This window comes from Mus musculus, chromosome 8 (genome assembly GCF_000001635.26).
Source record: "Mus musculus strain C57BL/6J chromosome 8, GRCm38.p6 C57BL/6J".
In the NCBI taxonomy this organism is placed as follows: domain Eukaryota; kingdom Metazoa; phylum Chordata; class Mammalia; order Rodentia; family Muridae; genus Mus; species Mus musculus.
Genome location: NC_000074.6, coordinates 4,131,938 through 4,252,765, shown reverse-complemented (window position 1 = coordinate 4,252,765; position 120,828 = coordinate 4,131,938). Strand labels below are relative to the sequence as shown.

Below are 120,828 nucleotides of genomic sequence, written 5' to 3'. Positions count from 1 at the left end.
AGACCAAGCTGGCCTCAAACTCACAAACTCGTCCTCCTGAATGCTCCGTTTAAAGGCACGCTCCTCCACACTTCTTCACCAACCAATCTTCCTTCACCAACCTTTAATGCTCATTTCTAACACAGACATGGTGGCTCACAACCAACTGCAGTGTACACCCATATGGTTTACATACACATACATAAGGGCAAAAGGCATAAATCGAAACAGATCAACCCAAGCTTGCCACTATTCCCAGCATTTGGGAGGCTGAGACAGGAAGGCCGCTGAGTTTACAGGCTAGCCTGGGCTCCAATGAAAACCTGCCTTGCAAGAAAAATAAGTCTGGGTTATGGGGGCAGACAGCCCTAGACACTTCTGAGGGGATATAGTATTGCCAAGCCTGTTTCCTCGTTGGTGGATTAAACCCGGAAGTTCCTTTATTGCTGTATTAGTCAGGGTTCTCTAGAGTCACAGAATGTCTCTCTATTGAGGGAATTTATTGTGATGACTTACAGTCTGCAGCCTGACTAACCCAACAATGGGCAGCTGTGAATGGAAGTCCAAGAATCTAGAAGTGACTCAGTCCCCACGAGGCTAGTTGTTTCAGCTAGTCTTCTGTAGAAGTAGGCTCCAACAGATGTGCTGGCAATTAAGTGCAAGCAGGTGAAGAAGAGTGAGTCTTCCTTCCTCCAATGTCCTTATGTAGGTCTCCAGCAGAAGGTGTGGCCCAGATTAAAGGTGTGTACCACCAAGCCTGGATCTGGGACCTGCTTTGTCCCCAGCTGACCTTGAACTCAGAGATCCCCTTGCCTTCGTCTCCTGGGATTAAAGGTGTGTACTACCTTACGTGGGCCTTTGCTTTTCATGGCCACTATGCCTCAAGATCTCCATGCTAAAATCCAGGTCAGAAACTTGTGTCTTCCAGCCTCAAGATCTGGATCACAGGTGAGCCCTTTAATTCTGGATTGTAGTTCATTCCAGATATAGTCAAGTTGGCAACCAGGAATAGCCATTACATTTGCTTAACACAAGGATGAGACTCGAGTTTGAGGAGGTTGGTTGAGGGACATGGAAGTAAAGAACAAAGAAGGTCCAACTTGGGAGAGAACGAAGGAGGGAGGAAAGGAAGACTCTATTTAAACGTAAGCCGGCTGGGTTGTGTGTGCTTTTCTGTTTCAGGCAAATGGCCCATGTCTCTCCCTGGCTGTATGTGTTCATGGGGGTTGGAGTCCCACCCCTCCATTCTAAGTCTTTCCAAGCCACAAATCTCCCCACATCTGGACCCAAGGTACAGCCTGGAGCCTCCCCTCGTGCACTCCACCCCTGCCCATGTTTGGGAGCATATTGACTCCACCAGAAGTTAGCAGGTCACCAATTTATTTTGAACAGGGGAGTGAGGACAGGGAGAGGGGAGAGAAGACACGCAGGAGGCCTTCTGAACGGTAAACCACGGCTGAGTGGATCTCAGGACCTCACTGGGTGGTGCCATCTCTGGGGGAGAGGGGGTGACAGAGGCTCAGGTCACATTCTCCCAACAAGCTTTGGCTTCCTTCACCAATCTATGTATTGGGGTGTGTGAAACTAAAACTGTATAAATCCCTCTTACATATCTGTTCAAGTCCTAAAGACCCCGTTCTTCACTGCTCGGGACCCCATCTCCCAAATTCCATTTGCAGCTCCACCTTTGACAAGTTACTTAGCCTCATAAAAGCATTCTTCTTCTATCTATCTGAATGTTGTTCAAAAGAAGATTAAATGAATGCACAAAGTACTTGGAGTCCCATGAGTAAACTCTAAGAACGATCCTTACCACCATGCCCTTCTCATAGCTCTTGCTTCAGACCTTCACACCCAGTACTTACCTGCCTACTGGGGGTCTCTGGAGCTGGGGGCCGCTGAGAGAAGCTCTAGGAGGCGGGCCTGGGGGTGGGGGTGCTGAAAGAAGAAGCTAGCTAGAATAGGAGTTGCCTGTGCCCTGCGCCAGATTAAGCGCGCCCCCTGGTGGGAGCTGCTACAAGTGTACCAGCCCTAAGGGCCAGATCCTGGAGGCAGGTTCAGGGATATGGGCTCACGGGGTTGGGGGTGGGGCAGGTAGACTACTAGACTGTCTGAACGTGTGGAAATAGGTGTGGGGTTCTGGCGGAGCAGAAGTCAGTACCTGAGTGTGCGCAGACGAGACCAAGCCCAGCGGCCAGCGCAGCACCCAGCACGAAGGCCGCCAACACCAATGCCACCACCGGTGCAGGCTCCAGTGCTGCAGGGGCTGGAGCGGGTGGCTCCGGGTGTACCGACCTGCCTGGGAGACTCTTGGATGGCCCTATGGGGACACGCGCAAGGCTGAGACTAGGCCTTGGACCAAGCTGTCCTTCCCATCCCGGTCCCAGGGCCGTTTGTGAGCTTACTAGGGGACGGACGAGGTATTGTGACCACGATGGGCTGTGTCAGCATGTGCAGGTGGGGGCTGTCGGTACCAAGGCTCAAGCTGCTGCCCGCACATGCCTCATCCTGAGGCAGACACTGGGTTGCAAGGGAAGAAACCAGACTTCAGTGCCTTGGTGGTTCTGGGTCTGGTCTCCCAGGGCTCCTATGATGGGCTTAAGCTTCCAGCTTTCCACTAGAGCTAGGAGGTTACCACGGGACTCCTGGGCGTAACCATAACCATAAACCTAAACCTAAAAACGGTTTCAGCCCTAGAACACCCCATATGTCAACCTCTAGGTCTCAAGTGAGGCCTGCAAATCAAATGTGCAGAAGTTTAGATAGATCGCAGTGTTTTCTTGAATCCAGCCTTCCAGCCCTAAAAGGACTCCAGATCCCACCCAAGGATCTTAGAGCACAGGCTGTACATTTCTAGTCTACTTACCGGGAATCCTTCTGCAGAGCCCCATGAGGGATATCTCTATACCCAGTACCCATTGTGAGAGGGACCCAGACCATAAAGCACTTTGCTTCCTAAGGTCCCTCAGCTGCCAGAAATGCCTTTGCCTAGCTAGAGAATATTCCGCAGGTGCCGAGATTACTGTTTCTGTTAGCGCACCCGCAATGGTGCTGGTGGGGTCAAAGGCACTGGTGTCAGGCGGACAGCTCGGCGGTGGTGACTGCTGCGACGGCGGCAACGGCTGATCTGGCAGTGCAAGAACTGTACTGAGGCATTGAATACCGGACGCAGGCGAAAGCTGAAGCGTGAGACGCTAGCAGCATCCGGGCGTGGAGGTGGTGAGAAGCTGACAGAGTCGTCGGCGGGGCAGCCCCCACGTAGAAGCACCAGGGCAGGCCCCAGGGTCGGGCGTGAAGAAGGTGTTACTGAGCATCGGTGAAGGGCTAGGCCCCATCTCGGTGAAGGACGGGCCAGGGCCGCCTGCAGGATCAAGGCGCCATCAAGGTCGACCAGTCCCCATCTATCCCTCTTCCCAGCCACCCTCGTCGTTTAAGGCGCCCGCACCTGCACAAACACATGGCTGTCCGCCGGAACCTCCAGTGGCCCTGCGCGGCGAGGGAACGCGTCCTCTGCATCTGATAACTCCAGACTGAAAAGGGGTCTGCGCAGCCAGGGGCCAGGCGCCCCAGGTAACAGAGGTGCTGAAACAGAGCACATAGCAAGGGCGCAATTCCCTCTAGGGAGCCCTTGTCTCGCTTTGAAAAGGGATGCATTACAGGTGGTCTCTTTACCCATGCTCAGCCGCATGCCAAATTCTTTCCAAGTTACAACCATGTACCGCTTAGTGGCATCAGGGCCTAGTAGAAGCTGAAGCCAGCACAAAGCTGTGCTCTTTCATTTTCTGACCTTTTGTGCCATTTGCAGAGTAGGCAAGGGGATGTGGGGGACACACGGAGTTAATGCCCTCCTGTGGTGGTGGTCAGCAGAGATGAAGTCAGGATTCTCTGCTTTGCCCAGGTTGCTAAAGCCTTAGAGTCTAAAAGATCCAGTATGAGCTACTGGCCACTAAGGAGAAGTAGGTTACTGGCATCTGTTGCAGTCAGGAGGGTGCCCACCCGTATCCCTCCAGAGGGCAGAGGCTCAGTACAGACAGGCAACAGGACTGGGAATTTCTGTTCAACAGATCTCTAAGTCCCCAAACAGAGGAGAGAGAGCACCAAGAGGTAAGGGTGGATGGTCTCTTTTGTGTTTACCCAGGCTTGCACTTACACACACACACAGCCTATACAAGCAAATGACTGCTTTCAAGCAGCAGTTAGCTGGGGGTTTATCACGAATGATTTGCACACTTGACCCTATATCCACAGCCCTTACCATCACTTGGTTGAGAAATTTAAGGCAACTGGCAGAGGGGCTAGTCTGGGAAAAGAAAAAGGGATGGCACCCCTCCCCCTCCCCACACCACCACACACATCCAGGTGCAAAACGCAGTTGAGAAGGGACAATGGGCAAGTGGGACACAATGCCCCCACCCCGTGGCAGCCTCTACGTACCACGTGGTGTACCGTGCTTACTGGAGGTCCCAGGGAGCAGGGCCAGGAGCAGGAGCGCAGTGCCCACCATGGCGGCCTGTCCAGGTTCGAGTGCTCCAGACCGGCAGCGAGCACCTGGCTGGGCTGTACCCAGCCCTCTAGGTGTGGGTAGGTAGCCCTGGCCTTGGTGAGGCTGCCACCCTGGGAAGCAGGGAGCGGGGGCGGAGGATGGAGGGGCTGACATCTGAGCACATGCTCAAGGCCAGCCATGGATAAGGGCTTTCTTGATGTACTGAAATTTCTACAAGGGGGGCCCCTCACAAAGCTGCCTGATGCCTTCGGTCACTCCAAACACCTCCCACCCAGCTCCCGGCCCGGCTAGTTTCCCATGAATGTCATCCCTAACCACACTAAAAGCCCTCCTCCCAGGCCCTTCCCATATCTCTGTACACTCTACCAGGCTTAGGACACCAGACTCGGAAGAAAAGGGAAGGGTTTTATTCTCAAGCGTCTAAGGATTTACAAACAAGGGTATTTTGTTTTAAAAAGGGAAGAGGGCAACACTGGTGGCCTGAGGAGGAGGTCAGAGGGTGGGACCAGGCCACTCCAGGTCCCTACCTGCCCGAGACCCACTCTGCCTGGGCCTGAGGGATGGCTGGTGACAGAGGGAAGGACTTGGGAGAAGGTGGGGAAGTGGGAGACTCCTCCAGACTCCCACTTAACATTAGAGGGCAGTAGACAAAGACAACACAGACAGACAGACAGACAGACAACACACAGAAAATAAAGTTAAATAAAAATAAAACCATCAGGCCCAGTCTTGGGCCTGTGCTGGCCCTGGGACCAGCCATGTGACCTAAGTACACACAAAGGCTAGCCATGCTGCGGCCAGCCTCAGAATGGTAAGGGTGGGGCCGGGCTTGCTACTCTCTCCCTACTTCATTCCGCCTCCCCAACACAGGAGATAAGGAGAGAGGGTGCCCTACCCTACCCGGGCATAGAAGATGACTTCTATTACGATTTAAGCATGCGGCATTGTGAGAATAGGATGAAGAGGCGTCAACAGGACAGTTAAGAGCCACAGTGTCACCTAAGCCTACGTATGGTTGCATCAGCTACTTCCAGCAAGGTTTCTCAACTTTGGTGCTGGGATTTGTGGTTGTAAATTTTTTTGTTTTGTTATATTGTTCTCTTGTCCACTTGAACTGCATGCATCACCAACAAAAAGGAAACATACCCCACTCTGTCCTCGAAACTGCAGGACAATGGGACAGGCACCTGGCCCAGTCCAGGCCACAGGTTGGGTTGGAGCTGGTCAGCTCTAGGTGAGCTAAAGCATGCTCAGGGGCATGTTGGGAGTAAGTCGCGTCGCATCCCAATACTCTGGCCTCCCCTGCATTCACGCCTGTCCGTCTCGTCCCTGATTCACATGCTCGGACCTCCACATCTACTCCCTTCACTCCTAATCCCTGACTTCTCGGGACCCCTCCTGCCCCTTGGCAGGATTCCCTCCTGTCACTGTTCCCAACAGTCCCTCCCTGCTACCTGCTACTCTCTACTGCATCCCTCATACACCTTCCCTGAAGGCCATCGTGTGGCTGAGGCCCCTGGTCTCCCTCTGTGCCACCTGAGCTCTTCTACTCAACCCCAAACTGTCAGCAGCTCCCAGTCCCATGTGAGGGTCCCCCATGGAGCCTGGCCTCTCCTAGGCCAGAAATGACAAGGAGCAGCAAGCAGTCCAACCCCCAATGCCTGAGGCAATGGAGGAGAGGGGGCCACCACAAGCAGCTAAACATTACTTTGGTAAAATTTTCTGAAGGTACCGACCCCATGAGGACACCCCCCCCCCAACACACCCCCACCAAGTACAATAAAATACAATAAACTCCAAAAGGACCCCCTGAGATCAAAGAGAGACAGACAGACACAGAGACAGCAACCATTTGGCTGCAGTCACAATGCCCACAAAGCCATCCTAGGACAAAGACTTAAGGAAGCCTAGATGAACCTGGGGCTTCCTTCCACTGAGGGTAGAGTGGCGGCACCCAGGCTTCAGAGGCTGGGAGGGAGACAGGGGAACCAGAAAGGGACAGTGGTAGAGAGGGAGGGGACAGAAGGAAAGACGTAGAGCAAGCATGTGTGCGAGAGAAGGTGGAGGGGACAGACACTGGGAGTTTGGGGGGATGGGGACAAGGGGCTTTCTCTCTGCCCCTGGGGGTTACCCCAGCCCAGAGGTTATGATTGAATAAATAGCGAGTCTGCTCATGGCCTGCTGTCTTCCGTTCACAGTGTCTGTCGGGGTGGGATGGGGCTCACACTGCTGGCTGACCCCAGAGTGGGAGGGATTAGGAACCAGCATGCCCTTTTGTCCACAGCTGGTAGGCAGGGAGTCAGAGCTGGATGGGAACCCCCTACTTTCTGTCCTCAGTCCTTGGCAGTCGTCCAGGTCCCAGGTCCCCTGATGGGCAGCTGGGTTGGCCAGGTTGGGGGGGGGGTCGGTGGCCGTGGCCCGGGGCCCCTGCGGGGCTGGCCGCTGCCATGAGGCTACCTGAAGAAGGGCAGATGGTGCTGACTCAGGACTCCACTAGTCCTTGGGGACTCGGTCTTCGCCATGACATCCTTAAACCAGGACGCGACATCCACCTCGAGTATCTCATAGTGCTTGATGAAGCTGTGTTCCTGTAGGCCCAAGAGTTTGCTTATTATGAGGAGTCAGTCCTCCTGGTCTTGCAACTGAGACCCGGAGGACTTCACACGTGGTGGGGGTTGGGGGAGAGGTACTCACAAGTAGCTTATTATACTTTGGTCTCTTCCTGTGATCTTTAGTAAGGCTGGACAAAGAGCAGGGAGAAAAGAGAAATGAGAGTCAGAAAAATGAAGCCCGACTGTGCCTGGATGCCCATCTATGCTCAGGCCCTCCCTCTCCAGTAAGCCAGAAGCAGCTGCTCACAGCCAGGCTCCACCAGGCTGGGGATCCACAAACTCTCCTGGCCCAATATAGTATTAGGTAAAGACCCAGCTGGGGAGCTGGAACCACGCGCAATGTGAGGGTCACATCAGAGAAAGTTAAGACTCAAGTGTGATATTCCTACACAACCTCCATTGCAAAGCCACAGGGTCGCCATGCCAGACACCCACAGGGCCAGCGGTTCCCCACAGGTCCAAACAAACCCAAAAAGTGACTCCCAGGGCTCCAGCTTTAACTCCTGTCTACAGCCACAAGCCATGGGTGTACCTGTAGCTGTGCCCATCTCATCCCGTCCCCTTTTCCCAGCCTCCACCCTCCCCAGTAGCATGAGGACACCAGACATTCCAGAACATCCCGGAGTAGAGAGGTAGGAGCCAGGACAGGCAGCATGGGAGTGCTCACCAGTCTTTGACAAATGACTGGAAGTCCCCTGAGAAGCCCATGTGACCAGGCAGGAGTGGGGGCTCTTCCTGTAGGACTTTGGTGAGGACCTCAAAGTCCGTCTTGCAGTTCTTATAGGGGAACTGTCCTGTTGCCAGCTCCACCTGGGAGGGTGACAGGCATTGCTGAAACAGCAGGTAAGAGATCCCTGCCTTCCCACCAAGCCCTAGAACAGCAGCCCCAACTAACCAGTGAGATGCCCAGGCTCCACACATCAGCTCGGATGTCATAGTCAGGCTTGGTGGGATCTGGAGGGTCGATGCGCTCGGGCTGCCAGGTGAGAGAGAAGGAGGATATACCCTGAAGGTAGGGCCAGCCCACCCAGTCCCCTGGTCAAACCCAGCAGGGCCCTACTCACAGCCATATAGGCAGCACAGCCAGCACTCCGTGTTTTGGCTTTGGAGTCAACAAGGCGGCCACTGATGCCAAAGTCACAGAGCTTGATCTGGCCCCGCTCATCTAGCAGGATGTTGGAGGGTTTGACATCGCGATGGATGACGCCATGCTTCTCCTTCAGATAGTACAGTGCTTTCACAATCTGTAGGACATACACATTTGGGCACCTGTCATGGAAGACAGAATCCAGGGACACCCACCTAGCCATACAAGCCCAGATTTAGCTGCTCACCGCCACAGTCATCTTGCCCAGGATTCGCTCTGGAATGGGGCCCTGCATTCGTTTCTTCAGCTTCTCTGCACATGTGCCCATGAGCTCCATGGCAATAAAGACGTCTGTCTGTAGAAGGAGGGTGGTACCTGGGGCTTGGGACAGCCATGCTTTCTTCCCCACCCTAGCCACACTATGGTACTTGGAGACATGTAGGACCTTATAGGGGCAGAGGGTAACCTGAGACTTTCCCAGAAGGGGCTTGGTCCCTCAGGCAGGGTGCTCACGTTGGTGATGAAGGTGCCAAAGCACTGAACGATGTAAGGGCAGTCATGGCTCTTGAGTACTACATCCAGGTCCATCAAAATGCGCTTATTCTCTTCCTTGTTCCCAGAGCGCCGCATTTGCTGCAAGGAGGGACAGCCAAGGGGCGAGCTTCAAGTATTGAGCAGGCTGCAAGGTCACAAGGTGCATCCTGGCACTGGGGTGTGGAAGGCTTACCTTAACAGCAATGATGTGGCCTGTCTTCCGGAACCGCATCTTCCACACCTGACCACAGGTACCACTGCCCATCTCACCCAAGTTCTCCAAGTCATTGATTTCTGCCTGATAACGCTGGGAAAAGAGCAAGACAGCTGGAGGGTCCTCAGGGCCTCTGCTCTGTCACCCACCACCTCCAGGTTGCCCGGGTCCTGCCTGACACATCCCCCAGGGTGCCGAGCTATGGGGAGGTAGTACCTGGCCCCCGATAGTCAGGTACCCTGTCTGCTTCATGATCTCCTGCAGCTTCTGGTCAATCTCGATGCTGATAGGACAGAAAATGGAAGATGGTAAGGAGGGCCCCCACAAATGTCACCCGCCTCCCTCGGACCAGCAGGAGGGCCCAATGCTGGCCCTGCTCCACCAGCTTACCTCTCCATACTGCGCGGTGTGAACAAGGTTGATGGGAGCCCCAGCATGTGGCGGGGCCGGGTGGGGGGTGTAGGGTGCTGTGGGGAGCTCTCTGAGGATGGTGAGCGGCTGCCCCCATCGTTGGCCAGTGGGAGTTGCAGGGCTGGGGAATTAAAAACCAGGGGCATGAAAGGAGTTAGCATCTAGCTGGCCACCAAGGACTCGGCGTTCTCATCTTCCCCTTCCTGGTATCCCTTCGGCCAAGCTGGAACAGTCCCCTGCTCTGCTGGCTAGGGCCTTCTTCCCCACCCCCTGGGCATCTTCAGGGTCCTTCCTCCTGCCCCTCTGACCTGAAAGGAGATGGGGTGGCCTGGTGGGAGAGGGGTAGTCCCACAGGCTGAGGGCTTATCCTCAAGTACATACTGCAGAGAAGTGAGGGGTCTCTGCCAGGGAGCTTCCCTGGCAGAGCTCTCTGTTCCCTCTCAGTGCCAGGAAGCAGCCCAGGGCCGCAGTGCTCACATGGGGAATGTGTGAGGACAGAATGCCCATCAAGAACCTGGCCTGGCCACCAACACTACACTGTGGATGACAAGAGCCAAGAGCTATGGAACTCTGGTTTCAGGCTGTCTTGCCCTAGATTAGACTCCTAGGCCAGGGAGGGCCACCTTCTGTCCAGCTGTCTCATCTGTGCACCTCCCAGCCAGGCCTGCAGAGCTGGGGTCAAGGGATCGGGAACAGAACCCCAGGGTAAGCTTGATTTCTTGTGAAGAGAGATCGATGGTGATCTAATTGGCAAAGCTCTTCCAGGGGCTAGCTGGGCTGGCCAGGGGGGAAATGCTGGGCCAGGGAGGGGAGCTTGGTACTTCCCAATGGCCTGCATGCGGACAGCTCGGGCATGCTACAGGCAGATAGCAGGCAGGCAGCAGGCACCCCAGGACGGGCGGGTAGTGTTAGGGTGAGGGATGACAGGAGAAAGACAGACAGGAGGAGCCAAGACTTGGGACCCAGCTGCCCAGAGGAGGTGCTGCAGAGACAGCCAGAGAGGATATGAGACATTAAGAGGACATTCCTTGAAGAGCTAGGGGGTCTCTCTGGCCTAGAGGCAGGGGCCGTGAGCCCCCTTGTACATGGAAGCATCTGCTCTCCATGAACCTCTCATACTTCAAGGGTCCCAAGGCTCCCGGAGGCTAGCTCAGCTCAGGACAGCAACAAGCACCCTTCAAGCATCACTTCGCAGAAGGCCTGGAGCCTGCCACTTTCTAACACACCTCTCCACCCTTATCTTTACTACCGTCTCTTCCCACAGTCCCTCTAATGGCGTTTAGTAACTTGGGCCCAGCAATTAATGGTCAGAGACAAATGGGCTTTTACTGCAGATATCCAGGTCTTTTCTAGTTCTGGTAGTTGGGGCCCAACTGTATCCAGACTCACTAGGAACTGTCCACAGCTCACGTCCATGAGTACATGTGTGATCCTTCTTTGTCTGGCAACTCAGCTCTCTGGAGTGACCACACCTCTAACCTCTGTACTCCCTGCCAGTCCCCTGACCCACACAGACCATCAAGCCCTCTTGGGTTGCTCCAGATCCAGGGAAAAGGCTGCTGGCCCCACTCTCTGAAGCATGGATTTGGTGGAAAAGGGGGGAGAGAGAGAGACAGACAGACAGACAGACAAAAGCCCTGAGAACAGAAGTTAGAGGGGTTTAGAGCCACACGGCAGGCCTAGAAAGTAGATTAAGTATAAGTCAGTGAAGGAAAACAAAGTGAGAATGATTGAATGAATGAGAGAAAGCAAGACAGACCATGGAGACATGTACCCACTTATGGGATCCATATGTGTGCAGGCTACCAGCCCAACATACATACACTCATGTGCAAAAAGACAAACATGTACATACAGCACACATACACGCATCCATGTATACACACAAGCTGGGACACACTAGCACCAATAGTGAGCTCTTCTCATTTCTATCAACACAGGTGCTCTCTTACACACACAGGACATTACACACCTAGGAACTAGCACAGCTGATCTACCTAGCATTGGAGACCTTAGGTTGGAGGAAGGGGTGGAGGGGGGAGGTCTTGTTTCCCCTAACCTCTTGGTATACTTTTGTTCAAACCCTGTATCCTCCATAGGCTTTCCCTGAGAGACCCCTCTGCAGAGACCCTACTAGACTATTCTGCTGGATCAGACACATGCTTCGTGACCACTAATGGATCCCGTCCATCCTGCATCCTCAGCCCCACAGGATAGGAGCTTGATCTGTTTTACTTACTGCTAGGTTCCTGGTTCTGAAAGGAGACACAGTACACAAATAATGACACTCATTCACTTCATAGTTGAGACAGATTAAATAAGAGCAGTGCACCTATCTCTACCTACTTTATTTATACACACACACACATCATTGTGTGCCCACTTAGCAGACTCCTGCTCATTAAGGGAGCTCATTTCATCTTCTAGGATTCCAGATTGAGCCAGAGAAGAAATGAGAAGACTAATGGACACAGAGAAAGTATAGCCAGGCTCACATTTCTGTAGTTAAGGGAGAGTGAAAATGAAGACACAGAACTCTCTTTCCTTCTCTCTCTCCCTAAGTTATACACACACACAAATACACCCACACACCCACATACAGCATAGGGTAGGGATGGCATTCTGCAGCTGGGGCAGCGGTTAGGTCAATGTGCAGATATGCAAGCAGCAATGATAAAAAGGCTGGTACCTGCTCGCTGGGACGGGGCAGGAGCAGGGCTTAGAGTGATCACAATAACTGGATGGGGAAAGGAAGAAAAGAGAAAAAAAAAAACACCACAATAAATCACAACAGAAACAACCGATTTGTCCAACAGAAAAGAAATCAAATCATAATGAAGAGGAGGGGGAGGCACAAGGCACCAAACTGCAGAGATGGGTAGAAACCAACAGAGATGGGATGATGGCAGGAAGGTGTGGAGCTGACAGAGACAGACACCTGCAGGGGACTCCTTGGGGCCTGCCAGCCACTAGCCTTACCAGGTCTTACTCTGCTCTAGGGACAGGCAGCTCTTATGGCACCTAGAACCCTATTCCCAACCCTGTCTCATCCACAGGGCCGTGGAGGGATGGCCCTGGAATCCAGCAGGGGCCCAACCTCTGGTCCCAGGCAGAATCAGTGAAATGCATCCCCACCTCTGGGTATCTCCAGTTCCTGGAAGAAACTCCCAGGAAGGAAACGTGGAAGACTTTGTCCAGAAGGGGTAGGGATGGAGGGAATCCTGAATGCCTCTTCAGGAAGATGATCAAGCTGTGAAGGTCAGTCAGGCCAGGTGGCCAGGTAGTGAACAGAATTTTCACCTACAGGAGGCTGCCTTTCCCCTCTTACCATAGTGACCACACAGACAACTATAGTATGTATACTCCAAAGATTACATCACAGAGGATATAAAGAAGACATTCTGCTGAATCAAGAGGGACAGAGGAAGGGTTGGACAGAGAGGGGAGAAAAAAAGCCAGATTCTTTCAGCAAAGACAACTTGGGACAGGGGTATCTGGGATACAACAAGGATGCTAACTGTGGTCATGGTGGACAAGCTGGATGTGTGTCTAGAAAGGAAGAGGAAGCACTTTTGGTACAGGACCGTATGTCAGGAGGCAGGCCCAAAGACAGTAGGCTCAGAAAGGAGGTGCGTTTCTACTCGATGGGACTACACTGGTTACAGGTGTCTGTAGTAGTAGCAGTCACTTGAGCCCTGTAGACAAAGGCTGCCAGGCTGAGAGATGGCTATGTGTTTCCTGAGGGCTAGACAGCAATAGTGAAAAGTAGTTGGTCATTAGAGATATGAGGTGCCCCTGTATGTAGGAGGCAGTGAGCTGGGTCCAGTGACAAGGTCCTTCCAAGCTTAGAAGGAGCCATCTGATATGACCAAAGAAGTCAAATAGAAGCCTCCAATCAAAACGGATGTAGATGAGGACTTAGTGACCTACATGGGCAGATAGGCATGCACGTGTGTGGACTGTCTGCTAGGGGAGGGGACCTCTTGACAGTCACTGACTCGGCAGGAGTGGAACCACTGAATCAGAAGAGATATAACTGTTTGCAGAGTTAAAAGACTTGGTTGTAGTCACAGCGGCGTAGCTTCGAGTCTGAAAGCCTGCAAGGTGCAGGTGACAAGGCTCCGGAAGCCGACCACAGGGTGAGGGACTAAGCTCTCAGGTACCAACGGTGTGAACTTCGGGACCGCGGTACGTGGGCGGAGAGAGTCGCCCTGGAGACTGCCCACCCGACTTCCAGGTCACCGTGACCCTCTCCCTGCAAGCCGACAGCACAGAGAGTGGAGGGGAGGAGAGCTAGCGCCCCGGAAGCGGGGGCAGGATCTGCCCGGTGGGCGGGGCCTCCCAGTGCGCGCCCCGCCCCGCCCGCCCCTCCCCCACGAGGCCGTGCTTACTGGGCCTGGGCCGCTGTGGGCTGATATCCAAGTTGAGGTCGATCCTCCTGCGGGCCTCACGGTTCTCCTGCTTCAGCTTGGCTTCCAGGCGGGACAGCTTCTGCTCCAGGGAGGACGCCGCCATCTTCCCCGCCGCCGCTGCCGCCGCTCACCGCCAGGCCACCCGTCAGTCCGGGGTAGACAAACACCGCACTGCGCCTGCGCTCGGATGACCCCGCCGAGCCGCCGTCCTGCCTAGACCACCCCAGCGCGTGCCCGCCCTGCCTCGCGTGCATAACGCCGCGCGTGCGCACTGGGTTCCAGTAGGAAGCTGATGCCACCTAGAGCCCGAGGCGGGCCTCATGCATTGTCATGGCCTATCGCTGCCTTCCGCAGTGCGCATGCGTGAAGTTTCAGGCGATTAAGCGCTGTTGGAAATCACTTAAAAAAAAAAAAGAAAAAAAGAGAGAAAGCGAAGTCCGGTCAACCGCACGCCTGCGTGCAGAAGCGGGAGACCGGCCAAGCTCGCGCCTTTACTGCACACGCTTACGGCTGTTCCCAGATTATTCTTCACTTCGTGTGCATCTCTAGGGCGCTCTGGTGCCCGCGCCCTCACGGAACAACCTTCCTCGTCTAGGACGGTCTTTCATGAGGACCTGTTATGCTTAATTGCGGCCTGAACTCTCGCTGTTAGCATGGAGCCGCCTCCTCACCGTAATTAGGTGCCCATGGTAATCCCTTTCCATTTCAGCCAGTCCCAGCACAGTGAGAGTAGCCCTGACAAGTGGAGAGGGAATCCAGAGTTGGTGATTCCTGAGCTCGGTGTCAGAATCAAGGTTAAGGCCAGACTTTCTGCCCCATTCCTATCCTTTCGCCCGGAGAATCCGGACTTGAAACCAATGTTATCTGAAGACAGTCCCTGGGGTTAGATGCCTCTGCCCTGCTAGCCCCATCCCCACCCTGCATTAAGTTCTTCCAAGAGTGCTAGGATAAAGTTTGTGTGTAAATTCGGGTCGTTGAATGTGCAGGGACATTCAGCAAGAGACCAAACCCAGGAGGTCAGGCTGCGCACAACTCCGGAAGCAACAGTGAACACTTTGGGATGGGCCTTGGCCTTTAAAGGCTTCTTAGAACTCCTTTGGTAATGACCTATGGGTGGAGCAGAGAGAAGCTTAGAGTTAAAAGGATAAAAGAGGAGAGGAAAATTGGATTGGTTTTGTTTTGTTTTGTTTTGTTTTCGCAACAAGGTTTCACTGTGTAGTTCTAGCTGCCCTGTAACTCTGTAGACCCGGCTGGCCTGGAACTCAAGAAATCCACCTGCCTCTGCCTTCTGGAGTGTTGGGACTGAAGATAGGCATCACCACCATCCAACTGTTTTAGAGGGTGGGGTGAGGTAGATTCTTTAGGAAAAAAAAAAAAAAAAAACCTAGGCAGAAAACTACCCAATTTCTCTTGATTCTACTTCACCTCGTTGAAGTAACTTGGATATCCTTCCTCCCAGGACAGACAGCCTGATTTGATAGACAGGTGTCATCATTTGGCCCCAGTTATAGGCAGCTTAGACAATCATACTGTACAAGGAGGTGGAAATTACCGTTCTCGTTTATTAAGCACCCAGTGGTATATGCTCCCCTGCACAGGAAACATTCAAAAGAAAATCCCTGAATGAACTGGGAAAAAAGGTAGCCTTCACCAGCACTGGACTCAGGTGGGAATGTGTGACAGGAGACTCGGCTTACAGTTTCTTCTTTATGTTCCATGAGCATTGTCCTGAGAAAACACTGCTTAACTTGATGGGACTCCCTACGGCTCGAGAAAAGGGGCTCCATAGCTGACATGTCAGTATTCCATTCTTAGTTGTTTTGAGATGAGCTATGCTCCGTCTCCCAGGCTACCTCCAACCTTTCACGCCTCCTCCCTCCACCTCCAGAGTACTATACAGGCATCTCTACATTACATAGGTTCCACCACTCCTAGATTATGAAATGCTGAGGACGGGACCCAGGGCTGCCTGCATGTCAAGCAAGCACTCTCACAACTGAGCTTCAGTGCCAGCCCAGTCTTTATGTCAATATTTCCATTATGTGGTCTCAGGACCACCTGAATCAGAATTACCTGGCATTCTTACTTAGTAGCAGATTCCTGGCCCCACCCAATTTTTTTTTTTTTTTTTTTTGACAGGGTTTCTCTGTGTAGCCCTGGCTGTCCTGGAACTCACTTTGTAGACCAGGCTGGCCTCGAACTCAGAAATCCACCTGCCTCTGCCTCCTGAGTGCTGGAATTAAAGGCGTGTGCCACCATGCTCAGCTACCCATCCAAATTCTGAGTCAGTATAATTTCAGGGGTGGGGTGGGAAGCATGTAAGGGTTTTGTTTTCTTCCGGGCCTCTCAGCTGATTTTATTACATAGCTAAATGTGAGAGCCATTGTTCTAAGTACCCATCCCTGTCACAAAGGGCTTATAAAATCAGGACTTGCATGAAAGTTGGGATATGGAACTTTGGAACTGGACCCTGTATCCTCTCCTTAGGAGAGAACCCTAAGTATATGCTGATCCTTGTTGGGAAAGGTTGGAAATCCCACTCCCATATAGGAAACTAATTAAGCCAGAATGTTCAGAGGAAGGGCAAGCCAGCCAGCCAAAGACACAGGTGTGGTTTTGGTTGAAGAACCTAAGACTGGTTAATCCTTCCCTAAGGGGTTACACCTCAAATCTACCGCCTCCTGTTTCTCCTCCAGAAAAACCAGTCCCAGGATCTTGTCTGAGCTGCACAAAACCGACATGTCCTGCCTTCCTTCCACTCCTGCTGGACCTCTCTCCCTTGGAATACAATGTTGGGCAGAAACATGTAAAGGCCTCTGTGTCAGCCTGCCCCTTCCCCCACCAGGCTTCATTCCTCCTCCATCTTTTCCCGAACTTCTGCAGGCAGTCCCTCATAAAGGGTGTCCTCCACCAGCAGCCCCGACTTCTTCAGCCCCTTGCAGTCACCAAGTTCTTCTGGCAGTGTCTCCAACCTGTTACCCTTGAGCTCCAGACGGCTGAGGGCCTGGAGGGCAGCCACGTCAGGTGAGAGCTGAGTTAGGTGGTTGTAGCCCAAGAGTAACGTCCGCAGCTTGTGGCAGAAGAACAATTCATCGGGCAGACTCTCGAGTGCGTTGTAGGAGAGGGCTAGATGCTGGAGGCTCTGGAGAAGGCCCAACTCAGGTGGCAGGGAACGAAGCCCGTTGTGGGATAAATCCAGCAGGCGGAGGCCAAAGCACTGGCCCAGCTGGGTGGGCAGAGTCTCCAGCTTGTTGTGACTGAGGTAGAGCTGCTCCAGGCTCCGGAGCTTTCTCACATGCTCGGGCACATAGGCAATCTGGTTGTGCCACAGCCTGAGAGTGACCAGCTTCCGACAGTGCTGGAAGCTGAGGATCTCCTCGATAGACCGAAGGTGGTTGTCCTTAAGGTCAAGTTCCTGCAGAGCCCCCAGGCTGAAGATTGCATGGGGGATACGTTCCAGCCCACAGGCCACCAGCTCCAGCTCCCGTAACACTGCCAGCTTCTTGAGGCTGTTTAGGGCAAGCAAACGAGCCCCATCATTGTGCAGGCTGAGTCGCTGAAGGTGCCCGGCCACATCAGTCACACTGGCTGGCACCTTCCCTGCATTGCTACGTAGAGACAGTACCTTGAGCTGTTTAAGCTCCCGGAGGCTCTCCAGGGTGGCACCCCGAGCCATTTCTGGGGGAAAGAGTCCTTCCAGGTGCAGTTCTTCTAAGCCTCGAAGCCCAAACACCCAGAGGGGTACCTCTCGGAGCTCCTCGAATTTAACACAGATCACCTTCAGGCGATCTCGCAGGAAGATCTGTGATGAAAAGGGCAGCCTGGCTGGTGAGTGAAGCAAGCTGAGCTCCTGAAGGTTCACAAGCTGGGAGAGCCCAGGGGGAAAGGAGATGTCACAGATGGCCTCCAGCCTGAGTGCCTCCACCTCGCTGAGCTCAAAGACGGTGTCAGGTAGTCCAGGGAGCATGCAGAGGCTCAGCTCCAGCCGGCCACGCATGTTACGCTGCAGCTTCTGCCTCAGCTTCTCAGGTGTCCACTCATGGTTGAGGTTGAGTTGCTTAAGGCGGCTCTCACTGACTTCAGAGAGGAAGACTGCAAAGCGTTTGGAATAGAGGGAGTCGTACTGGTCAATGAGGTGGAGCATGAAGGCAAAGTCATTCTTAACATCCGGGATATCGTTCATCCCTGTCTCCTCACGCACAGAACGGAAGGAGTACTCTTTTAGGGGCCTATGGAAGAGCCAGTAGAGTGTATACAGGCAGGTGATGCCATAGACACACACAAAGGAAATATAGCAGAAGGCCAGCTTAGAAAAGAGGTGGGCCTTGGTGTGGTTGCAGCAGAAACTGGCATACCCCGTGATCTCTGATGTCTCCACCCTACAGGCCACCAGAAAGCTGATCTTCTCCACATAGATCAGGTTGTAAACCAGGATGGCAAAAAACTTACACACTTTGAGCACTGTCTGCCGGATGTACATGGAATAGAGGATGTCACCCTCTTCCACGTGCACTCGGAACTTTTTGACCTTCTCGAATAGGGCCTTCGCTTGCTCGCCCTCCTTCTTATCCAGCAGAGTAACAACTGGAGGCTCAGACACCACCTTTTCGGGCTCAATGAGCACTTTCTCCTTCTCACCTTCACCCACCTTCCCCGACCCTGCCCCTGTGGTGGTTACCGTGGTCACCATGGCCCGTCCAGAAGCTGGGCCCTTGTGATTTTCTCCAGACACCTCGGACAAGGCCCGAGTGGTCCATGGAGAATCAAAGCACTTGCCCAGGATGGAGATGAAGTGTTCTATTTTGGAGCTGGTACCAGGGAATTTGAACCAAAAGCTGGTACAGACCATAAAGATGAGAGTATGGATAACCACCAAGTAGGGGAAGTATTTGGCATACCAGTGGAGGGCAGTCTCATAGCAGAGCTGGTTGATAAAGCTATACTGCTGGAGGTCTAGGTTGTTTTTGAGGCCACTGAGCTCTCGGAGACCCCCCATCTGCTCAGAGATTCCTTGAGGCAAAAGCTGCTGGCATGGAGCCCCCGATATGTTCTCACGAGATTCGTGGCTAGGCAAGCAGATGATCTTGTCCTGTGTCACCTGGGGATAGGGAGAGAGTGAAAGACAGTGAGGGGACTAGGGAACTGTACGGGAGAGAAGCAGGATGAGGTGGGAGACCCTGATCCTAGACAGTTGTAAGCTGTTTGAGTGTGGAAGAGCTGTTAAACTATAGCATCAATCTTAATCTGAAAAGAAGTTCTAGGGGAGCTGAGCATGTGTGGTGGTGCACGTGGCGCACGCCGTTAATCCCAGTACTTGGGAGGCAGGGCCAGGTGGGTTTCTGAGTTCAAGTCCAGCTTGGTCTACAGAGTGAGTTCTAGGACAGCCAGGGCTACACAGAGAAACCCTGTCTCAAGAAACAACAACAATAACAACAACAAAAACCACCAAATAAACAAATTAAAAAAATTAAGTTATATCTATAACAAAATTCTATAAGAAAAAAAGTTTAGCCTGGTGATGCTAGCCTATAGTCCTAGTTACTTAGGAGCCTGAGGCAGGAGAATCAGCCTCTGCCTGGGCTACAAAGTAGGTATAAGTTCAGCCTAGACAACTTCAATAGACACTAGTGAAAGGGAGGGAATGGACAGGATTTAGCTCAGAGGTAGAGCCCCTGCCTAGAATCCCCCAGAGGGGCTAGGGTGTTGCTCAGTGGTAGAGCCCCTACCTAGAATCCCCCCGTGAGGGGCTAGCAGTTTGGCCCTGCAGTAGAATCCTGTTTAACACTGGAAGCCACAAAAAAGGAAAAAGTAAATGTGTATGGAAACACTCTAATATTATTTTAGACTTTGACCACTGCTTGTGGGGATGGAGGAGAGAAGGTAGGGGACTAGACTTGGTCTGTGTGGAGGCTTTGGCACTGCCTTCCTCTTGTCTGTTTCTCTTATTTTATTGATGATTTTTATTGAACCTGGGACCTCATGTAAGCTGGACAAGTACTCTAATACTGATACTTTTTCTTCTTTCCTATGTTATTTATTTTATTTTAGAGATGGTCTCACTGTATAGGCCAATTGACCTGGAACCCAGGATCCTGATTCATTTTCTCTATATCCTGGGAACGCAGGTGTGCACTGCCACACCTGGCCTTAATTTTAACTTTGAGTCTTGCTAAGATGCCTAGGCTTCAGATTTGTGATCCTCAGGCCTCTGTCTACAGAGCACTCACCACCATGCCCAGGCTCTTTCTCCCTCTTCTTAGGAGACTTGGGAGGCTTCAGGACTTCAAGCAAAAGGCCTACTCCTTTAGAGATCTGCTCTTTTACCTAGAGAGCCCAGCTGAACACATTTCCCTGTCTCATCATCATGGAGGGGTCTTACCCATATGCATAGCACAGTTGAAGACCCCCCTACCCCAGGCATGAGCATTGTCATGTTAAGACCACGTCCCTTTATGGTCCTGCCCTTCACCTGGAACGCAGCCATGGTGAGGCCCAGTTCCTTCATGACTGAAGGGGCTAGAGATTGGTTAAGAATACTTGTTGCTTTTGCAGAGGACCCAGGTTTGGTTCTGAGCACCCACATGGTGGTTTACAAGCATCTATAGTTCCAGGAAAGCTAACCTTTCTTTCTGACCTCCACAGGTGCCAAGCATACATGTACCTTGCATGTACACATACATACATGCAGGTCAACACTCATACACATAAAAGAAAAAGTTTGTGTGGGTTTTTTTTTTTTTTTTTTTTTGATTTTTCGAGACAGGGTTTCTCTGTGTAGCTCTGGCTGTCCTGGAACTCACTCTGTAGATCAGGCTGGCCTCGAACTCAGAAATCCACCTGCCTCTGCCTCCCAAGTGCTGGGATTAAAGGCGTGTGCCACCACGCCCGGCCAAAATGTGTGTTTTTAAAAAGACACTCATGAGGAGAGTTGCCAAGATGTGTCACACCTTCACATCCCCAGCCTCACCCCTAACCTGGAAAGAGCAGCTCAAGGCCCCAGTCATTAGCATGGTCAGGAATATGGCCACAATGAGAGCCAGATCCCGTGTACCCCCTCCCCTGTCTGCTCTTTCACCTACAGAGTTTATTGCCATAACATGGCCCTGCCTTGCCACATCCCACTCATTGTCAAGAAGGTGTGTCCTAAAACTCTAGTCATAGGAACTGCCAATGTGTGTGGCCCTGCCCGGGTTTGTTTTGTTCCTCACCTGGAGGGTGCACCCGAATACCCCGATCATGAGCATAGCCACGGTGAGGTACTCAGCCAGAACATCCCACCAGGGTTTGAGCACCTTGAATGCAGGCTGCTGCTCTGTGAACTGCTTGAACTCCGCCACTGGGATCATCCTGCCTATGGGAGTCAGAAGACAAGAGGGGTTGAGACACCAAACAGTGAGAGCAAGGGTGTGCCTGGTGGAAACCCCGAGAGGCCAGACATAGCTCAGAAGCCTACGCACTCTCAGCCTGGCCAGAACTTTCTAGAATCTATGCATCGTTGTATGTTCCCTTCCCCTCTTAGCCGGGGTCTTGTTGCTTCCTTCGGAACTCACCTCTTTCCCAGTCTCACAGCGTTTCCCCTCCTCCAAAGCACAGGTTTATCTTTCACTGCCTGCCCTCTTCAGAACTCTGTGAGAGTAAAAAAACTACAGGGCAGCTGTCCTCCAGTCTCCTCCTTTGGCTGCCCACCTCTGAAGGAGGAAGCCTGTGACATTCGTTCTGGTACTCCTTTATTCTAGCTGGGTTCTCACCTCCACCTTGCCACCAGGGTATCCCCAGGCTCAAGACTTCCGGGGTGTGCCCCCCTACAGGGGTGCTCTGGGCACCACCTCCATTCTCTAACCGGAAAAGCCGGCTAGGGAGAAGCAAGCTGGAGCGTGGCTGTGCTCTAGTTAAGGGCCTCAGGGGTTAGGGAGTGGCCAGGCTGAAGGCTACTGAGCCCTGGAGGCATGTGCCAAGACACCTGACTGTTCAGATAGGGACTAGAGCCTAGAATCTGAAGTGGAAATAAGAAATCTGCCCCCCACCCCCACCCCCGGGGAAGAGTTTTGGCATGTGTGGAAGCATGAGAATCACTAAACTGGAAAACTCTCAGGGTGACACCTATGACTGGAGCCTGGCACAGGGCTGCCAGCCCACTCTGTCTATCTCTGGTTTCCTTTTCTACTAAGGTATCATTATCACAAAGGCCAGACCCAAGTCACACGGGGGTGTAGAATGTGAGCTAAGACAGGACTCCCAGGAAGTCAGCTACTTGCTTAGGGCAGAGAAGGAAGCAAAGAGTGAAGGTCTCTTGGACAGCCCACCCCTGTCAGCATCCAAGCTTTGTGCGCGCACACACACACCAAGGTGTGGATATGGAAGAGTAGGGGGTTCTGTAGAAAAGGGAGCAGGCATTACGTCTTCCTATATAGAAAATATGACACTGAGGTCCCAAGTTCATCCTGAACCAGGTACATGTAAGGAGACGACCAGAGAACAAGGTCCTTTACATATGCTCACCAAACACTCTCTTAAAAGTCTCAGGCTGTGGAGTAGCTCAATTGGTAGGGCACTTTTCTGGCATGTACAATTCTCTGAATCCAGTCTCTAGCACCACATAACTAGGCATACTGACACATGCCTGCAAATCTTAGCACTTGGGGATTTCAGGTAGGAGGATCAGAGTTCAAAGTTATCCTCAGCTACATAGGAGACTCAAAGCCAGCCTGGGTTACATGAAACCACATTTCAAAAAGAAATTTTGTTGCCCTCCTTAAAGAGGGGCTGTAGCTTAGTACTAAGTGTTTGCAAGAGTGTCTCCAGAACTGGAGGGGAAAAAATCCCAATCTTCATAATCTGACAGAAATAACGAGGGGAGAGAGATGACTCAAGGGATGCTACACATGTAAAATCAAGGACCAGTTCCCTGTCTCCACCTTCCACGACCCACGTCACAGTGTCACAGTTCCCAACTCTGCCAGGCTACCCTCACAAGTCACAGGCCAGGAGACAGGAGCCCTCTGCTCAGCTCCCAGGAACAAGACACGATGTAGACACACAATCAGAGGGAAGCACAGGGGATTATCATTGTCTGGCCCCGTGACTCAAACAAGATCTTGCAGAACCTGCCATTAAATTCCAGCAGGCAGATGGAAGGCTGGCCCCCTTCCCTGTGTCTGGACAGAGATAGTGGAAAGGTCACAGAACTGGGGGAAGTGTAGAGAAAAATCACAATGGATTTTATATGAAAGAATTTCTCTTGTTGTTCTTCATGCTGATTTTTGTTTTTTTATTTTTAAGGTTTTTTTTATTTTTTTTTTTAATTTTTTTTTTATTTTTTTTTTTTTTTTTGGTTTTTCGAGACAGGGTTTCTCTGTACAGCCTTGGCTGTCCTGGAGCTCACTTTGTAGACCAGGCTGGCCTCGAACTCAGAAATCCGCCTGCCTCTGCCTCCCGAGTGCTGGGATTAAAGGCGTGCGCCACCACGCCCGGCTTAAGGTTTTTTTTAAAGTGTGTGTGTGTGTGTATGTGTGTTTGTGTGTGCTTATGTGTCCAGTGGTTGATGCCAGATGTCTTCTACCATTCATGACATCAGTTATCTTTGTTATCAAACTCAGGAGCTCATGCTTGCTAAGCTACCTCTCCCATCCTCCATCTTTTCTTTTTTTCTTTTTTTTCTTTGAGACAAGGCCTCTCCTTGAAATCTGAGGGTGAGCATTTTCACTGGACTGGCTGGTCATTCTGGAATCCACTAAGGTTACCAAAGTGTGTCACAGTGCCCTGCTTTTATGTGTGTAGAGAAAGAACCTTGGAGTTGGCTCAAGACACCCCAAGACCAAATCAGCACAAAGGAGATTTATTTGCTCCAGAGGGGCAGAGGGCATGGAATAAGAGATGAAGAGACAGAAGATGGAGGCCGAGGTAGAAGGCGAAAGGAACAGGCAGAGGGGAAAGGGATAATTTACCCTGGAGAACAAAAGACTTTCTCTGGATAGTAGGAGACAGAGTTGGCCCATAGGAAAGTGGACGTTTATAAAGGTAAAGGAGAAATCTGTGTTAGGATCAGGAGTTCAGTTTTGATTGGATATGTTAATTAGGTGAGCTAAGGGGGCTTCTGATTCCTGGACTTCAATACTTTGTTACCTGTATTTTGGCAGTCAGTCTCAGGAGAGGGAAGTAGCCAAATAAGGAAATAAACCTTAGGGGCTAGCTTCAGAAATGTAATCTAACAGTTTTTAGCAAAGCAGATGGAAATGGGGGTCGGGGGAGAACGGCAAGGCCTGCCACAGCCATGCTTGCCATGCTCAGGTTGGCTAGAGTTCCTTTAATGTGGGCATGAGATGCAAACTCAGGTGCGCCTGCCTTTGCAGCAAGCACTTTACCCACTGGTCCACCCTCCAGCCCTCTTGTATCCCTCAAGTTTTTTGAAACAAGGTCTTACTATGTAGCCTTGTCTAGGCTGGTGCTGGCTATGTAGAACAAGATGAACCGAAAATGTACTGGGATTACAGAGGTGTGCCACCATGTCTAGCCTAATGCTGAGTTTTATCCCAGTTTGGGAAGTATAAGTGTGAGGGTCTTTGTCCTTTCATCTTGGAGGATGAACATAACTCGCTGAGGATTTCACTGCTACAAGTATCACTTGAGCCTGCCCAGCCAAAGTCTACCTCCTGTTTGATGGCACCAACTCTGTTTCCACCCACTGAAAGCACCCCTCATTGAGATGCAGCCTCTATGTATGTAAGGAGTGCGCTTTGGGGAAATGGTTCAGTAAGTGAAATATCTGATGCACAAGCACGAGGATCCGAGTGATATTCCCAGCACCCACATAGAAGTGGGCAGGGTAGCCTAGATCTACCAACACCCCCTTCCTATCTTGCAAGCTCCTTCCCACAGCTAAGCCTTAGCACTGCTCCTGCTGATGCAATGGAGGCAGGGGATGTTCCCAACCTCAGCCTGTCTCCCCAGCTGTAGCTCATATGCTAAGGGCCGAGAAGAGACAGAAGAGTTTTCAACTTTTAGAATACAAAGTCAGAACTAGGAATGTGGCCTAGTTGATAGAGTGCTTATTCAGGCCCTGGGTTCAATTCCCAGCATCTCATAAAACCTGGAATGGTGGGTGCACATCTCTATCATACTCCTTAGGATAGAGGCAAGACGACCAACACATTGAGCTCACCCTAAGCTGTGTAGCAAGCAAGCTTGTTAGAAACAGGCCAGCATTATATGACCTTGTCTCCAACAAACCAACAACAACAACAGCAACACCCCAAAACACAGGGCTGCGGAGGTGGCTCATTGGACAAAGGCACCTGTTGCCAAGCTAGAAGACCTCAGTGCAATCTCAGGGACCCATAGGTGGAAGGAGAGAACCAATTACTACAAGTTGTCTCTGACCTCGATGAGAGTGCCGTGGCATGTATGCACACACACACTAACTAACTAACTAACTAGTAAAGAAAAAAATTAAGCTCTTGAAAAACTAATCCCTACACTTCTCACAAGGGGGATAAAGAGGTAAGGGAAAGACACCCCTAGAGGAAAGTCTTGGGGGCCTATAGACTCCTAGGCTAGCCCCTTCCCAAGCTTATTCTGCTGGGATTTGGAAGGGTTTTTTGTAGTCTTCAAATATAAGAACCTTGAAATGTAAGGGAGCAGGCTTGTGAGGGTGGGGTTCTGCAGCTTTTAGGGCGCTCATGAAGATGAGCTCTGTCTTTCTCAGCTACCTCCACCACCCCACGCTGGGACAGGCTGCCAAAGACTGTCAAAGTCGACTCCTGCCTGTTGATCTCTCTTCCTTCGCTTGATCCCGAACTGCCTGGATCCCAGGACACCAGCTCCCTGGGGCCAAGCTGGGGATTACCGCACCCCTCTCCCAGCCCGGGCTTTCAATGTGTGTGGGATTGCTCCGGCCAAGGCCACGGAACCACCCACACCTGAGCGACTCCCTCCACTCCTCCGGGCCATTCCCTGGGTCCAGGTTGATCTACACGGTGGGACGAAAGCCTCCCAAGCCCCCGCTACTTACTCACTGCTCAGGGATGGAACTCCGGGGCCCAACTTCTAGATGCCTGGGAGTAGATCGACCCGGACTCCCGCAGAGTTCCCGGGCGGGCCAGAGAGGGTGAGTCAGGGCGGGCTGGGCCAGGAGCCGCCCCGCCCCGCCCCCGGGATTGTTCGGCCCCGCCTCACTACAGACGCTATCAGGTCGACCCCACTCCACGCCACGCGATCGCTAACAAGGAGAGATATTCCTGAGACAAGGGTCTGTAGAAGTCTGCAGTCCCTCTACCTCCTGGCTGTGGGGGCAAACTGGTATCCTGTAGATGCTCCACCTGGACAGGTGTCAGCGAAGTGGTTCTGGGGAGAATTTCCTTCAACCCCTAAGCATCCCCAGCTGGCACTAAAGCTCAGTGGAGGCACAGGCACCACAGGCTTCCGGCCGGCAGGGGAAGACCAAGAGCAGAGGACTATCCCTCTTCCAGAGCTGGCCTGCCATCAGGAGCTGTGCCCAGCCACAGGAAGCTAACCCAAGGTCTTGACTGTCTCTGCTGAAGCTTGTGGCCCATCCTGAATTTTGGAGGGCTGGAGTAGGAACTAACTCTTTTCCTCAACCTGGACTGTTCCAGGTAGTAGAGTTGGGCATGCAGGCGAGGGGGTAGGGGAGCCTGGAACTACTTCTTACTTCCCCACCCCTTCTCTTCAAACTAGTTTCAAATTCTCCAGGTAGACAAGGATGACCTTGAATTTCTGATCCCCCTGCCTCCAGCATCAGAGTCCCTACCACCTGAGAGGATTACAAGAGGGTTTGCAGGCTGAGGGATTACAGGCTAGGGCCACCATGTGTAGTTTATTTAGTGGTGGGGATGGAATCTAGGGCTGTGTGTATGCTAGGCAAGCCTAAATCTTCAGCTTCTGAAAGGTTCATTAAAAACCAAACCGACAAAACAAAAACTCATCCTATCCCACCACTACCACCACCACTCCCCAGGCCTCACAAGAAACTATCAACTCCCCATCATAGACCACCAAACCAAGAATACTGCCTATTTCCATCTGAAGGCAGGCAAATTTGAGCCTTCATCTATTCTATTCTTAGTGTGAAAATACTTTCTTAATGGGAAACCTATTTAGATTAATGAGGAAAGTGAGCATGCCCCACCCCCACCCCTCTGCAGGAGCATGCACACAGAAAAGAATTTGGAAGCTGGAGAGTTAAGAGTATACATTGCTCTTACAGAGGACCTGAGTTCAGGTCCTAACACCCATATCTGGTGATTCACAATTACCCACAATCGTAGAGGATTTGATGCCGCCTTCTGGCTTCTGTGTGCTCCTGTTCTCTTTTACACATACGTAATTAAAAATGAAAGAAATCTCTCTTTTTTTTTAGAGAAAAATCTAGCACTTGGAAGAAGACACAGGTCTACATTGCTGTTGGGCACCCACTGGAGAAGACTACAGAAGCTAAAAAGCAAAGTTAGCACACTTAGAGACTTTCCCAGAACTATGAACTTTGATAGATTAGATTTTGTTTTTATTTTAGCTGGTGGGGCTGTCTACATGATGAATTTTATGGCTTGAATGGTACTTCCATCATGGAGTCAGTTGTGCTAGAGTCTGGGGATCTGTTACACAAATAGAGAGTTCCAGGTCAACCAGGTCAACATAGTGAGACCCTTTTTTTTTTTTTTTTTTTTTCATCCTCCAGAGACTGGAAGTGAGTCGGAATTCTCTAAGCCTGGAGTGACTCTTCAGGTAGCTGAAGAACAAACCTTTCTGTGTTTAGCAGTCTTTTCCCCTCCTCCTCTCCTTCATTTCTTCTGGCACTAGATAGCAAACCTAAAGTCTTTCTTAAACTAGGAAAGTTTACTACCACAGAGCTATGCCCTCTAGTAACCTGTTTTATTCATCTTTGTTTAAAACAGGGTGTCACCATATAAAGCCTAGGATGGCTTCAAACGTGTTTGTGTGTGTGTATGTGTGTGTGTCTCTGTGTGTGTCTGTGTGTGCTCTGTGTGTTTTGTTTCTGAGACAGAATCTTTCTATCTATGGAACATCTGCTGGCATTCATTTGCCTCAGCTTCCTTGGTCCTGGGATTGCAAGAACATGCTACTATTCTTGACTCTTCTCTTTTTTGAGACAGGGTATCACTACATAGCCCTGGATGGCCTGAAACTCTCCATGTGGCTAGTAGTGGGGATGGAATTCAGGCTAAAGCATAAGCTGGTCTCAAACTCTCTCTGTGTAGCCAAGAATGAGCATGAATTCGTGATCCCTTTGGCTTCAACTCTCCAGGGCTGTAAGTGTGTATGTGTGTGCATGTATGTATGTATGTATGTATGTATATATGTATGTATGTGTATGTGTCCCCACCCAGCATATTTGATGTGAGGATTAAATCCAGGGTTTGTGGCAGACAAGCACTCTTCAACTTACCTATGTCCCCTGCTCTTCCCTTTGATTTATAGATAGACATTAAGCATACAAACAAGACGGGAATGGTTGCATAGCTTGAAGTCCTAATATGAAAGAGGCTAAGGTGCATACATTTGAGGCTAGCCTGGGCAATGTACTAAGATTCTCAAAAAATATCAAACAACACTGCAAAGGCAGCTCACCTGACAAAGCGCCTCAGGCACGAAAGCCTGGGCTTGGACCCTGTGCAGGCCACGGACACAGAAAGAGATGAATCCTTAGGGCTCGCTGGCCAGTCGCCCACCCTACCTAAATGGATGTGCTCCAGGTTCAGTGGCAGACTCTACCTAAAATGATAAGGCAAAGGAGGCTGAAAAAATGGCTCAGAAGTTAAAAAGCACACACTGTTCTTGCAGAGGCCCTGAGTTTGATTCTTGGCACCCACACCAAACAGCTTATGACCTCTTGTAACTCCAGTACCAGAGGATCATGGATATCCTCTTCTTGCCTTTGCAGGTACTGCACTCCACACACACACACACACACACACACAATTAAAAAACAAAACAAAGCTAAGGGACTGAAGAGATATCCCAGTGTTTTAGAGCACTGGCTACCTTTCCAAAGAATAAGGGTTCAATCCCTTGCACCCAAGTGGTGGCTTACAACTATATGGAACTAGAGTCTCAGGGAATCTGGTACCCTCTTCTGATCTCCATGCTACTGCACACATGTGGTACACATACACACAGACAAACATCCAAACTTAAAAATAAAGATGAAGAATGACACTTGATGTTAGCCTCTGGCATACACACGCACAGAAAAACAAAACAGCAACAAGAAGACTCTGAACACAGAGCTAGCACGGTGGCACCCGCTTGTAAATCCCAGCACCCAGGAGGCTGAGGTTGGTGGATCTGTATGAGTTTGAAGCCAACCCAGTCAGGCACTCTCTCAAAACAAACAAAATCAGAACACTTACTAGAAATTTTTACTTAAGAAAAATAAAAGCACATGAGCAAAAAAGAGAACAAGTTAATATGAGATATGTTCTGTAGATATAATAAATAACGGCAAAGCAGGATCCAGTGAAAGGCTTTTCTGAGGTCTTCATGGAGTTGGAAGCATCTGAGAATGGTTGTCTCTCCCTTCTCCCTGACGGGTTCCTTGGACCCCTTGTCCTAGGGTGAGGGTGGAGGGTTGTGTGCACTGATCTGCTGAATAAGCATCCTGAGAGACTTCGATCTGTCACTTGTTAACAAGTCTGCCTTCAGGGATGGAGCTGGAGCTTAGAAAGCTTGCCTTCCATGCAGGAAGCTCTGGGTTTCATTTCTAGTACTCCACAGACAGGACACAGGCTAATCCTGGGAAGGTAGAGGTGGTGTGTGTGTGTGTGTGTGTGTGTGTGTGTGTGTGTGTGTGTGTGTGAGAGAGAGAGAGAGAGAGAGAGAGAGAGAGAGAATTTCATGAAAACCAGAAGTTTAAAGTCATTCTCAGCTACATAGCAAGTTTGAGGCTAATCTGGTTTGTAGCAGACCCTGCCTGCTTAAAATAAACCAGTGGTGATGCACATCTTTAACCCCAGCACTTGGGAGGCAGAAGCTGGTGAATCTTTGAGTTCCAGGCCAGTCAGGTCTACAGAGTGAGTTCCAGGACAGCCAGGAAGGGCTACACAGAGAAACCCTGTCTCAGAAAAACAAAACAAAAACCAACCAACTGGGGTTGGAGAGATGGCTCAGTGGTTAAGAGCACTGGCTGCTCTTCCAGAGGTCCTGAGTTCAACTTCCAGCAACCACATGGTGGTTCACAGCCATTGTAATGGGGTTCAATGCCCTTTTCTGGTGTGTCTGAAAACAGTGATAGTGTACTCACATACATTAAATAAACAAACAAACAAACAAACAAACCTTTAAACAAAACAAAGGAACAAACAAAACAAAACAAAACAAAAAAAAACCAACCAACCAAGTAACCAACAAGCAAACCAAGTAGAAGTTTAAGGTTAGAGAATCAGAAGTTCAAAGCAAGCAGATTTCTGTGAGTTCAAGCTAGCCTGATCTACATATCAAATTTCAGGACAGTCAGGGTTATATAGGGAAACCCTAACTCTCAAAAAAAAAAAAAAAAACAACCAAACAAACAAACAAAAAAACAAAACAAAAAAACCCACCACCACCACCACCACCACCAAAACCCTTCAAGGTTATTTTTTGCTGCCTAGTGAGATAGAGATAATCATGAATTTCAGGAAACTGTCACAAAAAGGAACAAACAGCCATTATCACCAATAATAACCCAACCTCACTGGAACACAAGCTCCACAAGCATGCTCAGTCAGCCACCCATCTCTTTTACTCTCTTCTGTATGTTTAACACTAGTAATGGTATCTAGCCCAGCAGGGGAGCATCCAATGAACAGTGGATGGGTGACCTAGCTAGTGCTGTCTTGGTTTAAGACCCTCTATATTTAGATTCTGATATGAAAAATTGAATGTGGCACAAAATGAATTCTAGTTGAAGCAAGCTGGAGAGGAGAAAGAAGTAACCCAGCATGTGTGCTCTGTATTTATTAATCTTTGTTCAAATCTCAATCTCTCTCTCTCTCTCTCTCTCTCTCTCTCTCTCTCTGTGTGTGTGTGTGTGTGTGTGTGTGTGTGTGTGTGTGTGTGTGTATCGTTCAATCATTCAGAGACAAGTTTGTCAGGCTTGGCAGCAAGTACCTTTTCCCTCCCAACTACCTTGACAGTCCCTTTTAAGATACATTTTTATTTACTTATTTCTATGTGTGTGAGTGGTTGTCCCATGCCACCGTCAGCTTTCTCTTTCCATGGTGTGAGTCCCAGAGATGAAACTCAAGCCATTGGGTCATCAGTCTTGCTAGCAAATACCTTGACCAGCTGAGTCATTTGCCATCTTTCCTTCAAGTATAAGATCTTGCTGTGTTTCCCAGGATGCCTAAATGAAACTCCTGAGTTCAAATGAACTTCCTGCTACCTCTTCCCAAGTGGCTGCTGTTACATGAGAACACTGACTTGCCTGGCTTCATCTTCTGGTTGACGGTCATTTGGAAAGGGTTGTTTTAGTTTTCTAGAGAGGGTTTCTCTGTGTAACAGCCCTGGCTGGCTGTCCTGGAAACTCACTTTGAAGACCAGGCTGGCCTCAAACTCAACAAGATTCGTCTGGTTCTTGTGCCCCATAGCAAAGGCATAGCATAGAACAGGGACATGTGGTTAAAAACAGAGGGTGAGACAGCTTATTGAGAAGGAGAGAACACTCCTGAGTATGGGAGTGGTTTAGTGAGCTGAGGAAAGCCCAAAACTCAGAGTCCTGAACCACATAACTCTAGAGTTTTTACATGGCACCTGCTTCAATCATCTTAGGTAACCCAGACATTCCTTGGGCTGTCTATGAAGCCCAGGTGACAGAGGGCTTCTTTAGGGTTAAGGGTTAATCTTGTAGCTTTCTCCAGGCACTCAAGTTTCCTGCCACAGTATCAGCTTTTGCTCAGGCAGAGTGTTTTATTGGTCTGCGATTTTGCCCAGTAGGCTAAAGTAGCCAGTTAGCAATCTTCCAGGGATCCACCTGACCCCCCTCAAACCATACAGTTACTAGGATAAAAGTGCTGGCCTCTGAACTGAGCTTTCTCCTGTGAGGTAAGAGCTCTTACCGAATGAGCCACTTCTGAAGCATGCATTTGCTTAAAAACAACTTTTGTTAATTTATTTACTTTCACATATGTGAACATATACATGCACCATGGCACATGTATAGAGGTTAGAGTGTGCGTTTTAGGTAACAAACTCAGGTCATTGGAGTTGCTGCAAGCCCCTTTAACTGCTAAGCAATCTCACTGGCCCATTGTTTGTGTTTTTTGGAGGCAGGGTGTTACTTTGTAGCCCAGGTTGGCCTAGAACTCATTATATGTCCTAAGCTAACTTCAAGTTAGTGGTGATCTTTTAGGCTAAGCTGGGAGAGTGTTGGAATTGCAAGTATGTATCTCCTCACCTAGCTGGTTACAACTCCCGAATGGAGAAAGCTCAGCCCCCTGTTTCCAGCCACACCTTACTCAGGCAACCCTCTGAATTCCAGGCAGGGAGGAATTACTCACCCGTGTGCGCACAAGTTTGCCATGTGTGTGTATGTGTATAAGCTGGAGTGACAGGCCGCAGGGTGCTATGCTAGTTCTGGGCTATGATGGTGGGGAGTGGCTCTGGATCATCAAGGCAGAAAGTACCACTGGACAGATGATACTCAGCCAACAGATGTGATAATACTGAACCCTGACACAAAAAAAGGAAGCTCATCAGAATTCCGTGTAAATAAGCTACCACCCCATGAAAAGTACTCAATTTAATGGAAGCCTGATGAAGGGAAAGAGAAATGAGGAAGACAAACAGTTAAGAGTTTTGAGCCAAACCAACAAAAGACGTCTTCCTGAATGTTAAAGCCTTGATTTAAGGCCTGGAAAATGGCTCAGTGGGCAAAGGTGCTGCATGGCAAGTCTGGATATCAAAGTTTGATCCCTGAGACCCACACAAAGGTAGAAGAAGAGAACCACTCCACAAAGGTGGCCTCTGGGCCTGGCTTCTATTTGTGGTATGTGCTACCCACCCCACCTCCCAATAAATAAATAAATATATATATATGTTAAAAAACCCTTAGACTTAAGGGCTGAGACTATAACTCAATTGGACCATAATTGCTTAGCATATATGAAACTCTGGATTGATCCCAACCATCTGATAAACCAGGTGTGATGGTACACGCCTCTCATCTAAGCACGTGGGTGGTAGGTGTAGGAGGAGCATATGTTCAGTGTCATTTTTGGCTTCAACTGGAGTCTAAAACTACACTGGGCTACAGGAGACTTAGTTTCAAAAACAAAAACTTCATAGAACGCTCTAGATGCTCACCCCCCCACAGCCCCCCCCAAGCACAACATTTCTGATTACCACCCCTGCCATTCCAGATGCATCAAGTACTGCTCCTTACATAACTACACCCTTATCCCAAAACGCTGTCTGCTTTATTCTTCTGTTTCCTTTCCCATCCTCCTCCTCCTTCTCCTGCTTTTCTTGGTAGGCTGGCCTCAAACTTGTGATCCTCATGTCTCAGCCAACTGAGTTAGAAAATACCAAGACTATTTGCCGTGTGTGTGTGTGTGTGTGTGTGTGTGTGTGTGTGTGTGTGTGTGTGTGTGTCAGAGAACAACTTGTAGAAGTTGTTCTTCAAGCCGGACGTGGTGGCGCACGCCTTTAATCCCAGCACTCAGGAGGCAGAGCAGGCAGATTTCTGAGTTCCAGGCCAGCCTGGTCTACAAAAGTGAGTTCCAGGACAGCCAGGGCTACACAGAGAAACCCTGTCTTGAAAAACCAAAAAAAAAAAAAAAAAAAAGAAGAAGTTGTTCTTCTACCATATGGGCCCTCGGGGATCAAACTTAGGATCTTAGGCTTGGTTACAAGAGTCCTTATGTGCCGAGCCATCTCTCGAGCCCTTATCTACTTTTATTATCCCTTACTATTCTGCCATTTTGTTTTGTTTTGTTTTGTTTTGTTTTGTTTTGTTTTGTTTTGTTTTTTAAGACAGGACCTTACTATATAGTTCTGACTGTCCTGGAATTCACTGTGTAGATCAGGCTGGACTCAAACTCACAGAGATCTGCCTACCTCTGCCTCCTGAATGCTAAGATTAAAGGTGTGTAGCCACTACTCCGGCTGTTGTTCTTTGTTTTGTTTTGGTTTTTTGTTTGTTTTGCTTTTTGTTTTGTTTTGTTTTGTTTTTGAGACAGGCCCAGGCTGGTCTCCAATTATCTCTCAGCCAAAGATGATGTTGAAATTGATTTTCAATTGGTCTCCACCCACCAAGTGCTGGAATGATAGCTGCACACCACCATTCCAGGTTTATGTGTTGCTGAGGATAGAGACCAGGACTTTTTGTATGCCACAGAAATACTCTGCCAACTGAGCTACATGGCCAGCCCTGAAAATGCTCTTAATTCTAGGTCCAGCAGACCTCATTCCAGCTGCTTGCTAGCCCTCCTTCTGAAACTTTTGAAGATGTTCCTGGACTCATTTCTTTTATCTAGTTAGCACTGTGATGAGTCAATAAACCTTAAGTAGCCCAGGCGGACCCGGAACTCAGGAGCCTTCTGCCTGTATCTCTAGAGTATTGGCTGTACAGCCCAAAATGCCAACTCAATGAGCCCATATACTTCAGAGATCCCTTACAGACCAGGGTCTTGGTTTAACATCCTCTATGGGTAAGATGCCTTATAAGGCACACCTGCCCCACTGGATCCATGAGCTGGCAAACTAAACTAAAGTGACAGCTTTTAGTTGTTCAACTGGGTTGAGATACTCAGAGTGCTCTCAGTTTCTTCATACACATTTTAGAGAGTTCTCTTTCCCTCTGTAATCGTGTTTTTTGATACTCCACAAATTCAGCTCTGCCAGGAAGTTTCTGAGGACTTGACTGCCTGTGGGCCAGCAAAGTTGAGATGCTCTGCCCCACAGAAGGCAGAGCCACCATCGTGTTTCCTATTTCTCTCCCTTTCTTTCATCCCGCTATTCTTCCTCTCTCCTCTCAACTCTGGGATCTGCTGTGCATCCTCTAAGTCCAAGAGTTTGGGGCCTGGTGAGATAGCTCAGTGGGTAAAGACACTTACGGCCAAGTCTGATCACCTGGATTCTATCTCCAGGACCCACTGGTTGTAGGAGTGAACTGAGCCCTACAAGTTGTTCTTTGACTTTTACCAGTATGCAGTGACATGTGCACAAGGACACACACACACACACACACACACACACACACACACACACACACCAAATAAAATGTAATACAAAGTAACTCCCAGGGTTCTCATTCTCCCACCAACCGTATCAGGTAAGGGCTGTGAGAAAAGTCAAAGTTACAAAATAGGTGACCTGGCACAGGTGTCGCAGGACTATCTAGCCTCCATAGTCATCAAGTGCAGGAAAAGAGGACCAGGGCACACAAAATGGCTGGATTGGTTGGTGGGCCAGAGGCACAATGATCCCGCCCTACTGGTTGCCAAGGCCCAGCCTATCCCTTGTCTAGGAGAGTGTCTGTCTCCAAGTGCTAGAGAAGGGGGGTGTCGGAGCAGGTGCAAGAGCTTGAGTAGAGGACTGTGAGGGTCTTCAAGGATTCCCCCACTGAGCCTCTCGAGTTCTGTGGTTGCTAGACACGACCATTGAAATCGGCCTCTTCTGGGGTATTACAGGGAGGCAGCACCCGCACCTCCCTCGGAGGCGCGCCTCTTTTCTTAGCCCTCTCGGCACGCTCTCGGCTCTGGACCGAGAGCGAGTGCGCGCATCCTCTACTCTCCCCACCCGAAGCTGGGGGGCGGGGCCGTGGCCAAGCTCCCTAGGCTCTGTCGCTTGAAGCCCCCTCCCCTTGCCTTTTCGCTGCTCCCCGCTACTGCTCTCCGGCCCAGCCCCACCCCAAGCGACCCTGTGTGGAGCGGCTGGTGCCCAGAGGCGGAGGTGAACGCGTGCTGTGAGCAGGTGGATCGGGCGGATCGTTGGCATAGGGGACCAGACTGGGGGAGGGGTCAGCTCTTTGTCTCCCAGAGCCCGTTCGCGGGCAACAAGGCCACTCTTTTTCTCTGTGCAGGTGCCTGTGGAACCTGAGGAAGGACGCTGGCGAAGCCCCATCGGCGTGCACACTGAGGCCCCTGAATCTGGAAGCCGGAGGCATTTCCCTGTTTGCCGGATTGGTCATTTAGGTTTTCAAGAGGCGAGGGGGTAGGGGAGTGGATGTTGTTCTTGTAATAGGGCAGAGGCGGGGTCGGGGGTCGGAGGGTGGGGACTGAACAGGGCGTCTTAGCCTTGGGGATGGAGGTAGCCGTAGGACTTGAAAGCGGCCAGGTTGGTGAGCGGGTGTGGGTGCTTAGAAGAAAAACAAATCGAGGCTCTTTAGGCTGAGGTTTAGGCACCCATGGGTGGCGATGCTAGAAGGAAGCACAGGGAGGCTTCAGGATGGTTTGTAGTGATTGGTTCAGGACCTGGGATACCAAGCCTCCTGTCTTCCTCATTAGGTGCGGTATGGACAAGAGGGATAGCGTCAAATCAGGAACTGCCCCGCGAATGCCGTCTTCACGACCCCCTGGCCTTCTGACCCCTAGGCCTCCTTCTGGGTCCGCTCGACCTCCTCCCCCTGTGACCACTGCTGCCCTTCGAGTCTTGGAAGCAAACGGAGCTATGGGGCGAAGGTCCCTGGTGGAGCGAGCCCCAGGCGTCTGCAAAGCCGCTCTTCCACAGACCAGCAAAGCCGCTCTTCCACAGACCAGCAAAGCCGCTCTTCCACAGACCAGCAAAGCAGCTCTTCCACAGACCAGCAAAGCAGCTCTTCCACAGACCACTATTCACGGGGCACCAGCGCGCAGTGCTGGGGCAGGTCCTCGTAGCCCAGGTACTCAGCTTTATTTGTGACCTCCATCTGCACTCTGCTTACCTTCTCTCTTCCTTCTTAGATACTCCTCTTTTTCAGAAGTACCACTGATTTTTGTCTTCTCCCTGAAGCCAACAGGCCCCCAGCTTCTGGGAAAGGAGAGAGGGCCCCTATGAAGACCCCTGGCCAGGGCTCTATTTCTAGCCCCGGGCGTGCCAGCAGTGGGATTGCCAGGTAATAAGTTAATTCCCCCAACTCCCTAATTCCCCAAGCAAGGGTTAGCAATTTGGAACCTTTTGATCTTAGACATGAATGGGCTGGAAAGGTAGCTTGGTGTGCTAAAGTGCTTGCTGCACAAATATGAGGTCCTGAGTTTGAAACTTCAGCACCTATGTAAAAGCTGATCTTGATGTATCACTGTAACCTCAGCTCTGGGTGGGAAGAAAAGAGGTGTGTTTCTGGTGCTCAGCAGAGGAAGTGTCAAACATCAGTTTCTGTGAGAGATCCTGTCCCCCAAAAAATAGCCAAGTGTAGTAGCACTTGCTGTTAATCCCAGCTCTTAGAAGCCAGAGGCATGTGGATCTCTGTAAGTTCAAGGCCAGCCTACACAGTCCACATAGTAATAATAAGCAAAACAGAAAATAAAACAAGGCAGAAAAATGGGTCCAGCTAAATGTTGGTGTTTATCTCTGGCCTCCACATGCACAGGCAATGGGGGGCGATGGGTGAGTACAACTGTATACACATGTGCACACACATACACAAAAATATTACATATGAGATAGCTCAGGAACACTTGCAGATAATGGACACAAATTGGGCAAAAGCCATTATTGGTTGGGTCACAGAAAGTCAAGCAACTCTATTTCACAGATGGGAAAATGTGAAATTGGGAATGCTAACAACTGGTCTTCCTGTGCCCAGACCAGGCCCTGTTGTCCAGAAGAGACTCCAACCTCCGACTAAGGAACCCTCGGCCAGAGGTAAAACACCAGAGACGCCCAAAAGGAATACTCTGAACTCTGGAACACGAAGAGGTATGTGATCTGGAGACAAGTAGGTTTCTATCAGTCTTTGAAGGCAACCAGCCCCGAGATGCTTATGTTTCTTTTGGACTTTAGTTTTGTCTGCAGATTCTTTAGGGCCCACCTCAGGAGCCCCCTCCCCTGCCATCACCCGTCGGTCCAGGGCTCCAGCTACAGAGGTGGGACTTCCTCAACCAGCTCCCAGTGCCAGACAGCGTCCTCTGACCACCGAGGCAGCCAGGAAACCTGGGAGCAGTGCTTCTGAACCCAGTGCCACGGAGCTGAGCCCAGCCTTTAGGAGACGCTCTGTTGCTGGTGGCAGCCTGCAAAAGCCGGTCTCACGTTCCCTGATCCCCAGTGCTACTCCTCAGCTCTCCCCATCCCGCTCCGGGGTCTCACCACGTGTAACCCCACGGGCTCCTGCGCATACCTCGCAGCTCAAGTCGAAAGGGCAGCAAGCTCTGCACCCAACCCAGACCACAGTCCCAAGGAAGAACAAGCCCTCTGTACAGAGCCTGATTCCTGCTTCATCTTTAGTCACGCCCACTCCACCTGGTGCTTCCTCTGTCCAGGGCCCAGATGATCCCTCGCAAACCACACTTCCTCCCTCTCCTCCCACCACCCCGCCTCTACCAGCTTCTCTTCAACTACTCCAACCACAAGCCTCTTCACAGGCAGTGCCCCATTCACAGTCTGGACAAGGCTCACCATCACCTCCGCCTCTTTCTCTGCAGAACCTCCCCTCTACACCAGCCACACCCCCATTGCTAGCTCCACCCACATCTCTGGATACTGAAGAGGCCTCTGACTCACCCCCACCGAGAGCTGTAATCTCTTCATCGCCCCCTCCCCTTATACAGAATATGCCCCCTAACCAGGCTTCTTCAGCAACGCTCCCTCAGGAGACTCTCTCGGCCATGCCTTTCTCACCTGCTCCTCTATCTCTAGCCTCGTCTCCTCCACAACTCCTTCCTTCCCCGCCAATTTCCCCGCAGAATTTGCCCACTTCCCTTGTCACGTCTTCTCAGTTGCCTCTCTCCACTCCTTTCCGGGCCAACTTTTCTGAGTCTCCTCCCCTTCCCCGGGCCACGCTCGCTAATCGAACCACGCCGTCTTTGCAAGATCCTCTGTTTCTGGCCATTTCTCCTCCAGTTTCTTCGTCTACCTCCATCTCACCACCTCTGCCTACCTCTTCCGTGGTCACGCCTCCTCTGAGGCTCCCACTTTCTCAGACTTTGCCCACTTCACAGGCCTCTTTGTTGACCTTGCCGCCCTCACTGGCCTCCTCACCCCAGCCGGCCACGCCTCCTCCTTTGGCCTTGTCCCCTCTATCCACCCAACTCTCTACTGGCTCGCCCTCTTTGCAGGCCTCTCCTTCTTTCTTGCCTACCCCCCCTATGCAGCCACGCGCTCTACCCTCGCCTTCTTTGCAGGCACCTCCTGTTACATACCCCTTGCCTCTTTCCTCACCCCCTGCCTCACCACCTCTGCCCGCTCTTCTCTCCCCTCCTGCCTCACCTCCTCTGGAGAGCCCTCTTTCTCCCTCAGCCTCACCCTCGTCTCCCTTAGCAACTCCCCCTCCAGAAGCCCCACCTTCACTGGGCTCACCCACTCTTTCACCCCTGGCCACGCCCCCTCCGCAAACCCCACCTCTGGCTTTTCCCCCTCTGCCAGCTTCCACCTCTTCCCTGGACACAGCCACATGTTTTCCACAGGGTCCTCTCTTGGCTTTGCCTCCTCTACAAACCTCTCCTTCTCCTCTGACAATACCCTGTCCGCAGACTCCACCTTCTCTGGCCTTGCCCTCCCTGCAGTCTCCCTCCTCCCCATTGGCCACAGCCACACCCCCCCTACAGATTCCCCTTGTGGTTTTACCTACTTTACAGACCCCTCCTTCTCCCCTGACCACTTTCCCTCCGGGGGTCCCGCCTGGCCTGACCTCGCCGGTTGTTCAGCCTCCTTCTCCTCCTGCCTCACCACCACTACAAGCCCCTCGTCGACCCCCAACCCCGGGTCCAGATGTCCCTATCACAGGTCCACGGCTGACCCTGGCGCTGGCCCCTGCCCCGCCCCCGCCCCCCTCGCGAAGCCCGTCCAGTACGCTGAGTGGCCCGGACCTGGCAGGTCACAGCAGTAGTGCCACGAGCACACCAGAGGAGCTCCGCGGCTACGATAGTGGGCCCGAGGGCTGTCCTACAATCTCCCCGGCCCCGGACGCGGACCTAGCTGCCTGCCACCCCGCTTCCTGGAGTCGAAGTTCTGCTCCACAGTTAGCAGTACGCAGCACTCCAGGTAAGGATGCTGAACAGAGATTCCAGACTCGGGGGTGGAGCTTCCCAAGAAGTTGTCAAGCCCTGCTCCTGGTCCATAGTGTGTGTGTGTGTGTGTGTGTGTGTGTGTGTGTGTGTGTGTGTGTGTGTGTGTGTGAGTGTGAGTGTGTGAGAATTCTCTTTCCACCATGTTATAGGGAGGGAACTCAGGTGGTCAGGAAGAGCTGCAACTGTGTTTACTCATCTCATAATCTCATTTTGCTTTCTCTTTCTTTCTCTCTCTCCTCCTCTCCTCTCCTCTCCTCTCCTCTCCTCTCCTCTCCTCTCCTCTCCTCTCCTCTCCTCTCCTCTCCTCTCCTCTCCTCTCCCTCTCCCTCTCGCTCTCCCTCTCGCTCTCCCTCTCGCTCTCTCTCCCCTCTCTCCCCTCTCTCCCCTCTCTCCCTCTCCTCTCCTCTCCTCTCCTCTCCTCTCCTCTCCTCTCCTCTCCTCTCCTCTCCTCTCCTCTCCTCTCCTCTCCTCTCCTCTCCTCTCCCTCTCCCTCTCCCTCTCGCTCTCCCTCTCGCTCTCTCTCTCGCTCTCTCTCTCCCCTCTCTCCCCTCTCTCCCTCTCCTCTCCTCTCCTCTCCTCTCCTCTCCTCTCCTCTCCCCTTCCCTCCCCTCTCCTCCCCTCCCCTCGCCTCTCCTCTCTTCTCCCCCTTCCCTTCCCTCCCCTCCCCTCTCCTCTCCTCTCCTCTCCTCTCCTCTCCCCCTTCCCTCCCCTCCTCTCCTCTCCCCTCTCCTCTCCTCTCCCCTTCCCTCTCCTCCCTCTCCCTCCCCTCCTCCTCCCCTCCTTCTCAACTCCCCTCCTCCTCCCCTCTCTGTCTCTCTCTGTCTCTCTCTGTCTGTCTGTCTCTGTCTCTGTCTCTGTCTCTGTCTCTCTCTCTCTCTCTCTTTCTGACAGGGTTTTCCTGTGTAGCCCTGGCTGTCCTGTAGACCAGGCTGGCCTCGAACTCAGAAATCTGCCTGCCTCTGCCTCCCAGGTGCTGGGATTAAAGGCATGTGCCACCACTGCCTGGCACAATCTCTTCTTTTAAAAAGCGATTTACTTTTATTTTTGTGTATGTATGTTTGTGTGAATGTATGTGCCATGTGTGTCACAACTGGTTTTAAGCCACCTGAAATAGGTGCTGAGAACCAAACTCAGTTCCTTGCAAGAGCTGTACTTATTCTTTACCTCCAAGTCACCTTTCCAGTCCTGCCTCCTTAATTTAATTTTTTGAATATGCTTGTATCACTCTGTGAGCATGCACTCCTTAGGTGCACTTGTGGAAGTCAGCCAACTTATGGAATTCAGTTCTCACCTTACCTGTGGATTGAACTCAGACCTTCAGGCTTAATGGCAGGTGTCTTATCCACTGAGCCATCTTTACAGCCCTATTTTATTCTATTCTATTCTATTCTATTCTATTCTATGTAAAGGGTGATTTGCCCGTATGTATGTTTGTGCACCACGTATGTGGTGCCATGGTGTCAAAATACCTGGAACTGGACTTGAAGACCATTGTGAGCAGCCACGTGGGTACAGAGAATCAAACTCAGTTCTTAAAGTGCTGCTAGTATTCTTACCCACTGAACCATCTCTCTGGCCCCCTGGTGGTCCTTTAGTTTTTTTCATATCAATGAGTTTTATTTATTCACTTGCTTCTTTGAATATTTGTGCGGACTCGAGTGTCACAGCGCTGCTGTGGAAGGCAGACAACTTGCAGGAGTTGGTTCCCTCCTTCACTATGTAGGTTCAAGAGATCAAACAGTGGTGGTGAGGTTCAGGTCTGGTGACAAGTGCTCCTCTTAACCAGGGAGCAATCTTTCTAGTCCCCACATTTGCTCTTACAGGAGTTCCCCTGCCATGGCCTCCCACTGCTGGCCCAGGTTCCTCTGATGGCCTGTGCACCATCTACGAATCTGAAGGACCAGAGTCGGTGGCCCCCACCCCGGGATCCCTAGATGTGGAGCCAGAACCAATGCCTGGCTCTGGCAGTGCGAAGGTGACTGCTGCAGACTGTGCAGGAGCATCCTCAAGAAGCCCAAAGTCCGCTCGCCTTGGCGAGCTGCCCCTGGGGGCCCTTCAGGCGAGCGTTGTGCAGCACCTGCTAAGCCGGACACTGCTGCTAGCAGCTGCAGAAGGTGCAGCTGTGGGCTGCGAAGGCAGTTCAGGAGGCTCAGGGGTGGGTGGTGTCTCGGGAGGATCCCGGGCTCCGCTTAGCGATGCTGAATTGGGCCGCTGGGCCGAATTGCTGTCTCCCTTGGACGAGTCTCGTGCCAGCATCACTTCGGTCACCAGCTTCTCCCCAGATGATGTGGCCTCCCCACAGGGTGACTGGACTGTGGTGGAAGTGGAGACTTTTCATTGAGCCAGATCCCATTCCTGTCCACCATACACATACCACTTTAGAATCCACCCTTCTGGTTACGCCTCTTTTGTCTTAGTCTCCACTCCCACTTCCTGTGACACTTGGCTGGATTGGTTTTTACCTCTAGAGTCCCGTGTTGGGGCCCAGGCTGTAACCTACATGGCCTTCCATTTGAGCTTCTCCTATTTTGCCTAAGCCACACCCCTTCTCCAAGGAGCAATACCACACCTTATGTTCAGTGGACGATAGTTTACATGCTGAATGGTTTACATGCTGGCACCTATGCGCTCTGCCACCTTGCGAGCTGGAAGAGGACCACAGAGGTAGTTCGAAGGGCCAGGCTACACCTTACTAGTGGTTATGCCTGAGCAAATCGGAGTTCTGGCTGAACTGTGTGACTTTTCTACAGAAAAGGGGAATGGTAAGACAGTGGCTACAACGGACTTGTGATTTTTCCGGTCTCACTTCTAATGAAAACCTTAGGCTCACAAAGGCCTGGGTGGATGAACTGGAGAGCCACCGAAGCTCTTACTCGGTCGGACATGGAGTAGTTTGCTTTCCTGGGTACCCCTTGCTACAGCACCGTTGTCCTGTGTGCACCCCTTCTCTTCCATGCTTGAGAGTTGGGCCTGAAAGATGAACTCGAGTAGAAGAATGGTGAGTCCTTGACTTCATCTGTTACTTCTCCATGATAAGTAGTGTCAAGTTGACAAAATGTAGAAAACATCCAAAAGAGGGGCCTTTTGACATGCCTATGGGAACTAACTTGCTTGGGCTGAGGCGGAAACGCCCACCATTCCCTGGCTGGAGTACTGGATTGTGTCAGCGGAGAGGTGGGCAGCAGCATGCCTTCAGTCCCCCCAACCCCCATTGTGGATGCTCAGAGACCGGCTGCTTCCAGCTCCTATTGCATTGACTTCCCCAGTGGTAGATGATACCCTGAACTGTGAGCCAGAATAAAACCTTTCTCCTCTAAGTTGCTTTTGTCAAGGTATTTTATCACAGTTGAAAATAAACTGAGGCAATCTCCCTTTCCTTTTATCAAGGAGGCTACAGTGCTAAAGCAGAAACATGCCCAGGCTTGAAGAAAGAACTTCCACAAATGTAGGGGTTAAGTGGACTGACCCGGCTGTAACTTGCAGGGGTCGGGGGTAGGGTGGGCAGAGTACTCAGGGGTTGACACCATGCTAATCTATGTATTAGCTAATCTAGGCACTCTCAGGGGCATCCTTGCAAGCTGACACACATTCTCCTTCTTCTCACCCTCTCTCCCTTCCCTTCTTCCCTCTCCCTTCCCTTTCCCTCCTCCCTCTCCCTACCCCACTCTCAGTGCTCTGCTTGATTTTTTACTCTCCTCTCTGAGGAGCACTGCTACCTCCATTGTTGGGAGAGGGAGTACACCCTGGACTCTAGTTCTGAGATTTGCAACAAGCCAGAGATTTCTTCTCTAGCTGAGCCCTGAAGGGAACCTCAGACATCCTTATTCCCAGACTTCAAGTCCAAGAGAAAAAACAAACAAACAAAAAAAACAAAAACAAAAAAAACAAACAACTATTTTTTTTTTATGGCCCTGACTGTCCAGGAATTCACCCTGTATCTGTTGTACCCAGTTGCTCTGTGCCATTGGGCAGTAGTTTGTTTTTTTGTTTGTTTGTTTGTTTGTTTTTTGGTTTTCTTTAGTGCCCTAGGCTATATTTATTTCACCTTACTGACATGAGCTGGGGCTAACCTGGGCACACTTTCCCAGATGACTCTCCATCCAATGCCATTGCCTGACTCGGTTTGGCATTTGATGTACTGGACTGGCTACTGATCCCTAAGGCCATTTCCCATTCAATGGACTCTATCCTCAGCCTTCTCCAAGAGCTTCATAGTGCCCTCAGTTCAAAGCCCAAACTCTGATCCAGATTGGAGCAGTCACACACCATCTTCCCCATCTCACCATACACCTAAATTCTGTTCCTTCTTCCTGGACGTGCTGCCTCCTCCAAAGGCAACGACCCGACCCGACCCGACCCCTCCCCTCCCCTCCTCTCCTCATCCTACCATTTTCTGGCACCTGGCCTTTGTGCTGTTACCTTCAGGGAAACCTCTCACCTGCCTCCTCCATGAAGGCTTCTTTGATTTTTCTGCTCTGGTTGTCTACTTTGGCATTATATTAATGCAATTCACTCCCCTAACCCTCAGTACCCATTCCCACGACATCAGAGACTCCACAGAGGCAGGTGTAGGGCAGAACACCCCAGTGGCCTCCTACAGTTTTCACACAACAGATACCACTGGGCCCAGCTCTTCCTGAGGCTGGCATTTTTGGATTAGGCCAGGCTCAAGCCCTCTCTTCATCCCTTTGGCATTTCTCACACCACCTAGCCACTGGATCCATCTTTGAACTTCTAGAACACACGGATGGAGGTTTGGCAACTTCTGGCTGTGATTCCCCAGCCCTTTGGCTCTCTATTCGGCATCCCTTAGGACTGTGTAAATACACTTTATTTTCCATCTTTTCTGCCTTGGAGACATGGAGTGTGAACAGGCAGTGTGCAAAATGGTGGTGGGCAGTGTGGAGGGGCACATGAGGAGCACACAAGAGGGCCTCCTCAGGGGTACCCTGCTCCAGCCCCCAGGCTTTTTTAACACTTGAAGAGCAGGCCACCAGGAATGGAAACGGAGCTGGAGGCCCCACCCAGGAAGCACCCAGGGAATGCTGTGGGCACCATTCTACTTGAGGCTCTAGGAGCACTGAGAAGGGGTCAGCCCCCAGGGGTCCAAGATGCGGGTTGGGGTGGGGTGAAGGGTAAAGGAGCCTGGGGAGCATTGATGGACTTTGGCACCATTCTCAACTCTGACTGGGCAGAGACCATGGGAATACTCTGAGGAGATAAGGGGAGGGAACGGACTGGGAAACTCTAGCCAGAATAAGTGGAATAAGTCCACAGGAATAAATGGACCGAGGCTGAGAACTCCCAAGTAGCGGGGTTCTCTCTTTTACAGCCAGCCAACACGTGTGATATTAGTACTCCCCAGAGGAAGATGGGTGCTCTAGGGAAAGGGTTTCTTCTTTGCAGCTTCTATAGCCCTAGAGAGTGGGGAGAGACTTCCCAGGTCTGAGCTGGTTCCCCCTGACTGCTCACACCCCAGGTGGTATGTCCTGCAGACAGGATGGGCTGGGGGCTTTGGTTTCTGCTGCAGGGGCCATGATGCCTGCACCAGGCAGAAAAGTCCAGCCTGGCCATCTGTCCCCAGTGGCAAGGGACTGGCTGCTCAATATCACTGTGTCCAGAGAACCTGTCCTGGGGTGCTAATATCCAGTCCAAGTTGCCCCTCCTTCCTCAGACCTGTAGTTCCTGGGCCCCACCCAGCAGGGCCTCCCTTGTCCCAAAGGGAAGCTGACTAGGAGGAGGAAGCTTCCTGCTTATTAACAAGTCCTGGGGCCTCCCCACTTTCGGCCCTTGTCCATGTTAGGAGAGCAACACCCTCCAGGTAACTGGCCCACGCACCCCTTGAACTCAGGAGGGCTTGGACAATATGGTCTAACACGGATAAACACTGCTATGCAGGGCAGGCCTGCCAGTAGGCCCTGCCCCTCTGTGCTGCCTCCTCCACCTGGCCCTCAGTTGGCAGGAGTTACAGAGGCACAGAATTCCTTAGTACTGTGGAGCAGCAAGCTCGCGGACTGCTGATCTCTCCCTGCCAGCAATGCGGGCCTCCAGGCTCCCCGTGAGTGGGCCCCCAGCTTCAGTTGTCCAGGCCCTGGTTGCTATAAGGAGTGGCTAGTTCATCTGCATCGCTGTCTGAGCTACCTTCGCTGTCCTTGGCTGGCCGATCCAGGCTTCTGAAGAAGCGCGCGTCCCGGGGAGAGAGAGGGTAGAGTGGGTCCTGCAGGGCTGCGCCCACGCCCACACCCACGCCCAGCAGCTCCTCATCAGAAGATGGTAGCGAATCCTCATCCAGGTGCCGCGTTAGGCTGAGCCCATCGAAAGCCAGCGGGTCCTCGAATGTCGGTGGGCCTTTCAGCAACCGCACCTGGTGTGCGCGGGGGAGGGTGGAGGCGCCCGCGCGTTGGAGACGTAGATCGACATACCCAGAGAACCCCAGCCATCAGGCGCCTTCCTCCCTCACCCTCCTAGCTTCATGCTTTATCTGGGTCCCCGCAGCAGCGTTTGGCCTGTGCCCGATATCCTTTGCTCTCACCTCAGTCTTGAGCTCCTCGATCTGGTCCTTCAGCTCCCGGATGTACTGCGATGAATCCGAGTGGTTCAGCTGGCCCTGGATGCGGCCCTCCTCCCTCTGCCGGGAGGGCCGGAGTACTGTCGGTCAGAGCTTGGCCAGCCCCGGGGTTCACCCTCCTCCCAGTTCCTGGGGCTCACCTGGATCTCCAGCTCTGCGATGCGCTGCCTCATCTCTGCCACTGCAGCCATGCTGTCTGCCTCCCGAAGTCGAACAGCCATCACTTCCTCCTTACTCTGAAGGGAAGGGGGTACACAAGGGGCGGGTCAAGGAGGTGGCAAGATCTCAGGTAGGGTCGTGGGGTCCGGGCAGGGGCTGCACCTTGCACTCAGCCTCTGCCTGCTTGCGGCGGCTTTCGCTGAGCTGAGTCTGGAGTCCCTTGTTCTGTGCTGCCAGGTACTGCAACTTCTCCTGCAGGGCCGCGCGTTCCGCCTCCACACGGTTCAGCAGGTTGCGGTGAATGTTGTCCTGGAAAGGAGGATCAGAGGGTGCAGCAGCAAGACCAGGGTGGTCATGCTATGGCCTAGGAGTCCACCGTGGGGTCCTTGTGTAGGCCTGGCCTACCTGCGTCTCCAGTTCCACCACGCGCTGCCGCCATTCGCGGCCATCGGCCAGGGCCTGTGCCTCGCGCAAACGCACAGTCATGAGCTCGTCCTGTAACTCGCCCAGGACCAACTTCCGCGGGGACTCCTTCCAGCGGCCACCGCGGGAAAGATGGGCCTAGAAAGCAGGGTGGAAGGGTTCTAGAGGCCAGGGTTGGTCTGCGATGAATCCCTAAGTATGGTCCACCAGCTGTTTCAGGCATACCCTGCAGGAGGCACCCTCTCACCTGCCAGGTGTCTGAGAGCTCCTGCAGCTGCAGCTTTAGCTCCCGAGCAGAGGCTACGGCCTCGCCCTCCCGCACCTTGAGTGCCTTGAGTTCCTCCTGCAGCCTGGCTACATTGTTCTCATCTGGCAGTGAGCTGTTTCTCTGCAGAGAGACAGTAAGTGAGGAAATGGGAAAGCACTGAATCTCCAAGCCTAACCTGCCGGATCCACACCTCTGGCCTTCCCTCTGATCTCTCTGCTTTGGCAACTGAGCGAAGGGAGGAAGACTCCCTAGACTACAGCATACCCAAGGGAACAGAGACTAGGCCCAGGGGAAGAAGACCCTCATGTGTTAGCCAGGGTTCATTATCTGCAAAACGGGTCTCAGGTCTGTCTTTGGGAGACTCCTTTGAACTGAGACCTCCTGTAAATAAATATCACTGACATTCTCACAATTCCGAGATCCAAGCCTTTCAGGACCCATGACCAGTCCTGAGAACTGCTGGAAGACCAGTGGCAAGCACCCTGCACTCTCCCCAGGCCTGGCCGGGAAGCCCCTCTTTCTAGAAACAGACAGTACTGGAACCAACCTGTAGTCTGTCCTGTGTGTAGGGTGCTCATGCACTAGGTTCTTGGTATATAACTTGTAGGCCTGGCCCTTACTGACCCTTGTTTAGGTCTGGGTATAGGAGGCAAGACAGGGTCTAGACTGGGCACATTTCCTTCCTGTGGAAGGTTGTGTGTTGATGGGGCTTAAAGGTTTGCAGCTCTTACACAGCTGTAGCAGGTACTAGGGGAGGGATGGTTCTCGACTTCAAGGGCTTTGTGCCAGCTCCCTGAGAGATCTGTTTGCTTGCTTGTTTGTTGGTTTTAGGAGATGATCTCAGGTAACTAGACTGAAATTAGACTTGTGATATAGCCAAGGATGGTCTTGAATGACTGTTCTCCCTTCCTGAGAGTCCCACCTGCACTGGGATTACATGTATGCATTAGGGATGGACTCCGGGACTCCATGTATGCTAGGGAAGCGTTCTACCAATTCAGGTACATCCTCAGCCTGAGTTGAGTCAATGCACAAAGCAGCTGGAGAGGCACCCAGGAAGTCTGGTCCCCCCTCTAGGGCTATAGGTCGGAAAGTGTAGTCCTTAGTTTGCCTCTGGAGGGTATCTTCATGGGAGAGAAGAGGAGGAAAACAGTCCGAATTAATTGGCCTGGGTCTTCCCCTGTCAACTTTCCTTCCCTATATCCTGGAACCTCAGCCCCTGGGAAGACATGCACAGTGCAGTGGGATACCAACCAGGCAGCGTATGAAGCTGCCACACTGTGCTCAGGGCAGGGCTGTGCTGCTGTGTATATGAGCCCACACAGTTCAAGGGTGTGGAGAGCTTTGTGGGTGAGGCTCCAACTTCTATAACCCTAGATCCCTGTGTGGTGGTGGAGGAGACGATGCCTAGGTGGCAATGGGCTCTAAAGCCGCACACAGAGGTCTCCTCTTCTATGGGATCTGACAGACATGCAGGTGGAGCAACTGCCCTGGCTACCTCTTTTTGTTCATTGTCTTCTCCCTCTCCCTCACTCCCCCTCCCCCTCCCCCTTCCTCTCTCTCTCCTTCTTCCCCCTCTCTGTATGTGTGTGTGCTTGAAGAGGCCAGAAGATGATGTCAAGTGTCCTACCCCATCACTTGACCTTTAGGTAGGGTCTCTCACTGAACCTGGAGCTAGGCTAAAGACCACCAAGCCAGAGATCATCCCATCTCCGCCATGGTACTGGGATTACATGTGGCCATGCTTGGTTTCTCCATCTTCTAAGACTCGAGACCTTTGTCTCCTTCCCCAGCCATACCTTTTCCATGTCCAGAACTTTGTCCTGCATTTCTCGAAGGGCCCCCAGAGTCTCTGTTTCTCGTAACCGTGACTGCTCCAGTTCTGTCTCCAGGTGGGCCACAAAGTCCTCTGTGAGGCGAGGGTTTTCCTGGAGGCAAAGAACTGCATTGGTTCCTGATGGTGACGGTTACTTGGTGGATAGCTTTCAAGCTAGTGGGCCTGGGCTGGAAGAGGGTCCCAGTTGTTAGGCATCCTGGGTTGAACCCATGCTAAGTTCATGGCACTAGAAGGCCGTGAAACTGGCTTGGCTTCTTTTCAGGGAAAGCTGCACAGAGGGAATGTTGGGGATGGGACTTTCCATGACTTCAGGGTGCCTTCTGAAAGTCTTCAAGACTCAGTCCCAGGACCATGGGCTGGGGTGGGGCATGTGCTCCTGCAGTATGGCCAGATTGGAGTGGAGCTGGCTGTGAGGGGCACCCTCACCCACCTTACAGATCTAAGCCCTGAGGGCTAGCAGGCAAGGGTGGCACGTAGGCCTGTAGAAGGTGTGGTCCTGCCAGTCAATCCCATTCAACCGCCGGGTACCTGCTGTTCTTGCAACTGCCGAATGGTACTCTGTGCTTTCTGAAGGTCCTCTGCAGTCGAGCTACACTGTTGTCTCACTACTGCCAACTCCCGTTTGATGACATAGTTCTCCTCAGCCTCCTGTGCCCGTGTCACCTGCCCCTGAGCACAGTGAGGATGGGGTGGAAAGGATACCATGACCATCTGCTTTGGTCCCAGGCCTGGCCTCTAGGAAGCTCAGAGAGGATGAGAGAGGGAGGGTTAAAGTGAGACAGGCATGGCCTTTAGTGCTCAGAGCCTGGGATGGGGTGCCCAAGCAGGCCTCAGAATGGGTGGAGACAGGCAAGAACAGGCCACCTAAAGGATCCAGGGAGTAATGGACAGTCTGGATGTGCTACCAGGCTTCAGTGACAAATGCCCCCAACTCCCATGCTGGGGCTCCATCCCCAATCCGGATTGTTTACCTCTGTCCCAAGTGAAGAAAAAGATTGTTGTACAAAGCAAAAGGCTTGTGTGAGGTGATACACCTCTACGACTCTCCCCGGGGCATTCCCTCCTCCTGCATCCTCCTTCCCACCCAGCTTGATAGTCCCTGCTCCCCATTCCAGGCTCGGAGCCGCTGGGCACTGTGCAGAAGCTTCTAGAAAAGCCATCCAAGAGTGAAGCAGCAGCACAAGCAGGCAAGTGAGAGATGGCGATGGGTGACAGCAGAAGCAGAGAGGAGTCAGAACAGTTGTGTGTGTGTCTGCATGCATACATGCCTGTGTGTGAGCACATTAGTGTAAGCTTAGCCAACAAATGTGTCAGGACCTGAAATGGAATGCTCTAAGTCCTGAGTCCTACTGGGGTAGCGTCCCTTGCTCCTCGGTGGAGGAAACCTGCTGTCTATCCTGAGGGTAAGCCTTCTTCTAAACTCACTCCCACAAAGGCCTCCCATCCTGTGTTTGTCTCCAGCTCACATGCCCCCACCCTCAAGGCATTGTTCTTCCTGGAAGCTGCCCCTCCATGCAAGTTGCTCTTGCCCCCAGAATGGCAGTGGCCAGGAAAAAGGTGGTTACTGGCTGTCTTGTGCAGGGACGCGGGAAGGGCCTGGGTTGGAGAGTGCAGAGGTATATGGAAAAGCTACAGTACCTGGATTAACCTATCAGCCAAGGCCGCGCTCTCCTACCAGGCGAAGGGGGTTCCCAGCAACGGGGGAAGGAGGCAGAGCAGAAGGCAGGGGATAGGAGAGGGGGAGAGACAGACAAGAACCACTTGTCACTAAACGCAGTGGGCTATCTCTAGAAGCAGGGGATAGAAAAGTGAAGACCAGAGAACCAGCGGAAGAGGGCCCAGAGAAAGACCAAAGCCAGAACCAACTCTGTCCTGGAGGGGGGTTCATGTGAGTGGGGAGGCTGGGGTGCACGAGGCTGAGAAAACTCAGCAGCAGGAATGTCTCTTCACTGTGTGTGAGGAGGAGATCCCAGAGAGGGCTGGGACAGGGGATGCATTTTAATCTTGAGAGAAAACAAGAATTGAGGTTTTGGTGTGGTAATAACATCCTGTCCATGACCTACTGCTTCCTTGTGGTCAGCAAATAGTCAAATGAGGAACACTAAGGAACAGGAGGTAGGGCCCAGAGTCATGCTAAGTTACCCAAACCACCCCATCCATAACCTAGTCCATGCCTCTCTACCTCAAGGGATGAGCCCCCCCCCCCCTCCCCGTCTGTCTTCCTTCCTTCCTAGGATGAAACTTACAAATTACAGGTTGGGATTGCTTGTGGCCCAGTGATGGAGCTTGCTCTCCCACCCATGCAGTTTGTGATTGCCATCCACTGAGTTGTAATTTAGCTGTAACCCTAGGGCTGAGTTGAGATCCAGAGTGGGATGATGTCTTCTGAGAACCCCTAACAACAGGGCAGCTCAGATCTCCGTGGAGTTAGGGGAGGCTGAGGGAAAGGCCACTCAGATATTTTTTTGAGACGGGGTCTCATGTGGCTGAGATTAGCTGGCCTTGAATTCTTAATCCTCCTGTCTCCTCTTCCTATATGCTGATATTACAAGAGTACCACCACTATGCCTGCCCTGCCTATGCTCCTTAACTCGGCTAGATCGGGACAGAGCAATGCCCTCAGCCTTAATAGCTGCCAGTGTTTTGGATTTGGAACCCAACAGCTGGTACCCACACTCCTTACCTTCTCTAGGGTCTCAATCCGCTGTTTGAGCAGCCGGTTCTCTGTTCGAAGCCTCTACAGAGGAAGAAGAAGAGCACTTCAGAGCCCCCCTCCCCCACAAGCACTTTAGGCCCTTAATCTCCACTGACCAACCACAGAGGTCAAGGAAGGTCCTCAGAGGGTGCTTATGTTCTGGGCCAGAAATTTCAGAAAATGAGGCACATGACTGTCTAAATGGTTTATTAAAAATACCGAGGCCCTATAAGATGGCTCACTGGATAAAGGTGCCTGCTGCCAAGCTTGACTTCCTACCTTAGATGCCCAGGATTCATGTGGTAGAAGAGAACTAACTCCTACCAGTTGTCCTCTGACATTCCATATGCATGTCATTCCACACTCACCCGCATACACAAAATAAAACACATTTTAAAAGTTAAAATGAAACTGTTTTGGTGCTAGGAATATTGTTCAGTTGGTAGAGTGCTTTTGTAGCACACATAAAAAGCCCTTACTTTGCAAAAACCTGGCTTGGGGCACATGCCTGTAATCCTAGTACTTGGGAGGCAGAGGCAGGAGGATCATAAATTCAAGGTCATCCTTAGCTATTGGACTGGAGGTCAGCCTGGTCTATATGAGATTCTGTCTCAAAATGCTTTTATTTTCATTTGAATTACGGGGTTTCTCTGTAAAGCCCTGGCTGTCCTGGAACTCACTCTGTAGATCAGGGTGGCCTTAAACTCAGAGGTCATCCTGCCTCTGCTGTAGGGGTGGTTCTGATGCTAATTTCCTGTTCACCAATTGGTTCTTGATCTATCAGTAAAGATGCCATGGGGCAATGCTGGGCGGAAGGATAGTCAGGACTTCTGGGGAAGCAGGCAAGCTGGCAGACGCAGGAGTTTGCCCTGCTTTGGAGAGAAAAAAACAAAAACCAAAAACCAAAAACAAAAAAAAACCAAAAAACAAACCAAGCAGCCATGTGAGATCTTGGGAGGAATGGCCTGTGGTTGCTCTCTCCAGGTGGGAGGGTGAGATGTTGAGCGGGGTCTAAAAAAACTGAACAGCTAAGGTTGAGGTTAGATTGAGGATGCTGAGCTAAGAGCACTGGGGAGGGCATACTAGCCTCGGGAGATTAATAATGCCCAGCAATTGAGCCGATAAGTCAAGTTGAAATTGAGCAATGAGTGTGTGTCTGTGTTTTTCATCCACAGATTCAATATTCTCTGGTGCCAGAGCTTAGGTGGGGTAGCAAAAGCTATACAAAATCCTCTGCCTCCTGAGTCCTAGGATTAAAGGCTTGTACCACCACTGCCTGGCTCAAAATTATTAAAAACAAACAAACAAACAAACAACCCACAAGAAAACCTGAGCTGGGTGTGTTGTTGAATGCCTTTAATTCCAGCACTCAGGAGGCAGAGGCAGGGGGATCTCTGTGAGTCTGAGACCAGCCTGGTCTACAAAGCAAGACCCAGGACAGCCAGAGATACACAAAGACACCCTGTCTAAAAGTATAAAAATAAAAAAAACCCTTCAGCTCCCGCTCCCTGTGGCGTGTGCATGTGTGCCTGTGTGTATGCATTCGCGTGTGTAAGCAGGTATAAGGAGCAGTCAGCATCTATACTACCCTCAGAAGTCTGTTTCTGCCTAGTCTTTCCCCTGTGTCTCAAGGGGGTCCTGACCCCCTTTTCCTTTGCTTCCAGCAGCCACTAAGACTCTCTGGAACAGCCCCCATCTCAGAATTCAGGTCTCTTGTGTTGAACATGTAGGTGGCCTTTGCTTTCATCACAGTCTCTCTGAGACAGGATTTCATGCATCCCAGACTGGCTTAGAACTTGCTGTGCAGCCAAGGATGCCTTTCACTCTGTGATGTTGCTGTCCTTATGTCCTGAGAACTGAGATGGCAGGTGTGTGCCATGAGGCTGTGATTATGCAGTGTGATGCCAGGGGTGGATGCAGCCCAGGACTTTCTTCACACTAGGCAACATCTCTACCACATTTCTAAGCTTCCAGACACACTGCCTTTATTTTTATTTTCCTTCTCCCTATAGTCTTGTTATGTAGTATAGGCAGCTTTGAACTTTGATCCTATTGCCTCCTGAGTAGGGACTGCAGAGGTATGCCACCCCATGTTTGGCTCTGTCTTCTGCTCTGTGATGAGGAAATCGGGGTAAGTATCTGTGGTTTTGATTTCCCTCAGGACCCTCTGATGACATATGCAAAGGTGCTGTACGTAGCCTTCTCAGGGTTCTTGGTTATGAAGAAATTGTTTGTAGTTGTAGATGACCAAAAGGCCTACAAGGCTGTGAGGGTTGGTTTTAGTTGTCAACTTGACACAATCTAGAGTCTAGGAAGAGAATCTTAATGAAGGATTGTCTACATTGGGTTGGCTCATAGACTTGTCTATACGGATTTTCTTTTTCTCTCTCTCTCTCTCTCCTTCCTTCCTTCCTTCCTTCCTTCCTTCCTTCCTTCCTTCCTTCCTTCCTTCCTAGACCAGGCTAGACTTGAACTCACAGATATCCACCTACCTCTGCTTCAGGAACGCTGGGGGAACTTTTTTTTCTTTTTTCTTTTTGATTGGCTTAATTGATGTGAGAGAAGACAGCCCAGCATTTCCAAGGCAGGGAATTCTAAACTGCATGAGTTGATAAATAGAACTGAGCACAAACAAGGGAGTGCTCCAACATGGAAGCATCTCTTTCTTTCTGACTGGATGTGATGCGGCCAGTGATCTCAAGCTCTTTCTGCTCGGACTTCCCTGGTAGCAGTGAACTGTAATCTGGAATTGTTAGCTACAATAAGTAAATAATTTCTTGTCTTAAGTTTAAAAAAACTTTTAAAAAAAACATTTATTTTAATTTTATGTGATTGGAGTGACTCCAGAGGCCAAAAGAGGGCCTGAGATGATCTGAGACAGCTGTGAACAACAGTTATGAACACAGGTCCTCTGGAAGAGCAGACAGAGCTTTTAATTGCTAGGCTATCTCCAGCCTTCCTCAGCTTGTCAGTATTCTACCACAGCAGCAGACGTGAGACAAGAACACGTCCTATGGGTTACCCAGCTCCTGGGTTGCTTCTTGGGGATGCGGTGATAGAAAGCAACTGGAGCAAACCGTGGATCATCAGGTCATTGACTCACATCATGTGTAAGGAAACAGAGTCAAAGAGGAGCGGCCCTCAGCTGAGCTTCCTAGTTGGATCAAAACTGTTTAAGGATGAGGAGTACTAGGTCTCTTGACCCTGGACTGTAACCCCTAGATGGCTCTATCCAATCTGAACCCATCCAGCACCACCACTCACAGAGGAACTTGGGCCTAGCTAATGAGTCCTATCTTTCCTGCTTATCCCAAATGGAAAAAATGGAGGCAGAGTGAATGAGGGGTATGTGGGGGTATACACTGGTCATGGTTTACAAAAGATTGAGGGTAGTGGTCTGGGGGGTGTAGCTTAGTTCATAGAGTGCTTGCCTAGCATGCTTTCAGCCCTGGTTACAATCCTCAGTATCACATAAACTGGGTATGATGGCAAATGCCTCGCTCTCGATATTCACAGGTCAGAGGATCAGGAGTTCAAGGTCACTCTTGGCTACAAAGTAGGTTTCAGGTTAAATATCTGGTCAATATAAGACTTTGTTTCAAAAATTTGTTTTCTTAGATGAGGATGGTGGCACATGCCTGTAATTTAATTACAGTAATTAGGAGGCTGAGGTAGGAGGACTGCAGATTTGAGGACAGCTTATATTATACAGAGAGACCTTGTCACAGCAAACAAACAAACGTGTTGCTTCCCAGCATTTTTGGCTAAGGTTAAAAATCAAAGAACCAAACAATAAAAAATATGTAAATGAGGAGGGGCATGTTAGCACGTGCCTGTTATCCCAGCAATGGGGAGTCAGAGGAAAGAAGAGAGAGTCAAATTCAAAGCCAGGCTAGTTTATATAGTAAGTTCCAGACTAGCCAGGGCTGTTTAGGAAGTCTGTCTAAAACAAAACAACACACCCTAACATTCTCAAACAAACAAACAAACAAACAAATAAAATGTTTGTATGTAAGTATGTTTTTTATGTTTGTGTGTGCTCATGAGCATGCGCACCATGATCCACCTGTGGAGGACATGCAGACGTCAGTCCTGTCTTTCTATCACTAGGGATCATCCTAGGGATCAAGCTTAAGTCATCAGGCTGATGGCGAGTACCTTCACTCACTGAGCCAGCTTGCTGACTCTGAAAGTTCCTGTATTTTATGATGCTTTAGCAACCTGAGGCCTTGCTAGCTTAGGAGAGATGGTCCTTCCCAGAACTAGCTAACTCATAGACAACAGGTGTGTTGCTGTCTTATCAGTACAAAATCAACAACTCCAGAACCCTTCACCTTTCCTTTATCTGAGGTTTACTAACTGAACGGCACTTTCATTCTAAAGGCCCAGGGCTGATACAGACACCATGGAGAATCTCCTTGAAGCCAGAGCAGAGGATATCACTCACATTGCCTGTTCTACTAGCCCATCATGCCTGGGTCCTGAGCCTGCTCACATACACCTGCACTGATTTAATTCTTTCTGTAGAAACCATGTCAAACGTTCTGGACCATGCCCCTCTCTGCTCTCTGACTGACATGACCATGACCTGCATTTTCCTCTTGAAACAGAAGAGTCAGCACCCTTTTCTTCCCTCTCTTTTGTATACACCTGTGTGTGTTTATTTGTGTGTATATATGCAGGCATGTGTGTATAAGCTCATGCTCCAGTGCACACACACACATGGAGGCCAGAGGTCAGCCTTTATTTATTTTAAAATACTTAGTAACTTCAAAATTATTTGTTATTTATATTTTGAGACAGTGTCTCACTTTGAGCCCTGGTTGGCCTGGAACTCACAGAAATTGGCCTGCCTTTGCCTACCATGAGTTGGGATTAAAGGTGTGTGCCACTATGCCTGGCTCCCTCCTGTTCTGTTCTGTTCTTTAGACAGGGTCTCATTTGGTAGCCCAGGTTGACCTCTAATTTGCCATATAGCTGAGGGAGACCATGTACTCCTGATCCTCCAAAGTCCACCTCCCAGCCCTAGGATGACCGACTTGTGCCACAATGCCTAGGTTTGTTGGTTTATGTTGAGACAGAATCTCATTATGTAGCCATGATTGGCTGGAACTTGTAGTCAAGGGTGGCTTTGAACAGAAATCTGCCTGCCTCGACCACCTCACAGCTGGGATTAAGGCAGGTGCCACTACCCCTGTTCCATGTTAGTTTCTGAAATGCAGTTTCTTGATAAGGCTGAAGCTCAGGCCTGTTGTGTATGGACTGAGCTAGGCTGGCTGGCTAATGAGTTCCAGGGATCTGCCTGCTACCTCTCCCAGTCCCAAGTGCTAGGGTCATAAATGCACACTACTTGTGCTGGGCTTTTACTGTTGGGTTTTGGGAGCTCCGAACTTAAGTTTCCATGATTGAGACACAAGCACTTTACAGAGGCATCTCCTCACCCTTACCCCTCCTTTTTTAACCTGGAATTTGCCAATTTGGCTAGGCTGGCTTGCCAGTGACCCCCAGGGATCTATCAGCCTGTCTCTGTGGATGGGATGAAAAGCGCACTACTGCTCTTTATGTGTGTTCTAGGGAACTCAGGCCCTTATGCTTGCACAGCAAATACTTCACCCACTGAGCCATATCCTTTGCCCCTTCTTTCCTTTTTTTCTATTGTTCTATACGGAGGGTGGAGCCCATGGCCTTGTGCATGCTGGGCAAATGCTCACCACTAAGCTACTGCCTCAGCCTCAACAAACACTTCTCTCAAAGGCAGTTGTCTATGCACCTGTCATCTTGCCTTTCCTGATGCAAACAAATAAGGGATTGGTTTTTGTTTGTTTGTTTGTTTGTTTTATTTATTTATTTATTTTTTGAGACAGGGTTTCTCTGTGTAGCCCTGGCTGTCCCAGAACTTGTTCTGTAGACCAGGGTGACCTCAAAACTAGAGATTCAACTGCTTCTGCCTCCGAGTGCTGGGATTAAAGTCGTGCATCACTGTGACCTCCCAGCATCAAACCAGGATGTTTTGAAACAGTCTAAAAGTAAAAGACCAAACTGCAGGACACTTGTAAGATGCCCTATGAGGAGACATCTGTCTGACTCTTCGAACACTCTGGGGAAATCTCTTCTCTGGAGAAATTTTTAATCTGGCCTGTGGTCTCAAGGTCTGTGACATTCTTTTCTATTCCTGGGTCCCCACAGTCACCAGATGAGAGCAGGCTGCTCATCTGCACACAGCAAGGACCACATTTGGTCTAGTGCAACCCTCAAGCTACCTTCCTTGTGAGATGGCTCACAAACCCAGGATAGAAAACTTTCTGGGAACTTCAAGCAGGGCCAAGTGCTTCAGCCTTCAGGCACATACCCCTGCCCCTGACTTCCTACAGGAGGTAGGAACAATGAGCATGAGGTTGGCAGTAATAGGACCAGCACAGCAAAGCTCCAAGGCTCAGAGAGGTGAATTCACCTGCCCGGGTCACACAGCTGGTCCTCTGTGGGACACCAGTGCTAACCACTTTGACTCATCAACTGGAGAGGACAAAACCAGGCTAATGTGTAGGTTTGTAACCCTGCCTGTCCTCCATTTCGTGTGGCAGGGCCCTTATTCTTGGCCAGCGGACTTTGGGAATGTATAGCTGGCTGGCTGGCTGAAGTAGGTGGGTATGAGCTTTTCTTTCTCCTCTCTTCTTCATCCTGGCCCTGGGTTGTACCTGGAAGTACCTGGGTCTGCTTGGAAAGATATTGAAGGACTCTAGATGCTCAAGAGTGCCTTTATCTGGAAAGCCAGGTCCTTGTCACTTAAGACCAGGTCTCATCTTTGTTTCAATCGATGTTGTTGGGTGAACAGCTAAAATCACATGAAGAGAGGTGAAGAGGCTATTGAGAGGTAAGTTTAGTTTCAGACGTTTTGTGCACTCAAGGCACTGACTTTGATGGGCTGGCAAGCTGGCTACCAGCACAACCAGAGCTCTCAGTGGATGCCCATACTGTAGTCTACATATCCTTAGCCTACATATCCATCTGGCTTGCCTGAACCCTACTCCTTAGCTCTCAACCTTCCGGGAGGCTCCTCTGTGCCCCCAGCCTTCGGGGTGTCCTCCTGCCCACCAGGTACATACTTCTATCCTAGGCCCTTTACACTGGACTCTTGGACTTAGAGGACCTAGAGTGTCTTCCCAGGCGCGACTGTCTCTTTCTTGTATGACTACATCCGGAGCACTCTGTGGAATCCACACTATTTCAGTGATTTATTGGAGGTCGCCCCATGACTTGGGGTGCTTCGGGGACATGAAGGCAAGGATCTTTGACTGTCTTGTTTACTGTTGTGTGGCCAGCTTTGAGGACATGCCAACTGGGGAATGCGCTCCCACGCGGGGCTGGCAGGTGAAGGAAAGGTCAAGTGAGCGAGGGTCATCCGAAGCCAGAGATTGTCTGCCCAGGCCAGCCTGTTCTACCCGTGCGCTAGATAGGCCCGCCCTCTAGCGGCCAGCTCTGGATTTGTAAGGGAAAGCCTCAGGGGAGCCCATCTCTGCCCCTCCCCCACGCCTCAGGCACTCACTTTGATCTCGATCTGCTCCTCCATCTCTTTACTCTTCATAGCTGCGTACTCCTTCTCCAGCCTGTGAGGACGGGGCACACGGTCAAAGTCCCGTCTCCCTGGGGTTGAGGTGGGCTTCCCATTTGAGTTCTCCACGCCCGGGCACTGACCTCTTCATCTTTTTAGGGTTGTACTTGACCTGATAAGCCTTGAGGACCAGCTTGTCTGGGCAGCTGTCAAACTGGTGGGGGATGACTCTCTGGAAGTACTGTGGAGACACAGGGAGTCATGGTCACTTGGGCCCTGACCACCAGGTCTGCCAGAGCTCTAACTGTATTCTGATTTGCCTGAGGCTTCTCTTTGTCTCAGCACTCAGGCTGTTTGTTTTTGGTTATTCAGCCAACATTTGTTGTGCAAATGAATTGACTGCAGGAGAGAGAACAGCTAGACTAGAAGGGAGGCCTGCCTTCCCAGCAGGCTTTTGGGGGAAGCGTGAGAAAACTGGGGCTGAGGCTGAGAGTGGGGATCAGCTTGGCCTGCAAAGCCTGACCTGAGTCCCATCCCTGGAACCAACAGTGGAAAGAATAAGAGAGTGGAAGTAGAGAATTGAATTGTGAGATACTGTGTGCCATGAGCCCTCCTCCTCTCTCCCTCTTCCCACCCCCACATTAACACTAATAATAAATAAAATTAAGACAATCTGGCCAGAGGACCTCCTGAAGGCAGGGCTGGGTGAATGGGGTCTGAGCATGGGGGAACCCTCCGTAGGAAGTGGGTAGACAAGCTCAGTGGACACAGGTCCTATTCCTCTGCCCAGCTGCTCCAGTCAGGCAGTCTTGGACAATGTATGGCCGTGTTCGCAAACACAACTGTGGTCTTTGTGCATTCTTTTCTGAAGCACCAGCTGGAGGATGCTGGGAGGGAATAGGGGCCTGTGTGATGGGGAAACCATGGTGAGGGGAAAGCTGGCTTTGGATCTAGCAGACTGTGCCAGGAGAAGGCGCAGGCAGGGAGGAGCAGGGTATGAGGCTACCTCAAGATGCCTGGCTCCTTCCCGTGTCCCCCAGGCTGAGAGCTGGGATGAAAACATACTGAAAACCTCCCAAATGTTTACTCTCAGGGTTTACTTTGCAGGCAAGCTTTGGGGACCTGCAACAAGTGGGTAGGAAAGAGTGAGTAGGACTTCCCCAAATCAGTTGAGTGTTGGCCTTCTCTTCTCCCCAGTACTAGGTTGCTGGCTCTGGGTTGTATCTGACAGAGCCTGGGGTTCCTCAGGGGCCTCAAGGGACGGAAGAAAGGATCCCAGATGCTCAGGAGTGACTTCTATTGGGAAGCCAGCCCCTCCCTTGTCACTTAGAATCTTTGTTTGTTTTTTGTTTTGGTTTGCTTTTTTTCAAGACTGAAACAAACTCAGAGATCTGCGTACCTTTGCTTCTCAGGTGCTGGAATTAAAGGTATGCACCATCACTGCTAGACCTATTGCTTAGAATCTTGTATAGCTCAGGTTAGCCTTAAACTTCTGATTCACCTGCCTTCACCTCCTGAGTGTTGGGACTAAAGACATACATCATTATGCCTGCTTATATAATGCTGTAAAATGGAACCCAGGGCTTTGTGCATGCTAGGCAAGCACTCTACCAACTAGCCATGGGATTTCCAGTGCCTGTCACCTCCAGGAGAGACAGTTTCATCTTCCCAGCCATCCTGACCCACCTGGGACATGCCCTCCATGTCCAGTTGCATCAACTCTGTCTGGTTCACTTGCAGCAGGGCAAGGCCTACTCGGAACACAATCTCCAGTCCCTGCAAAAGCAACCATAGTCCCATGAGCTTGCTGTCCTCCCATTAATAATCCCTCACCAATGAGCTTCCTGTCTCCCACCAGGAGGCTCAGACCCTCCTTGCATTCTAGCCCCTCCTTTGTCCTGTTAGCTAGGACTCCTTTTGGGATGTGATTCTCTCCACGTGCAGAGTGGAATGGGCAAGGGTGTCCTGTGGGGCACTCACCTCATACATAAAGATATCAAAGACCCGGGTGGCAACAGGCAGGGGGAAGGTGGTAAGGAAAAGCGTAAGGAACCAGGACGATGCATACATGGACGTGTGGAAGCTCTGTGAGCGGAAGTGGGTATTCAGGTCCGGAAGCTGCTCCTGTGTGGGGATGGAGAGGGAAGCATTGGGCCTCAGTGCCCCTCACCTCCAAGGAGTATTTGCTGACCTACCCTGGGCAGCCAAGGTCCCTCCTAGGTCCTCTTTTAGCTACTGTGTTTGGGGATAAGCTGAGGCATACTGGAACTTTGAGTGCCATGGGGCTACAAGCAGGGCCTGGGAAAATACATGTCAAAATGCGATGACCTCAGCTTCAGGCTATTAGATAGCAGCAGACCACTGGGGAAGGTGAGGCTGGAGAAGGCAGCATCAGAACTCTGGGTTTCCCCTTTAGCCAGCATCTCTATGCTTTTGGTTACACATCTGCTTGGGTGTGTAAATCATAGCCTGTGAAAGTCTTCGGTCTTCTGGCTTGGCATTGTAATTCCTTCTTAACTTTGAGGGGGGCAGATGCTAGGGATCAAATTATTTTTTATCTGTAAGTATGTGTAGGAGGTTTGTATGTGTTCATATGTGAATGCATATATGTAAGGGGGCTGTGCGGAGGTTGATGCTGCTGTCTCCTTCAATCTCAACCTTTCTTTATGAGGCAGCATCTCACTATGTGGCACTGGATGGCTTGGAACTTGCTATGGAGATCAGGCTGGCTTATGAACTCACAGTGATCTGGTTGCCTCTGCCTCCCAAGTGCTGGGATTAAAAGTGTTTATTACCATGTCCAGCTGTCTTTTACCTATTTGTTAAAACAATGCCTCTCATGGAACCTGTAGTTCATTGATTTGGCTGGCCCGGAAACTCCAGGAATTTACTTAACTCTGCCCTCTTGCTGCCTCTGCCTCCCCGTGTGAGGGTAGCAGGAATATCGTCCTATGAGCCTATGAGGCTTTTACATGGATGCAGAGGGTTCAAACAGAATTCCTTACATTTGTGCAGCAAGCACTTTACTGACTGAGCCATCTTCTCAAACCATAGTTTACTTTTTGGAAGAGGGTCTCATATATCATAGGGTAGCATTCAATTTGTTATGGAGCTGAGCTGACCTTGAACTCCTGATCCTCCTCCTGACTCTACTTGTAAAGTGCCAACTACCAAAGGAGGGAATTGAAGCAGGCCTTTGTTCATGCTTGGCAGGCACTCAAATGACTGAGCTACGTTCCCACCCTATTCTTTCTTTTAAAATAAGGTCTTACTCTGTAGCCTGTCAGAGTTAAAGGTGCTCATCGTTATGTCCAGCTGTGAAATTTCTTTTCTTTTCTTTTCTTTTTTTTCCCCCGAGACAGGGTTTCTCTGTATAGCCCTGGCTGTCCTAGAACTCACTTTGTAGACCAGGCTGGCCTCGAACTCAGAAATCCATCTGCCTCTGCCCCCCAAGTGCTGGGATTAAAGGTGTGTGCCACCCCTGCCCAGCGAAATTTCTTTCTTTCTTTCTTTCTTTCTTTCTTTCTTTCTTTCTTTCTTTCTTTCTTTCTTTCTTTCTTTCCTTCTTTCTTTCTTTCTTCCTTCCTTCCTTCCTTCCTTCCTTTCTTTCTTTCTTTCTTTCTTTCTTTCTTTCTTTCTTTCTTTCTTTCTTTTTTTTTTTGAGGGTAGGGAAGGATATTGGGGATCAAACCAGGACCTCACAAATACTAGGCAAGCACACTACCCCAACCCCCTGCCTTCATTTTTGTAGGTGCCTGGACCTCCTGTTTGTTCAACTTCCAGCCTGTGTGGAGCTCTGCCTCCCTGTCCTCAGAGCCTGAAAGAGGAGCCTTCACTGACCACTCACTGCTGGCACAGTTCTCTTGCCATGGGCTTCTGAAGCTGGCCAGAGAGTATAAGAATGTGTACAAGAGTACACGAATGGTATGCTTGCATGTGTGTGTACCTACACACCTACACACACACACACACACACACACACACACACACACACACACACACAGCATAAACACTTATGTTCTGCCTGCCAGCCAGGAGTGAGCCCTGTGGGGGTTGCTATTATAAATGGCTCTGTCTGTAGCTCCCCGGTAATCAGCAGAGGCAGGCAGACAACACTGTCTCCTCCTCCCACCACACCCTTAGCACTTGGAGCCAGCCCTCCTCCTACCTTTCTGCCTTAGTGGCTCTGGGAGCCCCCTTGGGAGCCGAGAGGCCCCTGTCCTGGCTAGCCTTGTCCCTCCCAGCATGCTCCAAAGTTGTGTGCTTTCATCTCACAGGAAAGGACAGGAATGGGCCCTTTCTAGGACTCCCCCTATCCTTCCTCTCTCCCTTTCTCCTTCCCTTTGCCCCCTCTCACTCCTTTCTTCCTTCTCTCTCTTCTGCTCTTCCTCCTTTCTCCTTCCATTTCCTCTCACTTCCTACTCTTCCTTCTCCACAGAACTTCACATTGAACCCAGGACTCTTATGTGCCATGTAAGCCCTCTACCACTGACCTATACTGTAACCTCCCTGCCCCCCAGCTCTTAGATATTGAAACAGGCCTTACTAAGTAGCCCTAGGGTGGCCTTGAACTTGTTATCTTCCTGTCTCATGCACTGTGATCATGAATGTGTACCACCTTGCCAGGCTCCAGGCATGTTATACCACTACTTTCCAGAGAGGGTTTCATGTAACTCAGGCTGTAACTCAGGCTTCCTATGTAGCTGAGACTGACCTTGAATTTCTGACCCTTCTACATCTACCTCATAAGTTGTAGGATGACAGATGTGTACTACCATGCCAGTTTATGAAGGTCTAGGGATGGTATCCAGGGCTTTGTGCATGATGGGCAAGGATCCTCCTAACTGAGCCACATCTCAGCTCCCAAGGGTCATTTCTCAGGCCTAGAATTTCCAGTTCAGGGGCTTTCTGGAGATAACCTCAGGATGGTCACCCCTAGTCTTCTTACCTGTAGCATGTATTCAAACTGGTAGATACAGAGTCCCAGCTCGGCCATGCTGGGCTTGAAGAGCTCCCGTAGCCGGTACTCCTGCATCAGTCGCACGAATACACAGAAGGCCTCTTCCTCAGGCATCTGGAGGGACCAGCAATGTGTGTGTGTGTATGTGTGACAGAAAGAGGGGGAAGGCCATGAGTGGGCTCTGGGCAATGTCATGGTACACAGGGGCATGTTTCTGTCCCATTTTCATTTATTGTAACTGTACTTGGCTACTGTGACTCATCCAACAAACCATAAATATGGTCAGTACTATTTATTAATGGAAGATCTGTGACTGAAGTTATTTGCTAAGAGCCACTAACACTAATGGAGCTGTACTTAAACCTTGATAGCACCCCAATCTCATCTACCCGGTTAAGACATCCCTGTTGACACCCAGCTATCTCCTTTCTCCCTGTTGTAAGCCTTCTGGTTTCTCTGGAAGAACATCTCTGTAAACCCCTATAAACACCTAAATTGTTGACCTGTGGTTCTTCGCTGTCCCACTGCTCCTTAAGTCCTGTTCCTGTCCTGCATGGTATAGTATCTGGACCTAGGCAGCATAAATGGCAGCCTAGCTCTTCCATATCCATCCATTGAGAGCTGAGTCTGGCCTCTGTCAGAGGGTGCAGTGAGCTGGCTGCTGAGTAGGCTCTGGCCCTAGGGGTCACTAGACTCAGGGGATCTTCCTATGTTCACCTCTTGGGGATGGAGCCCAGGGTAGCCACTTACCTGCATGAGGAGTAAGCCCACAATGAAGGCACTGCCCTGGCAGTAGCCCACCTCCCGATCAACCAGGGAGTATGCCTAGAAAGGAAGGAGGCTGGGTGAACACAGGATTCCCACCAGCCCCTATGGAGCCATCTCCAGTGGGGATTGTTGCTGAGGTGGCTGGAGCCAATACTGGAGGGCCTTACCTTCATGACATTGAAGAGGACTTCCTGGCCCAGGCTGTCCTGGCCTTTGAAGAATTCATGCTCTGGGTAGGTGCGGGCAATATCCCTCCTGATGAGTTTCTCACATGGGGAGGACATCTTGAGGAGCTCAGAGTACTGGTTTTTGACGGGCATATCTGTGGCACTGCACAGGAGCTGCCAGACGATGGCCCGAAAGTGGTGTGGGATGCCCTTCCGGATCAGCTCCTGCATGGGGAGGGTGAGGTGGGGGAAGGGAAGCTAGGACTGGAGTCTGCCCCAGGCACTGCAGCCATCCCAAGGCCAACCCAGCTCAGCATTTCAGATATGGCTTACGCATGGTAACACACAGTACACATGGTTACACGTGGTACAGAGGACATCTGCATCCCCTATCCTGCAGTGACTCCTCTACCACTAAGCTATAATCCCAATTCTCATGCTCTGTGTTTGTGTGCATATCCATGTATGCATACATATGCACATATATGCACAGATATGTGTGTATATAGGAGGTCAGAGGTCAGCCTTGGTTGTTATTCCTCAGATGTTTCCACCTTGGATTTTGTTGTTGCTTGTTTTTGTTTTGCTGTTATATTTTAAATTGCAGTTAAATTATTTATCGTGTGTGTAGGTGTGCGTGTGTGTGTGTGTGTGTATGTATGTATGTACCAGATGATAACTTGCACCTGCATTTGAAAGAGTTGAATCTCTCCTACTATGTGGGACCTGAGGACAAAAGTCAGGTTGTTAGTCTTTACAGCAAGTACCTTTATTTGCTGAGCTATCTTGCTGGCCTATCCACTTATATTTTGAGGCAGGGTCTCTTTACTAGGCTGTGGCTTACCCACAGGGCTAAGCTGACTGGCTAGGTGCTCCAGGGAACTGTCTGTCTCTGCCTCCATAGTGCTGGGATTATAAGCATGTGCCAGCATGCTCAGCTTTATATATATAGGTACTGGGGATGGACCTTAGGTCTTCAAGTTTGTGCGGCAAGCACTGCACAGGGAGGTGTTTTCCCAGCCCCCACATTCTTTGTAAGCAAACTTTTTGACACAAAGTTTCACTATGCAGTCCAAACTGGCCCTTATCTTGCCTCATGTCCTGATTATAGGGGTCATAGGTATACACACCATTACATCAGAGCACAAAGCAAACAGGCACAAGGACTTCTCATCCCGCTGCCCTCCATTCCCATGTCCTATCTGTACTTTTTCACTTTGGCCCTTCTGCCTAGAGTGGGCTACCTGGCCCTGGCTGGTGGATGAATGACCAGGCTGGCCAGATTCATGGCCATCCCACATCTGCCTCAGGTCACCTTGAGTAGTTTTTCCTTCCTGCGCCGCCACTCCTCCCACTCGTTGGCAATTCGGCCCCAGAGAATCCACGTGTCCTCCTCCAGGTGGCTCAGGTTGGAGGAGGCTGAGGAGCTGGATACCAGTGAGGAGCCACTGTTCCTCCGGGAGCCATTCATGGAGCGCATGGACTTGGAGTCGGCTTCCAGGAGCCTAGGCAAGAAGAGTAGTGAGTGTACCAGCTCATTCTCAGACCAACTCTGCAAAACACATTTAGGGATGGTCTATAGAGAGGGGCTCAGAATGCAAGTTCTAGCTGAGGGCACGTATAGAGTACCAAGGACACTGTGGGGTCATATTAACCATGTCCTTTATCTTCCTCCCTCCTCTCTTCTTCCTTCCATTTTTCCTTCTCTTTTTTTGTTTGCATATGTATGTGTTTGTACATGCATGTGGAGACTAGTGATCAACCTTTGATACTGTTAAGGACTCCATTTTATTTTTGAGACAGGGCATCTTATGAACTTGCATCTCTCCAATTTAAGCAAGGATGGCTGGTCAGTGAGTCTTGCGGATCTGCCTGCCCCTACCTCTCTGTTGCTGGAATTACTTGACTTGTGTTTTATGTTGTTATTGTTTTTTGGAGGGGGTTTGTTTGTTTTTTTTTTTTTTAAAGATTTATTTATTGATTATATGTAAGTACACTGTAGCTGTCTTCAGACACTCCAGAAGAGAGCATCAGATTTCATTAGGGATGGTTGTGAGCCACCATGTGGTTGCTGGGATTTGAACTCTGGACCTTCGGAAGAGCAGTCGGGTGCTCTTACCCACTGAGCCATCTCACCAGCCCTTGTTTTTGTTTTAGACAGCATCTCACTATGTAGCCCTGGCTGTCCTGGAACTCACTCTGTAGACCAGGCTAGCTTCAAACTCAGAGATCTGCCTGCCTCTGCTTCCTAAGAGCTGAGATTAAAGACATATACCACCGTTGCCTGGCATTTATATTTTTGAATATTTTATTTTGTTTGTATTCTAATTGTTTTGTCTGTATTAATGTCTGAGTACCAGTATGTGCCTGGTGCCCCAAAGACAGAACAGGGCATCAAATCCGCTGGCACTGGAGTTACGAATGGCCATGAGACACCGTGTGAGTACTGGGAGTGTGTGAGTACTGGGAGTTGAATCCAGGTCTTCTGGAAGAGCAATTAGCTTTTAACCACTAAGACATCTTTCCAGCATCCTTCCCTTTAATTGTTTTTTGAAATGGGGATTGAATTTAGGGACCGGAACATTCTTGGTGAGTGTTCTACCACTGATAACTTTATTCTAAAACAGGATCTTGCTACAAAGCTCAGGCTGGCCTCACCCTCTTTATCCTCCTGCTGTAGCCTTCTACATGCTGAGATGCTTTCAGATACTTTTGACAGCTTTATATACTCTGGAGAGATGGAGGGCCTGGGATGGCTCTTCCTAGGGCTAGGCAGTTATTAAAGATAGGAATGGGCTGTCTGCCTGTGAGTGAACTTTCCCATATACAAATAAACCAATCCAGAGCCCACACCCTGACCACTTCCTCCATCAAGCTTTTGCTTGATGCTCACTATCCATCTGCTCATATCACCTCAGGGCTGAGTACCCAGCATCTGGGGCCAGACTGAAATGCTTCAAGTCAGTGACTTGAATGCTTGCTTGCCCTGTTTCATCCACTGCTGCCCATGGGAACCAATATAAAGGTTCTTGCCAGTGTTTTTCCCCCAGGCTCTTGTCTGCCTCTTGACTGACAGGTCTGCCTCTTCTCCTTTTGGGAATGGTAAGTAATTCCTTTTTTCTTAGTGGCCAGTGTCTCCCGATCTGTTGGATTAGTAGAGCCCCTGCCTCGAATACCTCATTGAGGGGCTGAGAGCATGACTCTGTGGTATAGCATTCCCTAGAATCCCACAGTGAGGGGCTGGAAGTGCGGTTAGGCAGTAGAGGTTCTGCCTAGAATTCCCAGTAAGGAGATTCTACAGGTAGAAAACTCAAAGACCTCCCCAACCCCAAAATCCAACACCTATAAGATAGGGGCAGGTGGGCGCTTTAACATCTTCCTTCAAAAAATGGCCTTGTAAAGGAAAGCTAGATTTATCTGACCTTTTGAAATGAAGATTTCCTCTTCTGAATGAAGAAATCAATTTATCCAGCCCACATGGGGAGGATCAAAGAGAAACCATTCTTTTTTTTTTTTGTTTTTTTTTGTTTTTTTTTTTTTGGTTTTTCGAGACAGGATTTCTCTGTATAGCCCTGGCTGTCCTGGAACTCACTATGTAGACCAGGCTGGCCTGGAACACAGAAATCCACCTGCTTCTGCCTCCTAAGTGCTGGGATAAAAGGCATGCGCCACCACTGCCCGGCGAGAAACCATTCTTTAAACATCTTGTGGTAGCTGTTATTCTGTGTAGCCCAGGTCTAGCTTTGAGTGTGAATGGTCCCAGGAAGCCAGGAATCAGCTCCCTCCCCCACTCACCGGTTCTGCTCCTCGAGCTTGGCCAGTAGTTCTAGCTCATCTGGGCTGAGATTCTCGGAGTCAGAGGTTGGGGAGCAGGTGGGTGCTGACAGGGCCTCTTGAGATGAGGAGTCCGGGCTCAGAGTGGGGCTTGCCATGGTGGGCAGGCTCATCAGCCAGGGGGATGCCAGGTTACAGCTCTGTCTAGGGAGATACATATCGTTAGCACTAGGTAGATGTCTACCTTGACCTGTCAGCTCTGAGCCAGCAAAGTCTGTCTGCTTACCCTGAGAATACTCCATCATTGCAGACTTTCCATTCCTGGTCCACCCCTACTTGTACTATAGATTCTATGTGCTACAACCAACAACCAAGGCTCAAATCCAGCAGCAAGGCCTGTGCCAGAGGTTTCCTGTCACTGGAGGGCCTAAGGATCTAATGTGAAACTTCAGGGGGGCACAGAAACCCCTGTTCTGGTCACCTCTTTTGGACAGTGTTCTGTCCTCTGCTGTGGCTTGCCCTGGGTGCCTCATGGTAGCATTTGACTTGCCCTGTCTCAAGAACAGTATGTTACTGGCACAGACCAAGCAGTTATTCTCTATTGTTGTCTGGTGCTGTCAAAGGCTGGAGCAGTAATGTCTCCTTGGCCTGGAAAGCCAAGGCCACATCAAAGTGCCAGGAATTGGTACCCTAGGGAATGCATGGGGGTGGGGGTGGGCTGAGGTTCAGAGGGGGCATCCTGGTTCCAATATTCACATGCCAAGCCTTCTTTACTACTTTTCCTGGGGCCATCTGCCTAGCCTTCTGGGGACTTTTGAAGACACTGACCGCTTGATTTTTGCCTGTCCGGTGACAAAAACAAAGGCTGAAGGCTGGGAGATGGCTCGGTCTGTAAAGGATTTGCCATATAAGCATGAGGACCCAAGTTCAATCTCGAAAACTCATGTGAAAATGCTGGTGTGGTAGTGTGTGCTTTATCTCAATGCTGGGGAGGTAAAGACAGAAGGGTCCTTGAGTGTACTAACCAATCAGCCTAGCTAAACTGGTAAATTTCAGACCATTGAGAGGCCCTGTCTTAAATAGACAACAACAATAATACCCGCAACAACAATAACATAAAAAAACCCAAAACAACTAAAAACCAAGGGGATAACCTCAGCTATGGCTCAGTGGTTAAGAGCACTTAGTGCTCCTTTCCAAGTTTGGTTTCCAGCATCCCCATTAGGTGGCTCACAACAGCCTGTGACTTCAGATCCAGGGGATTAGACTCCTCTTTAAGGAAATCACATGCCGTACATTCAGACAGACACACCTAAAATAAAGATATAAGACATATACAAAGCAAAGTGAACAGCAACTAAGAACAGCAGCTGTGGCTATCCTCCCATCTCCACAAGAGCACTTACTCACATATGTGCAACTCTGCACACATACAGAAATAAAGCAAACCAAAAGGTGTGTGTTAGCCGGGCGTGGTGGCGCACGCCTTTAATCCCAGCACTCACGAGGCAGAGGCAGGTGGACTTCTGAGTTCGAGGCCAGCCTGGTATACAAAGTGAGTTCCAGGACAGCCAGTGCTATACAGAGAAACCCTGTCTCGAAAAACCAAGGTGGGGGTTGTGTGGGGGAAAAAAAGGTGTGTGTTGATGTAGAATGATGTATTTAAAGCCTGGCTCTCTGCCAATGAGTTGTGTGAATTTTAGGGTAGTCACTGAACTTCTCTGGTCTCTAGAGACTAGGGTCCTTCAAAGGGAAGGTTGTGAACCAAGCATATTACATATAGCATATGACATGTTTGTCCACCAATGTAGGCCATTATGATCTATCCTGGGGCTAGAGCTGTAGGTCTTGCTGAGAGTTGAGGTTCCTGGGGTCTGTTGAGGCATGTAGAGGATTGGAGGTGGAGTTGGCATTTTCCTGGTAGGGAACATTTCTAGGATCATAAAATGCTTTGGAATGGGCTGAAAAAAATGGCTTAGTGGATAAAACACATGCCAATGAAGGCATGAGCTTGGATTCTGACGGTCTACCTAAGCTGGACATAGTAGCACACACACTTTGTAATCTCACCCCTCCTTCAGTGAGATGGGAGATAGACACAGGAGAATCCCTAGAAACTTGTAGGCCAATTAGCTTGGTGTACAGAGTGGCTACCAACAGCAGACACTGACACCCAAGGTTATTCTTAAGACTTCCATATGCACAGCATGGTACACACATACTTGTACTCACACACATGAACATGCCCATACCCACAGAAACACACATTAAAATAGAAAAAGGAAAGGCTCTGGGGGGGAAGGTGGAGCCTGGGGAGCATGTTCCTTTTGTCTAGCTATAGTTCCTCTTGGTGAACCTAGGCCATATGCAGGGGTTGAGAACCTCAGGCTGTAGAGGCAGAAAGAAATCTCTGCTCCTGATTTCTGATTACATAGCATGGTACCTTCACACTTGCCCACCTCCTTCTGTGCTCTATTCCAGAAGTCTGTTCCTTGTGCCTGAACCCAACTTGACCCAGTTCTGACTCATGGCCACAGAAAGGGCCTCACATGGTCCCTGCAAAGGGAACATCTGATTCCTTAGGTAGTGGGGAACAGACACAATGTGAGAGAACACTGTTTACCTGTCTGCAGTAAGCACCTTTTTATAGTGTCCAATCAATTCCAGGATTCCCAGGTAAGCTGGATTTCACCTTAGTCCTGAGCTTAGTTCTGGGCCTCTCTCCACTGATGCCTTATTGCAGGTGGATCTTGGGGCTTCACAGCTCTCATTTCAGCTTTTGAGAATCTCAGAATCCTTGCTCCTCAGGAACCTCTATCCCTTTAGGACAAGGACAGCTCTGAGGGCTTCCCCAACTCTATTTGGGAGCAGAAAACTCTGGATTTTGGTTTTCGTGTGTGTGTGTGTGTGTGTGTGTGTGTGTGTGTGTGTGTTTACTTGCAATGTGGAGTCCTGAGGTTGAATTAGCCTTGTCAGGAATCATTCTTGACCACCCTTCCACCTTATTCATTGAAGTGGGGTCTGTCAAGCAAAACCCAGAGCTTGTGAGCTAGAAGTACAGGCAGACTGCCACCACCTGATATTTATGTGGGTTCTAAAGATATTTATGTGGAACACTAGTCCTAAACCTTGTATAGCAGGCACTTTAATCCCACCCCAGCCCAGGGTTATAGATTTCGGTGAGTGCCAGGCTGGCTGAGGATGACCAGTCCCAAAGGTTTATCAGCAGTTATAAACTGCTGAACTAGGAGTTAATCATTTGGGGGGGGTTTGGGTGGGGAAAGGGAAGGAGGGAGGGAGAAGGAGGGAGAGAGGGAGAGAGGGAGGGAGAAAGAGAGAGTCAGAGAGAGACATAGAGACAGAGACAGAGACAGAGAGTGGGGCTGCTACAGGATCTCCTGCAGTGTCAATCTGTGGCTAGACAGGGCTGTGGTCACAAAGTGCTAAAGCAGAATGATCTTCCTAGGCAAAGCTAGTCTCCAGAACTGGGAGAACATGGAAAGAAAAGATAGTAGAGGCAGGATGAGGGTTCCAGAACTACTGCTGAATTTGGAGAGCATTGAGAGCTCAGGGCAAAGGCACCTATGGATAATGAGGTAGCCTGGGACTACCTAGTACCTGATAAGGAGAGAGGACCCAGCTTTAGGATGGACTCCACCCACCTCTCCTTATTCATACACTTTCATACGCATACATACTCTGATATATACACATTCACACACATTCATGCACATACAGTTTCACCTACGCCTACTTGGGCATATATACATATATTCTGAAACACATATACAACACATACACACATTGTCAGATTTATGCTCTTGGGGGTACATATGTACTCCTTCACATTCAGACATACCACATCCACACAGGTACTAGTCACCCAAACATATTCTCTTGAGGTTCATCGATATTCACACTCTAACTCATCAGCGTTGTGGGCCTGTGGCATGGCTGGTAGGGTTCTCTTGACTAGTTTAATAGAGGTGGGAAGACTCACTGTGGGACTCAAAGAAAGTGAGCCTATTGCTCTCTGCTTCCAGATTGTGAACTCAATGTGTCCCCACAATTTCTGCTGCTGTGACCACCCTGACATGATGGAATGACACAAAATTGTGAGCCAAAATAAACCCTTTTCCCTGAAGGTGCTTTTGTCAGGACACTGTATCACAACAGCAGAAAAGAAACTAAGACAGTCACGTAGGTTAGTCTCAAGCTTGCGATCCTCCTTCAGCCTCCTGAGAGCTGGGATTCACAATTATGAGCCACCACATCTGTCTGGCTCACGGCCGAGCAAAGATGGTGCTGGTGTCCAACGATTGTGAGGGATAGAAAAGCCAACATTAAGCGTCTCTGAATTCTCTTCCTTTTCCCTCTCTGGGATTTGGGCACTGCTGGCCATTGTTTCTTTTTCTTGAAGCCCTCTCCTATATAGTCAATAAGGAGAGCCTCCTGCTTCTCTTCCTATCTCTTTGGGCAGGGCATCTTAGTCACCTGTGTGTCACCTCTCCCTCTAAAGCCTTGCACGGGTGTCTTGTAGCCTGGGCTGGCCTCAGACTCACTAAGTAGCCAAGGATGCCTTTGAACTCCTGATCTCTCTGCCTCCATCTTCTAAATGCTGTGATAACAGGCCTCTGTAATCTTGTCTAAGAGAGACAGAATCCAAGATTGTGTGCCCGCCAGACTGATAAATCCTCAGTGCATTTTTAGGGTTTATTTTATTTTTATTTAAATTTTTTTTCTGTATATAAATGTTCACTGCTTGTACGTAAGTATACCATATGCGTGCCTGGTGCCCATGAGGGCCAAAAGAAGCTCCTGGATCTTTCGAACTGGAGTTAAGGATGGTTGTAAGCTACCATGTGGGTGCTGGGAAGAGAACCTGAGTCCTCTGCAAGAGCATCCAAAGGAGCATCCCTTCAGCCCTATTCTCAGTCTAAACAAGCTAGTGTAAGTGAAGCGTTCATCTCTTGCCTTTTCTTTCTACCAGTGGTTAGCCACGATTGCCAGCTGGCCCTTCGCAGCTCCTCCACAAGACTTGATGACCTCTCACTTTAAGGCAGGAGTCACTCTGGATCTTCCTGGTAAGAAACAGTCACCCAGAATGTATATGATAGATCCAGATGAGTGCTCAGAATGGAGCAGTCAGAGAATCTCTGGAAGTAATAAGTTACAGTAGGATCTAGCAGTTTCTCACTAGACGTTTACCCGAGACAATTGAAGTATTCACCCATGTAAATGTACATGTTAGTGTTCATAACTCACAGTGTATACAAAGTACAAATGATGCAAGTGTTCTGTACTCAAAAATAAAATTCCCAGTACTGAGAAAAACAAACTAACAAAACAAAACAAAGTTGGGAGAGGGATGGAACACCAAAGGAAGTCAAACCATCCTGCAGTAATCAAAGCCTTCTCTTTGAGGGCTTGTGAACGAGGGTGAGATTTTGGAAAGGCCCCTTTGGCCTAATGTATGCAGTTGAATCCAACACATGCTTTCTTCCTCCTTCCGTTTCTATTCTTTGTGCTTTGTTTACAGGTATCATCACCATGTTCAATTTTATACGGTACTGAGGATAGAACCCAGAGCCTGGAGCATTCTGGGTGAGCATTCTGCCAGTCAAGCTGCAGTCCTGGTCTAGCTGAGAATCCCTTTTTTTTCAATGAAACTATAATTAATTAATTAATTAATTAGTAGTGGTGTGGATGTTTGTGCCCCACAGCATGCATGTGAAGGTGTGAGAACCATTCATGAGATCAGTTCTGTGCTCCATCATGTACATTCCTAGGATTGAACTAAGGCTGTCTGTCACATTTGCTGGTAAGTGCTTTTACCTACCGAGTCATCCTCCAGCTTTGAACATTCTTTTTTCATTTCTTAGATTCATTTTATGTGTATGAGTGCTTGGCCTGGATGTATGTATGTGTACCTGGTGTCCTCAGATCTTAGAAGAGGGTGTTGTATTCTCTGGAACTGGAGTTAAGGATGATTGTAAGCCATCACATGAGTGCTGGGAACTGAACTTGGAAAGAGTGATAAGTGCTCTTAGTCACTGAAACATCTCTCTAGCCCCACCACAAGCATGATTACCATGAAGTCTTTCTTTCAATCTTGTTCTACTATCCTGAATTTTCCCCCTGAAAATCCACACCTTAGCCCAATATACATGCTTCCCCCTACATATGTGTGTGTGTTTGCACATGGGGAGGAGGATTAACATATATGTACTTGGATTCATGCAGAGAGCAGAGGTTGATATGCAGCATCTTCTTCAATTGCTGACATTATCATCTATTCTGGGTAAGCATTCTGCCAGTCAAGCTACAGTCCTGGTCTAGCTGAGAATCCCTGAGTTCATTTACATTGCTAGCATACCTAGGCAGAAGGTGGGCCCTAACACCCGTCAGACACTAAGTGGGTACCAAGGATCTGACTTCCAGTCCTCACACATGGCACATGTCTTAACCACCAAGCTGTTTCCCCAGCCCCCTACATACATTTTGTACCAATGGCTTCTGTCCTTGCTTGCTTCATTATGATTTGAGGACAAAGCAGTATCTTAATTTATGCTCTAATCCCTTAATGCACTATTAAAATTTGGCAGGTGCTCAATAAACATTTGTTGAGTGAATCAAGACAAAAATTCCCATGTGGTTCAAAGAGGTAATCAGGGTCAGCAGCAACAGTAACCTCATAAGCCCTTGACAGGAGGTGATGGGGAAGGGTGCTTTAATTCTGTGGTGTTTCTCCATTGAGGTCATTGTCTTACTCTATGAGAAGAATGCCAGAGAGGTCCTGATGAAGGGGTACTGCATGAAATATCTTGTCTGTGAAGGTCATCAGAAAAAAGGGCATTACAAGGAAGTGCCATAGCCCATGGGAGCTGGAGGACATGTAATAACTAAACATCATAGGGGTAAAAATAGACACTAGAGGTTGGGGAGATGGATCAGTGGGTAAAGTCCTTACTGTGTATATTTGAGGACCTGGGTTTGAGTCCCCTGAACCCTTATATAAAGCTGGAGAAGTAGTGCATGTCTGTAATCCCAGCATTCCAGTGGCAAGACAGGAGGTAGAAAGAGAGAATCCATGGGAGCTTTCAGGCTCAGCCAGCCTAACAAGAGACCATGTCTCAAACAACATGGACGGTGTGGTCAGATGCTGCAGGCTGTCTTTTGACTTCCACATGCACAAAGTGATATGCACCTGTATGCTTAGACACAAATGTAATACAGACATATACATACATTGATCCAATAAAAATGTATATTAAAAAATTAGGGTGTTAAACTGGAGAGTTTGCTCAGCAGTTAAGAACCCTTGCTGCTCTTGCAGAGGACACGAGTTAGGTTCCTAGAACCCAGATCGGTCACCTCTCAACAGCTTACAACTCCAGCTCTATGGGACCTGATGTCCTCTTCTGGCCTCTTTAGTAACCATATGAACATTCTCATGCACACAATTTAAACAGACTCACATACACATGAATAAAAAATAAAAATCTTTAGGGACTGGAGAGATGGTTCAGTAGTTAATAACATGTACTGCTCTTACAGACATATTCACACTTGCACACAAAATGAATAAAACTAAATAAAATAAATAAAAATGTAATAAGGCCATCTTTGGTCACATAATGAATCCAAATCTATCCTGGGCTATAAGAGTTTCTATATCAAAAAAAACCCTACCCCATATTATAAAAATAAATTATACACATAATACATACATATATATGTGTGTGTGTGTGTGTGTGTGTGTGTGTGCGCGCGCACATGCGCTAATATACTTTTATTTGTGGTACTCATGGTCAAATCAAGACTTCATGCTAGACAAGTTATCTACTACTGAACTACATCCCCAACCTCACAGAATATTGTTCAAAAAATATTGTGTACAAGGGTAGTTAGAAAAATAAAGAGCAGAATAAAGAATATTAGAAAATAAAGAAGCACCACACTGATAGGGAGAGGGTCATTGGTTGGTACCCCAATTCTGACATCAGAAGAGGATTTGAACTTGGTTTCTTCTCTCCACTCTGCCCTACATTTTACCCATGATGCTTCTGCCTTTTCTATATTTTTATTTTAAAAACATGTAGTTAAAAATATACATTATGTTTAATATATAACATGTTATTATATATGTATATGGGCCAGGGATGTGGCTCAGTTGGCAGCATGCTTGCTTAGCATATATGAAGCCCTGGGTTCCATCCCCAACACCATATAAAACCAGGCGTGTGGGCTAGAAAGAAGGCTTGGTGGTTAAGAGTACTTGCTGCTTAACCATGAGGACCTGCATTCTGATCCTAGCACCCATATAATAAACCAGAGTGGTGCTGCAGTAACCCCAGTGTTGTAAGGGCCAGAAATAAGATTATTGCTGGACTTGCTAGTTGTTAGTCTAGTCTAAAATTATGAGATCCAAGTTCAGGGAGAGACCCTGCCTCAAAGGAATAAGTCAGAGAGTGATAGAGGAAGATTCCTTTCTCTGGCCTTTGTGAACATGTACAGGTGTGTGCACTTGCATAAATGTCCCCCTTCCACAAAATCAGACATAGTGGTTTATGTCTGTCATTTCAATACTCAGGAATTAGAGACAGGAAGACCAGGGTTCAAGGCCAGTTTCAGCTATATAGGGAGATTGATGCTAACATAAGACCCTCTCCTATCTCAAAAACAACAAAAAGCAGAAAAACAAAAACAAACAAACAAAAAACAAAAACAAACAAACAAAAAAAAAAACCAATAAAACAAAAACCCAACCAAACCCAACCCAAAAACAAAGTTGGGCATGGTGATGCACACCTTTAATCCCAGCACTCAGGAGGCAGTTCCAGGAGAATCTCTGAGTTTGAGGCCAGCATGTGTGGGTCCATGTTCTACCTGGCAGCTGGGGTATGGCTGATGCCATAGGGTACCAGGCTTTAGCAAAGCACTGAGATATGGCTCAGGGGGTGAGAAAATACAGTCTAAAATGGGGGAGGCTGAAGCTGGGGTTCCCTGACTCCTGAGCATCTAGTTGCCACTGGGGTGCTACACAGAAGAGTTGGGAATGAAGGATTGGGGTCCATGGACCCATGATGAGGTTGGGACTGGGTGCTCCAAACTTTTGGACATCCAGGTCCTCTGAGTTTCGAGGAATTGAGAGCAGAGTCAGGGGCCCACAGGCTGAGGACTAGCCTGGGGCTGGGGGATAATGGGAACTTAGGCTTAGCTTGGTGGTGGTTTTCTGGAAGTGCAGAGAGGCCTTCTACAGGAGACTTAGGCTGCAGCTCTGTAGGAGTAGGCTTTATTGACTCTTCATTGTGGAAAATGGATGCATATCAATTCCTGAGGGTGGACCAGAGATTAAATACATTTTACAGGGAGGAATGTCTGAGAAGGGAAGCTTACTGGTTAAACCCTCAGGGTCTCTAGGTACCTCATTAGCATAGAGAGCTCTGTTCTGGGCTGTGTGACTACTGTGGCAAGTATGGACAGGTGTTCCAGGACAGGAATCTGGCAGGGAACAGCCGCCTACTGTCTCAGGTGGGTGCCTGGGAGCCAGGGACTCTGAACCCGCTCAACCTACCAAGTTTCCTGGCATGGTCCACTGTCCCACAAGCATGGTCTAGAATGGCCAGGGCTACACAAAGAAACTGTCTCAAAACCCAAAACAAAACAAAACAATCCAGCCAGAAATGATAGACATAAAACACTGAGTGCAGCTGGTAAATCTTAGTGAGCACTTGATAATTCACAATCATTGTTTTTCAGCACAGTGAACCAGCCAGCCTATATGGGCAACTTCTATGGAGGGCATGACATTATGAAGAGGAATAAAGACCCCAAATTCTTTTTGAAAAATTTGAATAGAATTGAATTGAAAAATTGAAAAAAGTCACATTTCAGATCTCCTCCCTCCTATGATTACCACAAACATAGATTCAGATCAGGATCTGAAGCTTGGAATGGTGCTACTTGTCCCCAATGTCCCCAAACTGGTCAGCAGACCATCATTGCTGTGGCTGTCCCCAAGTCCTGGGGCAATAGTATGGCTGGGTTCTAGGTTCTTTTGTTTGGCAAAGGGTATATAGTTCCTGGGGTAACAAGGAAAACACCGAGGATTGCTTTCTTCTCCCTTGCATTTTTAGCTATTTTAAATTTCTTCTGCTCATCTTCATCTTCCTTCTCCTCCTCCTCTTCTTTTTGAGATAGAAATCATATGTAGCCCTGGCTGGTTTCAAACCTGATAGGTAAATGAGGATGACCTTGAACTCCTGATCTGCCTGCTCCCATTTACTGAGTGCTGAGAAGACAGATATAGACTACCAAACAGGTTAGTTTTAAATGTCAGTTTGCTGTAACCTAGAATCATCAGGGAGGGTCTCAATTGCAAAATTGTCTAAATCAAGTCAGCCTATGGGCTTATCTGTTGGGGACTGTCTTGACTGTTAAATGACAGAGCCCATTGTGGATGACACCATTCTCTATGCTAGCTTCTGGAATGTATGAGAGAAAAGAAATCTTTCTGAGCAAAAGTTAATTAAGCAAGTAGGCAGCAATGGATACTCTCTGCTCTTGATAGTCATCTAAGTTCCTGCTTCAACTTCCCCAAAAATGATGGGCTGTAGCCTGGAATGGTAAGCCAATAAGCCCTTCTTCCCTTGAGATTTTTGATTGGGATATTTTTCAAAATTTCATTTTATTGCCAGGTGGTGGTGGTACAGCCTTTAATCCCAGTCCTTGGGAGGCAGAAGTATCTCTAAGTTCAAGACCAGTCTTGTCTACAAAGTTGCAGAATGGTCAGGGCTACACAGAGAAATCCTGTCTTAAAAAAAAAAAAAAAACCCAAAAAACTTTTAAAATTTATTTTTGGGTCTTAAAGTGTTCAGATTAAAGGCATGTGCTACCATGCCCAGTGACATTTTATTTTTAATTACATGTACTTGTGTCTCTGTGTGGGTGTATGTATGTGAATACAGGTACTCCTGGAGGGTACCAGAAGAGGGCGTCAGATCCCAGAGTTGATGAGTCGTGAGTCCCCCAACACGGATGCTGGGAAGTGAACTCTGTTCCTGTGCAGAGCAGAAGGTACTGTAATTGCTGAACTATCTTTCAAACTTCTGGCCAGGGTACTTTATCCCAGCAATAGAAAATGGAGCTAGAACAGCCACTAAATCTGGTTTTTATAGTGCTGGGGATTGAATCCAGGGCTTTGTGCATGCCAAGCAAGCATTCTACCAATGGTGCTACATACATACGCTGTCAGTTTTACCCAATTCTCCAAGATGTTCTGGAATTTTCCATATTCTTGCAGTGTGGACAGTTATTCTAAATCTTTTGGCTTACAGTTGAAACCTCCTCCTATACTCCCCCCTTGTGATCCAGGGTATCATGACATTTCAATCTGTAAACAGGGCTAATGATATAGTACCCGACCAACACTCTTTCTCCCCCTTCCCCCCCTCTCTCCCTCCCTCCCTCCTCCCCACTCTGTATTATTACCACTCAGACTTTTGTCCTGTGTTTAGAATCAGCAGTAGCCTGTATTTATTCCCTGCTGGATGGACAGTTCCTTGAAGGTAAGGGCTGTCAAGGCCACTGTGTGGACCCTACAGTCCAGTGCAAATTGCCCCTTAATGGTGATGATCTTTAAGGACTAAACACTATAAAACTATAATCACCCTTATTGGTAGTAACAGGAGCAGTAACAGCAACACACCTTCAGGTGAAAACCTAAGGGTGGACCATTATGACCTACAAATTCTCATCTGACCCAAAAAAATAGGCTTATGTTGTGTGTCCTTACCAGCTTATTTTCTGCCACTGTAACAGGTTCACTTGGGGGCAAATTTCTTCATTTTCTCTATTTAAATGTCCTTGAAAATGACAGAGGAAGAACATCAAAGCCCTTTTACAAGGGCTTCCTGTGGCAGGTGCACAGGTGGAGATGTTTCTCTGTCATCTGTGCCAGCTTTCTGGGCTTGTTGAGCTGGATTGGATGGTGGACACATGTGAGGCAGATAGGCCTTACAAAGCATTACCTTTACCTAAGGCAGACAGATCTGACCTCTTTCTGTTTCAGAAATGGCTGAGGGAGGGAAGCCCATTAGCTTGTAAAATCAAACACATTTTACTGAGAAACTGCTATGTGAATCTGGGATTCACCTGTGAATAGATACAGATACTGGAGAATAGATAGGCACCCTCCTTTCATGAGACTTGCTTACAGGTTGTGTGGGAGACAGGTACCAGTGAAAGGATTTCATTGGGAGGGGGTCTGTGGAAATGCTCCATAGATAAAGTGTTGGTTGTAAAAGTAGTGTTTGGACTCACAGAAGCCAGGTCAAAGATGAGCAGGAGGGGCTGCAGAAATGGTTCAGTAGTTAAGAGCACTTGTGCTCTTGCACAGGTCTCAGGTTCAAATCCCAGCAGCCACACTGAGACTCACAACTGTCTGTAACTCTAATTTCAGAGGGTCTAATGTCCTCTTTTAGCTGTGGGCATTGCACAAAATGCATAGACATACATGTAGGTCAAACAGGGACACACATAAAAATTATTAAAAATAAAAAAGCAGAGAAGGGATGGCAGTCATCTGTAATTCAAGATTCGGGAGACAGAGACTGGAGATCTCTAGGCAAGCTGGCTAACTAGACAAACTGGAGAGCTGCAGGCTCAGCAAGAGATCCTGTGCTACTAGATGAAAGTGGAGAGCAATAGAGGAAGACACTCTGCCCTCCACAGGGAAGTGCATCTTCACAGACAATTGTGCACATGTACAGAACATACAAGTACATCATACATACACACAGGCAAAAACCAACTACTTAATATTATTTCATAGGGCCAGGGAGATAGGCCAGTACTTTCCATAAAAGCATGAGGACTTGAGTTGGAGGCCTAGCATCCATGTAAAAAGTCATGCACAGTGGTGTATGCTTGTAATACCAGTGCCAGGGAAGCAGGGGCAAGAGGGTCCCTGGGGCCTAGTGAGAGACTGATTTCTTTTTTTAACCCCCCCTTGCCCCGGCCAAGAGAGGGTTTCTCTATGTAGCCCTGGCTGTCCTTAAACTGGCTCTGTAGAACAGGCTGGCCTTGAACTCCTGCCTCTGCTTCCTGAGTTCTGGGACAAACCAGCATGCACCAACCACCACCCAGCTGAGAGACCTCTTTCAAAAAACAAGGTGGACAGAGTCTGGAGATATGGCTCAGTGGTTAAGAGCACTGGCAGCTCTTGCAGAGAACCAGGGCTTGATTCCCAGTACCTACATGACAGCTTAATACATATTCTGAGGAATGACACTCACGGCTGACCCCTGGACTCCACATGTACACGCACACACATGCGTTCACTCATATGTGAAATATTAACACATACACCTACCATGTCCCCTACAAACAAAATGTTTCACAAGCACATGGATACATGTTAAGAACAGACATTAAAGTGCAGGCAAAATATGCCAAAGGAGCATTGGAAACGTTCCTCTGAGGGATGGTATCTTCTCCAACTGGGGTGTGGACACAGGGAGCATGTTAGCTCTCAACAACTTCCTTCTTTCTAGTGCTTGACTTTGGCTTTCCTGGAGATGGTATGGTTTGTACCTTCTCCCAATTTTCCCAATCTCAGATCCCTTTTTGACCATGAGTGCCTGATGGTCTGTACTGTCATATGGATCACATTTGGTAGACGCTGGCCTAAAGGGTAAAGCTCATCCATCCATCTGTCCATCCCTAGAAGTCACTCACGCATCCCATGAAAGAACTATGCTGGTGCCCAGCCCCTGTCCAAGTACTTCTGGGACACCCTAACCTGCCACGCCTGCCTGGTGACTGCATCCATAAGTCATCCCTGTCACACCTTCCTGGACGTCCTTTCTCAGAGCTCTTACGGCAGTGTAAGTAACTCTGTCTCCTGCATTCCTACTGCAGCAGCAGCAGCAGCAGCAGCATGTGATAGCAAAGGAACACACTGGAACACTGGCTCCTTTCGGTCGGTCGCTCAGAGGATTAAATGAGATGATATGCAAATGATGTTTGGCATAGTGAACACAAGACAAGAGCTCAATCAATGTGTGCTTCTGGGTCTAACTCTTCCTCAAGCTGGCTGTGCAGGCTTTAGATACAGGCCATCTGAGTCAATTCCCTGGGCACAGTGGGGTTATCACCCATAAACACTGACTTGACATTCTACAAGACTTGTTTCTGATCTACTAGTACCTATCAAAGCACAGACACAAAAGACAATGTATCTATATCCCCAGGCTACAGCAAAGCTGTGTTGGCTCTACTCAAAGACTTAAAGCCTTCTTGTACTTTCTACAGAGTTCACAGTCTATCCCAGGGGCCCTTTCTAACCCGCTGTGTCCATCTGTGCAAAGTCCCCTGGGGAGTGGGGGGAGGTCTTGCAGCTTCTCATGTGCCACATGACCTTCAAGTCTTTTCATGCACTCTTGCTCTCAAATGGACATGATAAACTTCTATCTTGTGTCCATCAGGAGGGCTGCCAGTAGTTAGTTCCCCATGTCCTCAGTCCTTCCAGAAGATGCCTGCATGACTACAAGTCCCACAACAGATCATCTTTTTTCTTCATTCTTTCAGCCCTGATTTAAGCCAGCTTCCTGCAAGATGGCTAAGTCCTTCAGATATGGCTACTATCCACTGAAGACAGGGATCATCAGGGCCAGTGACAATACCAACTTTGCTAGGTGTGTGTGGGGTCTGTTCTGCTAAACCCCACTGTTCTGCTAAACCTCACTGCTCCCAGGAAACACATTAGGCCACACCCTAATCTAACTGGCTTGACTGCAGCAGAATACTACTATTCTAAGGGCTTTTTCCCCCAACCCCCATTTTCCAGATGGAGAAGTTGAAGTTCTAAGCCAAGATGAGTTTTTTTTTTTTATTCAAATCTGTTCAGAATTTGTTTGTAAATATTCTACAAGGAAACCTAGGCTTTTTATCTGGGTCTTTCCAGGCATAACCAAATGCTTGTTAGGAGCTGGTTTGTTCTGGATTCTCCTTTACACTCCCTAGTTCTACAACTACAGCCAGTTCTGCAATCTCTTCTTTCCTCTCTGTCTTGTGCCGGGGCCAAGCTACCTGTGATCCCTTCCAAACCACCACAGTCAACCGCAGGAATCCAGAGGGAACCCACAGGTGGGACCCTAGGATGGGAGCTGTGGGGCAGAATTGGTAGGGAGAACCAATACAATACAACCATGAAGAGTGAGGGATGTGGGGAGTCTGGCTTAATGACAGATTGGCTGGGAGTGGTGTATATGGGAGTGGGGGTGTCAAGCAGAGGGGGTTGTCAATCAGAGCACTCATCCTTTCACACACACCCCCCCTGTCTTCTTCACATTTTAACCCTTCTGAAAATATTCCTTAAAGAGGTGCTTGCTTTTGGCAGGTCTGACCCAGTCTGAGCAGATCCCACATGCTAGGAGGAAGCTGTTTTATTTTGACCAAACATTGGTGGTGGGTAAAAGAACTCACAGGGCTCTCAGAAACTGGCCTTGATGAGCACCTTAGATGGCAGCACTGTCTATATCATCTGAGGCCAACAGATGCCATAGGCTCAAGGATGCTGGTCCTACCAGTCTGGTCAGACTTTAGGATTGGGGCCAGGAGCCGCTGGAAGATCTCACTCCCCATGGTATGTATAGGGAGGTGCCATTGATTTGGAGATGGGCACTGGTTCCTTTTGGGACACTGGTGTAGGAAAGAATGTCCTTCCTATTAAAAAGGATAAGAAAGAGAGAGGGGGGGGAGAGATTTGTGGTAGGTAGATCTTAGGCCCTGACACGCCCTGGAGTCCCAACTCAAAGAGAATGGGGTGGAAGGGACAGGCTAGGTGCTGGGGACAGAGCTTGCCACCTCACAATCTTCTGTCTTTTGTCTGAGTTAGGAGGTCTGTTGAGGGTACTGGGCTCAAGAAGGTGTATAGAAGTTCTCATGTGTGTGTGTGTGTGTGTGTGTGTGTGTGTGAGAGAGAGAGAGAGAGAGAGAGAGAGAGATGGGGGGGGGAGAGCACTCATGGGCCTGGGTCTGGGTTGGGCCCTTAGGTTCCTGTATATTTAGGGGTATCTAAATGACCCCACTCTGTATCAGAAAGATGGATGGGGAGGGTGTGTCTATGGGGGATGGGATTCAGCACTATCTTTTGGTCTTTTGGGAAGTCCTGAGTGTTCATTTCTTCAGGAAGATGCCATCTAGATGGCTCAAGATCAGCAACAGTGTATAGTCTTCTCAGAAGACTAGAAGTGATGTTTTTTTTGTTTTTGTTTTTATTGGAGCCCTTGAGCAGGAGGGGTGCCAAGTGAGCAGGCTGAGCTGATGTCTCTGGATTCAGTTGGGAATCTTTCCGTTTAAGAGGTGAGGCATGGGTTTCTGTGGAGTCAGAAAGAAAGAGTATAGGGCTCTGATCTTGGTCTCCTTGGAGAGGATGAGGGTGTAGGCCAGACACAGAAGACAGGAAGCCAAGTGGGAGGTTTAGGGGGATGTAAAGGCAAGAGATGTGCAGATGGGAGGGGTCCTGGGACTCGGGGTGGTGGTGGTGGTGGTTGTGGATTGGAAAGGAGACGCTCATGGTGTGTGTGTGTGGGGGGGGGCAGGTCTGCAGACTGGGGGATGGGGAAGCCCTGGACAGATTCTAACAGAGGAGTCTTGGGAAAGATGTACAGAGGTCCTGAGCCTGTGGGGGACGTCGCGAAGAGACACTGGGTCTTAGGAGCCCTGGGAGGGATCCTGAGGGGATCGGGAAGGAGGGTGGGCGGAGGCCGGAGTTCCAGGGTCCGGGACTGGGAATGCCAAGGCTCCCAGCGTGGATTCTGGAGGCGAGGCGACCCCAGGTCACGCTCCTGGTTTGGCTTCCCCGCGGGGCCCCGCAGCACTGACGCCCCCAAGGAGAAGAGGCCCGGTTCGGGCCGCCCTACCTGCGCCGAGAGCGCCTCCATCGCCGCGCCGAGCCTCGCTGTCCCTGCGCTGTGTCGTCCGATGCCCCGACCCACGGTCACGTCTGCTCGAGGGTCCCGCAAACCCCGCGGCCCGGCCCCTTTCAATCAGCCACCCCCGGGGACCGCGGCCGTCGCTGGCTCCGCCACTGCCATTTCACCCGCTGACAGGAGCCGCTGCCCCGCCCCCCGCCCCCCAGCCCAGTCAACCAATTCACCGCCCCCTTAGGCCTTTGGCTCCGCCCACTGTAGAAGAATGACATAAGACCTGACCAATCCATAGCCACCCCGTGAGGCGGACCCTGGCTACGGTTCTCTGAGGAGAGGAGCGAATTGAAATGAGAGAATCTGTGATGGACATCTAATTTTACCTATCAAAATAAGTAATAATATTGATCGACACCTAAACTACTAATAGTGATGGGCGAGAGGTGTGCCTCGGAAGGAAAGCTGAGGCCTTGAGCAACCCTTAGCTGAAAGCACTAAGCCCCGCCCAGAGCTGGAATTCTACCCAATCATGAGAGGTTCTGAGCCGTCCATTACTATCTGCTCTTCAAACCTCGTCCCTGGTAACTGTTGAGATGGGAGGGGTGTGCTGTGAAAGAGATCCTGACTTCTAAGCAGTCAGCGACACTGATGGAAGGCGGGCTCTTGTATTTGACCAATGGAGTCGTGAGACTGGGAATGAGGTTGGCGTCCTGGGCGGTAGGACTTAAGGCCATGGGCTGAATGAAATGGAGGAGTTAATGAGGAGGCGTGTCTCGGTGCAAGGATAGGCGGGACCAGACAAGGGCCGGGCTCCTGGCTTGGGTTTTAGATCGGGCGTATGCAGAAGGCCTCTCTTCAGAGCCAGCATCTCTGTGGTGGCCGGGTGGTTAGGTCAGGTCCTACCCTTGCTGGGTGAATCTGGCATCAAAACGCCGATTGCATCCTTCATTTGCCCCAACCATTATCTCTCCTGGGACGGGGCGGGGCGGGGCGGGGATGGGGTATAGAGCGGCGGAGGGGGTGTCAGGTCTCCTTTGGGTCCAGAGCCGCACACGTGAGAGCTGCTTTAAAGGCTTGAAGAATGAATGAATGAATGGGACCTTGGTTCTTTTGCCGACTCCCCCTTGTCCTCGTTTTTTTCCTCCTCCCCTTTCTCCTTCCACTTTGTTTTTATTTTTTTTTTATTTTAATTTTTGAGACAGAGTCTATTGTAGTCTTAGGATGACCTCAAAATTTTCTGTGTAGCAGAGGGTGACTTTGAACTCCAGATCCTCCCACTTTTCACCTTCCACTCACCACCTTGGCCAGATCCTAGATTCTTTTAATAAGTAAGTGAGGGCAGAGAGCATGTATGACCCATCATTGACAGCTACAAGACTTGAGAAGAGGATGACTCCAGGGTGTGGGTTATGGGCCTTGGACAGGGTGGGGCAAGGAAGGATGTGTCATAGAAGGAAAGCTGAGATCATAGGTTCAGCAGGGGGAGTGGTTCCCCTCTGGAGGAGACTGATGAGTAGTGGAGTACAGCCTGATTCACAAAAGGCTACAAAAAAGTTCAGCATGATGGCTGAAGATCGGGGGGGGGGGGGGGGGACACGAGGGGAAACAGAGGAGTCTATTCAGAATAGGGACTGTCAGGATTTCTAAGGTTTGAGATCTTAACCTTTTGTATAGTCAGGGCTTCTATTTGATACTAACAGTTGACAGTCACATGGATTTTTAAATTTTTAATTTTGTTTTTGTTTTTGTTTTGTTTTGTTTTGTTTTTTGAGACAGGGTTTCTCTGTATAGCCCTGGCTGTCCTGGAACTCACTCTGTAGACCAGGCTGTCCTGGAACTCAGAAATCTGCCTGCCTCTGCCTCCTGAGTGCTGGGATTAAAGGCAAGCGCCACCACGCCCGGCTTAAAATTTATGAGATAGGGTCTCACCACAGCTCAAGCTGGCTTCCAACTCGCAGCGCATTTGACTGGTGTCAAACTCAGAATTTTCCTACCTTAGTTTCCAGAGTGCATGGATGTGTATTATAGTGTTGATCTCATACACTCTCCCTCTTTTATCTATATTGCCCCATTAAAATTTTGAAACTGTTAAGAAAAACTAGACTATTACTAAATACTCAGGTGATTGAAAACCTCATTCCATCCACATTTCTGTATTCCTTTCCCTCATCTAAAAAAAAAAAAGAGAAGAAAAGAAAAGAAAAGGAAAGAAAAGTTCTTCTACAGCCCGTTTGTGTGCTGTGCTATTTAACAGCATCAAGTTGAAATCAACCTCCTGCGGAGGATGCAGCTCAGTTGGTAGAGTGCCTACCTAACTAACATGCACGAAGCCCCAGGTTTGATCCTAGCACGTTGGTAAAAAAAGATATAGTAGTAAACACCTGTAGTCCCCAGCTCAGGGAGGTGAAGGCAGGAAGACAAGTTCGAGGCCGTTCTCAGCTCCACAGTGACTCTGAGGCCAGCCTAGGTTACATGGAAGCATGGCTCAAAAGAGGAGGATAGGCACCTGAACAGTTCAGTCGGGAGTTAAGATTGATAATTGCTCTTACAGAGGACCTGAGTTCACTTCCCAGCACCCACATCTGGTGGCTGACAACTACCTGTAACTCCAGTTCTAGGATATCCTCTTATGCCTCTTTTGGCCTCTTAGTACAGTGAAATTATTTTGAAAAAAAAATTAAAAATTTCTTATCTATATGTTTCTATCTATCTATCTATCTATCTTTTTTTTTTTTTTTTGAGACAGGGTCTTACTATGTAGCCCAGGCTGTCCTGAAGCTTGTTCTATATACCAGGCTGGGATTGAACTCACAGGGATCTGCCTGACTCTGCCTCCCAAGTGATGTGATTAAACGAATGCACCACCGCAATCCAGCTTTTATTTTAAAAAAATTTTTTTAAATTAGTTCAGTTTGTCTTCATGTCACCTGAAGAGGCCAGAAGAAGTAATTGGCCCCTCTGCAGTTGGACAAGCTGCTGTGAGCTACCCTACCTGAAGGCTGTGAAGCAAACAGGTTCTGTGGAATACAGCAAGTACTCTTAATCACCGAGCCACCTCTTTAATTGCTAAAAAGAAATTTTGGGAAATCTGAGGATGTAGCTCAATAGTTGAAAACTTGCTAAGCATATATGAGACCAAAGCCTTCATCCCCAGTGCCACAAAAAAGTTTTTTCCCCCCTTTTGGGACAAGACCTCATTTAGCTCAGGGTGGTCATACACTCAGTAGCCAAGGATACCTTTGATCTTCTGACTCTCCCGTGTCCACCTCTTAAGAGCTTTAAATACAGGCAGTGCCACCAGTTAGGTTTTATATGGTGCTGGGCTTGAACTCACAGCTTCATGCATGCTAGGCAAGCACTATACCAACTAAACCACACCCCCAGCCTAGTTAATTTTTATTGTTTTGAGATGGGGTGGTGGTGTCTGTTCCTCAGGCTGGCCTGAAACTCCAGGGCTCAGGGGATCCTTTGGGTTCAACCTTCCAAACAGCAGGGCTTTAGGCATGTGTCATGGTACTCTCCATGTACATAGTCACTTGTATCAGGAACACTGTTTTCTCTTAGCAGATCATTGCATCCACACTGAGGCCTTTCCTGACTTGACTCACCCCAAATAGGGAATCCACAACAGACCAAAGTAACAATTTGACTCAAGTCAGCTTGGTGAACCATTGAGGTTTTCTTGGGGTTACTTACAGGAGCCAGGACGACTCAGAGGCAGCTGTGTTACCAGAACAACACCCCAGTATGGCTGAGGACTCCAGGAAGCTGCCACCTGAGAGCTCTCTGCAGGACTTGTAGGCAGTGCTGTAAGTGGGTCAGAGCCCTATTCTCCGTCTGCAGCAGCAGGTGTTATCGTGACCTTGGAGGAGGGACCCTGGTGAAACTTGTTCCATTTCACCTTTCCCAGACTTGTTCTCTTACTTCCTGAGTCTTGAAAACCTCCTTCCTCTTTCCTGGAGGGTGGAAACGGCTGTGTGACAAGGGGGTTATTTCTATACTCTCAGGCCCTGTACCATCTACGTACGATTCACTCGCTAAGATCCCCACGCTCTTTGTTGTTTGGTTTTTATTTTTATTTCATGTGTATGGGTGTTTTGTCTGCATGTATATCTGTGCACCTTGTGTGTACCTGGTACCCAGAGCGGCCACAAGAAAGCACTGGATTCTTTGGACTGGGTGTACAGATGAGCTGACCTGTGGGTGTTGGGAAATAAATTTGGGTCTTCTGGAAAAGCAGAATGTCTCTGTGTGCTCTGTGTGTGTGTGTGTTTAGGTTGTAGGACACCTTTTAGTAGTTTTCTGTTTCTAGCATGTGGATTGTAGGATTGAACTCAGTACCCCAGACTTAGTAGTAAGCACTTTTACTCACTAAGGCATTGTGATGAACCCTACTAAAAATTTTTTTTTTAGTTAAAAAAAATTTTTTTTGTGACTTTAATTTTAAAAATTTTTTAACGTCTATTTTTAATGATGGTTCTTAAATGCTTTAACCTCCTTTTTTAGCCCACCACCCACCATCAGCAGTCCAGTTCAGTAGAGTCTAGTTAGCAACAGCGCTGACATGACCTAGCAGAGTCAGCCAGGCCTCAGCCTTGGGACCAGAGGGATGCCAGGAGAAGTTCTTGGCTATGCCTCTCTCAGGGAAGCAAAGATCAGTGAAGAGACCCACAAGTGTTGCACAGCAAATTCTACAAGCAAGCCTAGTTTAGCCTCTGTCACTTATCCAGAGAGTCCTATTTGTACTCTCCAAACAGCATATGTCCTCCACGGGTCTTGTCTCAACATATGTCTTGCCTCAGCTGACATCACTCTGCCAATCAGCCCAAGTCTGCGGGAGCGGCAAGAGACTGTAGCACACCACCAGAAGTTTTTGGTGTTTCTTTCTATGGAACTGAACTCCTCAATGTAAGGTGTACCAATACATGCATATCATTAGCAAAGAATCCATCATCGCATGTCCTTTCACGAGCTTGCTTTAACAGAACATCCTCTCTCCTGTGTCTGCTTCAGTGAAACGTTCCTTCATGAGTCTGCCTTAGTCTTTCACTGTACCCACTTCAGCTAAACATTCCTTCACATGTTTGCCCCAGCAAAACATCATCCAACTTATTTTCCAAAGAACCCTCAAGTTTCCACCTCACAGGATCTTTTATTATTATTATTATTATATTATATCTAAGTATACTGCAGCTGTCTTCAGATGGTGTCAGATCTCATTATGGATGGTTGCAAGCCACCATGTGGTTGCTGGGATTTGAACTCAGGGTCTTTGGAAGAGCAGTCAGTGCTCTTAACCGCTGAACCATCTCTCCAGCCCAACCTTACAGGATCTTACGGTGTAGCCCTGCCTGGGCTGGAATTCTCTATCTAGACATGGCTGGCCTCAAATTCAAAAGAGATCTGCTTGCCAAAGCCTCTAGATGTGAGCAACCCTAACCAGCTGCTCTTAGTATTTTGTAGTTTGTTTGTTTGTTTCTGGTGTATATTCTGTTTTAGGTTTTACAAGGACATTTTCCATGCTGGCATTTGCTCAAAACTCTATGAAGTGCTCATACCCTACCCCCTCACCTTGCACACTCAGTACTCTTCCAGTCAGTCCCCTTTGCAGCCTAAGCAGGTTTTCTTCTATTTTCATGTTGTATAGACTATGCTAGTTGGTCTTGGTGGTCACTATGACTGGATCTGGAATCAACTAAAGGTAAGCCAATAGAATTTTTCTGAGGATTTTTATTGATCAGATTGTTTTAAGTGGGAAGATCCACAGTAAATGTGTGTGTGTGTGTGTGTGTGTGGGGGGGGAGTTTGGTTGCAGCCTAGAGAGAGGTTCCAGAAGGAGAAAGTTTTTGCTTCTTCTTGCCCTTCTTGCTTTACTTTTGTTGGTAAGTTCGTTTATCCTGTTTTTGCCTCTTAAAATATTTTACTGATGTTAAGACCCAGTTTTGGGCTTCCAACATGTACAGAAGACAGAGGCTCTACAGGAATCCTCCTGCCTTCAGCACACAGAGATGGATGAAGCACACAGCCTGGCATAGTGACTCTTTTCAGTGTAATATAGTTATTATTGAGCTACCCAGACTATCTCATGTAAGCTAACCTAAAAGACCTTCTCGTTGAATTATATTTTTACTTTTTACTCATGTGTATATGTTTATGTAACTGTAGGCAAGTGCATGTCTAGTGCCCATAGAGGCTCAAGAGTACATCAGATCCCCTGGAGCTAGAGGTATAGGTGGTTGTGAGCTAGGAAACAAACTTGAGTCCTCAGTAAGAATAGCAAGCACTCTTAACTATTGAGACATTTCTCTAGCTCCAGAGCCCTTTTACTATATATTCATTCTATCAGTTCTGTTTCTGTAAAGACCCCTGACTAATATATTCCATACATAATTTTATCTACCTCTACCTCTACCTCTATATCTAGCCCTGACTGGCCTGGAACTCACTCTGTAGACCAGGCTGGGCTCAAATTTGGAGATCTGTTTGATTCTGCTTCCTGATTTGCTGGGATTAAGGGTGTGTGCCACCACCACTCAGTTATTTATTTTAATTTTATGTGTGCATGTGCCCATGTGCATGCAGTGCTCATAGAGGCAAGAAGAGGGAGTGAGATCCCCTGGAACTAGAGTTAGACAGTTGTGAGCCACAGTGTAGGTTCTGGGAATCAAACTTGTCCTCTACGAGAACAGGAATTGTTCTTACTTACTGAACCATATCTCCACTCCTCATTTTAAAAAATTAAACATTGTATTTCTGTTTTTGAGATTTATCTGCTCATTTTACTAGCTCACTTAAAAGTAACTAAATTTGCCATTTGACAATCTCATGTATGTACACAACACATTCTGATTATTCTCACCCCCACTCTGTTTAAACTCCTTGTCACCTCCATCCCCCACCCCTACAGATACATTTCCCATGTTCACTCTGTGTGTGTGTGTGTGTGTGTGTGTGTGTGTGTGTGTGACTGTAGAGTTTATCCAGGGTAGTCTTAATGAGCTTCCCATGAGTGTATAACTGAACCAGTTCTCTCAGAAACCGTGAACAGCACAAAGGTCAACAGGGATAGGCAGGACCCTCTGAGGGTCCTCTCCCATCGGTGACTGACTATTGGCAAGTCAGACTTGGACCTGCTGTGAGATGATGACTGCTGTGTCAGCACTTCCTCTGCTTCTTTTCAGACAGGGCCTCACCATCTAGCTCTGGCTGACCTGAAACGAATGGAGAGCTGCCTTCCAAGTACTAGGGTTAAAGGCATATACCACCAAAAGCCCATGTTTCTTGATTGAGCTGTTAAATTTCTTGTTATCTAGAGGTTTTGTTTTGTTCATTTAGTTGTTCTTCTTTGTTTCTTTTTTGAGGAAGGGTTTCTCTGTGTAGACTAGGCTGTCCTCAAACTCAAAAGATCCACCTGCCTCAACCTCCTGAGTGCTGATATTAAAGATGTATGGCGCTACTGCCTGGCTCTAGTTTTTTGAGTTCTTTATATGTTCTAGATCTTAATCCTTTGTTAGATGGACAGTGATTAAAGGGTTTCTCCTACTAAATAACTATGTCTTCACTTTTATTTTTCTGTTTAAGAGCTCTTCAATTGCATGATGTCTTATTTGTCAAATATTTTCCTGAGCAACTGGAGTTCTGATCATAAAGTTCTTACTGTGCCCATATCTGGAAGTGTGTTGCTTACTTTTCCCTTGAATAATTCAGAGTTTATGATCTTACGTTAAAATATTTCATGTATTGAGGATGGAGAGATAGTTCAGAAGCTGAGGACACCTGCAGAGGACCCAGGTTCAGTTCCCAGCATCCACATGGTGCTCATGACTATAACTCCAGTTTCAGGGGATCCAGTGCCTTCTTCTGACCTCTGTGGCCACCAGACAAGCATGTGGTGCACATTCATACCCACAGGCAGAACACTTACACTCACAAAATAAATAGAATAATTATTTAAAAATTCTGTCGACCATGTAATGTTGATTTTTGTACAGAAAGGAAGAGAGATAGGGTTCACTTCTCAGTTTTCTATGTGAAGCCATCTCGTTTTCCAACTATTATTTGTTGAAAATGTCTCTTCTTCAATACATGATTTTGGTATCTTGGTAAATAAAAAATCAGGTACCTGTAGCTGTGTACGTTTAAATTTAGGCCCTCTTAAAATTGTTTTATTAGATTTATTTTGTGTTTATGTGTATGGGCAGGCACTAAAACATGTGTGGAGGCCACAGAACATCTTGTAGAAATTGATTCTCTCCTGATCTCTGGATAGGACCACCAAGTAGGTCCCAGAGATCAAACTTGGGTCATTAGGCTTGACAGCAAGGGCCTTTACATACTGCCCGCCGAGTCCTCTTTTCTATTCCATTGATCTATGTGTCTTATGTTGGTGCCAGTACCGTGATTTTGCTATTATAACTAACTGCTTGAAATCAGGAATGGTGATAACTCTAGCATTATTCCTTTCTTTCAGAAATGCCTGGGTATCTGCTCTCTGTTTTGCTTTCATATTCATATTAGCACTATTTAAAATATTTTCACGAAGAATGCCTTTGATGTTTTAATGAGACGAACACTGAATCTATAGATTGCTTGGGTAGAGCAATCTAGATTGCTTTGCTACAGCTGTTTTCACAGGAGTAGTTCTACAGAGCCATGAGCTGAAAAGGTCCTTGTGCCTGCTTCAGTTTCTTTCTTCCCTGTTTTAGAGTTCATTATAGAGGCATTTCGTTTCCTTGGTTAGATTTATTCCAAGTTTTTTGGCTTCATTTTTTGAGGCAATTGTGATTGGGTTTATTTTCCTGATTTATTTCTAAGCATGGTTTTTATAGGCAATAAAGAAAGGTAACTGACTTTTGTATGTTAAGTTTGTATTCTGTCACATTGAAGAGCATGATCATTCTAAGAGTTTTCTTGGGCTGGAGAGATGGCTCTGCTGTTAAGAGCACTGACTGCTCTTCCAGAGGTCCTGAGTTCAAATCCCAGCAACCACATGGTGGCTCACAACCATCTGGAATGGTGTCTGATGCCCTCTTCTGTTGCATCTGAAGGCAGCTACAGTGTACTCATGTACATAAAATAAATATTCTTAAAAAAAAAAAGAGTTTTCTTATGAAGTCCTTTAGGAGTATGTAATAAGAATTTCTTGAGTTCTTTCTTTCCTATTTATGTACCTTTTCTTTTCTTCTCCTATTGTTTTGGCTGAGATTTAAAGCACTGTTTTGAGTAAGAGTTAAAAGAGTGGAAAGCTGCTCCTGGTTTTAGGGACTATGTTTCCAATTTCCCCCCATCTAGTATAATTTGGCCATAGGTTTGTCATATGAAGCCTTGCAATGTTGAGATAGAATCCAGCAAACCTATCTTCGCTCTCTCCTGTGGACCCTCTCAGCCTTTCCTTCTATCTCATCGCCATTGCTTTGTGTCAGCCACAAAGAAACACTCTACAGGGTCCCTCCACACAGGGCTGGAACTCAGGGAGAGGATTATCACTTTCCTTCCTGTCCTCCATTTATGAGCTCTCCTGTTTCATGCCCAGCCCTGCTTACAATTGCCACCACTCCCATCCCAACTCTATCCACAGGAGACTCCACTCCTTCATACAGATCCAGGGTCCTCCTAGCCTTTCATCCCTGTCTCTCCAGTCCTCCTACAGCCTACTAACTCCTTAACCCCCTAGGGAGCTTGCCACTTGGTGTAGATTGGATCTCCCCTACCTCTCTCCCTAAGCTCTTCTCAGACTTTTCTCATAGCCTATCTCTATTCCTTTCTACCATCCACCAATGCTCAGAACCAATCTCTCTCTCTAGCTCTCTCTTCCTCCCTCCCCCTCTCTCCCTTCTTACTTTTGTCCTTCTTCCTTTTCCTCCTCCTCCTCCTGCTGGGGCCAGCCCAAGCTGATCTTCTTTCTGGTGTTCTCTTGAAGGTCACTGACAGGAGAGCATCAGTGGGGGCAAGACTTGATCTTGTGAGATAAATTTAGAGTTGTTGTTTAATTATGTTTACCTGTCTTATGTCTAAGTTATTTGGCCACAGTAGCTGATCTGCTTGTCTGAGTTCCTCTGAGGCCAGAAAACTGCATTCTCTTGTGTTTAACACCTCATAGTAAAACAGTGAAGGCTTAAGTAAAGTAGCCTTTGCTCTATCTCTGCAGGAACTGTGGAGCTCTGACTTCCAGCCTGCTAGTTAACGTCACAGGAAGAAAAAGGGACACTTCGAAAGCGATTTTATTGTTTTTCTTCCTATGGGGTTGCAAACCCCTTTAGCTTCTCCAGTCCTTTCCCTCACTCCTCCATTGGGGACACCATGCTCTGTCTGATTGAGGTTGTCTGCAAGCATCTGCATCTGGTAAGGCTCTGGTAGAGCAATCCCATAGGAAGAACAATAATATCAACCAACCAGATCCCCCAGAGCTCCCAGGGACTAAACCACCAAACAAAGAATACACATGGAGGGACCCATGGCTCCAGCTGCAAATGTAGCAGAGGATTGCCCTATCTAGCATCAGTGGGAGGGGAGGCCCTTGCTACATTCCCATAGGGGAATGCTAGGGTGGTGAGGTGGGAGTGGGTGGGTGGGTGGGTGGGTGAGGGAGCACCCTCATAAAAGCAGCAGGGGGTGTAGATGGGTGGATTAGGAGGTTTATGGAGGGGAAATGGAGACGGGGGTGGGGTGGGGGGGGGAGATAACAGTTGAAATGTAAATAAATAAAATAACCAATAAAAAATTTAAAAAGTGATTTTAGCCTTTATTTCTAGGTTCTTTCTAAAAAGTCCTCTCTAAAAAGTTTTCTATGAAAGTTCTCTAAGAAAGTTATTCTCTAAAAAGTTCTATCTAAAGATTCTCTAAAAAAGCTCTCTTAAAAGTTCTACTCTGCCGGGTGTGGTGGCACACGCCTTAAATCCCAGCACTCAGGAAGAGGCAGAGGTAGGTGGATTTCTGAGTTTGAGGCCAGCCTGGTCTACAAGTGAGTTCCAGGACAGCCAGGGCCACACAGAAAAACCCTGTCTCAAAAAACAAACAAACAAACAAACAAACAAACAAACAAGTTCTACTCTGCTCTCTTCTCCTAATCTTGCTCTCTCTTCCTGCTCTGATGTAACAGTAATGCTTTTGCTCCCAATGCCATGCAATGCAATCTTTCCTAGTTTTTCGTATCTTTTTTTAGAAGAATAGATCACATGGATTTTTCCAAGTATTTTTTTTTTTTAAAGTTCACTAAGAGTTCAAACATAAATTCAAATCATAAATTGAATAAGACATATACAACAGAATGTTTACATGCATATCCATTAAGAGTAATTATCTGGCTAAATATTCATTATCTGCCACTAGCTTTACAGGTTCATGGAGAGTTAAAACTATAACTAAGTTATCATTGAAGTTTTGTATAGATAAACTCAGTCAATATTTTATCTTTTATCTTTGCACCTACAATAAATCATTAGTTCCCTTTTTATGACCTCTGGTTAATTGTTTTACAAACTCTTGAAATGTGCTCTAAATTGTAAATGCCTTCTTTCTATCTCAGAAGCAATTAGCTGGTGACACTTGAAGACTAACAGAATTCTCATTGCAGTTTTGACATCAGAAAGGAGTTAATAGCAGTTCTATTATTTACCAGGGACCAAACAGCTAATACACTTGCCTAAGATCCTAAAGAGGGCAACAGTCACCAAAGACTGGAACATACACCCAACAGAGATAAGAGCAGATATCAACACCTAGAAATATCTTAGTCATCACAACTCCAGATGTCTAGACCTCAACACAAAATACAAATATGAATAACCAAGACAATATGCCTCTACCAGAACACAGTAACCCTACTACAGTAGACTCCACTAAACCCAATATAGACAAGAACTTTTTTTTTTTTTTTTGAGACAGGGTTTCTCTGTATAGCCCTGGCTGTCCTGGAACTCACCAGGCTGGCCTCAAACTCAGAAATTTGCCTGCCTCTGCCTCCCAAGTGCTAGGATTAAAGGCAAGACAAGAACTTTAAAATTATAATTATAAATATGTTCAAGGACCTTAAGGAGGAAATTAATAGATCCTTTAATAAAGATCATGAATCAAAAACTCCAGTTGAATGAAATAATAAAAATAATTCTTAACATGAAAATAGAATTTAACAACAACAACAACAACAAAACAGAAAATAGAATCACTAAAAAAAACCAAGCAAAACTGGAAATAAAAAATGTAGGATGACATCTTTCCAGGAAAACATTCAGGAAATCTGGAGCACAATGACAAGACCAAATCTAAGAATAATAGGAATACAAGAAAGAGAAGAAACCCTAGTCTAAGACACTGAAAATATTTTCAATAAAATCATGGACTAAAATGTCCCCAACCTAAAGGAGATGCCTATCAAAGTGCAAGAAAACTAGAGAGCACCAGACAGACAGAACCAGAAAAGAAAGTCTCCTCAGCATGTAATAATCAAAACGAAAAATATAAAGAACAAAAAAAAAGGCTATTAAAGATACAAAGGAAAAAGACCAAGTAACATGTAAAGACCGAACTACTAAGATAATATCTGACTTTTTAACAGAGGCTCAAAGCCAGAGGGCCTGGATAGATGTTCTACAAATCTTAGGACATACAGATGCCAGCCCAGACTAATATACCTGGCAAAAAACACCAATCACAATAGGTGAAGATAAAACATTATTCCATGATTAAGAAAAAAACCTTTAGGGGCTGGTGAGATGGCTCAGCAGGTAAGAGCACCCGACTGTTCTTCTGAAGGTCCTGAGTTCAAATCCCAGCAACCACATGGTGGCTCACAACCATCCCTAATGAGATCTTACTCCCTCTTCTGGTGTGTCTGAAGACAGCTACAGTGTACTTACATATAATAAATAAATAAATCTTTAAAAAAAAAAAAAAAAAAAAGAAAAACTTTAATCAAGATCTAGCTCTATAGAAAGGAAAACTTCAGTCTGCAAAGTTTAACCACATTCAAGAAGAGACAAAGAATAAATAAACATTGCTCATTGATAATTCTCAGTATTAATGGCCTCAATTACACAATAAGACACATTAACAGAATAAACTAGAAAACAGGGTCCATCTTCCAGATGCATTCAAGAAACACATCTTACCATCAAGGATAAACATCACCTCAGGTAAAAGGATAGAGAAGGATAACCCAAGTAAATGAACCGAAGAAGCAAGCCTGTGTAGTTATTTTAGTGTCTGATAAAATAGGCTTCAAACCAAAACTAATCAGAAGAGATAGAGAAGGACTCCATACTCATAAAAGAAAAAAAATTTGCCAAAGGAGATACATTTATGCACTAAACACAAGAACACCCAAGTACAGAAAAGAAACACCACTACAGCTAAATGTACGTATTGACCCTTACACAGTAATAGTGGGTAACTTCAATTCCCCATTTTTGCCAATAGCTAGGTCATCCAGACAAAAACTAAACTGAGAAATGCTGGAACCAAATGATATCCTAAATCAAATGGACCTAGCATATGTTTATAGAACATTTCTAGCCAAATACAAAAATATATATTTTCTTCTCAGCACCTCATGGAATTTTCTCCAAAACTGACCACATAGTTGGACAAAAAGTAAATCTCAATAGACATATAAGACAATTGAAATAACACCCTGTATCCTATCATACTACCATGGATTGATGTTGGATATCAACAACAGAAACAGGAGAAAGCTTACAAAGTCATGGAAACTGAACAAATCACTACTGAGTGAATAATTAGTCAAGACAGAAAAAAAATAAAAAAGACTTTTATAATTGAATGAAAATGATAACAGTATACTCAAATCTATAAGATACAATAAAAGCAGCACTAAGAGGCAAGTTCATACCACTAAATGCCTATATTAAAATATGGAGATCATTTCCAGTTTCTGCCTATTACAAATAAAGCTGCTACGAACATAATTGAGCAAATGTCCTTGTGGTATGGTGAAATATCTTTTGGGTGTATGCCCAGGAATGGTATATACTCTCATATAGCTGGGTCTTGAGGTAGAACTAGTCCCAATTTCCCAAGAAACTGCCAGATTAATTTCCAATTGTTTGTCCAGGTTTGCACTCCCTAGTGGGAAGAATGTTCCTTTTGCTCCATATCCTCACCAGTATGTGTCGTCACTTGAGTTTTTGATCTTAGCCATTCTGATGTATACTAGATGGAATCTTAGTCATTTTACTTTGCATTTCCCTGATGACTAGGAATGTTGATCATTCTTTAAGTGTTTCTCAGCCATTAGAGATTCCTCTGTTGTCAATTCTCTGTTTAGCTCTATACCCCGATTTTTAAAATTGTGCTATTTGGTTTGTTGGTGTCTAGTTTCTTGAGATCATTATATATTTTGGGTATCATTCCTCTGTCAGATGTAGCCCATTCTGTAAGTTGCCCTTTTGTCCTATTGACAGTTTTGAGTTTCATGAGGTTCCACTTATTAATTGTTGATCTTAGTGTCTGAGTTGCTGGCGTTTTGTTAAAAAAAATTGTCTTACCGAGTCCTGCACGACTACAGAAGGGACAGTGTGACACAGTTCCTGCCCCTAGAGCAGAGCCAGCAGGGCACGGGCCTTCACAAGTGTTGCTGGGCATAAGGCTTGTTTGTATAATAATGTACGTATTTTCATGTTCCTCCTTTGGGGAATGTGCTCCCTATTAAGGATAATGACTCCATTATAATTAAAAACAACATGAGTCTGGGGCAAGAATGTGTTCCTCAGCAAAAGGGTAAATGCTGTGACCTTCATGACAGCCATTAAGACTGTGGCAAAGAACTCTGAAAACATGAATTCAAGAATATATAATTACTCAACTATGAAAAATATAAGAATGCAATATGAATTGTAGGAGGGACTTTATGGACCTGAAAGAACAGACACAGGTGCACTAATGAGCCAGCTTGTCAGAACTATATTAAGGAAAGAGATAAAGAGATTTAGAGAGTGGTGATCTCAGAGTTGGATCCCACCCAGCTAGCTTATTGTCTGTGCTTACAAAGGCAGATCTCTGGATTTATTTGCTTTGTGAAGAAAATGTACTTGATGTCTTTTTCTAAGAATCAAGGGGCTAAGGTCATATAATGCTGACTTGTGGCATAATCAAAAGGGAACTTGAGGTAACGATTGAATTGATATCTAAATAAAATTGGGCCTTTGGTCTTCAAGAGCTGAGCTATCTAGATGAGTTTTCTAGAGAGCCAGATCCAGCAGAAGACAGAGCTGTCAGCTTGTACTCATCCTTGACTTTGAGTCATTTCTTCTGCTGCTCCCAAACATCCTTTCCTCAGGACTCCCTCTCCAAGCTGAGGCTGGTCCTTAGCATTGTCACCTGAACCAATGTGTTCAAGGCAGTTCCCCACTTTCTCTTCTATTGGAATTAATGAGTCTAGTTTTATGTTGAGGTCTTTGATCCCCTTGGACTTGAGTTTTGTGGAGGGTGATAAATATGGGATCTGTTTGCATTCTTCTACATGTAGACATCCACTTATACCAGCACCATTTGTTGATGATCCTCTTTTCCCCCTCATTAAATTGTTTTATCTTCTTTGTTAAAAATTAAGTGTCTATAACTCTGTGGATTTATTTCTGGGTCTTTGATTCAATTCCATTGATCAACCTATCTGTTTTTTATGCCAGTATCATGTAGTTTCTATTAGTATTGTTTTGTAGTACAGCTTGAAATCAGGGTTGGTGATACCTCCAGAAGTTCTCCTATCATATAGGATTATAGGATGGAACTTGAAAATATCATTCTGAGTGAGGTAACCCAGACCCAGGAAGATACCATGATATGTACTCACTTATAAGTGAATATTAGCCATAAAGTACATGATAACCATGCTACAGTCCACAGACTCAAAGAAGCTAAGTAACAAAAAGGGTCCAAGGGAGGATGCTTGACTCCTACTCAGAAGGGAAATAAAATAGACATCAGAAGTGGATGGAGGGAGGGAACTGGATGGGAGAAGGGGTAGGGATCAAGTGTGGGGTAAGGTGGGGAGAGGGCAGTGAGAAGATAGAAATTAGTAGGGGGCATCTCTGGAATGAGCCAGAGACCTGGCATGGAGGAGCTTCCAGGGAGTCTATGGAGATGAACATAGCTGAGACTCCTAGCATTGGGGTGTTGGAGTGGAGGGGTGTATATGGAGCCTGAAGTGGCCACCTCCTGAAGTTAGACAGGACTTCCAGTGGAGGAAAAGGGACACCAACTCACTTACAAAACTTTCAACTCCAAATTTGTCTGCCTACAGCCTGTGTGGAGATAAAGATGGAACAGAGATTGAAGGAATGGCCAACCAATGACTGGCTCAAGTTGAGACCCATCTCATAGGAAAAAGCCAACATTCTGACACTATAAATGATGCTCTGATATGCTTGCAGACAGGAACCTAGCATAACTGTCTTCTGAGAGTCTTCATCCAGCCACTGATGGAAACAAATGCAGAGACCCACAGCCAAACACAGGCAGAGTTTGTGGAGTCTAGTGGAAGAATTCAGGGAAGGATTGAGGGAGCCAGAGGGGTCATCACCACAAGACCTACAAAGTCAACTAACATGGGCCAATAGGGGCTCACAGAGACTGAACCAAAGGGCATGCATAGATTGGACTTAGGCCCCCTACACATTTGTAGCAGATATGCAGCTCGATCTTCATATGGAGCTGAGGCTATCTCTGACTCTGTTGCCTGCCTTTGGATCCCTTTCCCCTAGCTGGGCTGCCTTGTTTGGCCTCAGTAGGAGAGGATGCACCTAGTTCTGCTGCAACTTGATATACTAGGATGGGCTGGTACCCATGGAAGTGGGGGCTTCACTTCTCTAAGAAGAATGGGAGGAGGGAATGGGGGAATGATGAGTGCAAGGGTGAGACTGGGAGGAGAGGAGGGTGCAGGGCTATGATCAGTATATAAAGTGAATAAATAAATAAATAAATGGAAAAAACTGGAGAGACCTTGTACTAGTAACTTAGCACATCTGAAAGATCTAGGAAAACAAGAAGTAATAAAGAAGACATAATACCCCAAAAGGAATAGATAACAAGAAATAAACTAATGGCTCAAATAAATAGAAACAACAACAAAAACAATACAAAGAATTAGTAAAGAGTTCATTCTTTGAGAAAATCAATATGATCATCAAACTCTTGGTCAAATTAACTAAAAGACACAGACAGAAATCCAAATTAATAAAATTAGAACATAATTAATAAAATTAGAGGAGCAGGGTGGTGGTGGTGCACACCTTTAATATCAGCACTTGGGAGGCAGAGGCTGAGGTAGAGGCAGAGACAGAGGCAGGCAAATCTCTGTGAGTTTGAGGTCAGCCTGGTCTACAGAGTGAATTCCAGGACAGCCAAGGCTACACAGTGAAAACTATCTGGAAAAACAAAAACAAACAAAACAACCACAAATTTGTCCTGCCTACAGGATGTACAGGGATAAAGATGGAACAGAGATTGAGGGCATGGCCAACTAATGACTGGCCCAAGTTGAGACCCATCCCATAGGAGATAGCCAACCCTCTGACACTATAAATGATATTTTGGTATGCTTAGAGGAGACATAATAATAGACACTGAGGAAATTCAGAGAATCATGAAGACATACTTAAAAAAAAAACTTGTATTCCACCAAACTGGAAAACCTAAAACAAATAGATGAGATTTTGATATATATAACTCACCAAATTAAATTATTAGCAGATAAGAAATTTAAACAGATCCATAAGCCCCAGTGAAATAGAAGCAGTAATTAAAAGTCTTGCAACCAAAAAGAAAGAGAAAAAAGCCCAGGGTCAGATGGTTTTAGCACAGAATTTTATCAGACCTTCAAAAAAGAATTAATGCCAATACTCCTCAAATTATTCTGAAAAATAAAACCGAAGGAACATTGCCTTTTTTTTTTTTTGAGGCCACAGCTACTCTCATACCTAAATCACATAAAGACCCAACAAAGATGGAGAATCATATTCCAATTTCTTTTATGAATGTAGATGCAAAAATCTCAAAATACTTGCAAACCAAATCCAAGAGTGCATAAAAAAGATCACCGACTATGATCAAGTTGGCTTCATTCCAGAGGTACAAGGGTGGTTCAACTTACATAAATTGATAAACAATATACATATACATAATATACATAAATAAAGCAAAAGTAAAAACACACGATCGTCTCCCTAGATGCAAACACCTTTATAAAATTCAACATCTCTTCCTGACCAAAGTCTCTGAGAAACTAGGGATACAAGAGACATATTTCAACACAATAAAGGTGATTTACAGCAAGCCCACAGCCAGTATCAACCATAACATAGTTAACTGTTTCCACTAAAATCAGGAACAAGACAAGACTGTCCACTTTTGCTATGTAAATTCAATATAGTATTAAACTCTTAGCTAGACAACTGAAGGATATCAAAGGGAAACAAACAGGACAGGAAGAAGTTAAATTGTCTTTATTTACAGATGACATTTTTTTTTTTTTACATAAAACTAAAACTGCACCAGGAAACTTCTACAGCTGATAAACACTTCTAGTTATTATCGGGATACAAAATTAACATATAAAATCAGTAGCTTTCCTATATATTAAATGACAGACAGAAAAAGAAATCAGGAACGTATACCTTTCATTTCATAATAGCCTCAGAAATATCTTGGAATCACTCTAAGCAAGTGAAAAACTTGTATAATAAAAACTTCAAGACACCAAAGGAGGATAGTGAAGAAAATATTAGAAGAGGTTAAGGTATCCTATACTTATAGGATATGTAGGATTAATATAGTAAAAATGTCCATCCTACCAAAAGCAATCTACAAATTCAATGTAATACCACCAAAATTCCAACATGATTCTTCACAGAAATTGAAAGTATAATTTTTAGCTTCATATGGGAATACACAGACACAGACACACACACAGACACAGACACACAGACACACACATTCCTCCCCACAAGACTCCTAAGTAGAACTGTAGCCGCCTGCGGCCACACTAACTGGGTTCCTGAGTGGGAGGCCGGAGCTGTATGGAAGAGAAAGATGAGAGAAATAATGGAGGGCAAGACATGTTTCTGTTCAAGGCCCCCAAGTTTACTAAGAGTCTGTGCTTATAAAGGGGGGAGGCTCATCCCCCACCAATCCATTCTTGATGCCTGTTGCCAGCCTGTTGGTGATCAGCTGGATACTGTCTCCTGAATATCTCAAGGGCCTCTCAGCAGGTAGCAGTGTCTTGGAGAAGTACAGCAGCAGGTGACAGAACAATAGAGCTATCTAAATCGGAAGACTCCACCCCAGGTGGTCTCATACTCAGTGGCAGCAAGGTCAAAGCTAGCCTACTCAAGGCTGGGGGAGGCTACATAGAACAATCCTGAAAAAAAAAAAATCTAGAGGTATCACCACCCCAGATTTCAAGTTGTACAGCAGAGCTATAGTAATAAAAACAGTATTGTATTGGCACAAAACCAGACACATGGACAACAGAGTCAAATCAAAGACCCAGACATAAGTATGTATACCTATGAACACTTGAGTTTTGACAAGGAAGTCAAATATACACTTTGGAGAAAAGATAGCATTTTCAATAAATGGTGCTGGTCAAACTGGATGGCTACATATAGAGAAATTAAATTAGATCCGTATTTTTCACCTTACACAGAGCAACTCAGAAATGAATCAAGGACCTCACCATAAGTCCAGACTGAATCGGATGAAGAGAAAATGAAGACTAGTCTAGAGCTCATGGGCACTGGAAAAGACTCTCTGAACAGAACACCAATAGCAGGCTATAACCATGACAAAAAATAGGACCTCATGAAACTGAGAAGCTCCTGTTTGGCAAGGACACTGTCATTCGGAGAAAGGGGCAGCCTGAAGAACTGTAACAGATTTTTACCAATCACACATCTATTATAGGGTTAATATCCATATCAGAACTAAAGTTCTCAAAAGTTTAAACACAAACTGAGAAACACTTAAAGGAATAGATAGGATCCTTAGTCAACAGGGAAATGCAAATTAAAACTACTTTGAGATTTCATCTTACACCTGTCAGAATGGCAAAGATCAATAAAACGACTGACAGTTCATGCTGGCAAGAATTGGAGGGGGGAGGGAGTAAGAGAAACACTCGTTCAGTGCTGGTGGGACTGCAAATTTGTGTACTCACTATGTACATTAGCATGGAGTTTCCTCAGGAATGTGTGGTCTTCCTCAAGAAGCTGGGACTAGAGCTACCTAAAGATCTAGTTATACCCCTCTTGGACATATACCCAAAGAACTTCATCACACTACAGAGACACTTTCTCATTCATGTTCATTATGAATATGATGAGATTCATGATACCTCAAACTTGGGAACAACTGAGACGGCCATCAGTAGATGAATGCATAAAGAAAATGTGGCACATCCACACAACAGAATATTACCCAGCCTTTTAAAAAAATTATGAAATTCTCAGGTAGATGGAGCTAAAAAAAAATCATCCTGAATGAGATAACCAAACCCCAAAAGACAAATACCATAGGTATTCACTCATATATGGATGTTATCTGTCAAATAAATCTTTACTAAGCAGGCTATAATCTGTGTAAGTAAAGAGGCTAATATAGATTAAAGAGGAGAGGGAAGGATGTTCTGAGGAGAGGGAAATAGAATATAGTTAGAAAAGACATGTATGAGACTGGAACAGGAGTTGTTAATGTGAGGGAGAGCAAGGGAGGGAATATACGGAGGGGTAACTGTCACTAAGAGTCATTTGAGGAGTCATATGGGAACCTATCTCTGGAAGCTACGTAAAATATATACATATATGAAAGAAATCTTAATGGAGCCACCAAATAGTGAGGGAGACAATGTCCAAACTAGATATCTTATGTCACCATGTGAAACCTCTAGTACCAGAATGGTAATGCAACTAGATAGTTACACCTTGTTGAGTTGTTGGCCAACGGGGTCTCGTGGAAATTCCTATACACCTCATGCTACTGTTAAGGTTATTGACTACTTTCCATGAACTGATGGCAATAAGGCCCTAGTGCTAAAGACAACACTTATCAAACACGAACTGGTACTTAACAAAAGCCTTCACCCCTACTGACTAGTATTCACGGCTACAAGGTACGCTGCATCGTTCCAGAGGAGAAAGGTAAACACAAGGCAGCTACCAACCGTGTGACCTACACTGTCGACCTGCCTGCATGCTCTGCTGGTGCAATAGTGGTACAAATATTGTGGGAACAACTAACTACTCTCTGACTGGATTTAAGGCCCACTCCATGAGCTGGAACCCATTACTGACATTACTCAGCTGGTTAAGAACCTAAGACTGGATAGAATTTGGGCCTAGGGGGAAATTAACCAAGGGAAATTAACATAGAGATTCACAACAGGACGGATGCAGAGAATGAGAGATTTGGGATCATTCATTCCTAAGTGGAGGTCTTCATCAACCCCCTCCCCTCAGGGGCTACATGAAGGAGGAGGCAGAATGATTTTAAAAGGGGATGGATGACTCCAAGGAAACAATATCCCCCAGACATAGCACGACAAATGCACATATGAATCCACACAGTGAAGTCCCTCATTATTTGGTGTGGTAGCACACACAGGGCCTGCACAGAGTCAAGCCACACAGGATTCTAATGATGAGAAGGAGAAGGAGACCAAGAAGCTTTCAGAAATTGACGTCACAAGGAAAAGAAAGCGTTTTCTCCAGTGGCATTGCATGGATATATTAACCATACTTTATGTTAGGTTTCATGCCTAGCAATAAATGGCCATAACAAAATGAACTCTATGATATTTTTGTAGATGTGTTGCTTCAAATTGCTTTGTCTGTATGATTTTTGCCTGGTTGTTTTTGTTTTGTTTTTGTATTTGTGTGTGTCTTTTTAAATTTTTTTTTCTTTTTTTAAGAGAAAGGGTATGGAGCTAGGTGCATGGGGGAGGTGAGGGGAAACTGAGAGATGTTGGGGAGGCGAAGTGTAATCAGAGAATATTGATTGAAAAAAATTGAAAATATGACCCCCCCTTTTTTCCTGGTATTCAGGGCTTTTATAATAATTGGATACTGGATTTTGTCAAAATCTGCATTTATTAAAACAATCACGATTGCTGTTGTTGGGTCCATTTATGTTATTTTAAATACAGTTATTGATTTATATATGTTGAACCACTAAACCACCTCTGTAGACTTAAATTTCTCAAAACCTACTTTAATTATGGTTCTTTAATGCTTCAACTGCCCTTCTAGCCCACCCACCAGAGGTAGGGGAAAAGAAAGGTTAACAGGAAATGCAGTTGTGGACATGTTTAGAAATAGCTGTTTGGGGCAATTTCAGTCTTTGTTGTCAGCAGTCTGGTCCACTAGCAAAACACCAATGCAAATCAGTAGCAGCAGCCAGGTCCAGAAGAAGCAGAGAGGCTCCAATGAAGTGGCAAGGAGCAGCCAAAATACCACCAGAAGTTCTTTGGTGTGTTTCTCTCTATAAAGTCATGGCAAGCGAAGATCAGCAAAGAAAGCAAGGCGAACCAATGCAAAAGCGTGTCAGCAAAGACCAGCGTCAGTGAAGCCCAGTGATGGCCAACAGCTGCAAGGTTGTTCACTACCAGTCGGGTTATCCTTCTACTCTTTCCAGACATCATGTGTCTCTCAATCATCGCTCCAGCAAAACATCACATGCCCTTTCACCAAGCAACTTCCAGAAAAACACCACGTGTCTTCTCTCAGCAGAGCATACTCTCATAAGACAGTTTCTAGAAAAACATCACATGACACAACTGAGTCTCCAATGAAACCAGAAATTCCCACTTCACATCCCTGCACCTCTGGATTAGTCAACTTGAACATGATGAGTGATGTCTGTCCTTTTTTTTTTTTTTTGGACAGAGAACTCACTATATAGTACTGGCTGTCCTGAAATTCAATTACCTAAAGCAGGCTGCCTTTAGAGATCCACCTGCTTCAAGGGTCAGGATTATAAGCCTGCATCACCACACCCAGCCTATGTGACTTTGGTTTATAAGTATTTTGCTAAGATTTTTTGTGTATGTGTGTCTATGTTTGTCAGAGAGCTTGGTTTATGATTGTTGTTGTGTTCTTATTTTTGGTACCTGGATAAAACTTTAAAGCTTCTTATTTGAGGAGTACGGTCATTTCTTTAAAGATCTAGTAGAATCAGCAGTGCACCCACTTGTGTACCAGGAGTGTTTTCTCCATGTGGTGTGTGCACAGCGGTGCTCACATATTGTGGAGAACAGAGGAAAACTTTCAAGAGTCAGATTTCTTTTTTCTCCATGTGGGCTAAGGGGACCAAACTTAAATCTTAAGGCTTATCAGCAAGTGTCCTTACCAGCTGAGCCACATCACTGGGTCTACAGTAAGCATTTCATTCATCAATTGAACTTAAATACTTGATATTTTATTAAGCTCTTATCTTACCAATGTACTTTTAAATATGTGTTTAAAGAACATGGATTTAGAGTCTTCTAACATTTGCCTATAAAACCAAGACTAGCTTGGGCTACAGGAAAACTTGTCTCAAACAAAACACAAATAGAACAAACACCCCTTTTAAAAAAGTCCACCTAAACCAAACCACACCTACAGCACTAAACAGTGATATGTAAGAAAAAAGTGAAATGGGTGGATGTTTATCCTTTTGCAAGACAAATAATTCTTTCCTTCTATAGATTGCCTTGGTAATGGTGTTTTATTGCAGTCACAGAAAAGTAACCAGTAAAACTCCTAACACAAATAAGCAAAAAATGTAAAACCAGAAATGCTAACTTGTTTGGTTTTGATCATTACAAACTGGGGATATATAATAAAAGATCCATTTATATACATGTGTATATATGCCAGCCATTTTATATTTATACACTTATTTATAATTTATTTGGGATGTGGGTAGATGGGCATGCACATGGGGACAGAGCATGTGTGGGGATCAGAGGGCAATTTGTAGATATGAGTTCCCTTCCTCCATCATGTGTTTACAAGGATCAAGCTCAAGTCTTCACTCCCCTTACCTGCGGAGCGGACTCATCAGCCTCTAGTTGTGCTCACAGAATTTTCTACAAATAGTTTGGGATGCTCACATCTGGCTTTTTGGACCCTGGCTGATATGATGGTTAATTTTCATTGTCAACTTAATTTGTGATCACCTAGAAGACAAGTCTGGTAGTGTCTTTATATTTACTAGTCAGGGTTCTCAATAGAATAAATCTCTCTCTGAAACTATATATATTAACATATATATAATTGTTATATATTAATAGCTATGTGTGATCCAGCTAATCCAACAATTGCTGTCGATGAATAGAAAGTTCAGAATCCAGTAGTTGCTTAGTGTACAAGGCTGAATGTCTCAGCTGGTCTTTTGTAGACATTGGAACCTCAAAGGAGTAGGTTTTAATGCCAGTGACGACTTGCTAGCAAGGCAAGGAGCAAGCAGACAAAGAGCAAAAGCTTCTTTCCACGTCCTTACATAGGCTTCCAGCAGAAGATGTGCCCCAGATTAAAGATGTGTCTTCCTGTCTCAAGATACATATGAAAGGCATGTGATCAAAACCTCAAAAGATTCACACTAGGAATGGATTTACCCGCTTCAAACCAAGCAAAACTCTCACAGTGTGCTCTCCATTTCTGGAGTTCATCCCGATGCAGTCAAGTTGGCAATCAAGAATAGCCATCAGAGTGTCTGAGAGTGATTTCAGAGAAGCTTAATTTTTTTTTTTTTTTTTTTTGCAGGGGAGGCCCATTTTTTAAAAAAAGATTTATTTATTTATTATATATAAGTGCACTATAGATGTCTTTAGACACCAGTAGAGGGCGCCAGATCTCATTACAGATGGTTATGAGCCATCATGTGGTTGCTGGGATTTGAACTCAGAACCTTCAGAAGAGCAGTCAGTGCTCTTAACTGCTGAGCCATCTCTCCAGTTCCAGGAAGGGCCATTCTTAAGGTGGGTGGCACCATCTGAAGGGCTGTACTCTAATCCTGAATTTAAAAAAACGCAAGAAAATGTGTTCAATTCTGCCTGCTTCCTAAGTGCAAATGCAATGTGAGCAGACATTCTGGGCACCGCAGTGGGTTTTACCCTCAAGTGAAGAACCACAATGAACATTTCCTTTGCTTTTGTCAGGTGATGACTACAGCACGGAGGAAGATAGCACAGTGGGCGGGTGTCTTAGGGCTCCACCACTGTGATAAAACAGCGCTGCCAAGAGCAACTCAGGGAAGAAAGTTTATTTCATCTACACATCTATCTCACAGTCTCTCCTCAAAGAAAGTCAGGGTAGGAACTCAAGGCATAACTGAAGCGGAAGCCATGGAAGAACATTGTCTCCTGGGTTACCCAGTCTGCTTTCTTATACACTCCAGGCCCATCTTCCCAGCAGCAGCACCAATCACTGAGTAAGAAAATACCCTACAGGCTTGCCTATAGGCCAGTCTTGTGGAGGGATTTTCTTTCTTTTTTTCATTCATTAATTAATTAGTTAATTAATATCCTGATCACAGTTTCCCCTGCGTCCTCTCCTCCCAGTCCTTCTCTTTCTCATCTCCTCCCCAGACATCCTTCCTTTCCCCTCAGAGAAAGGGAGCCATGTAGACATTTTCTAATCAGGGTTCTTTCTTCTCAGATAACCCTAGCTTGTTCAAGTTGATAAAAATACCAATCAGGGCAATGGAACCTTTGTCAAATTGTCACATAAACAGAGTCATTGCTAAACCATAACATTATCTTTCTTGTTTATCCTCAAGATCTCATGTCAATATTAATGCCATAACACAAAATAGTTCAACTTTTAAAATCCCAGGTTCCTTCCTTCCTTCCTTCCTTCCTTCCTTCCTTCCTTCCTTCCTTCCTTCCTTCCTTCCTTCCTTCCTTCCTCCCTCCCTCCCTCCCTCCCTCCCTCCCTCCCCCCCCCCCTCTCTCTCTCTTTCTTTCTTTCTATTCAAGCACTTTGGAAATTCAGCCTCTTGCCTGGATGGTGGTGGTGGTAGTGGTGGTGGCCTACGCCTTTAATCCCAGTACTCAGGAGGAAGAGGCAGGTGGATAACTGAGTTCGGGGCCAGTTTAGTCTTCAGAGTGAGTTTCAGGACAGTCATGGCTACCTTGCCTTGAAAAACAGAAGAAAACAAAAAATTCCAGTCTCTTTAAGACATCCAAAGTCTCTTTCAAAATTCAAGGCCTCTCTAACACTTCAAAGTCTCTTTAAAAATCGCTGTTTGCCTCAAATATTCAAGGACTCTAAAGTCGCAGTTTTCCTAAGCTGTATCCAAGGCTTTGTAACTGTAGGCTTCTGTATACTAAAAAAAATTAAATTCTTTGAACTCCACACGAAGCAGTAGCCAGCGAGGTGGGAGGTACATCATCAGGCAATGCAGAGAGGGTTCCTGATCAAGGAGCTGATTTTCCCTGGGACAGGCTCTCTCTTTGGTCCTGAGGTCAGCGAGTGAAGCAAGGTAACCGTGAAGGCAGAGGCAGAAAAGCAAACAGAGCAACGCTTTCCGTGATGTCTGGCGCCACCCAGAGGACTGAGGGGGAATTTCCCTCTAAGAGTCTAAAAGCTCCCTGAGCGCTCGCTTTCTCTCTCTCTCTCTCTCTCTCTCTCTCTCTCTCTCTCTCTCTCTCTCTCTCTCTCTCTCTCTCTCTCTCTCTCTCTCTCTCTCTCTCTCTCTCTCTCTCATTTTCTTCCCTTCCTTCTTTCTCTCTTTCTTTTTCTTCCTTTCTCTCTCTTTTTCAATAATTTTTTATTCACTTGAAATCCTGATCACAGCCCCCCTCCTTCCTCTTCTCCAAGTCCCATCCTAACAAGTCCCTCCTGCCACTTTTCCCTCCCTTTCTCCTCAGAGAATGGGAGCCCCTCCCCCTTGGGTACTGTCCCACCCTGGGACATCTAGTCCCAGTCGGACTAGGCCTAGCCAGATAGTCCAGGTAGGGTGAAGGGGATCCAATGGCAGGGAACAGAGACCAAGATAACCTGTGTTTTGCTTGATAGGGGACCTACATGAAGACCAAGCTGCACACTTGCTACAGTGTGTAGGGCATCTAGGTCCAGCTCCTGCATGCTCCCTGGTCCAGTCTCTGTGAGCCCCCATGGTCCCAGGTTAGTTGACTCTGTAATTCCTCTTGTAGTGTCCTTGACTCGTCAGGCTTGCTCAAATCTATCCTCCACTCTTGCATCTTCCCAAGCTCTGCCTGATGCTTGGCTGTGGCCTCTGCATGTGCCGCCATCCACTGCTGGATGAAGCCTCTCAGGAGACAGTTATGCTAGGGTCCTGTCTGCAAGCAGAGCATCATTAAGTATCAGTAGTTGGTTCTTTCACAGGGGATGGGTCTCAAGTTGGGGCAGTCATTGGTTGGCTGTTCCCTCAATCTGTGCTCCATCTTTACTCCTGCACAACTTGTGTAGGACACATTTTGAGCTGGAGGTGTTATGGGTGGATTGACACCCCCTCCCTCCTCTGGAAGTCCTGTCTGGCACAGGAGATGGCCACTTTAGTCTCTATATCCAGCTATATCACTCCTGGGCATATACCCAGAAGATGTTCTACTACACCACAGGGACATTTGCTCAACTATGTTCACAGTAGCTTTATTCATAATAGCCAGGAACTGGAAACAACCTAGAAATCCCTCACCTGAAGAATGGATAAAGAAAATGTGGTGTATTTACACAATGCAATAGTATTCAGCTATATAGTAAGGCATCATGAATTTTGCAGGCAAATGGATGGAACTTGAGAATTTCATCCCAAGTGAGGTAACCCAGAGCAAGAAAGAACACTTATAAGTTGCTATTAGCCATAAAGTACAGGACAATCATGCTATAATCCACAGACCCAAAGCAACTGCATAATAAGAAGGTCCCAAGGGAGAGTGCACAGATCTCACTCAGAAGGGGAAACTAACTAGTTATTTGATGGATAGAGAGAGGGACCTATGAGTGTGTGGGAGAGGGGAATGGGGATGGTGATCAGGCATGGGGAGAAGGTGGGCAGGAGAGGGCTGGGAGTGAAATGGAAATCGGTGGAGGGGGACGAGGGGGCATCTCTGGTGACAGGCCACAGGCCTGGTAGTGGGGATGATACGGGGAGTCTATTGGGACCCCAGCTGAGGTTCCTTAGGTTTCAGATACTAGGGGAGGCTGAGCCTTTGGCATCACCAGGAAAAGGGCCTTCCTGGCTGGGAGACAGTGGGCTTGGAGACAGCGTCCCTGAGGGAGAGATGCTGGGAGGGGCTCTTTATCCTTTGCCCGGCCTTAGGTGCCAGGAGAAACAGGCTCACGGTAAGGGGAGCACCAGGTGACACTGGCTTGCTCCTTGAGGACATGGAACCTATTGGGGAGGTGGAAGAAGCACATGACACCAGGCAGAAGGTCGAGCCAAGACAAAGGGGGGGGGCAGGAAGCATGGTCTGGGTTTCTGCAGCCTGTGGCTGAAAGCACCTTGAAGTTTGGGTGGCTCTTTGTAGCCTTGGGGAGCCCAGAGGGCTGGTCATTCCTCCACTAGTTCCATGGAAGTTTGTTTTGAGAGCAAAGGATGTGCTAAGCTCTAGAACCACCAGATGATGACTGTGGCATTTTATTTGAATGCTAGGTACAGAAACCTGGAAGAAATGCTTGGGGGTCTGTGAATAAAAGAATGAATGAACTAATGAATGAAGAGAGAAATAGAGGCATGTGGAGATGGGAGAGACAGACAGACAAAGAGAGAGAATGTGAAAACATGAATGTGAATGAGAATGCACCCAGTGGGTGTTCAGGTACCAAATCAGTGTTTTTAAAAATATTCACCCAGGTGTAGTGCTGCATGCCTTTAATTCCAGCACTCAAGAGGCAGAAGCAGGCAGGTCTCTGTGAGTTCAAGGCCTGCCAGGAACACATAGTGAGACTCAAACAAACCATAAAACAAATTGCTCACAACCCAAAGATGTTGTAGACACTAATATACTAGCTAACATGAAACATTCCAAAGTTTTACCAATGAAGACAGAGTCAGAAATAGAGAATCCACTAAATACAACACATCAAACCATGTATACACTTAATAGTTTATTATTTTATTTGGGTGCTGGGGATGGGACTCAGAGAGCCACCCATGCTAGGCAAACTGGGGTGTATCATTGAGCTATACCCCAGCCCCAAGCGGGTGTGACTCTACTGAGGGGATTTGTGGAACTGAAATCACCCACAGAGGAAGAGGGAAGCGCTGCAGGGTAGGGTGCCTCAGGGACTCTCTCAGGATCTCAGAGGTCTCAGAACAGGGGCACTGGGATGAACAAGGCAGCTGGAACGGGAGCAGAGTGCCCCCAAGTTGCCTGTGTGGCTAGGGGAGCACAGACCCTCAGTAACCAGGGCAGGGAGCCGAGGGCTGCTCACAGACCCAGAAGTTGTTTGCAGTACAACGGCTGTCATTCCATTTATCTTCTGCCATTACCACGCAGTCCTCGTCCCCTTCATTATTGGGCTCCCCTTCTTTCCAGAAGCTGTAAACATTACTAGTTATCAGAGACAGCCATCCTGCCCAGAACCATCCACTCCTCATTCACTGCAGAAGTCCTGGGTCTTGGGCTTTCATAGTCAAAGTCTGAGGACCAAGCCAGTGGACAGGAGTCCAGGGCAGGGCTTAGCAAAATGTGGGATCTCATTTTGGTCACCACATCATCCCCACGCGAACCATGCCAGCAAGGTGAAAACGCAGATTCTGGGGACTCAGACTTAGGCTCAAAAGACAGAAAGTCCAGGGATGTGGGGTCCTGGATTTAAAATGTGCCTGGTGCTTTCCAACACTGAAGACCGTGTTTAGAGTGAGGGCCATCTCCCTGCCCCATGCCTCTGAGGGTTCACCTGAGTTTGAGTGGGGTGTCATCTACCCACTGCCAGGAACCTTCACTTCTGTGATCGCTGAGGCCGATCCAGGTGAGCTGATTCTTTCTGATGTGCCAGTATTTGAGGAATTGCTGAATGGAGGTGGGAGTCAGGAGGATGGACAGGAGGATACCTCCACCCTCCAAAATCCCACTCTTTCCTGCCTTCACGCATGTTCTTTCTGAACTCAGGCCTATTGCTGTTAATCAGGTTTTCTGGCATACGATTGCATCCATGGGTGGGGGTTAAAGGGCACACAGGAGGAAATAAGTTAATTTACATCTCAGTTCACAGGTGTATCTCTGGAGGGTTACACGATGACTCAGACTTTCTCTACTCCCTGCAGGTCCAACTGCTTTCCCTCTGCTCTTCCCCCAGAGGACCTCCTCACTCCATTGTGCTTCCTCCCACAGGAAGCCCTCCCAGACAGCATCTCCTTCACATCCCACAGCTTCCTATCATCTAGAGTCCAATGCCCAGGACAGATGGACCCACTCACCTGCTCTGAAACACTGTTGACAATCACCAGGTGGGCCCCGAGATCCTCGCAGGAGGAGGCAGAGGTTTCCCAGCTGCCCAGGGTTCTGGAGAAGAGGTAGCAGCTTCCCTGGAAGAGCTCCCAGTCCCAGGGACAGGGCCGGCACAGGCCAGCTACGGAGCAGACACTGAGTTCAGTGGCTGGCTTCTCTTCTCCCTTCTGCCTTGGACCTTAGAGCCCAGAGCTGGTCTCTTATTTTTTCAGTTATCCACTCAGAGCTCCCCAAACCCAGACCTCAATGCATGTGCTCTGTCCTGCCTGCCTCAGTGGAAGCCCTAGAAGGTGGATGCCAACCCATCTGATGACCCCTCTGCTCTGTCCTAACTCAGGCCTTGGAGTCTCACCCAGCGAGGCGTTGAACTGAGTCAGCTGCTGCTGAATCTGCTGGATCTGCTCCAAGCCGGAGTGTGTCTGCTCCCGAGGAACGGCAACTACAAGGAGAGGTTGGCAACAATTAAGCATCAACTGCGTGCCTGCTCCAGAGCTGGACCCATGAAATCACACTGGTGGTCATATTGACCCCAGGACCCCATTTCACAGACCACAGCACTGAGTCTCAGACTCTGTTAGGCCCAACAGGTCTCTGGCCTCCCCCATCATGCCATGCATCCAGCACGCCTGTGCCCATGGTTACCCGCCTCGTACAACCTCAGAGTCCTCTCCCACCTAGAGCCCCAGTTACCCTTGTCCAAGCTGGAGCTACCCTGCTGATCCTGGGTCTGTCCCTGTGAGTATGCACGAATCCTGGAGACTGCAAGAGAGAAGAGCACACCCATGCCCTCTTATGAACACTGACAGTACCTGGCTGTGCCAAGTTCAATTGCAAGGGAAAGATGATCCCCATTTCAGAGAAGGACAGTAAGCTGCTGGTGGTCACAGATGAAAGGAGGGATGTGGACTTTAGATGTCCCAGCTGTGGTGAATTTGGGGCTAGGCAATGATCACCACAGAGGGAAAATCTAAGAGCTCAGCTACTGTCCCATGCTGGAGTTCTTGCTTAACAAGTGCAAAAATAAAATAATAAATAAAATAAAAACAGAACTCCCTCCCCCCCCAAAAGCAAACAAGTCAACCTAAAAGCATTCTGTACTCCTGTCACCCTCTCCCAGCCCTGCTCTGACTTACCTTGAACCAGGGTGGCCAACATAAGCAAAAAGAGGCCCAAAGAGATGAGAAGCAGCAGAAGCCAGGGGACTTGGGTCAGATGCCCTGCACAACGGACAGATGGGCAGAGCTGAGCTCCCAGGGAGCAGATCCTGCTCTGCCGTGTTCCTTCTGCAGAGAATCCCCGACACCTCTGCCCCTGAGTCATCCTGGTACCTTGTAAACTCTTGGAGCTGCAAACGAGACCCTCGGGGTCATGCTCAGCAAATCCCTGCTCTCCAGATGTGACCTCCTCCTCTGAATGGGGCAGAAGATACGCAGCTGACCTTCAAAGCTCAGCCACCTCCCTCATCACCACCTCTCCCAAGCTGGAGGCCAGGACCAGATCTCTCTGGATCCTGGATCCTGGATCCTGGACCCTGCTTCCCCTAGTTGGTACCCAGCCTCACCATGATTCTTTGGCTGATGGAACTCTGGCTCTCCTGCCACCCTCTGCTTCTCTTGACTCCCTCCTCTCCACCTTCCCTCTGCCCTGGGATTTATATAACCCCATGGCCCTCTGCAGCACCCTCTGTGAGGTCGATTCTTCTCTGACTCAGGGGAAAAAAAGGGAACAGGATGGGGACACCCTCACCCCGGAAAAGAGACATGGGGAGAGAGACATTGCTTGACACAGCTAGAAGAGTAGTTAGTAGAGCAGAGACAGGAGCTATGGTGTATATTTTAGTAGCATTAGCTTGAAGCAGCCAGTTACAGTACATGTGCAGGCAGAAGAGAGCAAGCAATCTGATGCATGCCAGAGCTCCGCTCGCTTTCTCTTTCTCATCTTGGGATTTCTTGCGCGATGAATGGTGCCACCCACAGCACTTCCCTACCTCAACTAAGCAAGGTAATCCTCCTCAGACTTGCCCAGAAGCCTGTTCTACAGGGGATTCTAATTCTAGCAAGCTATTCCTCTATAAACCACACTCCGTACAGGTACTCGCACCATCACCATATAAGAGTTTTTATCTCTCTTCTGCGAGATGGAACTGTCTTCCAATGTAAGGCTGACGTTCAGTGGAGTACAGAGGAAATGTGTGCAAATAACGTATGCTGCAACGGAGCCTCAGACACTGTGCTACATGGTCTTTGTGGCATCGCTAACTCAGCTCTCAGGGTTCAGTTAGGTGTTCAGTTGCTCATAGCTGAGTTTTACTTTGTAGGTGTTGAAATGAAAATTCCATCTTTGAGGGAAGCTTCTTAAGACTTGGGATGTTCCGAGCCGGGTGGTGGTGGCGCACGCCTTTAATCCCAGCACTTGGGAGGCAGAGGTAGGCAATTTCTGAGTTGGAGGCCAGTCTGGTCCACAAAGTGAGTTCCAGGACAGCCAGGGCTACGCAGAGAAACCCTGTCTCGAAAAACCAAAAAAAAAAAAAAAAAAACCCAAAAACAAAACCCCAACTTGGGATGTTCCAGTGTTCACGGGCTGGACTGAGGCCCACAGCACATATGTAACAGACAAGTTCAGTCCCCATGGTTGGTCCCTCAACAACTGGAATGGGTACTTGTCCCTAAAGTTGTTATCTGGCTGTGGAATTGTTCCCCAACAGGGCTGCCTGTCTGGGTTCAGTGGGAGAGGATGCACCTAACCCTGAAGAGACTTGGTGTGCCAGGGTTGGGGGATACCTCGGGGGCGGCTACCCTCTCAGAGGAAAAGGGGAGGAGATTTGGGAGGGACTCTATGAAGGGGGAACCAGGAGGGGAGGCAGTGTTTGGGATGGAAATAAATAATTGAATAAATAAATAAATAAATAAATAAATAAATAAATAAATAGGAGGTGAGACATTCCATCCCTGCAGGAAAGCCTTTAAAACTCAAGAAATGAAGCCGGGTGGGTGTGGTGTCGCTCGCCTTTAATCCCAGCACTTGGGAGGCAGAGACAGGCGGACTTCTGAGTTTGAGCCAGCCTTGTCTACAAAATGAGTTCCAGGGCAGCCAGGGCTATACAGAGAAACCCTGTCTCAAAAAACCAAAAAAAAAAAAAAAAAAAAAAAAAAAAAAGAAAAGAAAAAAAAAGAAAAGAAAAGAAAGCCTCCAGAAATAACGAAATCAAAAGCTTCAGGAAATCCTTGAAGCTCAGCAGATGTACTAAGTCCCTCCCCAAGCATAACAGGAAGGAGGACTCTGAGAGACACTTTCAGACCAGTTGAGCTCCGGGAAGAGGCTCAGGCCAATTGAACTAGCTACAAGAGACATTTTGTGACCTGGATTGTGCTGTGTGCTCTTGGATTCTGGTTGTCAAGAGCTTTCATCCATGCTGGGGTGAGCTTACCACACTGCAGCTGTCTTTGAACCATTTCTACTCCTGTGAGTAAGCTGTCTCACACACTCTTGTAAGTAAGAACAATAACTTCACCAACTTGGTCTTTGGTGGTATCTTTACTTCAGTCTGACGTTAGTTCCCTATCTCAGATGCATAGAGAGCTGGTCACCTTTCCCTAGGAACGGTGTTCTACAACAGTAGATGCCACTCTGGCCTTTCCAGGTGACCTTTAACTCAGTGCTCCCAGTTAGGCTGCGTTGCTTGCCTGTTCTAAGGGAAGACTTTCACAAGATGTCAGCCCAAATGAGGCTCCTCTGTAACAGCTGGTGGAACACGACAGCAGTCACCCCACTGTTACATGTGTGGGATAACAGAACACATGTAACACATGCACTCACACAACCAAACATTCCCATATCTGAGGCTGGGACTGCAGCTGGCATCTGAGGACTTAGACTATTTCCTGTGCCTTCAGTGGCTGGAACAGGTTAGGGAGTTCTCTAGGGTCTCTTTAAAAATAGACTCCAGAACAAAATAGAAGACCCAAGCGTAACTACTTATAACTACACTCATCTGATATTTGGCAAAGAGGTCGATGACAGCAGAGCAAAGTCAATGTCTTCAATAAACGGTGCTGGGGAAACTGGTTGTCCACGTGCAGGAGGATTAAATTAGACTTGTATCGATGGCCTCATACAAAAATCAGCTCCAAGTGGATCAAAGATTTTAATTTGAAAACTGCCAGAAGAAAACAAAGGCAGTGAGTGCCCTACAAGATATAGCTGTCAGAAAGGACTTTCTGGACAGGATTCCATTTGCCGAGGAATAAAGACCAACCATTGACAACTGGGGCCTCATAAAACAAAACAAAACAGCCGGGCGTGGTGGCGCACGCCTTTAATCCCAGCACTTGGGAGGCAGAGGCAGGTGGATTTCTGAGTTCGAGGCCAGCCTGGTCTAACAGAGTGAGTTCCAGGACAGCCAGGGCTACAC

At 47.9% G+C, this 120,828-nt stretch overlaps 6 protein-coding genes and 1 long non-coding RNA gene across 37 annotated transcripts; 2 read left to right on the top strand and 5 right to left on the bottom strand.

Annotated features, from left to right (window-relative positions):
- Positions 1-1,342: 1,342 nt before the first annotated feature.
- Positions 1,343-4,552, bottom strand: Tgfbr3l (transforming growth factor, beta receptor III-like). Its single transcript, NM_001195258.1, has 7 exons — positions 4,414-4,552; positions 3,425-3,561; positions 3,020-3,340; positions 2,385-2,499; positions 2,141-2,299; positions 1,845-1,917; positions 1,343-1,473 (listed from the first exon to the last, which is right to left on the bottom strand). Exons 1-7 carry the CDS (start codon positions 4,481-4,483, stop codon positions 1,455-1,457), a joined length of 894 nt encoding a protein of 297 aa, NP_001182187.1. The 5' UTR covers positions 4,484-4,552; the 3' UTR covers positions 1,343-1,454.
- A 316-nt stretch (positions 4,553-4,868) lies between these two features.
- On the bottom strand, positions 4,869-14,026 carry Map2k7 (mitogen-activated protein kinase kinase 7). Of its 6 annotated transcripts, NM_001042557.2 has the most exons (13): positions 13,733-14,026; positions 12,031-12,078; positions 9,321-9,462; positions 9,147-9,213; positions 8,910-9,023; positions 8,696-8,815; positions 8,430-8,537; positions 8,160-8,339; positions 7,991-8,071; positions 7,763-7,905; positions 7,178-7,223; positions 6,941-7,071; positions 4,869-5,109 (listed from the first exon to the last, which is right to left on the bottom strand). In NM_001042557.2, exons 1-13 carry the CDS (start codon positions 13,854-13,856, stop codon positions 5,007-5,009), a joined length of 1,407 nt encoding a protein of 468 aa, NP_001036022.1. In that variant the 5' UTR covers positions 13,857-14,026; the 3' UTR covers positions 4,869-5,006. The 6 variants fall into 6 exon arrangements, with proteins under 6 accessions (NP_001036022.1, NP_001157644.1, NP_001278706.1 ...); NM_001164172.1 differs by having other exon boundaries at positions 4,869-7,071; NM_001291777.1 differs by lacking the exon at positions 12,031-12,078.
- A 1,269-nt stretch (positions 14,027-15,295) lies between these two features.
- On the bottom strand, positions 15,296-28,498 carry Lrrc8e (leucine rich repeat containing 8 family, member E). 5 transcript variants are annotated; one of them, XM_006508908.3, is made up of 4 exons: positions 25,761-25,868; positions 20,962-21,104; positions 18,652-18,851; positions 15,296-17,845 (listed from the first exon to the last, which is right to left on the bottom strand). In XM_006508908.3, exons 3-4 carry the CDS (start codon positions 18,668-18,670, stop codon positions 16,602-16,604), a joined length of 1,263 nt encoding a protein of 420 aa, XP_006508971.1. In that variant the 5' UTR covers positions 18,671-18,851; positions 20,962-21,104; positions 25,761-25,868; the 3' UTR covers positions 15,296-16,601. The 5 variants fall into 5 exon arrangements, with proteins under 5 accessions (XP_006508971.1, XP_011240388.1, NP_082451.2 ...); XM_011242086.3 differs by lacking the exon at positions 25,761-25,868 and adding an exon at positions 28,355-28,498 and having other exon boundaries at positions 15,296-18,851; NM_028175.2 differs by having other exon boundaries at positions 15,296-18,851; positions 25,761-25,939.
- Positions 28,499-35,235: 6,737 nt separating this feature from the next.
- Prr36 (proline rich 36) lies at positions 35,236-43,288 on the top strand. Of its 14 annotated transcripts, none has more exons than XM_030243795.1 (7): positions 35,236-35,669; positions 35,787-35,898; positions 36,211-36,584; positions 36,695-36,797; positions 37,488-37,600; positions 37,685-39,880; positions 41,730-43,288. In XM_030243795.1, exons 3-7 carry the CDS (start codon positions 36,218-36,220, stop codon positions 42,245-42,247), a joined length of 3,297 nt encoding a protein of 1,098 aa, XP_030099655.1. In that variant the 5' UTR covers positions 35,236-35,669; positions 35,787-35,898; positions 36,211-36,217; the 3' UTR covers positions 42,248-43,288. The 14 variants fall into 14 exon arrangements, with proteins under 14 accessions (XP_030099655.1, XP_011240389.1, XP_017168471.1 ...); XM_011242087.3 differs by having other exon boundaries at positions 35,236-35,677; positions 35,787-35,917; XM_017312982.2 differs by having other exon boundaries at positions 35,249-35,677; positions 36,298-36,584.
- A 1,388-nt stretch (positions 43,289-44,676) lies between these two features.
- Positions 44,677-86,215, bottom strand: Evi5l (ecotropic viral integration site 5 like). Of its 6 annotated transcripts, none has more exons than NM_001346730.2 (20): positions 86,003-86,199; positions 69,096-69,278; positions 66,616-66,805; positions 65,301-65,525; positions 65,116-65,190; positions 64,354-64,479; positions 61,386-61,529; positions 61,092-61,181; positions 59,549-59,646; positions 59,400-59,460; positions 51,845-51,898; positions 50,800-50,832; positions 49,690-49,830; positions 49,124-49,252; positions 47,304-47,444; positions 47,039-47,194; positions 46,796-46,942; positions 46,615-46,710; positions 46,439-46,534; positions 44,677-46,270 (listed from the first exon to the last, which is right to left on the bottom strand). In NM_001346730.2, exons 2-20 carry the CDS (start codon positions 69,230-69,232, stop codon positions 45,983-45,985), a joined length of 2,427 nt encoding a protein of 808 aa, NP_001333659.2. In that variant the 5' UTR covers positions 69,233-69,278; positions 86,003-86,199; the 3' UTR covers positions 44,677-45,982. The 6 variants fall into 6 exon arrangements, with proteins under 6 accessions (NP_001333659.2, NP_001355723.1, NP_001355721.1 ...); NM_001368792.1 differs by having other exon boundaries at positions 44,716-46,270; positions 69,096-69,274; NM_001368794.1 differs by lacking the exon at positions 50,800-50,832.
- Positions 70,669-90,393, top strand: 4932443L11Rik. Of its 3 annotated transcripts, XR_003947497.1 has the most exons (7): positions 70,669-70,994; positions 74,065-74,158; positions 74,614-74,678; positions 74,798-74,895; positions 80,045-80,153; positions 82,804-85,442; positions 89,707-90,393. It is a non-coding gene; the product is annotated as an RIKEN cDNA 4932443L11 gene (long non-coding RNA). The 3 variants fall into 3 exon arrangements; XR_003947498.1 differs by lacking the exons at positions 80,045-80,153; positions 82,804-85,442; XR_003947499.1 differs by lacking the exons at positions 74,798-74,895; positions 80,045-80,153; positions 82,804-85,442; positions 89,707-90,393 and adding an exon at positions 75,318-79,909.
- A 24,665-nt stretch (positions 90,394-115,058) lies between these two features.
- Cd209g (CD209g antigen) lies at positions 115,059-118,520 on the bottom strand. Of its 2 annotated transcripts, XM_006508885.1 has the most exons (9): positions 118,506-118,520; positions 117,979-118,123; positions 117,746-117,826; positions 117,551-117,634; positions 117,108-117,176; positions 116,770-116,856; positions 116,387-116,538; positions 115,867-115,979; positions 115,059-115,505 (listed from the first exon to the last, which is right to left on the bottom strand). In XM_006508885.1, the coding sequence occupies exons 1-9, from the start codon at positions 118,518-118,520 to the stop codon at positions 115,364-115,366; spliced, it is 888 nt and encodes a 295-aa protein (XP_006508948.1). In that variant the 3' UTR covers positions 115,059-115,363. The 2 variants fall into 2 exon arrangements, with proteins under 2 accessions (XP_006508948.1, NP_081619.3); NM_027343.3 differs by lacking the exon at positions 118,506-118,520 and having other exon boundaries at positions 117,979-118,030.
- Positions 118,521-120,828: the final 2,308 nt, after the last annotated feature.

Coding starts and splice junctions, on each gene's coding strand:
- Tgfbr3l (NM_001195258.1), bottom strand. CDS start 4,483: ATGGTGGGCACTGCGCTCCTGCTCCTGGCCCTGCTCCCTGGGACCTCC. Junction 2,500..3,019: donor CCCCACCAGCACCATTGCGG/GTGCGCTAACAG, acceptor CTTGCAACCCAG/TGTCTGCCTCAGGATGAGGC. Junction 1,918..2,140: donor TCTCGTCTGCGCACACTCAG/GTACTGACTTCT, acceptor TTCTTCTTTCAG/CACCCCCACCCCCAGGCCCG.
- Map2k7 (NM_001042557.2), bottom strand. CDS start 13,856: ATGGCGGCGTCCTCCCTGGAGCAGAAGCTGTCCCGCCTGGAAGCCAAG. Junction 9,214..9,320: donor ACACCGCGCAGTATGGAGAG/GTAAGCTGGTGG, acceptor CTGTCCTATCAG/CATCGAGATTGACCAGAAGC. Junction 9,024..9,146: donor ACCTGACTATCGGGGGCCAG/GTACTACCTCCC, acceptor CTCTTTTCCCAG/CGTTATCAGGCAGAAATCAA.
- Lrrc8e (XM_011242086.3), bottom strand. CDS start 21,099: ATGATCCCAGTGGCGGAGTTCAAGCAGTTCACAGAGCAGCAGCCTGCA. Junction 18,852..20,961: donor TATTCGGGTGCACCCTCCAG/GTGAGGAACAAA, acceptor CCCTATCCCCAG/GTGACACAGGACAAGATCAT.
- Prr36 (XM_017312980.2), top strand. CDS start 36,152: ATGGTTTGTAGTGATTGGTTCAGGACCTGGGATACCAAGCCTCCTGTC. Junction 36,585..36,694: donor GGCAGGTCCTCGTAGCCCAG/GTACTCAGCTTT, acceptor TTCTCCCTGAAG/CCAACAGGCCCCCAGCTTCT. Junction 36,798..37,487: donor GCCAGCAGTGGGATTGCCAG/GTAATAAGTTAA, acceptor TCCTGTGCCCAG/ACCAGGCCCTGTTGTCCAGA.
- Evi5l (NM_001368792.1), bottom strand. CDS start 86,023: ATGGAGGCGCTCTCGGCGCAG. Junction 65,526..66,615: donor GGAAGGAAAAACTACTCAAG/GTGACCTGAGGC, acceptor CTCCCCATGCAG/GAGCTGATCCGGAAGGGCAT. Junction 47,195..47,303: donor AGCTCTCAGACACCTGGCAG/GTGAGAGGGTGC, acceptor CCTGCTTTCTAG/GCCCATCTTTCCCGCGGTGG.
- Cd209g (XM_006508885.1), bottom strand. Junction 117,827..117,978: donor CCATCAGCCAAAGAATCATG/GTGAGGCTGGGT, acceptor TGCCCCATTCAG/AGGAGGAGGTCACATCTGGA. Junction 115,980..116,386: donor TCAACAGTGTTTCAGAGCAG/GTGAGTGGGTCC, acceptor ACCTCCATTCAG/CAATTCCTCAAATACTGGCA.